Here is a 144,179-nt window from a genome sequence, read left to right on the forward strand (position 1 = left end):
TGTATGATCTAATGGATGCATGCATGTTATAGTTTTATGGATATGAATATGTTAAGCACTGAAAATTTTTATTAGTACATTTGGAATTTGGATAATTAGGATAATTAATTTACCCCCCCCTCTCAGTTATTCTAAAGAATTTCAATAGTATGTGTATATATACACATACACATGTACATATATATACATACACAAATATATATATGTAGATACATATATGTAGATATATATATATATATATATATACACATATATGTATATATATGTAATAAATATATACACACATATGTAGATACATATACATATGTATATATAAATGTATATGTAACGTATATTTATATATGTATACATATATGTATGTATACACACATACACATATAAATGTATATGTATACATATACATATCTATACACACATATATGTGTGTGTGCATGTGTGTGTGTGTGTGTGTATAAAATTGATGATTAATCAAATGAAATATTGTTTAACCAATAATCATAGGGGATTAATATTATTATAAATAAAATATTGCTCATAGACGTTTCAAAATCTCAGACCATTGGGGCTAGGGTTTTGACCATTCTCATTGATCTAAAAGATCATTAAGTGAGGAATAGATGCCCTGATAGTGCTTTAGTTGTAGCAAACAAAGATGAGTACTCTTTGCTTACTCGATTGAAGAGGGATAATTTCAATGGTTTTGTGAGTGGAGAAACTTCCATCAAACTTCCATTGTAGGTAGGGGTTTCTAAATCCTCTACAAAATCATCGCAGATGAATGGATGAGAGGAAAAATAACATTATAATGGGTTGTCAATAGGTGTGGAAGCACTAGCTTTAGATAAGGGACATTCTACAAAAATGCTCATTTGCAGTGGTAATGCTTAGAGGGAGAAAAGGGTAGATGGGGCAAGGTGATGTAGGACCATTTTGGGTCTTTGAGAAATCTCACAACAACCAAAAAGATTACTTATTTTCTATACCATGTTCACAAAGTAGCCTTTGCTGCTTTTAGTTTCAAGTTGTGTACAATTGATACCATGTTGAGGAACTATCCTTGATCCTTGTCCTACTGGTGTGTATCCCAATGTTTCTTATTTTTCAAGTTATGTGTCATTCTTTGTGCTCTCTATTTCCTATACTTTTCATCCAGCAAAGCACACTATTTTTTTGGGCACAATTTCCTATGTTGATGTAGCATCTTGCACAATTAGGAGCCAACTCATAACTTGTGTTTGGACCTTTTCCTAAGAGCACATGATCTTATTTTGTCCTTTGCTTGGGTTTTAGTTTATTGTTTTAAGGTTTGACCTATAATGTAATTAAATGCCTAACTAGCTGACATGCGATTTAGCTGGCTATAAAAGAAGCTTGGTTAGATATAGGAAATGATAATCTTAGATATCTTAGAGAGAAGAAGATAGAAGATGTGATGTTGGACTTTGACTTTGTAATCCTCATTTGTATATGGTTGCTACCTAAGAGGCCTCACAATTATGCATGTTGTTTTCTTTATATGTGAAGTGAAATGATTACACCTATTGTAATGCTGCATATGGCCTCTTATTCCCTATGGATTGTTTGAGTAAAGCTTCTGTGCGTAACTCTTAGAAGGGGTAGCTTGGGACTGCCAATTTGGCATCCTAGCCTTGCATCAGGTGGTAGTAGAGATGAGTTATTTCTTATAGCTTGGATTGTGGAGAACCTTATTGGTTTGGTTGTCAGGTAGCAGATTTGAGATCTTACCTATAACTTGTAGAAGGTTACAATCTTGTAGGAACTATTGTCAAAATGCTTCATGGTAGAGGAAATGCAACTAATTCCATTATGGATATGTTGAGGTAGATTGCAATGATACTTGAAGTTATCGAGAAAACCTAGAGAAGACGTGTACATATTGAAGATGTTAGTGATGATAAAGAAGTGATACCTAATCCTAATCCTAAACCCGAGGTTGAACAAGATGAAGAAAGGCTTATGAGAGTTTTTTCTAGGGCTAATGTTAGACTTCCTATGGAAGTTTCTTGTGATGATGGAAGAATTGAGACTAATGCAACATTGGATTAGATCTATGAGATGGATAAATACTTTGAGATGGTTACTCCTGATAATAAAAAGGTGAAGATATTAGTCACAAAGTTGAAGGGTCATGCTTCACTTTGGTAGGATCATTTGCAAAATTGAAAGAAAACATAAAGGAAAAGAAAAGATCAACACACAGGTGCAGATGATTGGAGAGATGAAGAAGAATTTTTCTCTATAGATTACCAAGTTAATTCATTGAGAAAAATACAAAATTTGATACAAAAGGACACGGGTGTGAAAGAATATTGAGGAATTCTACAAATTGGATATCAAATGTAGACATGTGGATGATGAAGTAGAGAAAGTAGCTAGATACTTGAACAGTTTGAGGACATCAATTCAAGATGAGATTAGTTATATTAAGATGGACAATGTAGTAGAAGCATATCAGTATGCTTTGAAAGTTGAAGAAAGATTGGTGAAGAAACATGATCAAAGATAAAGAGGTAGAGGTGAAAATTTTCAAAGAAGAAGAGATAAAACCTATGGGGAAAGTGGGGGATCTTAAAATGCAATGAAAGATAAAGGAAAGAAATAATGTAAAGAAGAACCCACTGGAAAAAGAGGTAATTACATTAGAGCTAGCTATACTAGTTACTCTAGGAATATTAATGGTGGTAAGAGAGAATAAAGATCTTGGTTTAAAGTTACTTGTTTTAAATTTGGAGAAGAAGGACATAGAGCTTTTTAATGTATTAACTCTAGAAAGAAGATTGGAGGTAGTAGCAAAAATAATTTGGCTTGTGAATAAGTTGCTGAAACATCCAAAGAACATGAAATTGGTGAGAACTTAATGGTGCAAATGATCTTATGGAATGAAGAAGTTAGTGAAGAGCCTTTTAAAAGAAGGAGTTTGTTCAAGACCAGATGTACCATAGATGGAAAATGTTGCAAAGTAATCAATGATAGTGAAAATTCTAATAATTTGGTTTCTGAGGAGTTGGTTAACAAGTTGTAGTTACAAATATTGAAACATCCTAAACCCTACCATGTTTCTTGGATCAAGAAGGAGCATGATTTACCTGTAAGTGAATAATGCCATCTTAAATTCAAAATTGGGAATTATCATGATGAAGTCTTTTGTGGTATTATGCCTATGGATTGCTGTCATATTTGGTAGACCTTGGTAGTGTGATGGACAAGATTTTCATGATGGTAGATTGAATCAATATACTATTTGGGTTGATGGAAAGAAACAAGTATTATTGCCTTTCGTTGAAAAACTTGAGGAGAATCACCATACCACAGTTAGAGTATGTTTGGTTGATGGAAAAAAGTTTATTGGGGATATGAAGAAATAAAAAAATTGTTTTGTTTTGATTCCTAGAAAAATTGAGAAACAAGATGAACTAGAACATGCACCTGAGATTGAATCTTTGTTGATGAAGTTTCAAGACATTAGTTTTCATAATGTACCTAATGGTTTACCTCCTATGAGAAGTATTAGTCATTGTATGAATTTGATTCCTAGAGCTAATTTTCCTAATAAAGTACCACCTAGGCTTACAGCTGCTAAAAATGTTGAGTTGAATAGACAAGTGCAAGAATTGCTTGAGAATGACCTGATTAGAGAAAGTTTGAGTCTTTGCATACTACTTTTCATGTTAGCACCTAAGAAGAATGGAGAATAAAGAATGTGCACAAGATAATTATGAAGTATAAATTTCCTTTGCCTAAGATGGATGATATAATGGATTTTTTGAGTGAAGTGAGGTATTTTACCAAAATTGATTTGAAAAGTAGCTATCATCAAATTGAAATTAGAGAAGGAGATGAATGGAAAACCAATTGTAAGACTAATGAGGGTTTGTATGAGTGGTTGGTTATACCTTTTGGTTTAACTAACACACTTAGTACTTTTATGAGGCTGATGAATGAAGTTCTGAAGAAATTCTTGGGTAAATTTGTGATTGTATACCTTGATGACATTATGATATTTAGTAAGATTACAAAAGAACACCTTGAGCATATCAAAAAAGTGTTGCAGAGATTGAAGGAAGATATTGTGTGTCTTCAGCTAACAGCTTAAAGATAGATCCTAAAAAGGTAGAAGCTATTCTTGATTGGCCTAGACCTAAAAATGTTGGAGAAATGAGATCATTTCATGGATTGGAAAGTTACTGTAGGAAATTTATCATAAAATTCAGTTCAATATGTAATGCTATGACTAAGACTATGAGAGGGGATAAAAGGAATTTCAAATGGACACATGGGGGACATAATTTTTTTGAGATATTGAAACAAAAAGTTTCAGAATTACCTACACTTGCTTTTCCTAATTTCTATAAAAAAATAAGTTGAATGTGATGCTAGTGGAAGTGTCATTGGAGCTATATTCAGTCAAGAAGGGAGACCTATAGCTTTCTTTAGTGAGAAGTTGAATGATGCTTCAAGAAAATATTTAGTTTTTGATCAAGAGTTATATATTATTTTTCAAACTTTGAAGAAATGGAGACATTATTTGATGCCTAAATATTTAATGTTGTACACTGATCACAAATCTTTGCAGTATTTGGAAAGTCAGAATAAGTTGAATCAAAGACACATGAAGTGGGTTGAGTATTCATATATTTTTTCCTTTTCAATGAAGCATAAGAGTGGAGATTCAAATAAAGCTATTTATGCTTTGAGCCAAAGAAGGAATTCACTAATAGAGATGAGAATTGAGGTACTTGGTTTTGATGATTTGAAGTACTTGTATAAAAATTGATCCTGATTTTGTAGAACCTTGGAATTCTTGTCAAGATTAGATGGAAAGAGATAAGTCAACTGATTATTTGATTTACGAAGACATGTTGTCTAAGGAAGTTCAGTTGTTCATACCTAGAGGATCTATTAGAGATAACTTCATGAAGGGAAAGCATAGTGGCAGACTTGCATGACACTTTGAGATTGATAAAATAGTAAAGTTGATTTCACACATATATTATTGGCCCTAGATTTACAAGAATGTGAAGAGATTGGTTAGAAGTAGAAAAAAATGTCAAACAATAAAAGGGACTAGTCAAAATTTGGGATTATATTAACCATTTCCTATACCTAGTAATCCTTGGGAAGATATCAGTATGGACTTTATTCTTGGCTTGTATAGAACTAAAATAGGTAATGCTTCTATTTTTGTAGGAGTTAACATATTTTCAAAGATGGCTCATTTCATACCTTGTAAGAAGACATCTGATGCAGTATATGTGGTTGAATTATTCTTTAAGGAAGTGGTAAGATTGCATGGTTTGCCTAAGACTATTATTTTAGATAGAGACACTAAGTTTACTAGTTATTTATGAAGAATGCTTTGGAAGAAGATGAATACAAAATTGTAGTTTAGTTCTACATTTCATCCACAAATAGATGGACAAACTGAGGATGTGAACATAAGTTTTGGTAACTTGTTGAGATGTTTGGTTGGAGATAAGGCTGCTAATTGGGATTTGATTTTGGCACAAACAAAGTTCACATATAACAATTATGTGAATAGGAGCACTAACAAGACACCTTTTGAGATTGTTAATGGATTACATCTGAAAGGGACTACTAAATTAAGGGATTTGACTACTAATAGAAAGAAAAGTGTTGAAGCTGAAGAATTTGTAGATTTCATGAAGACTTTGCATGATGAAGTAAGAAGTAATCTAGAGAATAGTAACCTTGGATATAAATAGAGAGCAGATAAAGTGAAAAGACATAAATATTTTGAGGTTGGAGATAAAGTGATAATTCATTTGAAGAAGAATAGATTTCATGTTGGTACATATAGTAAGCTAAAGAAAAAGAAATTTGGTCCTTAATTCGAAGAAAGTTTGCCAACTGAAATACATTTGAAGTTAAACTACTAGAAGACATGATATTTCACCTATATTCAATATTGTAGACATCTTTGAGTATTTTGAATCAGATGATGAATTGAAAGATAGCCTAGATTATCCTAAGAAAAAGACAACCATCATTGAGAGGATCCTGAATAGAAGAATAAGAAAGAGTACTAGAGGAAAAGACTAAATGGAATACCTAGTTTAGTGGGAGAATAAACTAGTTAAATACAACTCATGGATTACACAAGTTGAGTTGGATCTTTATGATTCAGGTAACAATATTAGGAATGCCTAATGCGGACATCAATTCTTTATTAACCTTAGTTGTCTGATACAAGAGCATCTTAGATCTGTGGGCAATCTTGCATCAACCAAAACTATTTTTTGTTTTCTGTACCAATTCGTTATTCATAAAGTAGTCATTATTTCTTTAAGTTTAGGTTGTGCATGGTTGATGTCATGTCAAGGACCTATCCTTGATCCTTTTTCTAAGGGCGGGTGTCCTAATGTTTCTAATTTTCCAAGTTATGTTTTTTTGTTTGCAATCGTTGTTTCCAATCATTTTCATCTAGTGACGCATAATTTCTTATGCTGACAAGACGTCTTGCACAGTTTCCTAAGAGCGCATGATCTTATGTCATCCTTTGATTGGGATTTGGTTTACTCTTTCATGAATGGACCTATAATTTAATTAAATGCTTGGCTATCCAACTGTAAAAGAAGCTTGACTAGATATAGGAAATGATCATCTTAGAGATCATTGAGAGAAGGAGATAGAAGATGAGATCTTGGACTTTAATTTTGTGATCCTCATTTGTCTATGACTGCAACCCAAAAGGCCTCACAACCAAGCATGTTTTTTTCTTAATATTTGAAGTTAAATAATTACACCTAGTGTAATGCTATATATGGCCTCTTGTCCCCTATGGACTGTTTGAGTAAAGCTTATGTGTGTAACTCTTAGCAAGGGTAGCTTAGGACTACCTCTTTGGCATCTTGGCCTTATGTCATAGGTATATGCCGATCCTCCATAGTGTAGATGGAAGGAAAGCAAGTTTGGGCAAAGAAACAACTACATGTAGGAAAAAATGAGGGTGTCATTAGCCCCTTTATTTCCAACAAGAGCATGATGAGGAGAAAATATGAGGTGTGGATGGGGGAGAGACCTGTAGAGAAGCTTTAGAAGATTATGAGGATGCCCACAACACCAATGAGGGAGAAATGACTAAAGAAAGTTGAAAAGTTTAACTAGGGACATGGGTTTACGAGGATGCACAAACTCTTAAATGAGCTTGTTTTGGTGGAGTTGGAGGAGGATTTGGAAGTGGATGCAATGTAAATTGTTACAATTTTTTCTGACCTTGGCTTGATAGGAAGATTTTGAGGTTTCTGGCTGTTTATAAAGGATCTTAATGAATGGAAAATAGAGCATTGTGAACCAATTTTACAAGACCCTACCGCCAAAGGATTCTGCATCATTGTTTAAAAAAAATCCAGGATAAAAATAAGATATCGTGTGATTTTTTATGAAATTACGAGGATAGTTTTCCATTAATGTTGAAGCCCTAGAATCCAACCTTTAATCTTTCTTCTGAAGCCTTTGATAGTGTTCCTATTTGGGTGAGACTACCAAACTTCCCTCTACATTTCTAGTTTGATTCTTGTTTAGAAACAACAGGAAATTCAATGGAAAGCTTTTTAATGGTGGATGGAGGGGTTTGCTAATCTTCTGCATTCAACATATTCTTGTATCATGGTAGAAATGGATATTTTAGGAGACCTTCCACAAGATATTAAGATAAAAAATAAATAAAAGGTTTTTGGAATCAACCTTTAGACTATGGAGGTGTATCCTTTTGATGCAAGAATGCTTTCAAATTGGGCATATGGCTACCCAATGTGCAAAATATAGAAAGAGAAAGGAGGCTTCTTGGGGAAGGATGTTTGTTACTCACTTTATGCTGTGGAGAAGAAAGATGACATCTAGAAAAGTTATGCATAGGCTGTGCATGGTGATAACTCACGATGTATTTCTGAGGAACCAAAGATGGTATCACAACCTCCTAAAAAAGTGTTTTTGTGGATGACTAATGTGTTAATTTTAATTTAAAAAATGGATTTCTCACATCAGAGGGAAAGGAGAAAATAAATCCCATGTCTTCTTAGGAGGAAGATGGAAAACAAAAGATGGATAGTTGGGTTGTTCTACTAATAAAGATGAATGACCTCTCTAGGGCACGTAAGTAGATGGCCACGAGGGTGGAGGATGGTTGAGAAGTGGCGAGGAGTAAAAAAATATTATAAAAAAAATAAAAATAAAAATATTTTGGTTTGATTCTACTATTCCAAACAAAAAAGGGGCTAGAGGATAATATGATTAATATTTGATCTCTTATGTGGTGAATCTTGTGTTGTGTATTGATTACTATTTTCATGGGTCTTTGATTTCTACATGGGAATATGGTTTCCTTGATTGTAACAATCCCTAGATGAGGCTAGATATTTCCCCAATTCTAAATAAAAGTCTATCATTATTGCCGATAAAAAAAAAAAAAAACAAAACCATAGGGGATTAAATCTAGATCAATTCGATCTAACTGAAACTACAACATTAACACTCCCTATTAGCTAGGGAGGATGATTATAGAAAACATTATGCTCTCAAGCATATAGAGAGATATCATCTCAATGTGATATTCTTGAAAATACACATTTAAGGATATCAACATATATCCATCAAAATAGATGTTACCTATTGATATCATCCAAAATATGATTCAACAAGGAATATCAACCATATGATATTCATCATACTTATATTCTCTTGGTATGTGCACTAACATCATGTCCATGATGCCTACAAAGAGAATATATCATATCCTAGAATTAGGATATGTGTTACTTGATCTATAACACATTCTAAGACAACAACTAAATATATTCTATTAGATAAAACATATGATCTTTGAAACAACAACTTAATGTAGTCCATCATGATATGTCTGTTATCATGATCTCCACAAAAACAACTTAATGTAGTCCGTCATGATAGTAGGTCAAGCCATTGTTAATATTGTCACCTTATAATAGCTACCTCACAAACATATCAATGGAATATCCTCACCTTTCATGACATCATCCACAAATGAAAAATAGTAACTCCCATGATATCCACCATGAACCATGTTAGAGGGTGGATCTATTATAGTTTCTCCTAGAGGGTGGAACAAAGGATTTCACCTCAAAATTCTTTCTCGTAGAGAAGAATACATTATAAGGAATTTCATCTTGAACTTTGTCCTTGTTAAGAAGATCTCAATCCATTGAATTTTATGTTTAAGGTTTCTTGTTAGACTCTCTTTGAAACAAAATATACAAGATTCTCTGATGTTAATTGAAGTAGACCCTCTAGTTACTTACTCTTGAATTACTGTCATAAGATCATTTGAATGACCAATATTGATCTTAGAACAAAATTCCATGCAGTCTACTCCCTCTCAATGAAAGACCCCCTTGTCTTATCTTCAATTCATAGTCCCATATGTTATCACTCAACAACATTCCTAATGCATCAATCTTACTTTCTTGGAAGAATATTCTTGTAGACCAAGGAATGGAACATGAATACATCAAGAAAATGGTTCTTATTATTCATATAACCAAGAGACTACAATAAGAAAGTAAATATAATACTAAAAAATAATAAATACTTATGTGCATATCAACATCCTTAATACAAGTTGCTCCAATGAAGGTGCATATGCATCAAATCAAAAGGTGATTCAAATTTGAAACTCTAGTGATGCCCCTTGCCTTACATCTCCCTTTTAAAGGTGGTTCAAGTGGGAATGAAACATTGGTTATTATTCCCCCCACAATGTAAAATTCTCACTCTTATATCATTGAACAATTTTGCATCAATTATGGAAAACTTCTTTTTTGTTTAGTAGATCTTAGAACCTTAGTCTATTTTTATTATGGAGGGATGTTATATGAGCAACTAGGTTGAGCTTTTAGCTCAAAGTCTTATGAAAAGCTCATATCTATTGGTAATATTCAACTTCAACACGAACAATCACACTTTATATTGCTTAGAATCTTTAGGATGATCTTATAGAATCTTTGATGTATGCATACAAGCCAATAGATAAGAAATTTTTATGCATTTCTTGACATTTCAATCATTCCAATTCACAACTTTTATTGCAGATATTCTTCAAGCTCAATCACCTTTCTATAGTTAAGGCCATAATGTCCAATTTATTGAATCTCTTGTATTCCACTACTCTAGCATGATGACAAGGAGACTTAAGGAATAGATCAAGTTGTGCCTCTTTTGAACTACAACAATGCCAACCACATTAGTAACAAAGATCACAAGATCTTCAAAAACATTCACAATGCTCAAAATACCAAATAGGCTTTGCAAACTTTCAAGTAGAAATATTTTGACTCAAATATGAGCTGGAATGTATTAGAATTTGGTTCAATTATTTTCGAACCAATAAATTGAGCAACTCCACGCACATCAAGGAAACTCTTCACACAAATTATCTACTCAATAATGATTGCTAATCAATTTATCATCTTGATCTATGTTCAATTTATAATTCACCTTATACAAAAGCACCAAAACTTAGAATCCTTATCAACATAGAATTCACACAACAACAAAAAGTTCAAATCTAATTTCTCAATCTCTATTTATAGAAGCATAAAAAAATCCTTCCTTCAAATCTACACACCAAGCTTCCTTGTCATTGTACCTTTAATAAAGGCTCATTGGCAAAAGAAATTGCTTTCAAGGAATTGCCAATACTAAGGATGAGTTACCAATATATATTTAAGGGAGGATGTTGAATATGAAGTCAATACTTAGGAATATACAGTGAACATATATGATTGTTTAGTAATCATGTTATGATCCTCAATGACTATAGAAACCAATGTAATATTCTATTATATCAAATTCTTCAATAGTTTGATATGTCAAGAGTTTGATGGTGGCTTGTTCTAGTAATCAATTCATGATGTACAAGTGATTAATAACTTCTACAAATACAAGTGTCAATCATTTGGAAGTCATCACTTCCTCATGATGTACACTTTAGTAGGCCCATTAAAATCATACAATCACACATGTGGACTTTCAAACTCCCTTTGAGCATTAATCATCTACTCTCCTCATCCAAATTTTCTATTGAAGAAGTATTAGACTCCCTCTGAATTTGAAATCAATCTCCCTTTTTCTACAAATACATTCTATAATGTCCCCGCTATTGGGGTTAGTTTGGGACAAGTAAAACCTGTAAAATAAATGTTAGAATAAAATAATAACATGTCTGACTATATATTCTACCCTCTATCCTAACTCCAAACCTTAAAGATGTCTCCAGATTAGGTTTCCTAACCCTTAGTTTTTCCATTTCCTACTCTGGAATGCACCTCTTAAGGTTCACATATGCATATGTTGACATTATCAGAATATTTTGACCATTATATCAATCTCAAGCAAGTTGGTCATATGGATATTATATCAATATCACATACCAACATTATAGAGATTATATCCTTTTAAATGGTTTATAGCCAAATGGAAATTAAACCCATCTCTGATACCAACACTAAATATCCATCGCTTTCATGCTAGCCAAATGGAAAATTACAACCATCTTTGATACTAACACCAAGACTTTATTCCACCTCCATTGTGTCAGCCAAAGGGAAATTTCACCCATCTCTAATTCTAACACTAGGAGATTCAGTTCCATCTCCATCGTGTCAACCAAATGAGAATATCACCCATCTCTAATACTAATACACAAAGTTGTAGTTCTATTATGCTAGCCAAATGGGTATTTCATCCATCTCTGATAACAATGCAAAGAGATTGAGATCAAATTATTTTCACCACAACAACAATTATATTTTTATAAATATCAAATATATTTTTATAAATATAATTTCTGCTATGTATATACTATCAAATGATTTAAATTTGTATATATATAGCCACATATATCATGCAATTATAATATATATTTAGTAAATATTTTAAAGAAATAATTATAAAATAAAATTATAACATACCTTTAATTGCACACTTTTGATCAATGCCTTTAACCAATCCAAGGTTCAATGTCCTTTGGTGACCACTTTTTAATATTAATTCATAACTCTTAATTTTTTATTATCCATTTGCAAATTCCTTACACATCCCACAATGTCATTGACATTCTCCCCTAAAATTTTGGATTTTCTATATTTACTTGGTCTTTATCATTTAATTTAACTGATAGCCTTTACTTTCTTATCCCTCTCAATAATAATATACTTTTCCATTCCTTTTGTTCTTTATTAGTCCCTTATATCCCCTTCTAATTGATTGTTGCTTCTTCTTATATTATCTTTCAAATTTTATGGTTCTCTTTCCCTGTTTTATACATCCTGTCTTTTGATCTCTTTTCAAATATGCTTGGTATAGGTGGAAATAATTCCTCTTTTCTACCCTTCATTATGGGGTCTTTTTGGTGGTAATATTTTGAAATAGCTATGCAAAGTATGGTTCTCTTGACGATATTACTTTGGATTCTATTCTTCTCTAGTCCAATCCCATTTTTTCCTATCTGCAGGTTGTACTTATTGTAGACACCTAAATTTGATTACACTATTTTAGTAATCCTATTTAGTTATCTAAAAAGGCATTATTAATTAAATTTCTATTTAATTAATCCTTTGTCATCCCCTAGTTGATTAATTTAATTAATCATCTATAGTCCTAATTGATAAATCAAATAATCTATTATTTATCAATTAAATCCTATTCTTCTATCTAATTCCAAAAAATCCCCATTTATTAAATAAATCTATTTGATAAATGAAATCCTCAAATTCAAAAACCCCTAACCTATCTCTAATCCTCCATTTAGCCTAATCCACCCCATCCACCCATACTAACCAAGCTTAGCCACTAACTCACCCACCCTCATTAATGCCATCCACTTGCACATCTCTAACATCCCTAATCTAATCCTAAACCCAAGCCTAATCCACCCCCTAATGTTGTCACATTCCTTAAACAAGTTTAAGACTTTCCTAATCCAAACCAAAGTCTCCCCTCAAAAAAAACCCAACCACTAAGTCATGAGTGCTCTTACAAAACATAAAGACTCTTACAAGCCCACTCATGACTCTTACACCCATCTTCCACACTCTTCCCTCTTCCACACTCATTCCTCTTACATCCCTCTTACATACTCAACCCCACTCATCATGACTTTAACCAACCCTTTACCCTACCCTCTCACACTCATCCTCCTTGTGACAAGTGTCACCTTCCCATTGGTGCTAAACAAGCACAATCCATGTGCTCCCCTTTGAGTGCATCTTAGCCCTCCTTAAGCCTTCATCCATCCTTGCATCTAAGCCCTCCATCCCTCTACCCCTTAGCCTATAAATTGAATCCCATCCCAAGCCATTTCATCAACAATCTTTGAGCTAAAGTTACCATGCTATTTTGAGAACCAAAGCCATCAATATTACTCTTATAATGCCAAATTGAGAGCTCACAAAGCTACCAATTTGCCATTACCCATCTCCATTGAAGCAACTTTTGAGCATCTTGAGCATACATCCATAGCAAAAGGACACATCTACAGAATCGAGAAAGCATGGATTGTTTTCTCTTGTGAGGTTTGCACTTCTTGTTTGCTTTCTTTGTCTAAGCATATATGTGAATTTAGTTTTTGGTTTGTGAATGTTTACTTTATTTGTTAATGTTCTTTGCACACTGATTCTGGTTCTACATTTTGGCACGCCCGGTGGGACCCCACTATGGGTCATTTAATCATCTATTTTCATCTATATGTCATTTTTCTAACCATCTAATGTTTGTTGTTGTTTGAGTGTGTTGTGAGGGTGTTTTGCTTATTTTTGCAGGTTAAAGAACGCACTTAGGAAGAAGAAATACCATCTAAATTTTTTTTTTTGCATTTTTCAGCTTTTTTTTGGCACAGTTTTGGCGTCTGCAACCTGTTCTGTCTGCAAAAATCCGCTTCTGCAAAAATCGACATCTGCGAAAATCCGCGTCTGCAAAAATCCGCGTTTGCGCAAATCGACATCTGCAAAAATCCGCGTCTGCGAAAAGCGACGTCTGCGAAAATTCGCTTCTGCGAAAATCAACATCTCTGCTTGTCACCTATGTTCTGTGCTGCAAATCTGTTTTGTCCTCTTCGTATTTTGGCTAACTAACTAAATTGCTTTTTTTTTTTTTGTCTCATTGCAGGTTGGAGCACATATGGAACCACTAACCATGCTTCTTGCAGGTTTTCATGTTGCTAAAAAATGAACTTGAATGTTTAACCATTTGTCTTTGAATGCATGTTGCTAAAAAAAAATGAACTTGAATGGTTAAACACATTTTCCATTGAATGAATGTTGCTCAAAACACACTCTTGAATGTCATGGATTAAAATCAACTTTCTTTGGAATGCATGCTTAAAACAAAAAATCCAATCTTGAATGCCAAGGATCAATTAACCCTTACAATATCAAACACTTCATTTGGAGCTTCTAAAATTGAACAAAACAAATCTCTTTTTCACATGCAATCTAGGTAAAGTTTGATTTTTGGACATTTAAGAAACTTTGTTAAGTTAAAATACAAATTTACAAAAATCAATTTGAGTAGTTCCTTGGACTCACCTCTTTTCTAATCACCCATCAAATATTAACCATTGGTTGCAATCTCAACGCCATTTATGGGGATGGGTCTACTTGAAAAAGGTGTTAAATGTTCCACAATCTAACTCACTCACTTGGTCTTTGAACGTTTGCTTTAACTTTATCAAAATTCTTAAATGGCCAAAACTCTAGATTAAATCGATCACACTTCAAGTTTGGGCACTAAAATTGAACAACAACTGACGTGGAGAGCCTTCGGGCGCGCGCTTGAAATTGAATCTCACACACTTTTGTTTTGGGCTTAAAACAAACTCACACTCAATCTTGAATGCCTTAAAGAAAATTAATCGATACTTGACGTGGAGGGCCTCCGGGCGCGCGAGTTTTCTTTTGTTGACCCTAACTCTTCTTATTGTTTGCATTCTTCAATCGATTTACTTTTGTTGGCACTTCAAGTTGGAATTGAACATTGTCTCTTAAACATGAGTGCTTGCAAAGTCTAGATTAACACACATAAGAGTCAGTTGGTAAAAGAGCAAGCGTGTTTTTTAGCCCAAGGTCATCCGAGTCTTCTCTCCCCTTGTCGTCTTTTGAGGCCATCTTGGGTGCATAAGATTAGGATCCAAAACCTTGTTTCTTTTTAGGAGGCCTGCTTGGGGATTTCATCACCCCTTGGACGACTTCAACTCCAGCGCTCCGGCGGAGTATAAGAATCAGGAGGTGAATCGAAAGAGACCTCTCTTGGGATCAAGATTTTGTCATTCGGGCTAAGCCTCAAGGAACTTTATACCCTTGAGAAGTGAAAGAGGAGAAGTGGGTTACCGCTCCTCTCGGCTGTGTGACATCCTTTTGGTCTCATCTACGGATTTGGGCCTCACGTACCTTGCGTATATCGAGGACTCCCTAGCTAAACCAATTGTCAGCCTTGTAGAAAACCATCTAGGATGTTAATGTGTTTGGAGTGACTGATCGAAACATTTGTAGAACATACACACTCCTTGGCGCAAGTATCACATTCTGAGAACCACAAACTTCTATCTGGGTGTTCCTATCTATTGCTTGTTTTTATTTTACTTGTTGAATGAATGTTTGCCAAACTTGGTCAATCCTAGCTTAGGGCACACTTGGCGTAGTCACTGCCTATTTTGGAAGTTGAACAAGTTGAAGCAAAACAACTGAGATTTTTCCCAAAGCCAAGCAAATTCAGGAATTTATGTCAGAACAACCCAAACCCAAACAGAAGTTTCACAAGGTCAAACTCAAGCCATCTCTAGCATACCAAGAACTTTCAGCCAAGAGAAAAGAAATAACACCAAGCCCACAAATTTCCAAACTCCACAAAGCAAAGGACAAAGTTACCGACGAAGCACTTCAAGAGGCCTGGTTAGAGCGCACCATCAAATTTAGCCAACATCCAGGAGTTAATCCTGCTTATGCCTTACCAACTAGGCATGATTTCTATGATTAGACACCCTTGTTTCTCCACATCTTCTTGGATAAGCTTCACTCTAGAGTCATCTTTGTAGAAAAGCCAACCATCTTAGCTTATCCCCTTAAGCATTATTAGCTCATCCATCTCATTTAGAATCATACCATCTAGCCAGTAATCGAAAATCTGCACATCTAAGCTTTCAAAATTGTTGTCACCTTGCTAAAAGTTTGCCATTCCTAAAATCTTCCAAATCCACCAATCTCACCAAGGTTATCCCTTTGACAGAGCTTTGTCTAGGGTAATCTAGCTTTGTCACTTGTTATCCCTCATCACCTTGAGCTAAAGGTTGGGATTCGCAAGTGGTCAATCTCGTGTTCTTCCTAAAGGATCATCAGTCTATCCTTAAGTTGACACAATCACCACCAAGATTGCACATAAGAAAGCAGACCTTTTGTACTTTGACAACATATCTTTGAAGTTAGAATCCCCAACCCAATCCTCCTTAGGTTTTTTCATATAGCTTTGCCTCAACCTAGGAAATCATTTGCATAGAAAAGCCTTCCCCCTTTTGCATCCATCAGCATTATTGCATCTCATCCCTAGGAGCATTTTTCATGCCACCCGTCACTCGCTTAGCCAAGAAGAAAGAAACAATGGAGCCCTATCATTTGGATCGAACAGCCTCACCCCCCTTGAGCACTCAGCCATCCTTCAGCCCAGAGCAAGCTATGCCATCACCTACTGACATTGAAGCTTTCATGAACCAACCAGGAAATGCAGTATTGGTAGACGCCATTATAGACAAAAACAAAGAGACAATCATGGCTAATTTTCGAAGGGACAATGTAGGAACCTTTGACTTTGGAAGACCCCCTCCATTATCAGATCCATCTCACCCATTGTTTGGGCAGCTACCACCACCCATAGGCTCTTATGATCCAAATTATCCTCAATATATTCCAAAAGAAGAGCCTCCAGCCAATCCATATGACCCAACAGACCCAAACATACCATCATCCACCCAAGTTGAAATCTCCATGCCGCAAGCCAACCCAGCCACCACCACTCCATCCTTGGTTCATACCTCTCCACTCCAAACCCCCTTTACCCAAAACATCTCACCGTTCACCCCCTTCACTATTGCTGCTGCTCCCACACCTAGCCTTCCAAATCCACCCATCTCCCAAATTAGTGCTAGCATCTTTGGCCAACCTCAGCAATATAGAACAGGGATGCCACCCATGGGGCCAAGTAATCAACCTTTCATCACCCCCAGCTTGTTCACCACAGCCCAAAGCACAATCCCATCATTTCCATTAGGTCTCGAGAGCTCAACACCACCAGCCACAAATCCACAAGCTACTACCTTCACTCCACAAAGCTATCAAAACCCACAAGCTACTGCCAATCTTCTACCAAGCTCCCAAGTGACCCTAGCTCCCACCACCACTCTACCAAGCTTCCAAATCTAGCCACAAAGCTATCAAACCCCATCAGTTCCATTCCCAAGCTTTCAATTCCCACCACCTCCACCACCAACTAATCCATTACCTCCAGTTACCAACTACTTTTCAATGCCACTTCTAGGAGGTAATCCACCACCCCAGCCAACCACCAATTATTTGTAGATGCCATCCCAAATGGGGGCACAACCCACATATATTGGTCAAACCCCACAAGCCCTCCGATCCTTTCCCCAAGCCTCACAACCATCTTATACCTTACCTCCACAAAGCAATCCATTTACCCCACAGCCAACTTATGTTCCTCAATCCCAACCTCAAATCCCATATCAACAGCAAGCCTCGCAGCACATGCAGCAATATGCACCACCTCCCCCTCAACAACCCGTCATCCACCATGCAGCTGCCCAAACAATGTACAATCCCTATCAGCAAATCCCTCATAACCATCCATATTCATTGGCCCCATCCAGCACATACCTACCTCAAGGCACTCCTACATTGGGGGCACCCCAACCATCACCTATCAATTCAGAGTGGGAGCAAATGAAGATAGCTCTGAAAGCCATCCAAGAAGGGAATGATCCAAAGACATTCAAGTTTGAGAATGTGTGTCCTTACCCATTTGACAGAGCCATTACCACGACACCATTTCCTAAACACTTTGAGGTACCTAAATTTGACAAATTCAGAGGAAAAGGAGACCCTGTCACACATATCAAAGAATTTTACATGCATTGCCAGGACATGGCATACAATGATGTCTTCCTCTTGCGCCTTTTTCCCAAAAGCTTGGCTGGACCAGCTCTTGAATGGTTTTATAGAATCCCCTATGGCACAATTAAAAACTTTGCTAAATTATCTGAGGCATTTGTAGCCCAATATGCCCATCTTGTTGAAACAAAGCTATCAATAGTTGATCTTGTCCACACCAAGCAAAAAGGTGGAGAAAGCCTTGCCGAATACCTGCAAACATGGCAAACCCTTACCACCCGCATATCCTGCACCTTGCCAGAACGCCATGTGGTGAAAATGTTTATTGATAATGCACATCCCAGCTTGGCTCACCACATGACCATGAACTGTTTGCAGACCTATAAGGATATCAAATAGAAAGGAATGATCCTTGAGCAAGGACTCATCAAAGATGGTGTGGTAAAGATTTACAAAGAGGCCAACCAAAATCAATCACATTCCAATGACAAGTCTAGGTATTGGAACAAAAACAAGCATGTTGCAACAGATGGGGTTACTGACACCAGACATGTGAATATCGTTGGTCCTTCTCAAAACCAGTCTAACCCACCATATCAAACAAATAACCAACAAGCTACCAATTACCAACAACGAAATAACCAAAGCTATCAAAACCACAATACAAGACCCAACTTTCAAGGGTCTAACAATCAAGCTAATGCCATCAATGTAGCTGCAGGGCAAAAGCCCAGATTCCAACCTGCACCTAGAAACTATACACCCCTTGGTGAGCCATTGGATGTTATTTTTGAGAAATTGGCTAAGGAAAACCTCATCAAATTTCCTCCTACCCAGCAAATTGATCCAAGCCAATCCAAAGCTGCATGGTACAAGGACAATGAGTATTGCAAGTTCCATAGGGTAAACGGTCACACCACCCTCAGATGCATGAAACTGAAAGACTATGTGCAAGACCTCATTGATCGGACGGAAATCACTGTTGGTGCCCAAACCTCTCCCAATGCAGGCTTACATATTTATCAAAATGCTTTTCCTCCACACAACAACCAAAATCCTGGAAAAGCACCTATCCAAAACAACACCAACAACCGCCAGCCAAACCAACAGCATGGGAAGAACAATGACCACACTTCATCCTATATAGACTATGGTAGCCTTATAGGTTGTATATCTGAGAAAGAGCCTTCTGTCAATGTTATCAATATCCGAGGACCAGACAATGAGTGTGCGGTCACCACTTGAAGAGCGTGATTTAACATCGCAGGCCCACCAATTTCATCAACACCATCAGCTCCATCAAAAAGCCGGTACAATATCTTGGAACACCTTGGGAACATGCCAGCCCAAATATCCATTTTAGACCTTCTCCGCACTAGTCCTGTGTACAAAGACATCCTTGACAGTGCTCTCATAGAATCCCGTGTCCCTTTTGATATCAATGCTACTGATTTTTGTAATCTTGTTGGACACCTTTCATCCTCATGTGCCCTATCTTTCAAACCCACCGACATACCCGCGGTTGAGCCAGATCACACCCTTCCGCTTCGCATAGCCATCATGGTATCCAATTTTTCCGTCAAAAGAGTAATGATAGATAATGGACCAGCCTTGAACATTTGCACCCTAAAATTCATAAAACAAGCTGGGTATACTGAGGCAGATATGACCAGTGAGGTTATCACCATCAAAGCTTATGACAACTTGGAAAGGACCACAGAAGGGACTATTTTGCTACCAATCAAGGTTGGGCCAGTCATTCAAGAGATAGTTTGCCATGTTGTTGATCTAAACCTACCATTTAACATCCTAACATCCTCCTCGGTCGCCCATGGATTCATGCTATGAAGGCCGTTCCATCCACCTACCATCAGTGCATCAAATTTCCGCATCAAGGCACTGAGGTAACCATCCATGCCGATCCAGAACCCTTTGCTTACTGCAATGCGGTTGAAGCTTCATATACAAACCATTGTCCTGGAATAGACATCGGCACAGCCATTGCCAGCTCATCCCACACTTGTAATGACGCAGAAACCATCCTTGCCTCCACCCTATCTACTGTAAAGATCAACAACAAAGGATGTGGAGAATATAGTCTATCAGATGCATTTGCTGTCGAAGCAATCCCACTTGATCCACATACCCATGGACGACCAACATATCACAAAGCTAAGGAGATTCCACCTCCTTGATACAAACAGTTTGGCCCAACCACCTTTGTGTCCTCAAAAACCCCTCTTCATGAGGAGCTCACTCCAGATATCAACAATTGGCTACATAAGGATGCACCTCCAAGAAATCAAGCACACCTTGATCACTTCAGCCAGAAGTATCCCCAACAACATAAGCTCGTCATTGAAAAATGGAACTATCAAGGAGGTGGACTAGGACCAGAAGAAAGGGGCATGCAATGTCCCATCGAAGCACATGATTGGGAAATAAAGTTAGGTCTTGGCTTTGGCATACCCACAACTAGGGGCACCAACGAGAATGGTCACGCTTTTTTGAACATCCACCGCGACCTTGTCAAAATTGAAGACATTCCTGAGGAAGTTGAAAAGAGAGCCTACGACGATATCCCAGACCAAATCTTCCTAGGAGACTCTATTCTCCAAGAACTATCCATCCATCTCATTGACCTACCACTTGCTCATCCACAACTCATAGATTGGGACCAACCAAGTGTCATACATATTGATGAGTTCACATCAGAGGAAGCGCTTCTAAGATTCATGGGAGCTGAAACTCCTCATAAGAAGACAAAGCCAGATTCTGCCTACATCTACAAGCTAGATCCCAAGGGGTATTTTGGAGAAAATCCCCAACCTAGTTTCGATACACCCAAAACTGGAACTAAGGTAAATCTGGGACTAGCTAAGGCAATGAAGAGAACCCCTCAGCAAGAAAATCCAGAGCCACAAGCAGAACATGAGGATTTAGTATTGCCTCCTCAAGATAATCGACCAGAGGTGTCTTCTATTCTAATAGAGGATACTAGAGAAGTTAACATTGGTTCTTTAGAGATCCCTAGAATTGTTCACATTGCTGCATCCCTATCACAAGACCAAGCTGACCTCCTCTTTGAGGTTTTACGAGAGAACATTGGCCGATTTGCATGGTCATATCAGGACATGCCAGGACTCGATCCAAAGCTTGTAGTTCATCATCTTGCAGTCGATCCAAAGATCAAGCCCGTCAGACAAAAGCTTAGGAAAATGCACCCCAAGGTGGCATTACTAGTCAAAGCTGAACTAGAAAGAATGTTAGCTGCTAAGGTTATCCGACCTATCGACTACTCAGAATGGATCTCCAACATGGTCCCTGTCACTAAGCCTTCCGATGACATCAGAATCTCTACTGATTTTAGAGATCTTAACAAAGCTTGTCCAAAGGATGATTTTCCCTTGCCCAACATAGATATGATTGTAGATCTTACAGCTGGACATGAAATCCTGTCCCTTATGGATGGATTTTATGGGTATAATCAGATAAAGATTGTAGAAGAGGATTAGCATAAGACAACATTCACTACCCCCTGGGGAACCTTTTGCTACACCATGATGCCTTTTGGCCTAAAGAATGCTGGGGCTACCTATCAAAGAGCTATGACAACCATTTTCCATGATCTTATCCATAGCATTTTGGAAGATTATGTGGACGATATCCTGGTCAAATCTCACACCTTCATGGATCATCTTGCTGACCTGGAAAAAGTCTTTGATAGGTTGGCCCAATATTATCTCATGCTAAATCCCAAGAAGTGTGTCTTTGGGGTCACATCTGGCAAGCTTCTAGGCTTCATAGTTTCTAAACGGGGTATAGAGATGGACCCCAAAAAGGTCAAGGCTATCTTAGACATGCCTCCTCCCCAGACACTGTGACAGCTTCGCTCTCTTCAGGGAAAACTTCAATCTGTTCGGCGCTTCATCTCCCAACTTGCAGATAAGTGTACACCATTTTCACACTTGCTAAAGAAGAATGAGAACTTCAAGTGGGATCTTTTATGTCAGCGCAGCTTCGATCAGCTCAAGTAGTATCTCACCAATCCCCCTATCTTGGTTCCACCAGTTCCTGGTCGTCCCTTGATCTTATATATATCAGCAACACCTACTGCTCTAGGGGCACTTCTAGCACAACATGATGATTATAGCAGAGAGAGAGCCATCTACTATATCAGTAGAACCCTAGTTGGTTATGAACTCAATTACACTCCTATGGAAAAAGCTTGTTTGGCAGTTGTTTTCTCAACTCAAAAGTTTTGCCACTACATGCTAAGTCATACCATCCAACTAGTCTCCAAGATTGACCCTCTCAAGTATATGCTCTCCAGAACAACACTTACAGGCCGTTTGGCCAAATGGGTTATGCTACTAAGTGAGTTTGACATCCAATATGTGGATAGAAAGGCAATCAAAGGGCAAGCTATAACAGATCACCTAGCTGATGCACCTCTAGTAGATGCATATCCTTTGCTCACAGAATTTCCAAATGAGCATATCTACCTAATTGAAGAACAGCCCCCATGGAAGCTTTATTTTGATGGCTCATACACCTCTCATGGATCAGGGGCAGGAATATTATTAGTTACACCTCAAGGAGATTACATTCCAAAAGCCTTCAAGCTACAATTCCCTAGCACCAACAATATAGCAGAATATGAAGCTCTTGTAGCAGGATTAAAGATAGCTGCAGAATGGAATATCACTGAGTCACAAGTCTTTGGTGATTCCCAACTCATTATCAAACAAGTCTTAAATGAATATCAAACCAAAGATGAAAAGCTATTACCCTACAAAGAGCTAGTTGATCAGCTGACCCAGCATTTTACAAAGCTTCAGTTTACACAAGTGCCTCGAATGCAGAACAAGGCAGCAGATGCCATGGCCACTATCGGCTCACTCTTGGAAATTCCCCAAGAAGCTACGCAGTATGAGTTTTTAGTTGAGCAGCTCCTCACACCTACCTATGCGAATGAGGATTCAAACCGTGTTTGTATCTTGGTTGGTCCCCAATCCCCTTGGTACCATGAAATTCACGCTTACCTTAATGATGGTATCATATCCCCTCACCTCACATGTACCCAATGCCAGAACCTCATCCAAAAATCATCCCGCTATGTTATCATAGCCAATACCCTATATCGTCGGGGTTATCACGATACTCTCTCTCGATGTTTAGATGAAAATGAGGCTGCGATGGCATTAAAAGAAGTACATTCCGGACTTTGCGGTGCCCACACGAGTGGTATTGTCCTAGCATGACAAATCCTTAGAGCAGGCTACTATTGGCCTACCATTGAAGAAGACTCTTGTGACTTTTTCAGAAAGTGTCTCCCATGTCAGTAGCATGCAAATCTTGTGCACGCTCCAGCACAAGATCTACAGCCTATTGCACCACCTTGGCCTTTCGCTTGTTGGGGCCTTGATCTAGTTGGAACTATCACCCCTCTCTCATTTGATGGACATAAATGGATAATAACAGCTACAGACTATTTCACTAAGTGGGTGGAAGCAGTCCCCCTAGTCTCAGCTACAGGAGTTCAAGTCTCCAAGTTCATCTTGTACCACATTGTTTGCCGCTTCGGCATCCCATCCACCATCTTCACTAACCATGGAGGTAACTTTGAAAATCTCAACATGGAAGAATTATGCACTTCCCTCCACATCCATCACCGCTTTTCTAGCCCATATTTCCCACAAGGTAACGGCCAGGCAGAGGCAACTAATAAAACCCTCCTCAAAATCCTAAAGAAAGTTGTCAATGATTCCGGCCGTGATTGGCACCTTCAAATAAATCCGGCTCTATGGGCCTATCGAACTTCCTTCCGTACATCCACAGGCACAACTCCATACTCCCTAGTCTATGGTGCCGAAGCGGTATTACCTATAGAAGTTGAACTTCCCTCACTACGCATATCTTTGCGAGGGCAAATCTCAGATGAAGAATACAGAGTAGCTCGACTCACCCAGCTAGATCTCTTAGAAGAGAAGAGACAACAAGCTTATGACCATCTCACAGTCTATCAAACTCATCTCAAAAGGAATTTCAACAAGAAGGTGCTCCCACGACACTTTCAGCCAGGTGACATGGTCCTCAAAGAAAATATGAAAGTCCAAGCAGATCGAGAAAAGAAAGGCAAGTTTGAACCTACATGGCTTGGTCCCTATGTGGTTACTGCCTCCTTTGGCTCCGGAGCCTATCAATTATCTACACCAGAAGGAGAACTCTTGAATGATCCCACTAACATCATTCATCTCAAGAAGTTCTATGCCTGAAGATCCTTGGTATACCCAGCTTTTTGAAAAAATACAAAAAAAAAAAATAGTAAAGAGAAATAAGCGTCCAATGGTGAAAACTTGGCAATTCAAGCGCCTTGGATAGGTACCTTGGTGAAAACCTGGTAATTCAGGCACCTTGTGTGCTAAAGACTAATCCATTATCTATCACTATCCTATCCCTCATCCATCCACCCACCATCCCATAAAACACCTACTTGTTCCCTTGGTGTTCCAATCAAATATCCAAAATCTGATGGAGCTTGTCAATACCTCCTGTACAACTTGTAAATCTTGTACCAAAGCTTGTATTATACCTTGTAAATCTTGTACCATACCTTGTATATATTCAAATCTTGTCCAAAGCTTGTACCATATTCCATCTTGTAAATGATCGTGTATCCTAGCTTGTATCCTATCACATGCACACACAGAATCCCATTTTCCTTAAGCTTTTCACAAACCATCTACCTATCCACCTATCAACTATTATAGACACCCCATCCTTCAAAAACATTTTCATCTCACAAAAAACCAAAACATGAACAAACTTGTACATTTGTAACATATCTTGGTCTGTTAGCTTGTACATCCTCTTTAGCTTAGTATCATTGTATCTATCCGGCTTTCGTGTTAGTTCATCCTTGGTCAACATCTTGCACACATCACACACCTTGGTTAGATATTCCAATGCATCCTTTAGCTAGATCTCCTGTCACCAAAGTGTTATCCTTCTTAGTTCAGCTTGCCAGACGCATCACTCATCCCGATCCATCAGCTTAGGTGCTCTCCGAAAGGTCCTTGCAGGATATAGCTTTTCACATGTCTAATCTTGGTCCGTTAGTACCTCGTCCTACCCATCTCATTGGCAAACAGTTCTCTTTTGGATTTTCACTTTCTTTTGATTTGGGATCTTCCCTTTTGGGCCTTGAAATATCTTTTCCAAGCAATCTCCTTGTTCCCTCCTCAAAGTTGCCATGATCTTCCATATCATGGTATGCTACGAATGGGGCAATTAGAGCGTAAGTTCTTGATTAGGTCTTTTGCTTGTTTTCTTTTTCTGCTTGTGGGTTACCTAGTGTCGTTTCCATGCTGCTTCCTCTGGGATTCATGTGTGATACTGGGGCAATCCTTGTGTGTTTGTTTTGAGTCAGTTTGTCAGTCCTCTGGACGGTTGGTAAAAAGGCCTTGATGTTCTTGGTAACCCTGGCAATTAACCAACAGTCTTATAGCAAATCTAGTGCTCAACTACATGGTGGTACTTCTCTTTGAAGTATCCCCCCGCTCTAAAAGCTTCAATGGATTCCCTTCATCTCCATTATCCCCCATCCATATCCTACATCTGTCGCTCCTACCCCAGCTTATGCATTAGTATCTCTTTGAATCACTCCTCACGCTTAGCTTTAGGGATCCACAATCCTAGTCTTAGGGATCCACCAATCAAATCAATCCACCAAGCCTCATCTTTCGAGATCCACAATCCTAGTCCTAGGGATCTCCGAAACCCATCTTCCGCCAATCCTGTTGCATCAGCTTTATCATTCTATCATCCATCTCCCTATCATGGATTCCTTTTATAGCGCTCCGCTCCTCCATCTCCCCCCCCCCCAATCCTGGAAAGTCTTAAGCTTGCTTTACTATTGTGCCTCTGATTTCCCTTTATCATTCTCTCGTAGTGAGAGTTTGAGCTAATTCAGCCCCTTCTCTTCACCAACCTGCGTCTCAGCTCGCCTCAATTTCTTGTACTTTTCAAGAAGTCGTCGAGCCTCATTTCTCTCCCCGTCGCCTTCTTGAGGGGGCATCATCTAAGTCTAGTCTCTCCTCTTCTTATCCGAGACTGGGGCAACCTTGTTGCTAAAATATCTTCCTCATGTCGTCTTCATTCAAACTTCTTTGAAATAGTGTTGTCTCAACACTATGTCAAAGAGGGGCAAAATGTAGACACCTAAATTTGATTACACTATTTTAGTAATCCTATTTAGTTATCTAAAAAGGCATTATTAATTAAATTTCTATTTAATTAATCCTTTGTCATCCCCTAGTTGATTAATTTAATTAATCATCTATAGTCCTAATTGATAAATAAAACAATCTATTATTTATCAATTAAATCCTATTCTTCTATCTAATTCCAAAAAATCCCCATTTATTAAATAAATCTATTTGATAAATGAAATCCTCAAATTCAAAAACCCCTAACCTATCTCTAATCCTCCATTTAGCCTAATCCACCCCATCCACCCATACTAACCAAGCTTAGCCACTAACTCACCCACCCTCATTAATGCCATCCACTTGCACATCTCTAACATCCCTAATCTAATCCTAAACCCAAGCCTAATCCATCCCCTAATGTTGTCACATTCCTTAAACAAGCTTAAGACTTTCCTAATCCAAACCAAAGTCTCCCCTCAAAAAAAACCCAACCACTAAGTCATGAGTGCTCTTACAAAACATAAAGACTCTTACAAGCCCACTCATGACTCTTACACCCATCTTCCACACTCTTCCCTCTTCCACACTCATTCCTCTTACATCCCTCTTACATACTCAACCCCACTCATCATGACTTTAACCAACCCTTTACCCTACCCTCTCACACTCATCCTCCTTGTGACAAGTGTCACCTTCCCATTGGTGCTAAACAAGCACAATCCATGTGCTCCCCTTTGAGTGCATCTTAGCCCTCCTTAAGCCTTCATCCATCCTTGCATCTAAGCCCTCCATCCCTCTACCCCTTAGCCTATAAATTGAATCCCATCCCAAGCCATTTCATCAACAATCTTTGAGCTAAAGTTACCATGCTATTTTGAGAACCAAAGCCATCAATATTACCCTTATAATGCCAAATTGAGAGCTCACAAAGCTACCAATTTGCCATTACCCATCTCCATTGAAGCAACTTTTGAGCATCTTGAGAATACATCCATAGCAAAAGGACACATCTACAGAATCAAGAAAGCATGGATTGTTTTCTCTTGTGAGGTTTGCACTTCTTGTTTGCTTTCTTTGTCTAAGCATATATGTGAATTTAGTTTTTGGTTTGTGAATGTTTACTTTATTTATTAATGTTCTTTGCACACTGATTCTGGTTCTACACTTATAGTATGAGTTATGAGCGGTCACGTCACATGGTATGTGACATCATTAATATAGGAGTAGATAGTTTAAAATTAAGGATTTTTATTTGTTATTATCTATATTTATTGATACATATTTTATTTAGTAAATTGGTCAATATTTATTCCTTGATTATTAATGATAATTTAGTCAATAAATAATTATTTTAATTTATTGATATGTATTATATCAAAGCATTAGTAGATGTTTATGACAATAATTTTATTACAATTGATTCAAATAATCATTTTATTGCAACTATTTTATTACAAACATTTAGATAATGTTTTCAATGTTTATTACAACCGAGGTCATCACACATTGTCAGAGGAAAAGATCAAGGCACAAACTCTTATTGTAATTAAAATCACCTTTCATAATTATTCTCAATAATAATATTAATATTATTATAAGAACATTAGAAATTTCTTTCTATACTTAATTCATGATGAATTAATTATATTCTAGTCATTCATATATATATAAATCAATCACATTGATTATTTATGATAAAATTTACATGCCCAAACAATCAGATTACTCTTACCTATGTGCTTACCTTGGTGTGGGATCTACCAAAAATATTCTTTAATCACCCTTCCTTACAACCTTGTTTGGCACAAGACTAAATGGAGCACAATTTGTTGGGGTTACAATCCCCAGGCTAGTTGATCATGTCTGATTGCTGGCAAAGTCTAGTCGACAATAGTTTTGATAGGTTTTGATTGTCATGACTTTCATTATTTTTCAAGACTCCACTCTCATTTATTAGATAACTGATATCACTACATATATTTTGATTTATATCCATCTTCCTTTTGGTGATATAGTTTAGTGATATATTTATCTCATACAAACGGTCAAGGTAATAATGGGTTCCCTACCCTTTTGTATGCTTATGTGTATCTTATGTGGGTGATATCTTATCCTATGGCAGTACTTATTGCCATTGTAATTCGAGTCTATGAATATGTTTTATTGATATAGGTTGATTTATCAACTATCTCCCTTTCAAATATTTTTAACTTTTTTTTTTTTTTTTTTTTCCAGTGGCCCCTTCACTCATGAACATTGGATATATGCTTACTTTGCTGGACTGGTGGTAGGTTCCATTTTCCTATGTGGCATCAAATACCTCAAATGAACTATCCACCAATGAATCTAACTCTTGCCTATACATTCATGACTCTTCCTATGTTATTTATAGCTCGATGGAGACTTTATCAAGAATTTGATTGTTTCCTCATAGATTATGTTAGTTTCTCTGTATGCACAATATCTTGTAAGTCCCTACCTTATATAGCTCATAGACTTCATCCAATACTACAGTCATGACAAATATGTGGTATTCTAAATCCTCAAGTATGCAAGTTGATAAATATAGCTTAACATTGGTGGTTTGACAACTAAGAGTAGCACTATGTGATGATGATGAATCAATGAAACAATCTGAATTTTCATGATAATAATGTGCAATATGAATGACTTTGATTAACACCTTTATAAATTTGTAGCCTACTTTGGGTACCAATTTTCCATTAGAGTTCATTACTGTCATCCACAATTATTTGAGAGATCTTGATGGAAGCCTCTTAAGAATATCTACTTGATGATAATTTCCTTATTTGATGGAAACTCTTGCTAGTGTTTTAACAACACAAACTATATTTGCAACCTGGCTTTGATACCATGTTGAATATTCAAGACTGCTGCAAATGTAATGGTACTATATATATATTATGTGTTTTCCAAGTTTAGATCCAAATGCATATATATGAGTAGAAGAGACGTGTCTATGTTAATCAATATTGATTATTGTATATATCTAATTGACGATTAATCAAATACAATAGTGTTTAACCAATAACCATAGGGGGGTTAACTCTAGATCAATTCAATGTAACTGAAGCTACACCATTAACACGGTAATGTCCCCATTGGTTGCTAGAATCATAGTTTTAGGGATTAGGCTAATATTGGATCCTTGTAGGCTAATGAGGATGGTTATAGAGTCTTTTGAGAATTGATTCATCTCCAACATTCAAAAATTTATGGATTTGGCCTTCGTTTGATGTCATTTGGACTCCATTTTCCATACTTACTGTGTATAGTAAGTTAGGGGTAATAGAGATGAACCCTTTCTATTTTTAGAAAGTGCATTTGGTCAAATGGGGAATTATGAGGAGAGATTCCTATTTTAGACGACATGACAATCAGGAAAGTATTTCAAGAGATATTAAAGTTCAAGTGACTTAAGTGATTTATTTAAATATTTTAATGTTATAAAGTTATAAAGTTACTTAAGTGACTAAAAGAAAAAATAGCTTTTTATCCCACATTGCTAAATTGTTCAAGCCTCTCCTCATTTCAAAGTTATAAAGGAAAGCATTTACATTGGGATTGTTACCATAAGATATTATGTTATTCAAAATTCCAAAAGGTTACTTTATTGTGACTTGGCTTTTCCTTAAGGATGAAACCCCTTAATAAAAGAGTGAGACTAGACTCAAACCATGGGACTCACACTTTGTTTTGGATTAAGTGTTCAAAAAGATACATTCTGCATTCAAAGTAAAGATTGCAGTTACTAAGAAGGAATAAGAAAGTTGGTTATTGAAGAGAGCAACTATGATAGTATGTACAGGTCATAGAAGCAGTAGATGTAAGCTCTTGGTGAACAAGAGAATGATCAATTCATAGAGGAAACAAGGTAAAATTGGCCTGAACTTAGCTATCCATTTGCATAGGCTATTCTATCACAGTCATTTTTTTCGCTACTCTTATTCATAGCAGAGATTGGTGTGGAGACTAGGAGCAACAATGAAATTATATTGATGCCCCATACCAGTTACACAATATGAAACTCCATCAGAGCAGAGGTAATGGGCAATAGGAAGTAATAGGAAAGTCTTATATGAACTAATGATAGTAGTAGGAAAGTTCAAAGGGATAACAAGGGTCTTTTACGACAACTTCCAGGCCAACACTTCTCCACTGCCAATAACATTCAGTAAGTGATAAGTCTAAATGTAATCATGTCATATAGAAGGCACCTATGTATTTGCAATATCCTAATGTGTAGTCATTCCTTGGCTAGTATATATGTAATGTTTGATAATATTCCTTGGTCTATTTATATTGCAATCATTGTATTCATTTGCAATAGTAAAAGTGAGTTTTCAAAATAACTAAAATCCATGATTGAATGACCATTCTATGTTGTGAAACACCAGTTAAATATGTACTACAGTATTGCCTTTAAATTACAACAGTCAGTGCCTACCAACTATTTGTTAAAATGTTTGATTAATGGATCCAATGTTGTAGTGAAGTATGAGGAGAATATTGCAGTGGTATGACCTAGTAGTAACCTTGCTTAATGTCTTCATTTGTATGACTACTGTTTGACAAAATTACTACTAGTTAAAGTTCAATTTAACCAATCAAACTAGCAGAGTCTTTTACAGTGGTATCAGAGCTAGTATTCCTACCAACCTATGGATTTATAACAGAAATTTTTTTATATAAGGATTTAATAGAAAAAATTTAAGTTGAGAGATGGATATTGTGGAATGAATTTGTAAGGAGTCTTTATGCAAGTAGAAGTCTATTCGTGAATGTAGTAGTGTAAAATCATAGTTTTGGGAGATAGTGGTATTGTGATTTTTGTTATCATCACAGAGGTAATAAAAGCCAGGAGCCAATAGTGCTATGAAATGGAGCATTGTTCAATAGAAGGTATAGGAAAGAGGAATTGAAACATATACAAGATATTCAAATGGCTCATAATGAGAATGAATAAAGATGGGAAGTGAGGAAAAATTTGAGGGCTATTAGAGATGAGCAGAACAATATAGTGATTGCACTTCAATAGCTTACAGGTGCTATGTAGTAGTTAGCTCTGCCTCACAGGGCAACCCCAAGTCATCACAATAGAGGTGGTAGTGTGGCAGCATCACCTTGAGCTACTAGGCCCCCCACATAGAACATTAACAGGCCTTTGATGGCCATTTTTAATGTAGAGGAAGAGGTAGCACCACCCGTGACACCAAAATTACTACTAGATTATGTTATGGAAATGTACGACGAATGGGATTTATTCCCTGATCCAGTTAAGAAAAAGTTGTCATTTATACAATACTTAAATCAAAAAATGGAGAGCTTGTCAGATCTAGAGTTAGTTGAGAGGACAACAAGGTATATGGTATTTGCCTTTAGAAGGTCGACATTGAGATTGCAGGGAAGGAAACTTGAGTTGTCCTCGACAGGTGTCTATGTTGTAGATGTACCTATACTTAGTATGACACTTGCTAGTCCTATTTGTCATGTTGATGATGGACCCAGTTCACAGAGACCAGTAGATGTGTCAATACCCTTGGTGGATAGGGAATGAAGCTTCAACAAATTGAGGCCCCTAGAGTTGTTGCAGATAGTGTAGAGACAATTGACGCAATTGTTACTACTGATACTTTAGGCTCTCTTGAGGAGGGAATTATTAGTGGAGATTTGTATGGGAGTTGTCATAGTGTTTCTCCAGTGCAGGAGGTAGTTGCTTCCTCAGGTGGGACCGATGCATGTATGGAGTCACCCAGCTATGATGCTGATGATTTGGGTGTTACAATGAAGTTAGTTGATGTGGGTTCATGCTTTAGCAGTATTAACTCATGACATGGCATAGAGTCATGTGTGCAGAGTCAAGTAACGACAATTGAAACTCTATTAGGTGATGGGGGATGCATACAATATGGACACCTCTGGTGATATGTTGGATGATGCTATGATTCACACCAAGTATGATACCCCTTCTCAAATATTTGGTGATGACTCTTATAATATTTTGGATGACTCCCAGGATCTTACTATTGAGGTGGAAGCTAAGACATGTGGGGAGATTGAGATTGTGAGGGCTTCTATTTCTTCAGAGTTGTTTGAGGTACACAGTAGTTGTATCTTGAGTGTAGAGTTGTACAAGGATGATATCACGTGTATGCGTGATCTTGTGGTGGATAGTTTTGATTCAATTTACTATCATAGTGCAGTTAGCAAGACACATAGCTTGCATAGGAGTCAGGGGTTACAAATGCATCATGTGAATTATCAGCTGAAGGCAAGTGATAGTGAGATTTATTTAGATCTTGATCATTCTGATGCTATTTGGCATATGATAGCTACATCTAGTGAAGGTGCCCTAGTGCCAGATGAGCATGGTGATAATAGTATTTCCTTAGCAGAGGTTCATGCACTTCGAGAGGCTGTTAGGATCTTGAAGCATAGTTACTCTCAATTAGTTGATGACAAAGATTACCTTATGGAGTGGGATAGAACTTGCTATGAGGTGTTATTAGGGAAAGAGGAGAAGATGGTTGAGCTCACCTAGGAGTTTGAGGTGACAGTGGACTCTCTTCAGTATACTCAGTTTTCTCTTTAGGAGTCACAATCAAAATTGGGTGAGCTTACTATGGAGTTAGAATGGGTATAGTCAACACCAGCCCTAGACCCTATTTAGTTACATATTGTGGTTGGTAGTGAGTTTGCTTCTACAATTGATGATGAGAGACATGATGATGTGGTGAACACATTCATCAAAGATATGAGTGTAGTATGTATAGAGGAGGCAAAAGCATCAATGGAGACGGGCTCTCATGTCAATTTGCTTCCTTCTACTGGATGTGAATCTATTTCTTCTTTTCACACAACTAGTAACATTGGACAGTTTGCATTGTCAATTGTGGATTACGAAGGAGTAGATTGATTCTTCCACATATAATTTCTACTGTATTGAGTCATTCATGGAGTATTTGATTGAGAGCTTGGATTTGTGGGAAGTTTCATATAGTATATCTAAGTGTGCTCTCGTTCAGGGCTCTTATACTATTTGATGATTAGTGAGGCAGATTTTAGAGAACTTGGCCACAATACTTCCCAATAGGGATTTTGTGGTTGGGCTTATTGAGAGGGTTGCCTAGGATCATGCCCGACCAATAGTTCAAAGTTAGAGATTGGAACCATCTTCTGATTTCTAGTTTGATGATGATGAGCCCTTGGCAGAGATTGAGATTTTTTATTGACATTACACTGTGAGGAGTGCTCATCACTTTTCTTTTGACCCATAGGTGGAGGACTTGGTTTTCAGTGTTATGGATGGTGATAGAAGGTTTGGTATTCATTACACTTGCAAAGGGTGTGCTTCTCTCCTAATGGAGGGAGATTTTCAGATACATGATACTGTGAAATAGTTGGATGTGCTAGTGAATGAGATGAATCAAAACCACAAATGGATGAGCCAACTGATTTCAAAGATGAGATTTAAGTAGAGAATGATATCATTTTTTTTTAGAGTAGAAAGTGATGATTCTATTGTGGCTTCATATTTATAATAAATTTCTTATGAAACACTGCATGAGTTGGACACACTTGAGGTGGAATGTGATGAGGATTTATGTTAGGTTAAGTTAGATGATGCAGTTGTTGGCATGAGTTCCCTGGATCATGTATTTAATGGAAATCCAACGATAGTGGGAGTAGGAGCATGCAAGGATACTATCATATCAATAGCCACTTTTGTGTTGGTTGAGCCATCCAATGAGGAGTTTAGCAATATGCAAGTGGTGGTATATGTGTGCTCTGATGGGAGTACACTTGTTATTGTTGATGAGGTGAGTGATGTAGTGATAGAGTCATGTTATACTATCAATTAAGAAAGTGTTGATGCTCACTTCATGAATAGTCTTACATTTGACATGGATGCAACATTGTCTTATGACAATCCATTGTTTGAGGTTGATGTTGATCACTCACATGAGTGGAGTTGGGCTTAGTTTTCATCATCTATAAAGATTCAGTTTTGTGTTGCGGTAGTTAATAAAAATCCTATGTCCACAGATTTTGACGTGGCAACACCTATGGTTGATACAGTTGGCATGAGTGCATATGGTTCTCCTGTAGCTATGTCTTTTCAAGGGATTGTTGATCTGAATTCCAGTCTAGTTATATGGGTGAGAACCAAGATAAAGATATTTCTTGTGGGGGATTCTTTTGGTGATATTTTAATTCCTACATCATTAGCATAAGTTTTGGGTGTTATACTATAGGTTATGTTGTTGATCCTGATGATTTTAGTGGTATGCAGTTGGTTCAATGTTAATAGGGGTGTCATGTACTACTTCATTTGGGATCTAGGTGGAGGTTGGAGTTCACTATTATTGTTGGATTTCTTGAGGGAAAGCAATCTCGAGAAGGGAGGACTATAATGTCCCCATTGGTTGCCAACATTAGAATTTCAGGGATTAGCCAAGGCTAATGAGGATGGTTAGAGGGTCTTCTAAGGATTGATTCATCTCCAAAATTTAATGATTTATGGATATGGCCTTCGTTTGATGTCATTAGGACTCCATTTTCCATACTTACTATGTATAGTAAGTCAGGGGTAATAGAGATGAACCCTTTCTATTTTTAGAAAGTGTATTTGGTCACATTGGGAATTATGAGGAGAGATTCCTATTTTAGACGACACGACAATTAAACAAGTATTTCAAGAGATATTAAAGTTCAAGTGACTTAAGTGATTTATTTAAATATTTTAATAATATAAAGTTATAAAGTTAAGTGACTAAAAGATAAAATAGTCTTTTATCCCACATCACTAAGTTGTTTGAGCCTCTCCTCATTTTGAAGTTATAAAGGAAAGCATTTGCATTGGGATTGTTACCATGAGATATTATGTTATTCAAAATTCCAAAAGGTTTATTGTGACTTGGCTTTTCCTTGAGGACGAAACCCCTTGAGAAAAGAGTGAGACTAGACGCAAACCCAATGACACACACTTCATTCTGGATTAAGTGTTCGGATAGATACATCCTGCATTTGAAGTAAAGATTGGAGTTGTAGTGCCTGCCCTAGTTTACATTTTTGTTATCATTGCCGAACTCTTTTAGGCTAGTTTTATGCTTGATGTTTAGCAGCATTACTTTCAGATTATCAGATATTATTTCAGATTTAGTTGATTTATGATGAGATTACTTGATACTCTATACTTCATGTATGCATGATGATTATTCAGTGTTTTTAGTTATTGATGATGATTAATTAGATGGATTATCATGTGTTTTCTTATGGATACTTATCCCATACTGCATGTGTATGGTGTGCATGTTTGTTTTCTTTATGTATGGTGTTTTTGATGTGGTTAAGGAAGGGAGTCATAGTCACCTGCTAGTCGAGAACTACACGATGCACCACTTCCTACCATTGCCAGTTTAGCTTAGAATATTGTGTTTGTACATGCATGGATTTTATGTAGGTTGCAGGTACTGGGTATCGACTTCCCTAAATTTCCAAGATGAGCGTACCCTATCGCATTATCTCAATGGTAAGAGAGGGGAGATAAATTATTAAGTCCAAATCCTATACCCTTAAGCCATTTGTCTTAGAAAATTAGGACAAGTATCTAAGGTGACTACCCTTCGAATGCGTCGAATGATGTTAATTTGTGATTATAACCCTTTAGTTTGATTTTGTGTGTTTTCCTATGATGGGTTTTCGTATTTTGCTTTACCAGTCTTTGGTAAATTTTCTATTAATTAAGTCTAATTAAAAGATTAAATTAATGATTTAATTTAATGGAAAATAATTATGATATTTTAATAGTTAATTATATTTAATTAATTGAGAAATTAATTAAATAAAAAAGAATTAAATTTGAAGATAAAAGTTATAAGAATAAATTTAGAACATGATAATATTTATTTAGTTTAATAATAATATATTTAGAGTTCATTTTTAAATAAATGCTAAATATTATTATTATTTAAGTTAATAAATATTTTATCAATTAAGTTTCGAAAATAAATTAAAAATATGAAAATTTATTAATTTATTAAAAAAATTTAGATTGCATTAAGTATGCATGAGAAAATATAACAAATTAATTAAAAAGTGAAAAAGAAATTAATTTATGAAAAGTTTCATGGTTGCATAATGCGTGCATGAGTTAAATTTAATAAATTAATTAAAGGAGAAGTCAAGTGAAAATTAAATAAAGTTATTTAATATTTTAATAAACGTGCATGGGAAAGAAAAAGAAAAGATAAAAGAAAGATTAAGAAAAGTTAATAAAGAGTTAAAGTTTGGTGAGCACGGAGTCCTCTCGGGTGATTGCACAATTAGTGCCCCGATTTGGGGAGAAAAGATAAAAGAAAGATTAAGAAAAGTTAATAAAGAGTTAAAGTTTGGTGAGCACGAAGTCCTCTCGGGTGATTGCACAATTAGTGGCCCGATTTGGGGAGAGAACTCCTTATCACCAATTGAGTGTTCATTTTCAAGGAACCGAAGTTTTGGGAAAGATTGTGAATTTTGGAAGAGGAAGGAATTTTTAGAAAAGAGAAGGTTTTGTGAGGGGTATTTCTCTTCAATCTTCTTGGGTGTAGCAATTAGCATCAGTGTCCAGGTAGACACTTGTGATTATTCTCACAATTTAATTACGCAATTTCATTTCTTGTCTTCTTCGTGCCTGTGTATTGTAAATCTAGATTTCTCTGTGATGAGCCCTTGAACATTTCAATGTTGTAAATTACTGAATGCATGTCAATATCTTTTGCATACGTGGAGATTAGAAAAGTAACAAAAAACCCCCGTTTTGTAGATTGAAGAATTTAGTATTTTTATTCGGGAAGGGTTTGAAATAAAAAGAAATTTCTAAAATGGGAAATTTGAATGGTTGATAGTAATTCTTCTATTAGACTAGATTTGCAAATGATTTTAAAAAAAAAATATTAAAAAAAAATATATAAATATTGTTGAATTTTTTATATAAATTTTAATAAATATAAATTAAAAAATAAAATAATTTTATTGGGGGGAGGCGAGGCCACCACAACCCCACCTCCAATTCTCCACCATGGCTACTCATGACATTCAAAGAGCTATGGCAGCATGCCTGCCTACTACGACAATAGTTAATACTGCTGTTGGCAGTGGCAGTAAGACCTCCTGTTGCAAGCCAAGCTGCATGGACCTTTATAAATGCATTTAATTTTTTTTTATTTTAAAAATTTAATTATATTTTTGATTAATTAAGATAGGTTTTATAGGGATCCTAAAACCCAAAAGTATTACAACATATTAAAAATATAAATATTCAGTAAAGTCTAGCATAAACGGAGCAGCTTAACAAAAGCTAACTTTAAACACCAGCCTACTGCTAGGAACCAAAAACTAGTAAGTCAAAAACAAAAAAGGACTAGGTACACTAGGAAAGAACAACAACCTAGCTATCAATTCTCTTTTTCAAGAACCTACAGAGATTTTGTAGCTTCTATGGTCTTCCTATTGTCTGCGTCCTCCTGGTCCTGGTTCTGAGTTTCCACCTGGTCCTGGTTCTGAGCATCCACTTGGTCCCTGATTTCTTTCAAATAATCTTTAGCCCACCCATTATCCAGGTTGGACTTCTCTAGAATTTCCCCATCAAATCTAGCACTGATCAGTGATTCACCTAGGTTGTTAATATTTTCGTTCAAGGTATTCAAGATGGCGATCACCTGATTTGCCATGTTCTAGTGGAAGAACTCCATCCTTTGGACTTTTTGTTCAACCTTTTTGATTCTATCCTCCTAGTCAGCCTTGTGGTCCTGGACATTGATATGTTGTTGGCTTCTATCCTAGGTTCTATCCTCTTCATTGTGCCCCTGGTCACTGCCTCTTTTTTGGTCACCTTCCTGGCTATTTCTCCCCTTGAGTTCTTCAATTTCATGGAACAACCATTTGATAGACTGAAAATTGTCTATCATGTTGTTCCTAGCATTGTTCAAAAGGTTAAGCCCAATTTCCCTTGCGTTATCTGAGATCACAACCAGACCAAGATCAATGAGATCATCATAATGAGTTTTGCCATCAATATCCTCCATCACTTGAATATTCAAAGGTTCCCTGTCAATCCCCAATTTGGCTTTATTCAAATTAAAATTCCTCCAAGACCTCCTCCTATTTTTCATTATCACCTCCCCACTCTCTTTTCCTAGAATGTCTACAGTCAGGTAGAAAGTGGGGCCAGGGATAGGAATCTCAGCAATCTGGTCTTTGGTGTCAAAGGCCTCATCTGCTTTCCTTTTCTTAGGATTCCCTGACACGTCGGCTGAATCCTCTTCCTTTTCACTATCCCTCCCCTTCTTCTCCTCCTTCTCATCATCCTCTTCCTTCGAATCAGTGTCCTCTTCATCCTCATTATCCTCCTCCATCTCTTGAGGCTCAGGCTTAGGAAGAATGAGGGGTAAATCTCTCAGGCTCTTTCTACAAGGAATGGAGGTAGAGGGTTTCCTTTCTTCTTTGGATTTAGACTCCTCTTCTTCTGATTTTATGCTCTACACTTCCTCGGAGTCTGAGCTCCCAGTTTCCTTAGACGGACACCCAGCCTCCCCAAGGGATTTTCCCTTGGTTTGAGCCTTCAGATACTGGTAAACCAGGAGGAGAAATTTTTTTAAATTATGTTATGATTTAATTTGTAATAAAATTTAATTAATAATAATTTTAAAAATAGTTTATTTATTATTAAATGTTATAAATTAATAAATGTTTTTATTATTGTTAATAATTAATTAAAATATAGTCATTTATTTATATTAATTATTAATTAATTTAACATAATATGATTTAATTTAATTAAGTATAATTTAATTAATTTAGTTAATAATGAAAGTTAATTGATAAGGTTATGGAATTTTGACTTTAATAAACCAATGCATTTATTTTAATAATTTAAATAAATAGATAAATATCCTTTGATTATTTTTAGAAAATTGATTTTTAAGTAATGGGAGGGTAATTCTATATTTGACTCGAATAAATGATTGGGTTGACTTGTAGGGTAAACTAAAAATTCTTATATACTTGGAATATGCATTGAAACGAAAATGAAACCTTATATTTAACTCAACTATAAGTTTTCCAAATCAAACCAAACTGTGAGACTATTATGTTTTCTATGTGTTGTCTATGTTTTGGCTTTTTGGAGTTGACCTAGCTTTGACCAGTCTTAGGATGTTACCAGAGGCTCAGGAGTTCTGTGAATGTGATGTCACGATGATGTTTTGATCTTGATCTTTTTAACCCAACCATGGTAATATGATGGTATGCTCTATGATATGTTTGTATTTACTATTTGTTATTGCTTTCCAGTGTTCTTGTGTGACACTGAGGTATATGTATGACCTACTTGACTTAACCAATTTTTAGTCCTTGATCAGTTATATTTAAATTGCTTTCCAGTCGCTTTGATTAGACTGAGGTGTTTGTTTCCTATGTTCTTGGTGATGTGATGTTGTGACATATTTGACTTAACCATTATGAGTCTTCGATCCATATTAGTTTGGGATGCTTTCCAATTGCTCATAGAGAACTGATGTGATTATTGTGAATTATCTTTTGATGTTTTCCAGTCTCTTGTATAGAACTGAGGTGATTTTATTATGATTCTTTGATTTATGATTTCATAAGCTTAGGGTAGGTAATCTACTTGTAATGTTGGGAAGTGGTTTGCAATGGGGGTCGAGGCCTTAAGTGGTTCCCAGGGTAACCCATTGTAAGTTGTTTAATAAGTGAAAACACTACACTAAATGGGAATAAATGAACCTAATAAGAGTCTTTATATGTTCTCGCCCATGCCTCGAGTGCTAGTACAAACTAGGATGGAAGTAGAGAGAATTCTTGGTTGTGACCTTGCATTCTGTAGTATGCCTTGTTGGTACGAGAGGATACTAGTGGCCACATAGAGATCACTAGAGGGATCACTAGGAGGCTAGGGTCCTAGGAGATTCCTAGGGTAACTCTAGCATGATTCATGCAACGACACTTGCCCGCTTACATAGTAGGTTTCCTACGTGCCTTTGTGTGCTTCTGGGATTAGATGTCGACCTATCTTAGAACCCTTGAGTTAGATTGCTTTTAGGATTTCCTGGACTTAAAGAGTACTTTTGATATTTGGTTTGATGTCCTGTTTGGGACTTGAGACTATCTCCTCAGCATGGTGGGAGTGGGCCATTTAGGTTCTACATGGTCAGGTGGTAGTGCTTTTTACTCTTACTATTGAGATCTGTCTATAGTCACTGTGGCTAGAGCTTACTTTTTTGCATTTCCTTTCATTCTATCTATGTATCAATAGGATGGATGGTTATATTTCATGATGGATGTTTATATCTTTTATCATGGATGGATGTATCATGTATGGTGGATAGTTTCATTTATTTTATTCTACTTGTATCATGGATTCGAGGAGGATGATGTATTTCTAGTTCTACATATGTATATTCTTTTGGCATTTCATACCTTGTGACATGTATAGTGGATGATTGAGCATTCCAAATTTCATTTCCCAAGAGGTATTCAGAACAAATGTATATTATTTAAATGGACATTGAACTTTTTAATTATTCTTTCATATGGATGTGGTAGTTGTTAGAGTTAGTATTAGTTAAATTTAAATGTGACTCAACATCATAGGATCCTTAAGGAATGTAACCTGTTATGTATGCTTATAGTTGATTGTATGTTATTGCTTCTGCTACTATGTGTTTGATGTGTATGTTTTATCTTTCTTGTAAAAAAAAAAAAGTCTAGAAAAATTAGTAAAACTTTAGGTTAATTCTTTTGGATCCCTTGGCAGGGTGTTATAGGAGTGACTAAGAAGGAATAAGGAAGTTGGTTATTGAAGAGAGTAGCTGTGATAGTATGTACAAGTCATAGCAACAATAGATATGAGCTCTTGGCAGACAAGAGAATGATCAATTCATAGATGAACCAAGGTAAACTTGGCATGAACTTACCTATTCATTTTCACAGGTTATTATATCATAGTCTATTTTTTCCCTAGTATTATTCATAGCAGAGATTGACGTGGAGACTGGGAGTAGTAGTGGCATCATACTCACATGCCATAATAGTTACACACTACAAAACTCCATCAGAGCAGAGGTAATAGGCAGTAGGAAGCAACAAGAAAATCTTATATGAACTAATGGTAGTAGTAGGAAAGTTCAAAGGGATAGCAGGGGTCTTCAAGACAACTTTTAGCCAACACCTCTCCACTGTTGGAAACATTCAATGAGTGAGCAGTATGAACGTAATCATCTCATACATTAGGCATGTATGTATTTGTAATCTCCTAGTATATATGTAATGTATGATAGTATTTCTTAGTCTATTTATATTACAATCATTGTATTCATTTGCAAAAGTAAAAGTGAGTTTTCAAAATAACTGAAATCCATTATTGAAGGGTCATTCTATGTTATGAAACACTAGTTAAATCTATACTATAGAATTACCTTTAACTTACAACATTTGGTGCCTATTAACTATTTGTTAAAATGTTTGATTAATGGATCCAATGTTGTAATGAAGTATAAGGAGAATATTGCAGTGGTATGACCTAGTAGTAACCTTGCTTAATGTCTTCATTCATATGACAACTATTTGACAAAATTACTACTTGTCAAAGTTTAATTTAGCTGATCAAACTGGTAGGGTTTCTTACAAACACACATATGGTACTAAGACCATAGGTAATGCATTTTAGTAAAATCCTTCTAATGTAAGTTATTTTGTTGCAAATATTGATACCAATTGGTTATGACATAAGAGATTTCGTCATGTGAACATTGATAATATCATGTATCTACCTAAGATAGTGAAGCCTACTAAAATGGCATGCAAGGAATATATGATGGGTAAACAAACAAGAAGGAGCTTTGAAAGAAAGACACACCCAACTAAATGAATATTAGATTTGGTGGAAGATACTTCATTCTTTTTGAAGATGATGATTACTTTAGGATGATGTGGGTTGGATTTCTGAAGGAGAAATCTCAGACCCTTAATAAGTTCAAGATTTAGAAAGTGAAAGTAGAGAATGAATCAAGTTTGAAGATCAAATGTTAAGGTTGGATAGAGGTAAAGAATTCACATCAGATAGATTAAATGCATATTGTGAAGAACATGGAATTTTTATGCAAACATCTACTCCTAGGACACCACAAAAAAATGGGGTTGAAGAAAGAATAAATAGAACAATACTTGATACTCTGAGGACTATGATGCTTGAAGGTAAGGTAGCTCATGTTCATTGGAAAGAAGTCATTACCATGATAGTCTATACATTAAATAGAGTACAAATTAGACATGGTACATCATATGAATTTTGGTTTGGTCATGTACCATCAGTTAAATGTTTCATTTTTTTTTGGTAACAAGTCTTATATAAGAAGGGATGATGAAACATGGAAGTTTGATCCCAGAAGTGATGAATGTAAATTACTTGGATATTTGACTAAGAGAAAAGAATATAGATGTTATAATTTGAGATTGAGAAAGATAATTAAAAGTGTTGATGTGAAGATTGATGAAAGATCTCAGATACAAGAAATGACATACAAAATGAAGCAAATTAGGCATCTACAAGTCAGAATCCATATCAGAATCAAAATAAAGTGAAATAACAAGATTGATGAGCCAAGAGAAGAACCTAGAATTCCAAGGTATGTTATTTTGTATCATTCAGACGATTAGATTATTGGTATTGTGAGTAGTGGTGTGATGACTAGAACAAGAATGATGAATAAATTATGTTTAATTTCACAAGTTGAGCCTAAAAGTATCGATGAAGCTTTAGATATGAATTAGGGGTTGAAGTAATTTATGAAGAATTATAACACATTGAGAATAATAAAAAATGGGAATTGGTTACTAGGCCTAAAGATAAAAATGTTGTAGGAACTAAGTGAGTATTCAAGAATAAAATGAATGAACAAGGTGGAGTGGCAAGAAATAAGACACGTTTAGTTTTTAAAAGTTATTCGTAATAGGATGTTATAAATTTTGAGGAGACATTTTCTCCTATGGCTACAATTTAGGTAGTAAGATTAATTTTTAGCTTATGAAGCTAATAAGGACTTCAAGGCCTATCATTTGGATGCAAAGTTTGCATTCTTGAGTGTGGAACTTGAAGAAGTATGCATCGAGAAACCTAATGGGTTTCCTTTGACAGATCAAGAAGACATGCTATGTAGACGGAAGAAAGAATTGTATGGCTTGAAGAAACATCCAAGAGCTTGATATGCAAGATTGGACATGTATATTATAAATCTTAGTTTCAGGAAAGGTAGTGTGACAACAATTCATATTTGAGAACTAATCCTGAAGGTATTTTGATTGTTGAAGTCTTTATGGATTCTATTAATTTTGTTGGTAATGATGAATGAGTAACACATTTTTTGAAGACAGTAAGAGTGAATTTGAAATTTTTATGATAGGAGAAATGAAGTTATTTTTTAGTTTTCAAATAACTCAAAATAAGAATGGGATATTTATATCACAAACTAATTATCTTAAGGAATTGTTTGTAAAGTCTAGAATGAGAAATTGTAAACTAGTAGGTACTCCTATGGTCACAGATTGTAATTTGACTTCTACTGATGATTCACCTAATAAATTTTAGATAGTGTAGAAATCTATAATAGGTGGACTATAGTATCTAATAACACAAGACTAGACATATCTAATATTGTTGGAATTGTTGCAAGTTTCCAAGTGGAACCTAAGGAAACACACTTAGCCACTGTATTTGAAGGGAACTTTAAACTATGGATTATGGTATGATAGGTCTAAGGACTTTACATTGTATGCTTACGCTAATGCAAATTAAGCAGGTAATCTTGATGATATGAAGAGTACTAGTGGATGAGCCTTCTTCTTTGGTGAGAGATTGGTTTCTTGGTTGAAATAGAAGCAATAATGTATTCTCAATATATTGTTGAAGAAAAGTATGTAATTATTGTAAATAATTGTACACAGTTGGTATGGATGAAGAAAATGTTGAAGGACATTGGTATAATGTTTGATCAACCTATTGTTATACATTGAGATAATACAAGAACTATGAACATGTCTAAGAATTCGATGTTAAATTCTAAGATCAAGTATCATTTCTTCAGAGAGAAAGTGACAAAGACAAAAGTTAGACTAGAACTTGTAATCTCTAAGGAACTAATTACAAATATCTTTACTTTCTTGAAGACACTTTTGAGTATCTCAGAGGTATGCTTTGGGTACATGATTGCCCCACCTTGTGAGCATTAATTAATGCAAAAGTGTATAAGTTCAATAATTATTAGAGCATATTCATACACCTAGACTTGATGTTTGGTGTTGCTTCTAGGGAGAGTAGTTGCATTGGTGGGGTAGCGACATCAAGATGGGGTCAAGGGGCAATACCCCTTGCAGGATCTTGGGGTAGAGTTGTAGGAAAGCTCAAATGACTTTATTATTGTAAAAGACACCAGGAGATACTTTTCTATTGGTCATAATATTCTAGCCCCAATTTTGTAAGCAACTAAAAGCTTGTATAAAATGGCTTATGGTTAGGGATTTTATAATGTAGTGGTATTGAGTCACAAGGATTACATATTACAATTAGGTTATAATCACTAGATAAAAAGACTATTGGACTGTTGTTGGTGGATGTAGCCTTGGGATTGGGTGAATCATGTTGAATATTTATGTCTTGTGTTCTCTTCTATGTGCTTTATTATTTTATGATATTGGTTATATTTGCAAGTAATTTTTATTTATGTTCCTCTAATCCTAACATGTACCAAAACCTACACCTAAGCCTAAGGGAGTCACAATTAGAGATTAGACAATTGCACTTATGGATCAAGATACAAATCACCTTAATCAATTCTTTAGTACACCACAAAAACCTGATTTCTTCATTTTAGATGTACCAATAACCTTAGAACCTTCTAAGGAAAAGTAGGAGAAGAATACTTTCATGGGAAATTTCATTTCCAATGAAGAAATTATGGAAATTGTGCTTGAAGCCAAAGACATAGCCAAGGAAGTAGTAGTAGAAGAAGAATATGAGAAGGAAAATGAACAAATAGAAATAAAGCACACAATGACAAAGGTAGAGATCAGAGAGGTGATCAATGAAGGTAAACTTTCAATGATCAAAATTGATGAAGCAAAAAAGGACAAAGATCATTTGGAGCATTCATCTCCACAACAAGTTTATAGCATTTATCCTACCAATAAGTGTAATGTACCTAAGAAGATTGAGATGATAATTTGTAAAGTGGAGTCTCATGGAGGCTCCCACTACTTTAGATATAATTTCATTTTTGGAAAGTGGTCTTAGCAAAGCACTTGTGAGTGTTGAAAAGGAAGGAGATTTAAAGACATTTTTTGAGGATCAACTAATGAAAATATCTATGATGGCTTTTACTAAGGCAGAAGAGAGATCTAAGAGGAAAACAGGGAAGAAAGCTACAGTGCTAAGTAGAGCTCTAGACAATTTTAACAAGATATTGCCTATTCCTTTATTATTTTAAGGAAGCAATGTGGTAAACAACATGGCCTAAGTGTTAGATGAGTTTGATACTCAATATTAGTCATTGGAGCAAGCAACCAAGGCCAACACAAGTAGGGAATGCAAAAAAGAGAGGTTAAATAAGGTATGTGTCTCCATCACTTGTAATACTAAGCTAGTTGATGTGCATATTAAAGAAGTTAAGGCTTGCATTTATTAAGGAAGTCAAATATATATTTATTGCATTAGAGGAGCTAAGTATGTAGTTGATGTTGAAATGATTAAGGGAGAAAAATAATGTTTAGACACATTGGCTACTATATATGAGAAGTCTAGTCAAGTAGTGGTTGATTTTGATAAAAAGTTGAGCAAGGTGATGCATAAGATTAGTACACTTTAGAGCGAAAAAGGAAAAAAATTGAAGAAGGTTTGCAGAATTGACTAGTCACAGCACTCCTAAGATTGAGATGATCTAGAAGGAGCTAGAATTGCTTGAGACAACCCAAAAGTCTTATGCAATCTTTAGACCTACCGACCTATAGGAAACTAAGATAGCATCTTATGCACCATATAGAGAGGTTAAAGTTACAGAGAGATTGAAGAAGAGTTGGGACAATGAATTTTAAGCATTAAAGACAATTTTGTAGATTTTTGGAGGTTTATGTAAATACAATTTTCCTAGATGCAAAGTTTTGATTATTGTATATGAGTTTTGATATCTCACTTTTGACATTGATGTCAAAGATGGAGTGATAGAGAAAAAAAATGATGCATGTACAATATATTGTAAGTGGGGGTGTATTCTAAGGTTGGAATAAAAGATCAAGCTACTAAGAGCATTTTGCTTTTGGCATTAATACTTGGTCATTTTTGACCAAGTGTTTCCATCAATGCCAAAGGGGGACATTGTTGGCAAGTGAGTGTTGAATGAGAGTTAAGATGTTGTCCTTGATGAAAACCTATGCGATTTACATGGTCACTTGGATTAATAATCAATTTTCGTAAAGTTTGTATATGAAAAAAGTCTATCTAGAAGTGGAATACAATATACAGTCAGACAAGTTTGGTCAGTGATGACAACAGAGTTATTAGATATGGCTATAAGTTTGGAATAATCACACACACACACACACACACACACACACACACACACACACACACACACACACACACACACACACACACACACACACACGAGTTTGCTAATATGAAGTGTTACATGTCTAATATAGCAAAGTTATAGGACAAATTATGAGAATGAGCAATTTGGCCTAGCTAATTAAATAGTTTTGACAATTCTATTGCTTTGCAATGGAGGGATGACATTTAAGGTCTTAAATCTTTGATAGCATGATCCTATTTTTTATATTGATATTTGTGCGGACACATTTGGTGAAGTGTTATTTAAGCCGATAGAATAAATTATTCTCATGGGTATAAAGGACAGACATATTTGGTGTGTGAGCATGAGATATATGATATATAATGTATGAGATATATGATGAGTGAGCCTTGATAATAGACCAAAGTATATGCGAGATTTAGTAAGACTAATCATACATTGTTATGTCATGTCAAATTCTCTATTGTTGTAATACTTTCTTTCTAATTAAATAGTGAGTTTTGAAGGCAAATTTAGCCTTCATCTTCAAGAAAGTGTGCTCTCATTTTGTTCTCAACTCCTAATAGTGTTGTAGACATTTAACAAGACCTTGACCTTTAATAGGGACTAATGTACTAAATGCTATGTAACAACTCATAAATAAATGACTAGATCTCTTCAGATAAATATTTTCATATTAGTGCGTCATCTTGTGGGTTCAATCCCCACTGAGGTTTTCCCTTGGTCAAGGTTTCCCCAAGAAAAATCATGGTGTTCTGAGTTCTCTTTTGATGTATGCTTTAATTTTATGCATTTTCATTTATGGTTATGGTGTAAAGTGTCAAATTGGTTTGAAGTGTTGCAATGAATTTTGATATAAAATTTTCCTAGTTTAGTGTTAGGAGCCTTTGAGGAAAAATGTCTTTGCATAGGCAAGCGCATGACCTTCTAAATGTAGAGTGAGGCACATTTTTGGAAAAAAAAAAAGTTTAATAAAAATTAGCATTGCCCACCGAGGCAACATATAGTCACTAGGCTTAGCGATAGTGCTAACCACTAGGTTGGTAAACTACCAATGACCAGTGGCTTAGTTGGAGACAAAGACAACTTTGTCCCTGATAGCTATTGCCACTACGGTGCAACTAGAACACAATGCCACCCACCTCCACTGCCAACTCACCACCAACACGTCACTCTACCAATGGCTCCTTCCTTTAGCCATGAGAGGTCCTCTAGTGTACTGTCCCCACTATTAGGGAATTTTTTTGGACCATAATGATCACAAAGAAATTAGAAAGTTGATAACAAATCAAATTGAATATTTCATATCTTTAATAAGTTGTCAAGTTTGATATGATTAACATATGTTCTCCACCAAGTTACTGGATCATACTATGAATGCCCTCCACCAAGCTATACTTGGATTATCCCATAACATTCGTGATGAATTCCCTCCACCAAGTTATATTTGGATCATTCTTGACCAAGTGCACTTGGATCATGTTATGACATTCATAATGAATGCCTTCCACCAAGACGTGCTTGGATCCTTATTTAAAAATAGATTTATATAAATTAAAATGAAAATGACATAATAAAATTATCAAATAGTATCGTACATTTACCCTATCTTATGAGCCCACTATTGGCTCCCTTCTTTTCTTATATGAAGAAATTAGTGCATTATCTTTATTAACTTGGCACATTACCTTCAAAAGTTCTTCATTTTAATTTTAAATACACTTTTAATGCTCACATGACCCAATTCCCTATAATTTTGGGTCTCTTCTTTTTTAATGTTTTCATGTTTTATAAATAGTCTAAATGACTCCTTATTAGCACCGTATATATATTTTTATGTCCTTGCCTTTTTAAAAGGTAGGGAACTATTGTTTTCTTTTACCTCCCCTAATTCTAATAAAAAATTACAAAGTTACAAGCTAATGTTTTGGTGCATATATTTTTAAAATCAATTATAGCAATCAAATTTTGAATTTCGGATTGGTCAATGACCAATTTCTTGGGGTATTTATTGATTTTTTTCAATTGAAAAATAAACAAGTGATAAGAATGCATTTAATAACATTTACACCTGTCAGACGAGTGATAGGTAGACATGTTACAATTTACCTTTGGTGTACCAACACGAATTTCACGAAAGATGCATGGGCCAGATTTGGGTGCGGAGTAGTTGACAGAAAAATCTATGTTGCAGGGGGCAAGGTTTCTTTGATTTTCTTCATCTCCAATCAATGTAAAAACTTTGCAAATGAAGAGTGCCATATTATATGCCTATGATTATTTTAACAATAAATAAATATAAATATAGCAATGTGAGAGAAGATTACAACACCATCTACCATTGTTATTTTTGGAGCTCATTTATTATCGCATCTTATATATTTTAAAATTATGCTACAAAATTAAGATTTTGACAATTTAGTGTAACAAAATTCAAAATTTAATAAACTATAAATACATTATCATATTTTAATAACTAAAATTTAAAGTTAGAATAATTTTTTTAAAATTAAATTAAATTTTATGTTTTATTTTGTAATATGTTATGTTTTTCTTGAGAACAAGTCTCTGAAGTCCGACAACTTTGCATGATTTACTTAAATCAATTTAATTTTTTTAAATATTTATTATAATAGTTAATAACTTGTATAAATATAAATGATATACTTAAATCAGTTTCATTTTTTCAATATTTATTATATTAGTAAATATTTTAATTTAGTGTCTTAATTGAATAGTAAATTTCTTGTTATATCTATTAGAATCTTAATATTGACATTATGTTATTAACAATATGATTTTGTAAATATAATATTTACCATCTATTTATAGATTCGTGGAGACTTCAATACACAAATCTAAAATATATTTTACACAAAGGTAGGGACTCGAACTCCTCAAGAACCCTTGTGAGAAATGGTTTTCACTATTTGGCTAGAATGCTATTTAAACTCCATGATAAAATAAATCATATTGAAATCTTTCACCATTGGACTTCCACAAAAATATTGCAACATGATACCCCCAAAGGTAGGGACTCTAGCTCGCAAAGCAAAGAGCTCTTGTTTGTTTTGTTCTTTCCTTATATGCATTGAGGAATATATAGTATGAAACCCTCATTTTGTTTTAATTTCCTCTCCTTAGTTTCCACGTAGTAGTCCACCATATAAATTAGTCCTCCCCTCCTCACTTTGGCATTTTCCCATGTTTTTTTAAATGTCCATATTTTGAAATGCGACGAATGGGCTCCACTCTTTGACTTTCAAGATTATGGTTGATCCTTTGGTTTCCATTAGCCGATAAGGATAATTGATGAATTGATTAGATTTTTATTATTAGATCTATTTAGAGGTGTATATTAGTTTAGTGTATTTTATTGATATTATATATTTTTGTTGTTGTTAGTGATATGTAATTTGATCAAATAATAAATATAGATTTAGTATTACTTATTTAATCATTTATTAATTATTAATAATTGATAACATTAATTGTAGTGTTATTTGATTTTTTTAATTTAATTATTCAATTGATGTTTAAGGAGTATTGATTCAATCCTTGATTTATTCAAGGAGGGGTCATTACATCTAGGCCCCCATAAAGGACATTTTCTTTCAAATGGACATAACTTGTGACTCGTGTCAAAAAAATTCAAAGGAGATATTGATGGAAAGCTAGAGATGAGCTATATGTTTTGAAGGTGGGTTGGACCCAATTTTTGGCTATTTTACCCAATTTTTTGTAGGTTGAAGTTTGGTGTTGATTATTTCTTCATCTAGCCATAACTTCCACCTTGATGCTCCATTTAAAAAAAAAAAAATGAATAGTCATTAGAAAGGTGTAGAGGTTATTGTTGTATGCTTGATCTTTGGTTCATTTTGTAATAGAAACTGTAAGTTCAACCGTTATGAGCCTATTTAGGATTGTAACTTGAAAAAAAAATTGTAAACATATTGAGTAATAAAGTGCCCAAACTTGCGAAAGTTGGGTGGGTGATTTTTGATCTAGTAAAAAGGGGGTATTCTCATGTGGTCTTGCCCGCTCTCTTAGTGTGTGATTTATCTCTCTTCTTTCTTGCACAATAATATTATTTTCTACGTAAAAATGGATCAATCAACAACACCATTACTCACACCTTATAATTACTAAATGTGGAAGTAAAAAAATGATAATCTATCTTAAGAAGTTGGGGTTATATAGATTAACTATGGGTATTGAAGCTAAACCACTACTTGTAGAAAAACCAAAGTGGTTAAAAAAATATAATGACGCATATGGTACTCTATGCATGTGTGTATCTCCCTATCTTATTTTCCATGTTAAAACCACTACAACTCTGAATAATGTATGAACAACATTAGAAGGGTTGTTTGGTAAATAAAACGAATTAAGGGGACATCATTTGGAGAATGAGATGATAGGATAAAATCCAAGTAACCTTGATACAATTCAATATTTCTTCACAAAACTAAAGGATGGAAGATTGCAATTAAAAATGAGTTGGATTGAGAAGAAAGGTTTAGTATTCTTTCCAAACTTGGTCCAAACTATTCTATTTTTGTTTCTACATTTTATGCCACAAAAAATGTCGTAGGAACTAGCTACAAGATGTCTTCTCTTGACGAGTTTGCAAATAAAGATGAAAAACAACAAGACAACTTGATTCACATGTGCACAATTAAGTCCTCTAAATCTCATGACTTGGTTACAAATTAGGTCATGAGAGATGAAAGAGGGCCTTCTAAGAAAGAAAAGAAAAGAAAGTACCAAGGAGAAAATAAATGAGAATAGAAATTGGATATCCTAAAAGTAGCAAACAATTCATCTTCTTTAGATGATAATAAGCTTGAAAAGGAGAAAATTGTTAGCTCCCAGTGTAAGAGACTTGACCATGATGAACACGAATGTCTGTAGAAGAAAATTGATCACTTGTCTCATCTTGAAAAGAACAATGCCAATTTTCTTGATTTTGTAAAGTCAAGTTCAACTCAAGAATCTTCAAAGGACACAAGTAAAGGGAAAGGAAAAGGTAACACCTTGGTTATTTTTGCCTCACAACCAAACACAATCATAATTTGTGTTCACGATTGGTTCTTATTGTTTGAACCACTACTTCTTAGGAATGGAGATCACTCAGTCGCATTCTGATATCTTCATTCGACAACCTAAGTATGCTCTTGATATGCTCTCCATATTTTGCATGGATGAATATAAGTATGCATTGACCCTATTTTTGTCAAAGGTCAGACTTGAGGCTTCTTGTTCTTCACCCTAGGTCAATGCTACCTTGTATCGTCAATTCGTTAGTATCCTCATATATTTGACTCACATAAGAATAAATATTTCTTATGCTATATAAATAGTTTCTCATTTATGCAAGAGCCACATGATCTTCATTGGAATGAAATTAAGCAGATTCTTTCTTATATCCAAGGTACTCACAATTGTGGGATTCATTATGCAAAGGACGTGAAAATTTAATTCCTAGGATAAATAGATTCAACTTGGCCAGATGATTCTCAAAATCATAAATCTACTTAAGGGTATTTATTTTCTAATGGTTTAAGTATAGTTTCTTGGTCAAGCAAGAAGCACTATGCTATTATTCTTTCCTCCAATGAGGTCAAGTATGGAGGAGAAGTTGATGCAACTACTTAGACCATTTGGCTTCAGAACACCCTCACTAAGTTTAATTCCTTTTTAAAATCCAATCGTCATCTTTTTTGACAACCAGAGTATCATTCAGATTTCTCGCAATCTGATTTATCACCAACAAACCAAGCACATGAAGATTCACATGCACTACATTTAGGAGTTGATTCATGAGAAGATCCTTGACCTTCGATACTATCACATCAAATAAAAATGCATGCATCTTCACTAAACCCTTCATTGAGAGAAAGTTCATTCATTTGTGTGCTTTTCTTGGGGTGTGATAAGTGTCTCCTTCTATTGGAACTTCCTAGCTTCTTATTTGTGCTCTTTTGAAGAGAAGGTTTTTCCCACTAGATTTTCTCCTTTCCTTTGATTATGAGAGAATACTTTGTACTTAACATGGATTTGTTGTCAAGATCCATAAGCTATGTATTGCATTATAGTACTCCCTAAGTTGCACTTGGGAGGGGGGGGCAGGCGGGGGCATGTTTGAGTAAATGGTCTTTTTTCTATTTTACTCTTGATATATGTTTACTTAGGTGAACTTATTTATTAGGAGGATATTGTTGAGTCCTACTTGGACCTCTTAACTCTTCCTATGATATAGTTGATTCCTACTTGAACTCTAACTCTTAGATATGTCTTGAGTCCAATTTGGACTCTTAACTCTTTTAGAGGATGTTGTTGGTTCCGCCAGGACTCTACTTCCTCTAGGTTGACGACACATGTCTCAGTCTTGTCCATTCTTTCTATCAAGCTCTTGCCTGTATAAAAAAGTTGGCTTGCTTGTATTTGATATGTTAGAAATACTAGGAATTGGATTTTAGAGATCTCTCTTGATGCTATCATGCCTCTAAGCATTTACATCAAGTTTATCTAGTATTATTATTATGTTCATTTTATTTTTGGTTATTTTATCTAACTCTTTCATTAGATTTTGGTTTGTGTTTATTTCTCAAATTCTAACACACGTCAACCTCTAACATGGAATGAATTAGGTTCGCCATTGCAATTTTTTAGTCATAGTAAGTCATTCCAAGTTCACATCAAAATCTGACAACTCTAGTTGCAACTAAAATCATACAAAGAATCTATAACTTCAGTTAAACATGGCTAAGCTCTTGGTAAATAATACCAAACTTATGTTGTTTGAATAATAGCCACAAAGATCCTAAGTAGCTAAGTAGTTCCCATACACAAATATATAAATAACTTTATTATTACACCACTAAGCTATTATCATCGATGCCATTTTTTGGGATCATTTATGCTCTTCCATTTTTTATTGTCCAACATTCCAACTTGCATGTATAGGTACTTGCATCACTCAATAAGGTGGCATAAGTTCATCAACACCCTTTGCTTTTATCATCAATGTATAAGAATTTCTCACTTTGGTGTTAAAATAATATGCATAGTCTAGATTGTGATTAAAAAAGAATCTTGCCAATGTAGTCTGACCTTTCATTCATAGGTAAGAGTATGACTATTTTGAGTTTTCTATAGTTCCTAAACCATATAGGTAAGATTACTAGAATCATATAGGTCCAACAACTATAACTCAAAAATCCCGATATCAATTATAAATCCACATGCAAGTGAACCATGCATGCACAAATCTTGTCAACCTTCTGTAGATAGGCCTAATCAATGACCACTATAAAAATACATCTAATGTATGTAAAGTAGGTGAGATAAAACAAAAACTTGCATTATAGATAATGGTTGATTATAGCCTTATGCTTGTGACATTGCAAAACACCCATCATGAATTATACTTGCTTAAATTCATGGAAAATCAAATGAGTGCTTATATCTTCTGTGATTGTGAAAACCTACTATCATTTTTTTAAACTCTTGATTAATAAAAGAAAAATTCATAGTTCACACAATTGACATGAATTTAACATCCTTTTCTATTGTACTACAAGAATGCATTCACATCACAAACTTGCAACATGAAATATATCTATCCCATTGGTCTAGATTTATAACTTTGCCTACATGTGAAGTTATCCTCTACTTTTAGACTAAAATAAAATCATCATCAATAATAGTGACCATGTGAGATGTAAAATGAATATGAATCTTGTGGACATGTGAAGTAAAGGAAACAAAATATAAGGGAAAGGAATAACAATATTTATGAAAGATGAAAGGCCACACAAACAATAAAAAGTGCATACATGGAACATGTACTACCAAACTTATGGTAAAAGGATATGACATTATCAATGATCAACAAGTCAAATGTAACAACCCATATAAACACCTTGAAACCCATTATGCATGTGTGGTAAAAGCTAGGGACAAGGGTTTACAAGATAACATAATAAAAGGTCAACAAGAAGGTCAAACCACTATACATAAAGGGAACACAAATAAATGAGTTTAGATTTAAATTAAAGACAAGAAAAATCACTTAAAAATAAATATTGAGAAAATATCAAAATAATATAATAATTAAGGAAATATGGAAAAATAATAATTAAAAATGCTAAAAATAACTAGTATACATATCTTAAATGTATGTAACTAAAACATGTCATGAGATTGAAGTTATTTTTTGCCTTTCTTTATAAATATGGAAACAAGTTAAAATATATAGATTTTTGAAATTGTTTATATATATATAGCAAAGAGATCTATTGTTTCACCTAAAGGTTGAACCCAACTAAACGTGTCTCTAAGGATTTGAACCTTGGTGGATGTCTTTTATATCATATATCATCATCCTCACCAATTGTGTTCAAGTAATTGAAGTAGAACCCTTTGCAATATACTTGTTTTAGTTCATGTGTATCATTTTAATTATATTTTTGAGAAAAAAAAAAAAGACTTATAATTTTGATAATTCCAATTTTAAAAAACTAATTATTTTTATATAATTATTAAAAATATATTCTGAAATATTAATTAAAATATAAAAATATAAAATACGTATTTTAAAAGGGATTAATTTTTTTAAAAAAAAATTAATTATTTTTTTTCCAAAAAAATAACTTTTTTTTAAGGAAATGGAAAATCACTCTGCTCTAGCAAATAATGTGACCCCTTTGGCCTACTACAAAATGTGAAATACACTAATTAAGGAGTGAAGAGTAACACTGAATTTACCAAAAATCTTAGACATGCGAAACCAATCTCACATTTTGTAAGGAAAAAAATAGGCAAGCAATCTATAGCACGATTAAGAAGGTAGTCACAGATTTGCCCTACAAAAACATATTTGATAACCTAGCTAGGGCATCCCTTGATAAATCTATTAAATATGATGATACCTCTACAAAGTATCGTCCTCCACATAAGAGAAAAGATTTCATCTCATCACAAAAAATTGAGAGCAAGCAGGTAACAATTAAGGATGCTCTAGACATGGAGAGTTGGATCAAAGTTAGAAGAAAGGTTGATAAAAAGAAAAAGAAAAAGAAATCAATAAACCCTAAGTAGCTAAGGGTCAAGGTCAGATTTCCAGAATTAAAAACACTATCAAAGGGAAATACTACGGTGACGATCAATTTGAAATCAAAACCAAAAGGAGAAATCCAAAACATGGGATGGATATGTGAATCTTCTCTACAAAGGTTAGGATGGAGAAACAAAAGTGTGAGCTTCAAAGAGGAAGATAAGTACTCAAAGAAGCAAGAGAAAGTAGCGATCTTCAACAATAAGAATACAAAAGGAAAAAAATTAAATGCTATATTTTTCTTTTGTTTTCAGAGAGATTTGCTTTGGTTTGGCTTTACTAGCTTATGTATTTCTCAGTTCCCTCTGTTAACTACTAAGATAGGATTGTAAGTGTAAAGACAATCTCTAATAAAGTATATAATTTTATTAGGTATAAACAAGAATTAGAAGATTATTATTAAAATATCATTGACCTATGCAAAGGAAGAGAGTCAAATAATGCTGTATTTACTTTATCTAGATTTGCAGATTCCTCGTTTAAGTGCCTTAGTATTAACCAAAGGTATACAATATAACCTATCTATTGTAAATACTGATTAATTGATACTTTAAATATTCTTGATATTTTATTTTTCATTATTTGCATATGGAAAATAAAAAAGTTGACAAGGAATTTATTATTAAAATATAATAGAGTATATTAAATCTAATAATGATCTTGGCTAGAATGAGTATACACAGATATTTTTAAGCTTCCAATTGAGGTGCATACGATATCAAATAAATAAGGTTACTATATAAAAAGGAACAGAGTGTGAAGAACTATAAAGGAAGGAACGACATTGAGCCTTGGGGTCAACAAGAAAAGTGAACATTTTAATATTTAAATCGCCTATGTAAGAGGGAAACCCTTTAATACCCTTGGCAAGGGTAAAGTATACAACTTTAATTTATTAATTTTGTAACTAGAAGGTATGCCTTCTAAAGACTTCATGATGTAAATGGAGCACTTGTATATCTTAAAACATGACTTATGCCTCAGGCTATACTAGGGGTTTTCTTCCCTGTTCTTTTCCCCCTAGTGGTGCTTGCACTTTCAATGAGCCAAAAATTAAAATTAAGATTGTAAAAATGATTTTGTAATATAAATAGGGTATTGCCTTTTACGGATCAAAAAGAGCGGGGGGGGGGGGGGGGGGATTAATATTATTTTAACATCTACCAATAATTTATTTTTCAAATTGATGATAACATTTAGTAAAAGGATAATAACTAAGAAGGTGAGATAACCACTCTGCAACCTGTTACCACTCGTTCTCAAAATTTGAATTTGTTCATGGCGGATCCTAGGCCTCCAAATCCTCCACCCTATCTTGATATGCAAACAGTGCTAGTGTTGTGCAGGGATTTGGAGGACACAATAGATGGAGGTGGGGCCATGGGTGAGGATGGGAAGACTTTTACCGACACTGTTGTCTTGGGTAATGGAGGACCTTTTGGTTGTCCATCGAAAGGTGTTTAGAAGTTGACAGATGGGACCTTGAGAGGTTGGAAGAATGCACTAGTGGGTTCTATAGTGGCTAATATTTTGACAGAGGATCCTAAGATTGCTCATGGCATAGATGGGCCAACGATCTCCCTAATACGTTGGTGGACAGTGTTACCTCTGGCCTTAAACTTTGTGTTGTGGGTAGATTCGTTGCCGTCAGACCCATAATTGAGATGGTTCGTAAGTGGGTGAGTCAAAAATGGAAAATTAAGGGTAGTGTGGGTGTTTCTACAATGCCAAGTGGCCTCTTCTGTTTTAAATTCATGTCGGAGGAGGATATCAATCTCATACTCTCAGAAGCCTGGTATTATGGAAAGCATTGAGCCTTAACAAGGTGGTACTTGGGCTTTGATGCTAGTGCAGAGTTGAATAAGCTAGCACCAGTCTGGGTAAGGTTACCTGGACTACCCCTTGAATTTTGGGATGAGAAGATCCTAAGGTGGGTGGAAAATTCTTTTGGCCACTTTGTTACTGCGGACAAAGTGACTATGCAAAAATCATGATTGGTATACGCCAAATTTTGTGTGAATGTGGCATTGAATTGGGCCCTCCTGTCTATGGTCACACTCAAAACCAAATGGGGAGAGAAAGTTCAACCCATTGAATATGAGAATGCGAGCCTATTCTATCAGAAGTCTGGTCAATTTGGACACCTTATAGTCGATTGTAAGGCCCAAGTGCGGAAGGATAAACAAAAGGAAGGTTCCTCGAGAATTGTAATGGAGGTCGTGGGGGAATGCTCAGAAGCCCCAAGATTGGAGGAGGAGACTACCGAAACACAAAATATGGAGAACTTGGTGCAGACCACCCTAGGCAGAGGATCAAGGGGGCATACTGAACCCGCGGAGGGGGAAGCTTTCGAGGATAAGAAGAAAATGGAAGAATATTCCTTTAGACGTGAATTGGAGGAACTATTGAGTTCACCCTTGGGGGAACTTAAGGAAGGAGAAATGATGAAGGAAGGCGAAATAGTGGTTCACCACCCTCTTCCTAGCTCAACATTAAAACAAGTGGGGGAGGGCCTTCAAGAATTAATGGCTACAGAATGTGGTACCTAGGAGAGGGTATGCACCCCCATAAGGATGATAAAAGCCTCTCTAGTGGAGATAGTAGCTAGAGTGATGAAAAATATTGAAAAGGCTGAAAAGGAACTAAGTCCCACTTCACCATAGGAGGGGGATAATGGGGAGTGGGAGGTTCAGAAAAGGAAGAGAAGTGGGGGGGAAAAACTAGATGTAGGGGCATGTAACAACCAAGACTAAACAAGCAACAAGGGATGTGGCCAGTGGTAAGCAATTTATATTGGAGACTGTAACTAGAGGTAAGAAATGAAATTCCTCTCTTAGAATCTAAGGGGGTTAAATAATCCCCAAAAGAAAAATGCTCTAAAATAGTGCATATTTCAGGAAAAGGTAGATTGTGTGTTAATACAAGAAACTAAAATGTCTGGTGCTAATTTTGATAGAATTGCTAGTCATGTTTGGTTGGGAGCTGCTTACATGCATATGGATGCTAATGGAGCCTCGGGGGGCATTGCTACCCTATGGAACCTGTGCTCTATGATGGGGGTTGAAGTATGGAAGGATAGAAATTTCATAATAACAGAATTTCAAACTAGTATTTAACACTAGGGACTTATTAATATCTATGCTTCTAATAGTAAGGTAGGGAGAAAGGAAACATATGACAAGCTGGTAAGGATGCTAGAAACTATGCAAGATAAACAATTAATGTGTATGAGAGATTTTAATACCCCCCTTTATCACTCAAAGAAATTAGGAGGAAACAGGAACTGCCCTGAAAGTCTACAAGATCTTAGTGATTTTATGAGTAGAATGAATTTTATTGATGTGGAATTGAGAGGGAACCCATTTACTTGGACTAATAATAGAAAAAGGGGTGATCTTATCTAGGTTAGGTTGGATAGACTGATGGTGATAGGGAACTAGAATCGATTAGGCAATTCCCTTCTGGAGAACCTTACTAGAATTGCTTCAAATCATTCCCATTTAATCTTTCAGTTGGAGAATGGTTTAAAAGGTGGACCGAAACCTTTCAGGTATGAAATAATGTGGCAATCTCACCCAGAATTCAAAGATAGAATCCAAGAATGGTGGAATATAAGGTTAGATGGCACTGTTATGTATAGACTGACCCAAAAGCTTGATAATATAAGGAGAAATGTTAAGGGTTGGGCTAAGAGTTCCTTTAGAGACTTGTTCAAAATCAATGGAGAAGTGGAGGAAAAACTTAAAAAGATCCAAGGGGACATTGTTGAAGGAAAAAACCTAGAAAGTGAAACTCAGGAAGAAGAGGAATATAGAAAAAAATGGAAGGATATTATTTTGAGGGAGGAAATTTTTTGGAAACAAAGATCAAGGGTCCAATGGTTAACCGAGGGAGACAAAAACACTACATTTTTCCACAGGTCTGCCTCCAATCATAAAAGAAGAAACATTGTCAGCAAGTTGGAAGGAGAAGGGGGACAGGTGTATAAGGACCAAGAGGAGATGGGAAGACATGCGGTGGAATATTTTAGCAAGGCTTACATTAAGGATAACCATGCAGGAAATTAGGTTATCAAAAGAAGTTTGATTAATACAATCCCACAGGTGTTGGGTGCTGTGGAAAACAATCACATTTTAGGAAACATCATGAAGGAGGAAGTGAAATGTGTTGTGTTCTCTATGAAAGCTTATAAGGCCCCAGATCTGGACGGTTTCCCTCCAGCTTTTTTTCAGCACTTCTAGGAGGTTGTAAAAAGTGAACTAATTTGGGCTACTAGAGACTTCTTTAAAACAGGGAAGATGTTAAAAATGATAAATAAGACTTTTATTGCTTTAGTCCCTAAAACTCCGACACCCATGAGCCTTCTGGATTTTAGGCCTATAAGCCTGTGCAATATAGTGTATAAGATCTTTGCCAAAGTTATGGTCAAAAGGATAAAGGCATTCCTGGAAAAAAAAATTGTTACCCCAAAGAACGGATTTGTTCCGGGAAGACAAATTTTGGATGTGGCGATAACCACCCACGAGATCATTCATTCAATAGAAAAAAATAAAAGACCTAGAATGGCCTTCAAGCTGGATATCTCCAAGGCTCATGATAAGGTGCAATGGGACTTTCTCTACGATGTGCTCGAAAGAGTGGGGTTTAATGACAAAGTTATAAATCTGATTAAGATGATGGTTGGCACGGTTCAGTATTTTGTTTTTCTAAATGGCTCCCTCGGGACAATTTTGGAGCAAAGAAAGGACTAAGACAGGGTGACCCACTATCTCCCTACCTATTTATTATGTTTTTTGAGGTCTTGGGGAGGTCATTCTCTCAACTGGTTAATACAAGATGTATTAAAGGGATTAAACCTACTACCACTACTGGAACTGTAGAGTTGCGGCAATTTGTAGATGATACATTCCTTTTTGGAGAATCCTTTGTTATGGAAGCTGAAGCTTGGAAGAGTATTCTCCATAATTATGAAGAAAGTTCAGGCCAACAAGTTAATTACTATAAAAGTAAGATCTATTTCTTTAATATTGACGCCTCATTACAAAGGAAGATAAGGAACATTTTAGGTTGTCAATCTGCCAACCTCCCGGATACTTATCTTGGGCTACCGTTAACCACTAAGGAGGTGACTAATGACTTATGGAATACTATAGTGGAAAGAATTCAAAAGAAGCTGGCAGGATGGAAAGAAAAAATTCCAAGCAATGCTGGTAAATTACAATTGCTCTCAATGGCTCTTCGGGGCATTCCAATTTACTTTCTGTCCCTTTTTAAAATTAACTAGAATATGGCAGACAAAATTGAGAGAATACAGAGGAATTTTGTCTGGTCAGGAACAAAGGAGAAGGACAAATTGAGCTTGGTCAATTGGGAAGAGGTTTGTAAACCAAAGGAGAAAGGGGGGTTGGGAGTAAGAAGACTACGTGACCTGAACAAGACCCTCCTTACAAAGATTGGCTAGAGACTGGGAGAAGATAATACTGACTGGGGTAATATTATGAAAGCTAAATATTTGTCAAATTCCCTATTCACTTGGAATTTCTTTAATAATGATCTCCTAGGAGGTTCCAAAATCTGGATGAATATTGTCAAGAGTAGAAGCTTATTGAGGCAAGGGTCAAGGTGGATAGTGGGGAATGGGCATAGTATCAGATTCTGGAAGGATAATTGGATGAGGGTGAAACCGTTGGTTTACAACAAATTCAAAAGACTAATGGAGTTACTGAAGAAGACATGGGAAGGAAGGTAGAGGACTATATTGACCAGGGGAGGAAGTGGAAGAAACTATATAAAAAAACTTACTCCCAGGAGGATATTCAGCTTCTTAAGGAGTTGGAAGAGTTGTTAGGAGCACAAAGATCCCCAATTCTAATCTAGGAGGATACTAGGGTTTGGGACTTAACTTCTAGTGGCAATTTTATAGTCAAATCAGCTTACAAACACCTCTTTAGTAAGGACTTCTACCTCCTACTATGGAGTAAAGTTTGGATTAGTAATCTATTCCCTAATTTTTTTTTTTTTTGGTGGACTATTCAACATGGTAAAATTTTAACTATAGACAATCTAAAAAGAAGAGGGTTTTTTTTTTATCACAAACCGATGCTATCTCTGCAAAGAAGAGGAGAGTATCTCTCACCTGTTCCTTGAATGTTAGTACACCTTAAAGATTTGGGCTATGGTATGGAAGAAATTTGGTCTGAATTGGGTTTTGAAGGACAACTTATGTCAATTTGTGAAGAACTAGAGTTGTCCCTTTATCACCCAAAATTGGTTTTTCTGTGGAGAATTGTTGCTAGCATATATGGAAAGAAAGAAACAACAAAATATTTTGGGAGGAGGAAAAACCTATGGAGGTGGTTATGGGAACCATGGAGAAATTGCTGAAGGAAAATATAAGGGTTGCCAAATGTAAGACACCGAAGGAAGAACCAAGTAAGCAAGAAGGTCAAATTGCAAAAAAATGGGGTATTCAAGAGGATTTTTATCCTTTTGATAACTCAAAAGTGTTAAAGAGACAACAAATGAGATGGAAACCACCAACCCTAACACAATTTAAGCTAAATTTAGATGGAGCCACTAAAGGAGGTATAGGAGCGACGAGTGGAGTGCTGAGAAATAGGAATGTTGATGCACTATTAGTCTACTCTGGGAAGGTAGGGGGCGAAAGTAATAATTTGGCTGAAACAATGGCTCTATTTTGGGGTCTTCAGTTGATCAGTGAAATGCAAGTTAATGAAATAACTATAGAAGATGACTCCAAATTAATTATTGATATGGTAAATGGAGTTTCCCAACTGGGATTTGAATATTCAGACTATCATCATGGACATTAGGCATATTTAAGATGGCATGGAGAATGTCCACCTACAACACATCTACAGAGAAGGAAATAAGGTGGTCGATGCTGCTGCTACCATGGGGTTTGAACTAATGGCAGTCACGTGCTGGAGAAACATGAAAAATCTAAACGAGAATAGTAAGTCCTTGATATGCAAGGAAAGAGAGGGGAGTATTAATTAATTATGGCTACAAAAATAAAGTTCGAGGCCAAATTTGGCAATTTCTTCCTTAGAAAGTCGAAATTCGCTAAATTTAATAAAAGTTTTAGGGAAATGAGGAGAAGACGTGGTCATAAAAATGGGATAATGAATGAATGCAAATTAAGGAGTGTGTCTTTTCGCCATTATGGTAACATAATGCGGAATTTAAATTACTTCCCCTTTGAAAGTACGAATAATATCATTATTTAGACTGGTAGAGATTTTAGGAATGTAAAAATTATGATGTTTAACATGCACAAATCCCATAGTGAATTTGTGAGGGATTTTGAAGTGTCTCGAAAATGGGCTTGTAAAATTATTTCACTCATTGTTGAGAGGCTCAGGGCCAATATTACTCATAGTGATATTGAAGACAAGGAGGTTCAAATGCGCATCACTGAGGTGGGGGAATTGGAAAAAGGTGGGGAAGAACTGGGTGTAGATTTAAATAGGCTAGAGCCCACAAAAATGAAAAATTTCGAAGACAGGATCGCTCCTTGGTTCCTGTTAAAGGAAGGACTTCTACCTTACATGGAGGCGATGACGGGGTATGATGAGAATTGTGCTCTCCAATTCGTTAATGGGTGGAATGACCGCAAGGTAACCATAAATGGCATCACATTTCAAGTGAATGAGGAAGTAATTGCAATGGCCACCAGATTGTCTATGAAGGGGAAAAAATTGAGGAAGGTCACGAAAACAGTTGATGAGGCCAGTATGAGTAGTTTTTTTGCTGATGATGAAGAACCAGTACACTACAAAGGAGGATTTAAGAGGGATAAGTTGCCAGCCCTGTGGGACGATGTATGCCTGGTACTCATGAAATACCTTACGCTGGAGGACAGGTTTGGAGTTTACCATTACCACCACTTTCCCCTCTTGAATCATTTTTAAAATAGGGATTTTATTTCTATCTCGTTTTTTCTGTTACATTCTCTAGAGGATATGGTTAGTGATGTTAGGGAGAAGAGGAATAAGGGGCATAATTTCACCATTATTCACCTAGGCATGATCTTTCGCCTCTACCAATTCCATCTAGCCCTTTGCCCCCTAGGGTGGTGGTGGTCAACAACCAGCGCCACCGTCAAAATTCCCCTCTAAGTACCAGCACTGGTACCAAAATTCATACCCCGTGGCCTTCCCCTAGTCATGAAAATAAGAAAAAGAAGAAACCTGAAGTGGTTCTTGAACAAAAGGGTAGTAAAAAGATTAAAGTTGAAAAACCGGTGGAGGTGGAAGAGGAGGATTCAGAGGAGGGATGAGGAAAGGGTAGGAGAAGATTAGGACGACTTGCCCAAGCAAAACTCTAATAGATTTAGGGTTGAAGAGGTGGAGGAGGGTAGCTCTGAGAATAATGACAGGGAGAGGGAGGAAGAGAATAACTTTGACTCAAAGAGAGAAAAAGGGAAAGAGGAGATAGAAAAGAGCGAGAATTCTGTTGATAATTCTGTTGATAATGCCCAAATGTCTGTTGGAAATACCCAAGTGTTTGCTGGAAATGCCATCACTACGAGGACTACCCATGTTTTGGCCAGCTTTACCCTGCAACCCATTACTTTCTGTGAAGATAGTAGGAAAGTGGATACCTCCCCCATTATCATTTCCTCCCCGATCAATAAAAGATCCAAGGTTTTTACTAACCCGAAGGTTTTGTAGGATGATAACTAGGCGGAAAAAGCTAAAGAGAAAGTTAAAAAGGTGGAAACTGAAAACAAGGAAAAGGTCGAGGAGCAAAAGGAGGTGATTGCCCAACTGGATCAAAGGATTAAAACCTTAGAGGAAGGGTACTACACCTCTAAATTTACCCTAAAGGTCACTTATGCTACAACTACCACCCTCCAATTGCTAGCACAGGAGAAAGAAGAAATAGGGATGGACATGGAGGATCATAAGCTCCTCTATAAGCTTCTTGTTGATGATTGGGCTCATATTTTACTGGTGGGGAAGGGAAAGGAAAAAATTAAGAAATAAGTTAGTAGTTTTAAGGGATCATTGGATCCTAGTTGTTTTAGGTTATCTTCTTGTTAATTGGGTTGCTGGTATCTAGCTGTTACTCAGACTTGGGTTTGCTTGGTTGTGCCAACAGTTATATATTAATATATATTAGTATGGTTAACATTATAGTCTTCTACTATAGATTAGATGGTTTTGTACATAGTAGTATGTTGGTTAGTAGTTTGGGTAGAAATATAAGGGTTTAGTTGCTTCTTTGTTTGTTTTTGTTTCAGTAATGTTGTCTGCTGGTGATATGTTGGTTACCAGCCTTTTGGTTGTAAGGGCCGACCCCCTTGTTTTTGGTCGCTTTTTATTTCAAAAACATTTAGTAACAAAAAAGTATATTAACTTTTACAAAATATATTTATTTATTTTCTATATTTTTGTTGATTATTCTAAATTGTAAAAAGAATATTTAACAAAAGAAATTATAGTTTAATTTTAAAATTTTATTTATATTAACCCTTCTATATTTTTTAATTGACTAATTATTTAGATATTAGTATTTTGATCCGTAAAGGGATATATAGTAAGAATTTTTGTCAACATACTTATGTTCCATCTTGTTATCATTGTAAAATACCTCCAAATATTATAATGTGCACTTTTCTTAATGACGCCTCTATCCTTATGAAGTTACATAATATATAATATCCCAAAGATCAAAGAAAATGGACATGTACTAACATACTATCATCAATTGTTTTTCATAATTTTTTTAAATAGAGGATTTGGAATTACCACCATCTAAATACTTAAAACATGAACTTTGCCATAAAAACTACCCTTCAAGGTACTTTTGATGCAGACAATAACTATCCAATGGTTTTTCGTAATTTCAGTGGTCAAGCTTTTTTGGTTTATTTAGTTTCCTTAGACTTTCAATCATGATGTCAATTTTGATAAAACAATTATATTTGTCCTACAACTTTTAAAGCTACACATCATCTTAGTTAGGGTATGCACATGGTTTGATAATACTCTATAGCCTCACAGTGACAAACATTTTCAAATATGTTGCAATTTAGATTCCATTGGGTATTTGGGGAATTTTAAAAATAATTGAAATTTTTTTCTTAAAGATTGAAGGTTGCAGGCTAGAATTTAAAATATACCTTAAGGATTTCTTTCTTAAAGTTGAAGATTGCAAGCCAAAATTTAAAATGTAATAGAAGAAATTATGGTAGAAATAGTTGGCGTAGTGAATGTATCCCCGATGAGACCACTCTCCACTACCAGTACATGCTTTTGGTGTGACGACAAAATCTACAAAAACAAGAAACATTTTTGACTTGGTTAAATAAAAATTCATGCACTATCTTTTAAGAATTCATTTCAATTTGTGTGATTCTCATAGTTTTGGAATTTTTCACTACAACGTGCCTTTCCTTCATTGCTTTACACTGTTATGTTTCAATATTTTGGCCCTTTTGCTCACATGCCTCGTTGCAGGAGTTCCTTTCATGGTCTTTTTCATTGTGCTAATTATTGGAAGTCATCATTCATGCATTTTTCAGTGTGCACAAATTAGAACCGGGTCCCATCATCTTAGATGTAAGATGGATAGATGAATGATCCTTAAAGTGTGGGATGAAAAAACTTGTCTTTTTTGAAAAAAGGGGGTGGTAGAAAATGAATGGCACTTCATCTAGTGTGCAACATATGACAATTTATGGCACTTCATCTTGGAGTGTGCAATAGATGACGATTTCTGTATATGAGAACAATTTAAAGGTGGGCAGTCTAAATGAAATATTTGAGGGGACAAGACTATACAAAACTATGCACTTCTTGAGCAAGATCCACAACAAAAGAGTTGACAATGAAAAGAACTTGAAAATTATAAATAAAGATGCTCTTCGTCCCATAGATTAATGGTCTTGGGGACATCATTAAAACTCATCCAATCGTTCATGCATTCCTTTATTTGCATGCTTTGTGGAATGAGTTCTTTGTCACCACGACCTAGAGCAATCCGGTCAGGGGGTTACGTCCTAAAATGGCCTTTTATGTTGAGCACTTCTTGGTTATTATTGATGGGATTATTACACGACCTAGCTACCTTTCATGGAATTGGTGTCATGCCTTACGCATCTCCCTTGGATCTTTCAGAGTCGGCTCCCATCGGTTACAGATCCAAACTGATCATCACATGTGCAGAGAGGATTGGATCTGTCGCTTATGCTCCCTGTCTGAAGCTGAGATAGAGACCCATTTCAAACCTACTACGAGATCAGAGGGAGATTATATTGTTTACTTAGAGAGTAGTTCCCTCACAGCTTTCTTCATGTATATGGATCAGAGATGCCTCGTGCTCTATCTCAGGGAGGCAATGCAGCTTCGAGACTACACTTTACAGTGCTTGACCCCCAGAAGGGCACATATTAGCCCCTCATCACCTTCTTCTTCTCTCCCTTGTCTTTGACGAGGGGGGTGAAGTGGATCTCCAGTGCCAATAGTACCATGGATAACTAGTCTAGATCAGTGAGGCCTCACACCAAGTCTTATACTACTACTAGTTGTACTCTTCAGCGACACCATTCCCACAACTTGCAACGACATACTAGAGATCCTTCCTACCTAGCTACGTCTCGTTTGATGTTGGAGTTCTTTCAATGGAGGAAGGATCCCTAGTTCTTACCTCCTTGATGGCTCCTTTGTTGCTTTGTTTATTTTGTTCTCGCTTGCTCTTTCCCCATACACTATTTGGTGTCTTGTAGTCTGTTGCTTCTTTGATTGTATTCTCTCAATCTCTTAGACCCTTGGTGGTCTTTTGTTGGACATTAATAGATTTATCTTATCTTCATATATTTTTCAAAGTCTAAGATTTAAGAATACCTTCAACATGATACTTTTGGGCATGGGTTATCAGATGTTTTGATTCCCAATCCCCAACATTTTATGTATTTAGTTACCTTCGCAAGTTTGTAAATTTAAACTTGTCCTTATTTGATTGTGTTAGGCAAGAATGCTATGGTAACCTTCGTCCTTGAGTCCCAAAACTTCTCTTCATATGTTTTTTCAAAGTTGTCAATGTTAGAATAGATAGTCCACTGATATAACAGGGGGGGGGGGGGGGGGGGGGGTGAATCAGTTATACAACTATTATCACTATCATTTACTTTAAACAATCTTAAACATATGAGTAATGTTAACTGAAACCACAACAAGATACTCATACATAATTAACACCAGATATGTTAACTAGGGAAACCCTTGATCCGAGGGAAAACCCCAATGGGGATGGTACCTACAAGATGTACTAATATAAATATTTCTTCTTAAAGGATAGACCCTATTAGGAGTTTGTTACAACATTCAGTACATATGAGTCCCTGTTAGGAGACTTCGAATCTTTGTTAAGAGATTCCAACCCTGTTAGGAGTTGTGCCAGCCCTGTTAGGAGTTGTGGAAGATAGCTGGACCCACTACCCAAACAGCTTCAAGGTTAAGATCAAAGAACCCACTGTCCAAATGATCTCTATATTATTCCTTGCAGAATAATAGAACTAAAATGTACTTCTTCCTCTGTCTTTGTCCTGTCGACCAGACTTCTACTCCTTTATATCTTGTAACCAAATCTCATACTACGCATCCAATGATCCCTTGGATCGCTTACACGCATTCAGTAAGCATTCTGCTCCTCGCACTGCGCACTAATGCTTCACATTACACTTGATCCTCTAAATCAAGATCACACCATAAGCAAGGAAAACAACTTTTCCTTTATACCGTATCTTCATAATAACTCCTTGAGTCGGCCTTGAGGCTTTCCCAATTAATTAAAATAAGATAGTTAATTAATTCACAATTACAATAGCACTGTTGACTCACAATCTATACAAAACTTCACAAGTGAAACCACATCTTACGCGCATGCTGACATCATCACCTGACTGTCTTTTGTCTCTGGCTGACTACACATCACCTCATTATATCTTGGCTAAAAGATATGATGCAAACATCATAAACTACCAAATAGATGCCATGTTTTTGCATTGCTTCCAGTAAATCAAGTGTAACTTCCATACACCATTGACTTAGACTTAGTCCTCTTAACTGTGTCATTAGGACAACCCTAGGAACATGTGCTCCACTGTGCATCATCTAAAACTTCCTTAGCTTCTGCACATACTAAGATTACTGACTGCTATTCTTCCAGTATTAATAGACTTACTACTATGTTGACATCAATGAAAAATGCAGTCATGAATGCAACATATCAATACTCTGCAATGCTTAGGATACTCCCCCAGTGTAGCATCATTAGCGTTCATGCTAATTCATGCTAACAGTCAATCCAATAGTACCTTCATATGTTTTTTCAAGTTGTCAAACCAATAGTACCTTTATTTGTGCACTTTAGGCATGACGTATGGTATACCCACTCTCTAACCCTCACAAATTGTGTGATTATATGGTATTTTCAATCCCTAACTCCCAATATTTTCCTTCATATCTTGTTAGAGTTGATGATGCAAAAGTATTATAATTGGTTTGTTTTTTACATGAGTTATGAGGCATTGCCAATCCCCAACGTTCTTGAAACCCCAAAACATTGACATTTTGCACTGCTCATCCCTACCTACCTACATGACTCCAGTAAAAGTTAGTGTTCAAATTTGAGTTTGCCTCTACTCCAAGAGGAGTTTCCAACCCAAAAACAAATTGTCCATTTCAAGGGCACAAATTCACGTGTAAATTTGATGGTGAAAGATGACAACACCATGTCACCATTAATGTGAAGGTTGAATTACTAACAAAAGATAGTTTCCATGCAAGCCCCACGTCGTCATTCCAATGCATTTCATGGGATTTCAACTTGTTCCACACGTAGCATTGATGACATCCATTTCTCAATAAGTTTCCACAAAGCAATCCAAAGACCTAAATATACAATAAATACTTGTTTGTTGATCATTCAAACAATCAATCATTACTCCACTTCCAGACAACTATGATTCTAAAGAGCTTCTAGGGTTCCAAATCTTGCATGTCCAATTGCTATTAGAATAGCTTATTTTGCAAATCATGAAGAGGAAGCTTATTGGTTGTAGATGCAACTCAATATCTCTTTAGCCATTTGCAAATCTTCAAAAAAAAATCCAAACATGTGATGTATTCTTCTTAACTTAGGGTTTTCTATCATCACATTTGATAGTATGTAGTAAGAATTCAATAAATGTTATACCACTTTATTGCATAGCCAATTTGTTTTTTCCTTATTGAATGTGGGTTTTTGGAGTTTGAATAAGAATAATTTGGTATGTTAATCTATGGTCATTATATCTCGTCATTTATATATGTTGTCCTTTTAGTACTTATGAGATTTTAATTTAATATAAGGCACTAGGCCTATTATTGTTGACACTCTATGCACTTAAAATGAGCAATATTTTTCAGTTTTAACTAGTGGTTTAGGATTAGAGGTTAACTCATATGCATTTTGTGATAAGATGATATATCTAAGGAAAATGTTTTCAATGAGCCTTGAGAGTTTTATCTTTAGAGGATAATGTCTTGCATATCCAGTGCTTTGTTAACTTGATAGATATTACATGTGCAATAGGTTAGTCCTTGACCTAGTGAGAAAATTATGGGCCAATCAAATACTAGATATAGGTGCAAGTTCATCTATCTAATTTTCTTTAGTTGTGATTAAACCAGAGTAACGAGAATTGCTGCGATTTGACTTGACCATCTTGATTTTCCCTAACTTGTTAAATTGCCTAGATGACTTTTGAGGCATAAATTGCCTGATTCACCGGTTGGGCACTTTTGGGCAATTTTTGCCTAAATCACTGAGTTATGTGCCTCATGATTTGACAAAAAATAAATAAAAATAATAAAATCATTTTTTTTTGTCAGTTTTTTTTTCTTTGGTTGCATCTCAATTATGAGTTATGATTATTTAAGTTTTTTATTGTTTGATCAGCAGATATTGGTGTTTTGGAAACACATCAGATATATAGTTACAAATAACTTTAAGAGTACCTTCCTTGACCGAACATACCATGAACTTCAACATTCTTAGAAGATTAATTAGATCCTCCTTAACCTCTTTCAATCATATGCAACACTTAAAACCTTTCATTAGATTAGATATATGATATTTCATATTATCAATTTCTATTTACTTAAGCTACAATTTACATGTTAAGTATGTGATGGATTTATCAATTATCTTAGCTTCTATTTGATGGTGTTATACTGTGTTTAAGTTATATTCAATAAAAAGTGCATGAAATAAGTTTTAAATTGTTAAAATCTTTAAAGTTCAAGGGGTTTTTCACTTCACCAATTCACATCCGATTCATAGGCGATTCATAGGCAATTCATGATTCGAGTAGACCTTGCCACTTTTGATCCGATTCCGAGTTTTGGTTCTTTGGATTAAACCTTATTGAATATTACCTCTAAGAACACCCTTCTAGGTCTAGCTAAACCCAATGTTTTCCAACATCTTCTTTCATGCAAAATGCAAGATTTAAATATACATTCACAATGGGGGAGCTACAGAAGTCTACAGTAAGTACCAGATCCAACTGAACCGCACTCAGCAATAGGTTCAATGATTCCAATGGCTCTTTGGCTTCAGAAAGGGTCTTAAGTACTACAACTAACAAGGTGAAGGATGTGACTGGCAAGAGAATGCATTGAAACTATTGACTTGTGCGTATTCAACCTATCTAGTAGACAACACCTTCAAAAATTGCACTAGAGCAGCATTAACTTGAGCCTGCCTGAAATTCCACCATACATTGGGTCTTTAACAGCCTTGCAATATCTCAATCTCTGCAACACTTTCCTCATTGGTATGCTTCCTCCCACCTCTGAAATCTCTCTCATCATTCTCATGTTATAAATTTAGATCGTTGACTTTCAAAACCTTGATACTCAGCACTGTCAAAATTTGCTCTCATATGATTGTTTGTCACAAATTTCAAGTATAAGGTCTCTCAAAAATGCTTTGCTGAGGAGAATTAGGGATCTCTCAAGGCCTGAATAACTTGACATGTTAGGTTGTCTGCTTTCAGGTGCAATTCCTTCATTACTGCTAAATCTCATTGCATCCCTCAAATCTTTGTGCCTTTCCTCAAATTCTCTTTCAGGGAGAATGCACTCCTAGTTAACAAATATGACCAAATGATAACTCCTAGATCATAGTTTTGGTGACCTCTGTGCACTTAAACCTATAAGAATGTCACAGATTCCTTCCCTGGAAGAGCTCTATTCGAATGGTAGCAGTATATCATAAATACACAAAGATGGATTGTCTCACCAATCAAATGTTCTCTCAACTTCAACTACATTGCAGACAGTTTACACCTTTCACTGATTAACCTATCCACTCACTAGTCCATTCATTTCAGTTTTAAAAGACTTGAAGGTACCACTCCATAGTCTATCCAGAACCTCACAAATCTTCAGTATTTGGATTGGCGTCAGGATACCTTCTGATGGGGTTAACCAAACTCCCAATTATTAGCCAACTTAGATCTTGATGGGATCAATCTAAGTGGTCAAATCCCTGCCTTTTCTGGTGTTTCCTTGCATACCTTGATTGCAACGAAACTAACTTGTAAGGCCTCATCCCACAAACTCTGCCACAGATTCCATCACTCATTCATTTATATTTTTAAAAAAGTACTCTATTGAACCACTAGATGCGAACACAACTCAATTGGAAGGTCCAATTCCCATCATTTTAACTGTAAACACTTCCATGAAAACTCTATATCTATTTAATATTCAATTGCATGATTGTATTCCATCTTCTCTGGATCGTCTGTCATTTTCATCCAAATTGAAATTAAGAAAAAATCAGCTAAATGGAACCATTTCACTTCCCCGCCCATTACCCTCTTTCCTCAATGGACATGATTTATGGTACAACAAATTACCTAAGGAGCTTCTTGTTGAAAAAAATCTCCAATTTCGGAACACACAGCTTTCTTAATAAGTGGATTAAGTGCCAACATAAGATCCACCTGGATTCGTCCTTTCAAGATCTCTCAATTGTATATAAGTTTGTGTACTTTGGAAGGATAATTTCCAGTGGTTGTCAACCTATAACCACTTGAATAAGGTTGAAATTTCTGACAACAATCTCAGGGGAAATATTTCTCCTTGAATGTTGCACATATCATCCAACATAGTTATCCCGAAACTCTCAAATCAACTGCAAGGAAATTTGACATTTCTAGAGTCCATCTGTGCTGTCATGTAGAGATTTGTCCGAGAATTATTTAACTGGAATCATACCATCTAGGATTGGAATTCTTCATCCATATTTTGCAGCATTTCTAGTTGCAGGCAGTAGCATCACTAGACTAAGCAACATCACTACTGTGGTTGTACTTATCTTAAAAGACAACAATTTGAATGAAGTATCTCAGCAAACCTGGGAAATCTTTCACATCAGCAATTATCATGTATGCTCCAACTACCTGACAAGAGCAATTCCCACTTCTCTGGAGAATTTTGTGGCATTGCTGACACTGGATTTAAGAAGCAACTCAAAAGGCAGCATTCCAGGACCTCTTGGACACCTACCCAATCTGTGGATCATGGTGCTGGGATCAGACAAGATTATGGGTGAAATTTCATATGGAATATTCCATCAGATTGGTCTACATATTCTAGATGTATCTTCAAATGTCTGACGGTATATTGCCAAAGACGTTTTAGACTTGCAAATCATGGTCAAGCAATGAAAATCCTATAGTATCTCCTATGACAATCAAACCTATCATGGGGGAAGCATATCTGTGAGTAAGAAAGGAAGAGAACTGTAATATATTATCTATATCAGCTTAATATGCATTGATCTGCCTTGGAACAATTTTGGAGGTGAAATTCCTTAGGATATTTGAGCAGTGGGAGGCTTGACAACTCTTTAACATCTCAAACAACCTTATAAAAGGGGCTATTCCCATTCAGCTTGCAGCATTGAATACCATGGAATCTCTTGATCTTTCATGGGATCAACTCGTGTAAAGAGTTCTATCAGAAATGAAATCATTAGCATAATCAATGGCATTAGATCTGTCGCACAACAGCCTCTCAGGAAGCATTGCGCAAGAAGACCCATTTTCAAAAATACCAGTCTCTAGATTATCATACAATTTCGACTTTTCCAGCTTACTGATTGATAAAAAGTTGAAGTTCTAAGACCAATTTTTTGAGTTTACACCTGCCAGAGAGGGAATTGAATGATTGTGAGATTCTGTTGTGCGACATTTCAGCGCACTCATCATTTGGGGCAGGGCTTGCAGGAGTGTTTGTGATTATAGGGCTGAAGTAAAATTGGTGGATAACCTGCTTCAAGTATATGGATGGGATACTATTCTTCTTCTTTAATGTAAGATATCCAAACTCCCAGATAACATTTCCCTTAATAGTATACATTTTGAGTAAATTATATCTGGGCCAATGGGAAGCACCAGGAGCCAATTGGTATTGCATTGATAAAGCTTCTTTGCATTTTTAAAATTTTGATGTATGAATCTCAGAAAGGGCAAAACATTAGCTAAACTCATTTACATACAATGATTACAAAACTTTCGTACATGTATACATCTATATATTTTTTCCAATAGGTGATGTATAGACACTCTTTCTTGTAATGCTCAACTGCACTAGTCATTTGTAATTTTCAAATTTCTTATTACACTTATTATTTTATGATTTTATCTCACTCAATTGAGCTGATACACCTCTATAAATTTCCCTTAGCATTTGAATATGTTGTATATAGTTTTATTATTGCATCAACATTCATCTATGACATCTAAGGCACAAGTGTTTCTTGTTCACCACTTGTCCAGCTATAAATTATTCTGCTCCAATATGTATTTGGATATTCTTTTCCATGCAACTGGTTTATAAAAACATTTCTGGGTTTCTACAAAGATAGTTCACCACAACACTCACACATCAATGAGGTTATAACAGATCCAATTTGTTTTGATTATAAGGATAAATTATGGGTTTTCTGTTTGAGTGCAGCTTTATATTTTCTGCCATGTGCAATTTTGAGACTCGAGCTCTGATATGGGAGAGTTCAATTTGTGTGACATGGATGGATCTTCTTTCAGCAGCCTTCAAATCGTTACCACGAAAGGAGATTCTCCATAGATTCCTTTGATATGAACATGCATGCCTCTTGTATCATGTAAATCAACACTCACATGTCTCTCTTATTATTGCAGAATAGAACTACCGAGACCTTTACAAATCTGTGTTATATGGCAATATACATTGTAAGACTTCTTGGAGCTAAAAGCGTTCTAATAATTGGTTCGACAGACTTTTAAGGCAAATCATATGGGACATCTGTTAGCCCCAGCTGATAATGTAATAGGTAATGCTATGAATGTATGCAAAAGAGTCATATCAATTGTCATATAGTCATTGATGTCAAAGTCTTAGTTGACTAGATGTTATGCTAACTCAGTAGAGTGTCATATCATTTGATTGATGAAGAGGTTTGCATAAAGTATGACAAAGACATAATTGATAAGTATGGTATTCAATGGGTACTTGAATGTGTTGGATAGTTAAGATGTAGTGTTGGTTTGATTATTTTACAATCATATATTGTTGCAATGTATTGAAGAATACAAGCTTAACCGAGTAACAAGGTTAATGAAGGGAGAGTGTATTCATTGAGTGACTGCAGTATTGTTTGAGCGGTTGGCAAAACAAAAGAGAAACACAGTATTGCCCAAGCGACTCTAGTAATAACCGAGTTCTATATTACCTACGTAATGTCATGTTTTCGAGTAATAGCTGGAAGAACAAGTTTGGAGAATTGGAATCTAAGGCCGACTTTTGATGGAAATTTGGAAGGTTTGAGATGGTCTAAAGCACGAGTTGAAGTTTGTTACAAGATCAATGGCTGCGAAAATTCAATAAGGATCTGATGATGGAGATTGAAGAAGGATAAGGATGTGCACAAAATTTTATGAAAGTTATATTTTCCGAGTGTCTAGATTCATTGTATGAAGTTTCGAATCTAGAAATTTGGTATGAACCTAAGATCGCAATTGTGATTAAGTGGAAAAAGATGGAAGAGCCTAGAAGCTTGGAGATGATTATTTAATGAGGAGATTGAGATAGCTTTTAGGTTGCTGGTTTGAAGCTGATTTCGTTATACTGCTGATTTGGTTGCTGGTTTGTTATGTTGTTGATGTTGCTGATAGAATGCAAGAGAGGATATCAAAGGGTGAAGTTGAAGAAGGTGAAAGAAAATAGTTGAGCTGGGAAAACTGAGCAGAGGAAGGAATAATAAAAGGTGTAAATCAACTAGTCAAAAGTATAGAGTGAAAGGAGATTAGAGTGAGCGATCAGACAGAGACAAGAGCACGGAACAAAGATTTGAACAAGCAAAGGTAGTTTCTGTTCTTAACAAATCATTTCTATTGTTACTTTCTAAAATTTGTAGTAGAAATCTTGCAAAGCGTACCTAACAAATCTGTGAAATCCTATATGGTAACATCGATTAGTGGTGTTTGTAAGTATTTTAGAGCAGGCCACTCTTTAGACAAGATCAAGGAGTGATAAGGTCTAGATGATCTTTTGGTGAAATCCTCTAACAAGCTCGCATTAACAATGTGTATGTAACCTTTAACAAGGTTGCCTCCTAGGAGAGCTCACTTCAAAAGAGTGAATATTTTTGGGTTGTCGATCCTAGGTGGTTTTTCCCTTTACAGGGTTTCCACATTAAAATCATGGTGTCAAATGTGTGAATGTTATTTGTGTTGCAAGTTATTTTTACATGTTTTACAGTTTACTACAACTCGATAACAACTAGGTAATTGCAAGGTAATAACTAAGTTATTTTATTGACACTCGGTAATGAAAAGAATAGTAAGTTAATAGTTTAGAATAAAGTGATTGTAAGAGTTAAATGATTACACAGAGTGATTGCTATTAAAAGTTTATGAAGTTTTAATGGTACTGAGATTATTTGAATGGACTGTATGATAACTGTACATAACTGATTCACCCTCCCCCCTCCCCCCTCTCAGTTATCTAACAAAATCAGCCATTCGCTCAATACTAATTCTTCAACTAATTGATAAATTTCTGCATTTTTACTCTCACTGGAGCAAAACTTTTACTATCTTCACAAGTGAATCTCCAAGACCAGGTATGCCATAGCACAGATTGAAAGATAAAATAGACCTTTCATATTTCACAGATATTTAAAATTATATATGCAAATAGAAATTTAATTTACATTTTTTGCTGTCAAATTTTATTTCCTTTCTAAGGGATATCTAGAAAGTTGTTTCAACTTCCAAGGTGAACCTACTTTTGAAGAATATATGATAATACTGAAGAAGTAATGCCTCAGATGCTCACACTTTCAATCAGAGTACAAGGTTGCTCTTTAATTATCCTAACACCCACTAGAGGCAATCATTCTACATATTAGCCATTTTATGCTTCCATAGAATATTTGATTCCAAAGATATAATCAGTTTTCTTTTTTCACTTAGCGACCATTCAACTTAATCACAAAATCCCAATTGTAGATATATTATTCTTGCATAAAATGTGATCCATATTTATTTTACTTAAAGTTAAGCTTTTTCATTTTTCTAATTTCTCCCCTCAATCAACTTTGGCTTTATAGAGGCCACACGTAATCTCTTTTGTGAGCCCCCTCTGTTCATAGAAAGTGTGATGTCCCCTCCTTGGGATTGCCCTAAATCTTGCCATAAAATCACATATGCTAATGATAAAGTAATTACATAATTGTATACACTTTATATTGGCTTGTAGGCCACCTTCCCTACCGTAAAACATTCTGATATTCAACTTTTATCTACTACACCTGAAAACCTTGCAATATCCACCCCTCCCCTACACCACATACAACCCTGAAAAAAATGGCTATAAACAGCTCTATAAGAACCATACAAAAAACTATCATTCCCAACCCTGTAACCTATACATCCCCTATCAAAAATGGCTATTAACAGCCTTCCTTTTACATACATTGATTTACATATAGACATGGAAGTTTAAACATAAACTTTATAAGATGGGCTAGCTATCAGCCCAGTGAATACGGCAAGGTCTTTGGCTCCAGTCTTCAAGCCAAGTAATTTATGGGTAAATGACCCTGTACATGCAAAGGCAGAGGATAGAAAAGGAAAGTGTGTTTGTGTGTGCGTGCATGTATCAATAATCTCCATTACAATTAGTAATCACACATATAATTATCTTAATTAATAGATAGGTCCAGTCATAAAAGAGTTTGCATGAAGAAGCATGAAAGGATTGGCTAGAATGAATCTTCACACTAAGCCCAAAAGCAAACACTCGCCCTCTATGAGAACCACATATTAAGCGGGTTCCACGAGCATGGGTATGTCAGTTCATCATTGCGACCCTCGTGAGATGACACTTGGATTTAAGATCTCTGTTTGTTTGACTTACTATTTATAGTAAGTCAGGAGAGTGGGTTTCTATTTTGGGCAGTGCACATTGAGTCCATACTATCTCAGTATTTCCTTGAGCTTTGACAATACGATGCATAATGGAGGTTGTTTATTAAGTTTGACTTAATTAAATGACTTTGTAAGTTTATTGTTCTAATTGAATGGTGTGATGAAGAAGACTCTTTAGTGAAAGGTGTGTTCATGAAGACTCTTGGCGTTGAGTGTGAAGAGGAAGCTTTGGCATTAAAAATGATATAAATGCATCTCCTTTCAAAGGATCGATGCATCTCATTATGCTATTATGTTGTATGAAATTGGTGAATTGTGAGGGCTTGGACGCTGGTAGTTGGAATTGTAAATTTCTGCAACTATCCGCACTTTGAATCGGTCTCTTCTTGCCAATGAATTGTGCCATCAATCTGGTCATTTGCTGCAAAACAATTCTGGGAATTAGGAAGGAGTTTTGATGGGGGTTTAAGATAATTTGGCTGCTGCTGTTTGGTGTTTTAGAGCGAATACATAGAGCTGGGCAATAATCTGCTATACAGGGCAATTTTGATGTTTCCTTTGCATACTATACAAAGCTGGCGCTCAAAGTAAAAGCAGCATGGCTTATACTCACAGCTGCGATTAGTCTTAAGGGGTAGCATTTGACATTGAGAGGGCTCCGACCAGTATTCTAGAGGCTGCATATGCCACTTCTGCATCAACAATCATTTGATCTGCTACAATCAAGGACCTATGCTGATTCTTATCTCTACCAGGTTCTTTTAAATTAATAAACTTGTTGAATGTGTATTTGCGATTGAAAACATTTGCAAGCTTCTTTAGCAAATAAAGTTGGTGTTGAATTATAATTATTTTCTTTGCATTTCCAAACATTTTTATACATTCTGAAGAAACCGAAATAATCATATATTGCAAATACTCAAACAATTACAAAACTTCCAAAAAAAATTCAAAAAAAATTCTTCATCATAGATTGAGAGTGAGCCAGCAGGGCTCATTACACCCTCTTGGCCCCAAATGGTAAGCACATTAGACATCTAGCACATTGGAGTGATCTACCTGGAGGAATGCTTATATCTGAACACAGCACCCCCAATCCATGTTTCCTTATTCATTCCTACGTCTTGAGAGCATGATGGATTCTAAACAACCAATCTACACAATGGTATCCCTCGGAGATTTATGTATGGCATTGGAACCTTGTCCTTTCTAGTCGAGCCCAAGAGCACAAAATGAACCCCAATCATTCAATCTCTTGGCCCCACGCAGGAGTCAATGTATATGATGGGGGGCTCAGTGCTGCTGTCTCCTTATCGTGTATTTCATCCTTCACTCCATAATGGGATGGTTGATTGTGTTAGTGTTATAGTTCAGTCAGATAAAATTCCATTGAAAATATATACATATATATGTATGTATGTATATAAAATATTGTAAGACCTTGATTCAAATAATACTTAAATTTTACTGCTAAATATTAAATAACATGGTCGACTGAATTATTTCATTGCATCTATTATACTTAGCGGACTAATCAACTAATATGTTTGACTGTCAAATTTGGTTTGTGGACTAGTGTCATTGGTTTCTGTTTTAATTTAAAGAAGGAAGTCATGCGTCATGACCCGATGGGACATGACTCCACATTATAGTCACTCCCATCACTGTCATGACTCCACGATACCATGGAGTCCCACTGCACACAGACTACCAACGAACACATAGAAAAAAGTCTTCAAAGGAAACGTCTGCTGCAACTAAAGAACATCACCGTGACTGTCATTATACACACACACACACATCAAGTACCAGAGTCTGAAATCAGACTCAAAATAAATTGGAGATTATAGTTTGCAATCAGACTTAAGAGCAAACATTTAAGATTGGCTAAAGTGCATCTGGCTGATATTGAAATTAAATATGTCAAATCTGATCATTAGTTTTATAACATGGTATCAGAGATAGTTTAAAGAGACAATCAAAGATCAGATTTATTGGCAAATTGACATACACCTAAATTTTGAAATCTTATATCTATCAAAATGGTGAATGGAATCAGACTTTAAGACAGACTTGAAGGGGCTTCAAATTTTGAACCCTGGAAATTACAAATGAGGTTAATACTAATATAGGAATGAGTTACAAACAATTATGGAAAATACTCCTAACTCTATTAAAATCAACGAAAAGAGTCCAATGGAAAAAAGACAACACCAGAGCAATGGAATTATTAGTAGATGAAGTAAAAGATCATCTATTACCTATTATCACAAAGTTAGACTCTACTTGTGATATGTTCAAAGCCCTGGAAGACATATTTGAAATCAACAATAGTAGCAGGATTCTTGTTCTTAAAAATGAACTCTCTAATATTAAAATGAATAAAGGAGAAACCATCAACTCATATTTGATGAGAATAATGGAATTAAGAAATTAACTTTCAACCATTGGTCACATTTATGATAGTAAAGAGTTAGCTATGGTAACATTAAATGGACTCCCTATTTCATGGGGAAACTTTAGACAAGGAATAAGTGCTCATTCCAAGCTCCCCAAATTCGATTGATTAAAAGCTGACTGCATTCAAGAAGAGTGTAATTTAATAGCTAGAGAAATCGTTAAGGGATCCACAAATGAAGAAATTCAGATTCTCACCACTAATTTGAAAAGGAAAAAGGGCAAGTACTCAAATAGAAAACAGTCATTCAAGAAACAAAGAGACTACTCTATAGTACAATGTTATAGATGTGACAACTATGGGCACACTGCAACAAACTGTCCTGACAGACTTAAACATCAAGCTTCCTTCGCTGAAGTCAGTAAGTCAAACTTGGATTTAGAGAAATTTGTATTCTAAAGAACTTCAAAATATCCATAAAATTTGTGAAATATTGGATTAAAAGGGAGTTCACTGTTCTTTACCATCCTCATCAAACCTCTTGCAAAATAAAGATGAAACATTTCCGAGGTAAACTTGATATAATTGTAATTATTGAGAAAAAGCCTTATTTGTTTATTGTACTAATGAAAATATTTATGTTATTTCATGACTATTTGGGCCCCATCTACATCATGAGGAAGTGACGACTTCGAAATGAATATCACTTGCATTTGTAAAAGTTATTAGAAAGTGACAGTCTTTCGATAACTTAATCTTCTATTATGATGGACATCTTATGGTATCTAAGCAGATCATGCTAGATTATAACTTGCATGGTGGATTAAGATCCTTAAACAGACCATGGCCTTCTATTGTGATGGACATCTTATGATGCCCTAGTAGATCATGATAGATGATAACTTGCATGGTGGATTAAGTTTCTTAAACAGACCACGACTTTCTATTGTAATAGACATTTGTTTGTCTAAGTAGATCGTGATAGATTATATCTTGTAAATCAGCAACTAAGTGATAGATGTCATTACATTGACGGTCTATGAGTTGATTGTATGTATATGTTAAAGGTACTTGGTGAATATCATGTGACGTGATATTTAAAAGGCCATTACTCAGAGTACTTGGTGAATATCATGTGTTGATATTCAGGAGGCCATTACTCATGATATCATAAACGGTATCAAAATGGTGGATATCTTATGATCAAAGATATTCTTAAAATTTGTCATTCCTGATATTACGTTGAGGTAATATCCATTCTCAAGTTTATCCTTCTAAACTTAGAGGGAGTGTTATAGTTCAGTTGGATAAAATTCCATTGAAAATATATACCATATATATATATATATATATATATATATATATATATATATATATATATATATTGTAAAACCTTAATTTAAATAATACTTCTATTTATCTGCTCAATAACATGGTCAACTGAATTATTTCATTGACTGCCTATTATACTCTGGACTAATCAACTTACATGTTTGACCATTGAATTTGGTTGGCGGACTAATGTCATTGGTCACTGTTTTACTTTAAACAACGAGGTTGTGAGTCACGACCCGATGGGAGGTGACTCCACCCTGGAGTCACTCTCATTGCCGTCATGACTCCACGATACCTTACTTATGTGGTGCCCCGCTGCAGACAGACTACCAACAAACAAATAGAAAAAGCAGTCTTCAAAGGAAGCGTCTGCTGCAACTTAAGAACATCATCCAGTCTGTCATCGTGCCTGCCATTATGATATAATTGTATATATACATCAAGTACCACAGTTTGAAATCAGACTTGCAATAATAAATTGGAGATTATATTTTGCAATCAGACTTAAGAGTGAACATTTAAGATTGGCTAAAGTACTTCTGTCTGATATTGAAATTAAATATATCAAATCTGATCATTAGTTTTAACAGATTGGATAGTAGCATTAAAGGAATTCTTATTAATATAATTAATCATGTGTGTATCAAGAATAGTAGCAAGAATGAAAATATATAACAGAAGCAATATATTAATTACTTATCATTCCCAAGTATTATTAAATTGAAAATATAATAACTGAATCAACTAGATAAGTATTTCTATGAATTATGCATCATATCAAGTGCCTTGTAAATATCAAAGTCTGCTGACTTCTAAACTGATCTCCTTTTTGCGAGTACTGATTTGCTTTTATTGTTCGATTCCTTGACTGATGTTAGAATGATTAGTGTAGACTGATTGAATTTCCTTGACTGATGTTAGAATGATTAGTGTAGATTGATTGAATTGATTGAAGAACTGATAACTGGTCTGTTTGTTTAAATCCCAATTGATGTTTGATGGATTATTAAATTATTTCCTTTGATTTGATGATTTGATATATATTAGCGAAATTGAATGTGGAATTCATAGAGTGATTAATAATGATTCAGTACTTATTTGATGTACTGGTGAATGATGACAGATAACTGATCCTTTAATGCTAGGAATGATTAATCCTTTATACTTTATTGGTGAAAGACCTTTCATGAGAATTGAGTCATATTTTCATTGTTGCCTTTGAGAATAATATATTACCGACTGATAGGATCTTTCATTCACAGTAACAAACAATACACAACAAATGATACATATTGGTAATGGTTTCTGATGTGGAATTTTGTCCTCAAAGGTAATAAATACAGCAAACTTATGAAGGAATGCATTGTGAATATTCACGCAAAAATGTATTATTGGATAGTTAACCACTTTTATATTTCTTTATCGCAAAATTGAAATATTACTCTTTAAATTGAAATATTACTCTTCTGTTCAGGTAGCATCTCAATGTTATTTTTGAACATATAGCTGTCCAAGTACAAAGGGCTACTGAAATGTTGAAGGAATAGTGGATTAAGAGCACCCTGTATAGTTAAAAAAAAAATAATTTCCTTACTAGTTTGATATAATTTAAAAGAAATATGTCTAATGGGTTAATAATGACAGAGAAGATCCTTGTAAGAAGATGTCTTCAACTTCAAGTTCCTTGTGGATTTGCCTCAAAAGTTGCCCTAGAATCCACAATGCAACAAGCTAGGGTCAGGGTTATATGTTGACCAAGTAACATGTCTGCTTTAACAATATGAGCCTTGATTTAGACCCTGCAACCATAACCAAGTATGCATAGACATATACATAAATACATACATATACATATATATTTATATAATTTTAATTATAAGGGTTAGATAATAACATGTAATAATATATATATATATATATATATAATTTTTTTATTACTTCCCACTTTCAAACACGATAGGATTTAATGGAAAAACCATGATAGGTCCATCTGAAGCCATCCCACACTAAGCCCAAAAGCAAATACTCACCCTGTTGGCCTTAGTGGGGGGCAACATGGACATCTACTTAGGGTATTTGTAATGTCCCCATTTTTGTTGGCATCGGAGTTTGAGAGATTAGCCTATTATTACGATCCTCGTAGGCTAATTATTGTGGATAGAGGGTCTTCTGTGGTAATAGCTTGGCTTGAGAGGGTCTTATCTTCTCCACAATTCATTAAGCTATAGGTTGGTCTTCATTTGGCTCAAATTGGACTTCGTTTGGGCTTAGTTTTGTGTACTTACTATTTGTGGTAAGCTAGTGTTGATTGAGATGAACCCTTTCTATTTTTGGAAAGTGCATTTGGTCACATGGAGAAATAATAGGTATGACTCCTATTTCAGACGACATATTTAAATGATGAGTACTTTGAGAGTTGTTATATTTTTAGTGGCCAAATTATTATTAAATAATTAAATGGCTTATTATAAAGTTATAATTTAACTTTATAATTTTAGCTAAGTTGAAGGTTGAGTTATCATTAGAAAGAGCAATTTATTAATTAGTTAAGCCAAGTCAAGTGAGAGAATCTAATGGAAGCTTCTAATTAATGTTGTGTGGTGAAGCTTCTTGAGTGAAGTTACATTTTGGCAACAAAAAGGGCATCTGGAGGTTATAAATACAAGCTCATTTATTGAGAAAAGTATGCTTGGATATTTGATTTGCTTTTGTTGCCTTTGTGGCTTTTTTGGTTCTGAAGTTTGTGCCCTTGCTGAAGTATAAGGGCCTGAATTCTGAGTTGTTTCATTGGATCTACAGCTGACGTATTGTAGATTCAAATCTGAGATTTTGATCTGAGTTTGCATTGGCAATTGTGCTGAGGTATACAATTGGCCATTTCTTCTACTATTTTATTGTGGCTAAGGAGAGTTTTGTGTTGAAGAATTTCATTGGCATTGGAAAAAGTTATTAAATTTGTACCTGCATTTTTTGTTCGAAGGGATTGGCTGATTATTGAAGTCTACAAGGAGAGTTTGGTTAGATGAGTTTCAGTTTTGCACAATTGGGTGGCTGTGATTCATTTGGCTGCGCTGAGGTTGGAATTTGAAGAGGTACGAGTTGTAGTTTGGGGTTTGTAGTTAGATCATGGCAGCGATCTGAATTTACAAATTGGCATCATTCGTATTACAAACAAAATATGCAGATTGGCATCCATCCTGGTATTACATTCCAAGTTGCGGTTGATGAGGAAGCTGGTTAGTTATTAATTTCATTTCCAGATTTATTGTGTCATGTCCAATAAATGAAAATTGTGCTAAGGCATTAATAAAGTGGGGAGTTGCTCATTAATTGTTTGTCAATATTTTGATATCAATTTCCAATCAATTTGTGAATGTATCAAATTATTGAAAGAGTGAAGCATCAATTCCCAAATTGGTATTATATCTAGTTATGTGCATCTATCCATCTCTAGTTCATTTGCTTGAGTTTCAAGTTCACTTGCCTAGCATTTGACTAATTGTCAAACATCTGAATAACTGATGTATTTTGGAGTTATAACCAGCTAGGGGTTATTACAATGGTACCAGAGCTTGCTTGCAAAGTGTTTGACGAAATGTTAAACAACTGAATTATAAAAGAATTTGGTGTTTGATGAAGTTATAACCGGTTGGGGTTAATTACAGTGGTATTTGAGCATTTTCCTACCAGCTTGCATGAATTGGGCTCAGTTATCAGTTTGATTCAACGGTATGGATGGTGATAAAAGATTCATTCCGGGTAGAAATAATACTCACAGAGGGCGTACTTCTTCGCCAATGGATGGAGAATCTAAGATACGGGTTATTGTGAAACAGTTGGATGTGCTAGTGAATGAGCTGAATCAAAATCACAAATGGATGACCCAACTGATTTCAAATTCGAGATTTGAGCAGAGCATGAAATCACTTTTTCAAAGGGCGAAATGTGATGATATAATTGCAGCTACAAGTGTGCAGGACATTTCTTATGAGACACCGCATGAGTTGGGCACAATTGTGGTGGTGTGTAATGAGAATGCATGTCAGTTTGAGTCAGATGATGTAGTTGTTGGCATGAGTTCCCAAGATCATGCATTTGATGGTGATGCAATGATAGTGGGAGTAGGAGCATGTGAGGATATTGTCATATCAGCAACCACTTCTATGTCGATTGAGCCATCTAGTGAGGAGTTTAGCAGTATGCATGCAGTGGTTGTAGATGTGTGCCTTGATGATAGTACACTTGTCAATGATGATGAGGTGAGTGGTGTCGAGGCAAAGTTATGTTATAGTTCAAATCAACATAGTGGTGAGGTTCACTTCGTGGACAATCCTATACTTGACATGGATGCAACATTGTCTTATGACAATCCGCTGTTTGAGGTTGATGTTGATCACTCACCCGAGTGGAGTTGGACTTAGTTTTCACCATCTACAGATTCAATTCAGTTTTTTGTTCCGGCAGTTGGTGATGTTCCTATGACAACATATTTTGACATGGCTACACCTATTATTGATACAATCAACATGAGTGCATATGGTTCTCTTGTAGCTACGTCTCTTCTAGGGATTGTTGATCAGGATTCCAATCCAGTATATATTATGTGGGTGGTGACTAGGAAGAAGAGATTGCTTGTGGAGTTTTCTTTTGGTGATATTCTAACTCCTACATCATTAGCACAGGTTTTGAGTGCTATACTGCAGGTTATGTTATTGGTCCTGATGATGTTAGTGGTATGTAGTTGGTTCAATGTTCACAAGGGTGTCACATACTTCTTCATTTGGGATCTAGGTAGAGGTTGGAGTTCACTGTGTTGCCAGATTGCTTGAGGACAAGCAATCTCGGGGAGGGAGGATTGTAATGTCCCCATTTCTAAAAACATCTAAGTTTTAGGGATTAGCCTATTATTGTGATCCTCGTAGGCTAATTATTGTGGATAGAGAGTCTTCAAAGACAATGGCTTGGCTTAAGAAGATATTATCGTCTCCACAATTCAGTAAGCTACAGGTTGGTCTTTGTTTGGTTCAGATTGGACTTCGTTTGGGCTTAGTTTTGTGTACTTACTATTTGTGGTAAGCTGGGTGTTGATTGAGATGGACCCTTTCTATTTTTGGAAAGTGCATTTTGACACATGGAGAAATAATAGTTATAACTCCTATTTCAAACGCATATTCAAATGATGAGTATTTTGGGAGCTATTATGTTTTTAATGGCCAAATTATTATTAATTTATTAAATGACTTATTATAAAGTTATAATTTAACTTTATAATTTCACTTAAGTTGAGAGTTGAGTTATCATTAGAAAGAGCCATTTATTGATTAGTTAAGCCAAGTTAGGTGAAAGAATCTAATGGAAATTTCTAATTAATGTTGTGTGGTGAAGCTTCTTGAGTGAAGTTACATTTTGGCAACAAAATGGGCATCTAGAGGTTATAAATACAAGCTCATTTGTTGAGAAAAGTATGCGTGGATATTTTATTTGCTTTTGTTGCCTTTGTGGCTTTTTTTGGTTTTGAAGTTTGTGCCCTTGTTGAAGTATAAGGGCTTGAATTCTGAGTTGTTCCATTGGATCTACAACTGACATATTGTACATTCAAATCTAAGATTTTAATCTGAGTTTGCATTGGCAATTGTGCTGAGGTATACAACTGGTCATTTCTCCTACTATTTTACTGTGGCTAAGGAGAGTTTTGTGTTGAAGAATTTCACTGGCATTGATAAAAATTATTAAATTTGTACTTGAATTTTCTATTCAAAGGGATTGGCTAATTATTGAAGTCTACAGGGAGGGTTTGGTTAGATGAGTTTCAGATTTGCACAATTGAGAGGCTGTGATTCATTTGGCTGCGCTGAGGGTGGAATTTGAAGAGGTAAAAGCTGTAGTTTGGGGTTTGTAGTCAGATCATGGCAGCGATCTGAATTTACAAATTGGCATCATTTACATTACAAACAAAATATGCAGATTGGCATCCATCCTGACATTACATTCCAAGCTGCGGTTGATGAGGAAGCTGGCTAGTTATTGTATATTTCATTTCCAGATTTATTGTGTCTGCTTGCACCACTATTGTGTCATGTCAAATCAATGAAAATTGTGCTAAGGCATTTAATAAAGTGGGGAGTTGCTCAATTGTTTGTCAATATTTTGATATCAATTTCCAGTCAATTTGTGAATGTATCAAATTATTGAAAGAGTGAAGAATCAATTCCTAAATTGGTATTATAGTTATGTGCATCTATCCATCTCCAGATCATTTACTTGAGTTTCAAGTTTACTTGCTTAGCATTTGACGAATTGTCAAAAATCTGAATAACTAATGTATTTTGGAGTTATAACCAGCTAGGGGTTATTACATTCATGCATGATTGAAACGTTGCAAGGGCATTTATCAAGCCAAAAAGTAGCACCAAAATTTTTAAGTGTCCATAGAGACACCTAAAACATATCTTAGGAATATCTTCTTTCCATTCCTATTTGAAGGTAGTCATATAGTAGATCAATCTTGGAGATCTATATTGCTCCATGGAATTAATCAACTCATCAATTCTTGGTATAGGGTAATAATTTTTTATTGTCTTTATGTTTAAGGCCTATGATCCATATAGATTCTCATGGTACCAATTTTTTTTCTTAATTAGTATACAAAGGATGCGAAAGGACTAGAACTAGGTTGGGTATGACCCATTTCTAGTAGTTCTTTGATGGTTTTCTCAATCTCTTCTTTGAACATTCAGGGGCATTGATAAAGGTTACTAATCACTACTTTAGCCTCTTCTAGTTCTATTGAATGTTCAAACCCTCTCTTTGGGGTTAGTCTCGGCGGAACATCACTAAACACCTTCTCATGTTTATTCAAAATGGGTTGGATATCAATGTGAATTGCTTTGCCGTGGGGTAGTTATGTCAAAAATCATACATTGTGCACACCATTCCCCTTGTCCGTGTCTATAGATCCTCTCCATTCTTTTGGATGAGTTGATCTTGGGGATTTGCCGGATAACCCTCTAGAAAGTGATTTTTTGTCCATAATGTTGGAAGCAAATTTCTAACTTTAGGAGATTCGTAATGAAGTGTGTCCTAAGGAGTTTCCAATATACATTGGCATCTAGTGTTACGACACAAAAAACTTCTTTGATGGTGTGCCTCATTAGCTAGGACTATAGTAAAACCACTAAAGTTCTTGGTTTCCAATTTCCTTTTTGCCACTATTTTCTCTTCAATAAAGTTGTGGGATGCCCTGTTATCCACAACGACGATTACCTTCAAGGTACTTTTTGAAAGGGGTGGATGGATTGGACCCACAATGATAATTAAACACAAAATACACAATACAGGCATTTATAGAAACTATAGAATCATTTCATTGCCTAATGATTGATATAAAAAACATTACATTGTGCCTCTTTTATAGAGGTCTTTGATTGTTTTTGGAAACATCTAAATTAGCCGACAAAAAACAAATAGACTTTTCTAGAGCTATCTACACATAAATGTCTTCTAGAACTTTACAAAATTAAATATTAATTTTACCTAACCCTATTCGATAATCCAACAATTTCTAAAATCCTCTATTATGCCTTTACATTTCATTTGAGGAGAAATTACACATTCCAACACTCCCCCCTAATTTCAACCTCAAATGTTGTTGCATACAAATCCAAATTCTTTCTTTTGTTTGATGCCAAAAAGTTATTTTCCAATAATCTTCATATTTGTTAATGCCTCCATGAATAGTGTCTTCCAAGGCTGCGGCCTTTAATTTCTACAAACATTTTGTCACCAATTGGCTGCCAACGATTTCTTCTTTTCACAAGATCTACTGATAATCTTGCCTCATCTATCGCAAATGCTAGTGACAGGGTTCACTAATAACCTTTTGCCTCTTGATGCCTTGCTCTAACATGTTTCCTACTGCTGCTGCATTCCTTCTTACACTTGAACATTTGTACCTGAATAAACCTTTGGTCATCCTGCAATTCTTTGCCAATTTGATCCATAGCTCCATCCACAATCCATTTTTATACAACCTACCATAAAATCTTTATTGCACTCTCTATTCCAACATGTCTTCTCACAATGATTTTTCAAGCCACAAATATTGCAAGGATGTATATCCCAACATGTATCCTCTGTATGCCCTTTCCTGTTATAGTGTGAACATTGCACAATCTTTATGCCATCAATCAATCCTCTTGAAACTTTATTCATCTTTCCACTACCTGCATCATATCCAAGACCTGCATATTTTGGCCTAATTGTAGGTTTAATCGAATTCATTATTCCTTTCTCATGTTTTCCAGACCTTTACTTTTGAAACCCAATTTTTATATAATCTTCAAACCAACACTATCATTATCATAACAAACAAAATCAACAAACTTCTTGTCATTTTTTTTCTTACACTTTTCATCACACACTTTCAATTTTAGCAAAATCACATTTCTCAATCGCATTATCACTCAAATCATTTGTGTCATATGATACATCACATACAAATGTTTTCACATTCAAACATTCTTTCTCTTGTTGCAAAGTAGACAATTCCTTCTTTAACATACTATTTTCCTCTTCCAATTTCTTCACATTTTATTCTAAAACTTTGTTCATTTTCTCAACATCATCAAATAACTTTAACTTTTCTTCTAATTCTTTATTTTGCTCTCTAAGCTTGCATGTTTCCTTCACCTGCCAATTATGTACTTCTTCCACAAATTTTAACCTATCCTCTAGCTCTTCCATTCTCTCTTTATATTCACTAATTTCATTTAAAAGTCTACATTTTTCTTCTAACCTCTCTCTAATCATTACAAACTTTTCTATTTCTAGTATCAATAATTTTTCTTTTAAACAATCCATCTCAAGAGTCAAATTTATATTTTTTTTTAACACTCTTTTACCTTGTTTTCCCATTATAATAAACTCAAATCTATCAAATGAAAATCCAAACTCCCTCTTAAAACACAAATCTGAGAACCTTTGTCACCATCAACTATTAACATCAAATTTCATACTTACCATGATTCATATCGACACTCCTCAATGACAGAGACTATGATCTCTTTTCATAGACTCAATGTGCTCTACAAACACTTCAATGCTTTCTTCACAACAATAGTCTCTTTCATGGAAACAATAGAAATCCTCCACAAACAAGTGCCTCCAATAAAATGCTCACTCTTTCTTTCAACAGGAGCAATGATTTTCTTCTTCTCCAAACAAATTTCTTCACACCAACAATTCTTTAGAACTTCCACATGATCTAACTCATTGGCTGGACAACATAAATCATATACTTCTCTGTTTTAGAAGATATTATCTTCACCATATGAACTTCACAACCTGGCTCTGATACCAAACTAAAGGGGTGGATGGATTGGATCCACAATGATAATTAAACACAAAATACACAATACAAGCACTTATCGAAACTATAGAATCATTTCATTGCTTGATGATTGATACAAAAAACATTATATTGTGCCCCTTTTATAGAGGTCTTCGATTGTTTCCGAAAACATCTAAATTAGCCGACAAAAGACAAATAGACTTTTCTAGAGCTATCTACATATAAATGTCTTCTAGAACTTTACAGAATTAAATATTAATTTTACCTAACCCTATTCGGTAATCCAGCAATTTCTAGAATCCTCTATTATGCCTTTACATTTTATTTGAGGGGAAATTACACATTCCAACACTTTTGACTTGAACAGGGTGGTTATTGGAGGTTTGTGAGATGATAGCTGAAGTGTCATGCTCTTTGTCATCATATTTTGCCTGCTTGCTAGGGTTTTCTTTTGTTCTTTCCTTAGATGTTGCTTCTATATTGTGAGCTAGGCTTCCTTCTCCACGTAATATGTGTTTAGGTTGCCATTGTTCTTTACAATTGAAAATGAAATTCTCTTTAATAAGTCATCTTGCAGCTTTTTGAGGTTTACCTCCTTGCACATTTATGTGCTCCTACTTCTCATTACAATAAAAATATTTTCTTTCTTTTTGAAGTTTCTTTTTACGCCAATCTTCCTTATGGGGTATTTGGAGTGGTGTTTGATGTACATTTTTTGGACTTGTCTTTTGATGATCAAACTTCCAACTTCATTGCCTTTTGGATTGCTCCTTCAAGGTTTATTGGATCAACAACGCTCATCATGCCCCAAATTGATTCTTTCAATCCTTCAACAAATAAGTATGTAAGTCTCATTTGAGAAATTTCTAGTACCATGATGACTAGCTTTTGGAATTTGCTGACAAAATCCTCTACTCTTCCATATTGTGCTAGTTGAATTAGTTCTTTAAAAGACCACTCAAGGATGTTAATTGTGACGAGCTTTTGGGTAAATTCATCATAAGTAATTATATATAGGTGGCCTTGGGTAATAAGGTCATAATGCTACTAATCATATTTATTGTTCCCATTAAGAGGTATGGTTGTTTTCTTTCATCATGGTGCTAAGTGCAAGAGAAGTGTCTAACTTTTGGACCCATGAACACGAGATGTCCCTTTAATAAGTCATCCTTTAGAGGAGATGTCCCTCCTCTAGTCTTAAGTATACTTCTGCAAGTTCTTCCACATTATCACAAGTTGGGTTATTTACTTCATTTTCTAACCTATGTTCTTCCCTAAGTAGGAAGGGAGGTCTTATTGATCTAGGTGTTGATACCCTTGTTAAATTGTTATTTTCAGAGTGGTTGCAGTTAGTTTGCCTCCCAATGCTTGGGTGGGATCTAGAGGTATTGTGATTCATGTATTGGATGGCTTGTAAGAGTTGGGTTCTTTCAATTTTTTCATTTAGCTCCATGAGAGTGTGATTGGTTTGCTCCATGAGGGCCCTTGTTTCATTGCCATTTGTTAGCTCGAGGTGGATGTACGCTTCTTCCTTTTTATTTCTTAAGTCAACTAATCTCTTCGGCTATTTTGCAATGACTATTCTCTATCCGTTAGGTTGGCAATAACGATGCCCTAATACCAATTGTAATGTCCCATTTCGAATTTACCCTAGAATTCACAATTATAACAAGTTACAAGTAGGGTTATATCTTTACCAAATAAAATCTCCTTTAAACAATACAAACCTGGATTTTTACCTTGCAAACATAACCAAGGATGCATAAAATGATATACATATGTACACATATTTATACTTTCAATTATTAGGATTAGATGAAAACATGTAATAATCTTTAAATTAATATATATACAATATTTGTATCACTTATATTCAAACACATTAGGGTTTGGAGGAAGAAGCATGGAAGGTCCACCAAAGCCATCTTGTACTAAGCCCAAGAGTGGACACTTGCCCTCTTCGCTCCAGCGGTAGGCGACATGGACATCTACTCAAGGTGGCCTACCTAGCGAGTACTTGCTCTCACTGTCCATGTCTCTTCCCCTAAGGTTGATAATCCATCATGGTAGAGTTGGAAAGGAGATTTTAAAAGGGTGTTTCTTGACTGTCTAATCTAAGCTCAAGAGTGGATATTTGCCCTCGTAACCCAGTGGCAGGCAACATGAACATCCACTTGGGGTGGCCTACTTAGATGGCAGTCTCGTACTTTCTCCTCTTCCTTACACCTCCTTCCTTCCCTACATGATGGGGGTTTACAAAAAGATTTATTAACAGACATCTGCATTTTATATCCAAACATGCATATAAGGGGTAAATGTTGACAAATAAAGCATATTGTGATATCACAATTTGACTTGCTGTGGAAAATTTTAAATATCTCATACTTATCATAGGCAATATGTATACCACAAGAGCAAGTATTAAGATTGTTCGATGCTGTTATAACAGTTCTTAAATGATGAGAGGTTTGTTGCTTTCCTATGCCCGATCGGGATGTTTTATTATTGAGCAATGGCTGTGACTACTTCTATTGGATGATTTTCTGTATATGATTTATTCATTAGGAAAGGTCGATGTGTCTTGAAAATGATTGCTTGTTTATTCGTGCCCTTCTCCAATCAAAGACTTTCCCTTTTATATCTTAACTATGCCTCTTTGTGAAGGGAGGTATCCCTTAGAAAGAGATAACTGTTCAAGGAAACACGATCCTCGGTCAATTTCTGCCTTCTAAATTGTAATTGCTTTTAGTTTATCTTTGTTTATTTCTAAGAAGAGTTGCCCTCTCTCAATCACTGTTGTTTAATACAATTGCTCCATTTGATATGCGCTGCCTTTGTACACATGTCCACTGCCTTGGACTTAGTCAAAATATGAGTGCTATTTCATGGGTTCGTTACTTTGAATAAAAAATTGTGATGTCTTATATAGAAGACAATTTTCTATCAATGGAGGCAAGATTGCATTACTGCTTAGGCAGCGGTATGACACTCAATTTCTGTAAGGTCAGAGATAGACCTAGTACATATCATATAATTCTGGAAAGTGTCAGATATTAGGTCTCCGTGTTTTTATTAGCATTTGTAAGTTAGCATGATCTGTAAATAATATGACAAAACCCGATCAGAAGATGGTCTAAAAATCAACAAATAACATGCTATGAACTCAAACTTCAAGGAAACTATCTTGTGCATTATAAAATTTCACTTGCGGAAAAACATAACTAATCGCATGATTTGTGTTCCCTGCTTTTTATCTGTAAGTAATGTTTATGCGGAATTCTAAGGAAATAATCTATCTTTTATGAAGACCTTATGCTTACTATATTATGGTAAATAAAGGAGGTGAGTGCCAAACTTCCAAACATCAAGTGATAGTAATAACAGAACACAACTTACGGTCCACAAAAGGAACTTGTTCCCTTCTAATAGAGACACATTAGGGTCTAATTCCGGTTCTAAAAGGTCCAATGATACATGGATTAATAAAGCAAGCAATATCAATTTTGGGAAGAATGTATACCGTAAAGACTAACAGATTAAACGGGACGGATAGGAGAAAACTGAAATACTAGAATAATTTATATTTTTTGAACCAACTAAATGGTTGCATAGTTTTATTTTAATTTCAATATCATGGGGAATAGGCAGAGACAGAATGGTAAGCTTGATGTAACAAACCATTAATTCTGCATATGAACTCAAGGCATAAGGGCACTAATTTAGAAACTCAAATTCACACAACGAATGTAACAGAACAATTATTGCTTTCTTTGGTGCTCAGCTGCTCTTAACAGTTTTTCAATGCCCACAATTTACTTACAATGATCATCTTTCCTTTGAACATCAGTAGAACTGCATTGCCTTTTCAACCACAACTTCTGTTTTGCAGTGACACTGGAAGAATGAATAGGCATTGCGGCTGACGCCTGCGTGTTTTCCATGCCCTTGGGCAACTCAGCGGGAAGAGCTGCAGCCGCATTGGTCAAAGCATTTAGCAAAAAGAATGCAAGAATGGGAGACAAGTCCAGTCCACCAAGAGGAGGTATAACACCTCTGAAGATATTCAGATATGGATCACAGAGTGTGCTGCATTAAATAGTCTGAGTGTTAAACCCTGAATATGTTGATCTTAGCTGGGTAAAGATACAAACCATTAACTTTACTACTACTTCTCAAATTTCAGCTAATAAATTAGGTCCAAAACATAAATTGCTGCACTTGGGACAGAAATAATCCCTGAGTCATGCGGTGGGCTAAGCAGGGGAAAATCAAATGCTTATAAAAACATATTATCACCATTACTTCTGAATCAGGACATAAAAAGTAATATGAAAAATTGACTTACCTTAAGGGGTTCACAATTACTGGCGGAGAATTAGGAAACCAAGTTAAGACCAGCCTTGTTATCAGTAGAGTGTTATAGATGTTGAGAAAATTAGAAATCCCAGTTGTCACCACCATTTCCGCCACTGAGTCACCAGGCAATACAGCTGCAAAATTATACGAGGAAAGAGGGTTTATTTGCCTCATTCTTTGCAAATGGGCCTGTAACACAAACGAATGAAGGAAAAAGTCAGTAACTGTCACAATGTCCTAGGAACTGAAGCGCCAAGAAGTTCGATGTCAAAGAGAGACTAACGTAACTCCAATTGGGTGTGCCTGGAAGATATTTTTGTATTGAATGGAGAGACATTTCAGCCTTTGGAGAAATGGATTGCTTGCTGTTAAGCTGTTCGCTGTTCTGTTAATAGTTTGCCTGCATTCAATCAATGCAAATTCTAACATATTTAGAAGATTTTGACATCCTTCCGCAGCTTTTTGCATCGGAAGTGCTGGTGTTGGTGTCGGTTTTGACGTTATTGTCGATGTTGGAATCCTTGAAATGAATGGAACGGCAACTGGTAGAAGAAATTTGGAGGGACTAATTGCATGCTTCTCCGCATTAGCCATTTCCTGCTATCCTGTGCAAGCTACCGGCGTCACACCATCCATAAGATAAGGTATACCGTTCCCCCGTCCTATAATTGTAATTCCAAATTGTAAAATCCCACCAAGTGGAAATTGAAGCAAGTTGGTAATGCATATATAGGGGAGAGGATAGAAGAAAGATCACGTGTACTCTTAATTTCAGCGGTTCATATGGATTCAAGAGCTATTTTAAAAAATCAGTTATCCAGATCTATTTTCTAAAATCAGCTGTCCAGATTGCTCAATTGGTGACTCAATAAAAAAAAATCGCGACTTGACATTTTGCCATGGGTTTTGGTCCTATTTATTTAATGGGTCTACTTATTATCATTTTAGAGCATACCTATCCCAAACCTACTCATCATATCATCCAAATTGTACAAGGTACATGCCCACCCAATCCACCACTTTTATCATTTTAGAGCATACCTATCCCAAACCTACTCATCATATCATCCAAATTGTACAAGGTACATGCTCACCCAATCCACCACTTTTACCATCATTACTTCATGTTAACACCTTACACTGCAACATGGTGTGACATTTACTATATGTCACCTCTTCTTACAATCACCTTAGCGAATATGTTATTCGAACAAAACTACATTCAATACATCAAACTCCTCATGGATCAAGTCGTGTCTCATTCATTTCTATCCCATTTTGTAGTCTTCAGTTGTTTTGTGACCAAAACATGTTTGGTCGGGGATTTTGCAACTTCCATATGCGACGAGAACTAGATTGCTCAGTTGGTGACTCTAAATTAAAAAATATATTCATGGCCTGACACTTTGCCATGTGTTTTGGTCCTATTTATCCAACATGTCTACTTATTATCATTTTAGTGTATCGATTAGGATGTGTGCATACCTACCCCAAACTTGTCCACCATATCATCTAAACTAGAAAATGTATGGCATTTCATCACATGCCCACCCAATCCACCACTCTTACCACCATTACTTCATGTTGACACCTTATATTGCAACATGGTGTGACATTTACTATGTGTCACCTCTTCTTACAATCACCTCAAGGGACATGTTATTCAAACAAAACTTTATTCAATACGTCAAACTCCTCATGGATCAAGTCGTGTCTCATTCCTTTCTATCTTGTGCATTATGTAGTCTTCAATTATTTTCTAACCATGACATTTGGTCAGGGATTTGGCAACTTCCACATGCAACGAGAACGTGCTCTTTCCTTCACTAGCTACACCATCATTTAGCTAATACTTGAGTTTTTTTGTCGCATTATTTCTTATTCACTAGTTAATGATTATAGTGCATTGCATTGCATTTACTTCCTCTTATTCTTGTTTTGTGGGTTTGGGATTCTAGATGCAAAGAAAATGAGGCATTTGAACATTGCATACCAACATTTTTCATTGACCATTAAAAGAAGTTTTTAAACTTGTTCACTTGGCTCATCTTTGATATAGGTTTATCCTTGCTAAGGCTATTGAAGACCTTTCATGGCTTTCAATTTTATTTTTTCAAAATTCATGTTTTTCCTCTAACTCTAATTAGGAAAGTTTTGTTTGGTGCTTCTTGTGATGTTTCTAGAGTGTTTGTGTTTATGAATTGACGCAAGAGCATCCTGGGGTAGTTGGCTATCCTACATGATTAAGGGAATTAGTAGGATTGAGTGGACCTATTTGGGTCTTGGGTAATTAATTTTGATGTATTTAATAAGTATTGTAAGCCTTTAAAGGTATTTGACATTTAATTTTTGTTGGAGGCAGACTTGTGGCTCTTCAAGTATTTAATGTTAGGTTTATTTAGTTTTTAGCATTGTGGACCAACTTGTGGCTTAGATTGGTATAAGCAGGGGTTGTGAAATCTTTAGTCATGATTCATCCATCTTGGAGAAGAGGAGGTGGTAGAGGAGTGAATTTTGAAGAGAGCTAGTAGTCGAGGCTTGGGAAACAAGGAGATTGCTTGGTGGGCTTGCAAGTACCAGTTGGATCTTCCTTGGAGGTTTCTACCAGAGTGTGGATCTAAACTAGCTAGGGTTTGGATTGGATCTTGAGGGATCTTGTGAAACTATTGCTTGCTTTGTATTTGGTTGTAACCAAGAAGGCCTTACAGCACGACAGATTATATGTAATCAGTTATATTTATGAATAAATTATTGTTACTTGGCTTCAAATCTTGCATTGATCTTTCATTGTGTGGTAACTTGCTGGAGGCTAGGACATCTCCTTTGGGGATTCTCCTACCTTGCATTGCATCAAATGGTATCAGAGCAAAGGTTGTTCTTGAGTGTGTAAATTGAGCATCGAAGTTGAGGTAGTTTGCACTAGGACTTGTGAAGAGGATTTATTAGGGTTTGCAAAAATCTTGGAAGATGCCTCCGAGAAGATTGGAACCTAGGGTGATTGATGATCTTAGTGATGTTATGGAAGAGAGGATCTCAGAGAAGGTTAAAATAGATTTTAGATTTGAAATAGAGGAGGTTAAAGCCAGTTTTAGATCTGAGATAGCATTGATGAAGAGTGACATGATTGTTGAAATTGTGAGTGCTTTAGGTGGTGTACCTTGGCATGTGGGTACTGAAGGAAGCTATTGAAGACTTTGAAGTTGTTGGATCGAGTGTTGAGGCTAGAGTTGATTGTCTGGAGAGACCTATAGGAAATAGGGTTGGCCAATTCGCTAGACCTAGATCTTAGTTGAAGTTGAAGCATAAGATGGAGGTTTCTAATTTCTCGGGTACTTTAAATCCTAAAGACCTAATTGATTGGATTGGTAATTTGGAAGACTACTTTGTGCTTGAGGATATTGGGGATCCACTTAGAGTAAGGTTAGCACAAACTAAGTTGAAGGGACATGCTGCTCTTTGGTGGAAGGAACTGCAAAGGCATAGAGAAGAGGAAGGTGAAATGAAGATCACTAGATGGAGATTGATAGTGACTAAGTTGAAGGCTAAGTTCATTCCCACTGATTATGAACTTTGAATTATTTAAAAGGTTACAAAATCTAAAGCAGAAGGATATGACTGTGAAAGATTACATTGAGGAGTTCTACAAGTTGACTATTCAGTTTGGGCATAAATAATTATCAAAGGAGAAGGTAGCATGGTACATTAATGGTTTGAGATTCAATATTCAGGATGAGATTGGTATGTTGAATATTTCTTCAGTTGAGGATGCTCATCAGTATGCTTTAAGAGCAAAGGAGAAGCTAAAGAGGAAGAATCAAGGTAGTTCCTGAGGGAAGAAGAAGCAAGACTACTTGGCAAAGGCTAAACCGAGTGCAGAAGATGAACCAAAACCTTTTGATCAAAAGAGAAGGACATGTAGAGGTGAGTTTAAGGGTACTTGTTTTAGATGTCATGAAGGACATAGATCTTATCAATGTCCACAGAAGGATGGTGATAGAAGAGTTACTACTGTGAATGAGGTTGAAGACCATGAACCTAAGCAAGGAGAGAGTTTATTGGCTCGATAAGTATTGGTTGGTCAGAGGGAATCTTGTCAAAGGAGTAACTTGTTCAGGACTAGTTGTAAGTCTAGTGGTAAAGTCTACAATGTCATTATGGATGGTGGTAGTACCGATAACCTTGTTGCTAAAGAGATGGTTCAAAAACTTGAATTGAAGAGAGTGAGACATCCTTATCCTTATAGGATTGGCTAGTTGCGAGGTGAGCATGCTTTGGAAGTGAGGGGGTAATGCCTTGTTGATTTCTAGATTGGGCATTATAAGGATCAAGTGTTGTGTGATATTATTGACATGAACAGTTGTCATGTGTTGCTTGGTAGACCTTTGCAATATAATTGCAAGGTCATGCATGATCATGTCAAGAATGTATTTACAATTGAGAAAGGAGGCAGGAACCATTCCCTGATTCCTTTGCAGAATGAAGCAGTCGATATAAGGAACCTAAATATTGGTAGCTAAGTTGAGTTGATAGATTCTAAAAGGGTTAGCAATCAGTGTGGATAGAAAACTTGTGGAACACCAAGAATGGAGGTGAAGAAGCAGAAGAAGAGTAAGGGAAAGAGTGTACAAGTTGAAGACTTTGAGGACATGTATGTGAAGAACCAGTTTGGGATTGATCTGTTGAATCTCGAAAGATGTTCTTCCAGCTACTGAGAACATCTTTTCGCACCTGGAGAGTCTGATGTAGGAGCATCCCAGGGCAGTTAGCTATCCGACATGATTAAGGGATTTAATAGCATTGAGTGGACCTATTTGGGTCTTGGGTAATTAATTTTGATGTATTTAATAAGTATTGTAAGCCTTTAAAGGTATTTGCAATTTAATTTCTGTCAGAGGCTGACTTGTGGCTTAGATTGGTATAAGTAGGGGTTGTGGTGAAATCTTTAGTCACAATTCATCCATCTTGGAGAAGAGGAGGTGGTAGAGGAGCGAATTTTGAAGAGAGCTAGTAGCTAAGGTTTGGGAAACAAGGAGATTGCTTGGTGGTCTTACGAGTACTAGTTGGATCTTAATTGGAGGTTTCTACCAGAGTGTGGATCTAGACTAGCTAGGGTTTGGATTGGATCTTGAGGTATCTTGTGGAACTATTGCTTGCTTTGCATTTGGCCGTAACTGAGAAGGCCTTACAGCCCGACACATTGCATGTAATCAATTATATCTATGAATAAATTATTGTGACTTGGCTTCAAATCTTGCATTGATTTTTCGTTGTGTGGTTATTTGTTGGAGGCTAGGACATCTCCTTTGGGGATTCTCCTACCTTGCATCACATCATGAACACAACTTACTATGTTCATAAACACTTTTAGGTTAATTAGGGAACCATACTCATGCGTTCTGGTGTTATTGACATGTTCTAATCCTATGAGTTCAATAATTTGGTGTTTTCAATCATTATTTTTGGCATTTGGGTTATTTGTGGGATAATAGTTGTTTAAGGCTTTAAACTAAATTGTTATTATTGGGTTTGAGGTATCCAAATTCACAATTATTATTTTAAATTTTATTATTAATGAGTTTCCAATTTCACTCTTTATGTTACTATAGAGTTTGCAATTTTAAAGGGTTTTCATTTTACTATTACTATAGGGTTTAAAGGCTTTTATTTCATTGAGGGAGTGGTTCAATTTCACTATTTAAGGGTTCACAATTTCACTTAAAAAAATAAGGGTTCAAGGGAAACAACTCTTATGTTCTAATTCAGTTTAAGGATTCTTCTTATATTGTGGGAGTAGTTCAATTTCAATGTTTAAGGGTTCACAAATCCACTAATGAAGTATAAGGGTTTAAGGGCATCACTTTGTATGTTATAATTTAGTTGAAGGGTTTCAATTTTAATTTTATATGGTTTCGATTTACTTGATTTGAGGATTCAATTTCAGAGTTCGAGGAATTCAATTTTACTTTTTCATGGTTTCCAAATCAATTTACAACATTATCAATTTATATGTTTTAGGGGTTAGATTTTATTGTTAAGGGTTTCTAAATTCTTTTCCAATGTTAAGGATTAAGGGTTCAATTTCATTTTTATTGTCAAATGGTTTCTCTTTTGCTATAAATTTTGGGTTTAAGGGTTTGAAGTTAAGGTGGGAATGATTCAATTTCATTGTTTAAGGGTTCACATATTCACTAAAAATGTATAAGGGTTTAAGAGAATCAACTTCTTTCTTTTAATTTTAGTAATTTGAGGATTTGATTTTAGAGTTTAAGGGATTCAATTTCACTTTTAACTTTACAATTACATATTTCCAAATTCGTTTCTAATGTTAGGGATTAATGTTTCCAAATTCACTATTATACATTTAGAATGATTCTAGTATTGTCAAAGGATTCCAGTTGTTAGTGTTACTTTGGGGTTTAAGTGTTGGTAGTTCAATGTAAGAGTAATTTAGTTTCACTAATTAAGACTTCACAAATTCACTAAAAATGTTTAAGGGTTTAAGGAATCAAGGACTAATTTTAGAGTTAGAGGGATTTAACATTTTCCTATTTAATGCATAGCATTCCAATTTATTTGTTTAAGGTTTAATTTTATATTATAGGTTTCCATATTCTTTTCTAATACTAGGGATTAAGTTTCCAATTTCATTGTATATGGGGTTATGATGTCATTATTATTGTCAAAGGGTTCCCATTCTTAGTATTATTGTAGGCTTTAAGGGTTTGCAATTAAATACAAAAGTGGTTCGATTTCACTATTTAAGGGTTCAAAAATTCACTAAAAATATATGAGGTTTAAGGGCATCACTTTATATGTTTCAATTAAGTTTTAAGGGTTTCATTTTCAATTTCCTAGGTTATCAATTTCACTAATGTGGGAATTGAATAGAGCTTAAGGGATTCAATTTTATTATTAAGGGTTTCTAAATTCTTTCTTGGTGTTAGGGATAAAGGGATCCAATTTCATTGTTGACAAGTTGGCAATGTCGATATTACTATTAAGGGGATTCCATTTTACTATTACTTTAGGGCCCGTTTGGTTGCAGGGATAGGAATTGAGAATAGGAATGCATATTGGGAATGGGAATGACTTTTCCAATAACAACTATTTTATTGGAGTCCAGACATAACCTCATTTTAGGGGCAAAATGGGAATATGTATTCCTATTCCTTGTTCCAATTGACGCACCAAATAGAAAATAGGAAACATATTTCTAATTTTATATTCCTATTCTAGTAACCAAATGGGTTGTTAGGGTTTAAGAGGATTTCAATGTAGGATTGGTTCAATTACATTGTTTAAGGGTTCACAAGTTCACTAAAAATGTATAAGGGATTAAGGGCATCAAATTCAATGTTTTAATTTGGCTTAGGGGTTTCATTTTCAATTTCCTAGGGTTTCAATTTTACTAATTATGGGAGTCAATTTTAGAGTTTAAGGGACTAAATCTCACTTTTTAATGGTGCCCAATTCAATGTACGAATTGTCCATTCATTTTTTTGGGACTCAATTTTACTATTTTAGTGTTACATAGAATGAATAGACGAGTGGAAATGAATTGAACATCAATACAAGGTTTAAGGGTTTCCATCTCATTCTTAATGTTTTTACAATTTCATTGTTTAAGGGATTAGGATTTCATAGAAATTGCCTACAATAACTGTTTAAGGGTTGACAATAATATAATAATAGTGCATCTGCTATAAGTCCAAACTCTTAAGCTAATTTATAACTAGAACATAGTTTTTGCAATGTTGGTTATCACCTCAAGTTGAGTGGTACAAGCTAAATTAAGAGAATGATTATCCCCATAGAGTCCATTTTTCATCTCTACATGGCATGCCAAGAACTCAGTCTTGTATCAAATTATCACAATGACATGTCACCATTTCTTCCATCATCCTCATTGCCATTACTTCTTGTCAACATCTTACACTGTATCATGCAATGACATTTACTAGACATCACCTCTCCTTACTTGTAGCTTAAGACTAGTGTTATTTGAGCAAAAATCTATTTAATACATCGAAGTCCTCATAGATCAAGCGATGTTTCATTCATTTATATCACTGGTTTAAAAAATATATTGACTACTCTTTTAGCTCTCATTGTGTCATTATTTTGCACTTACCTCCTCCACTTTGCATCTTTCTATTAAATAATCACACATTAAGCATTAAAATTTGCAATTCACTTCATGTATTTAAAGGGTTGGTGTGATGTACAAACCCTTATATAAAATGGAACCCTTAGAACCTTGCATATTGGTTCACATCCTTATAGATTTACAAACTTCAACTAAGCTTTGTTGCATTGTTTCCTTACAGTACATTTTATTTTCAATTTTCTATACCCTTACTAGTTATTTGACACACTTATGGTTTGTATTGGTTATGCAAACTTTCATTCATTTTCACCTTTGTATTCTTTATATATTACCATTGTTGTTTAATGTAATTCTATATATCTATTATATAGAATTCTATATTACCATTGGGAGGCGTGGGAGAATCAGTTATCACAGGTCTTAAAGACAATGTGTACCCTTTTAAACTTATCAACAAATAACTTGGTTAAAGCATTCAATTGACCAACATTAATTTACAACTTAATGCATATGAAAACATGATATAATATGTAACACATCCATTCACACATTAACATTAGTATTTAATGTGGAAATCCAATTTGTGTAAAACCACCATGAGAATTGTCACCCACAAAGAAATTTACCCTCTTGAAATGAGCTCGGTTAAGAGCCAAACCTATTAAAGATTACAATCAAATTTGCTAATTGTGACCTTGTTAAGGTATTTTCACCAAAGATCAACTAGATCTATTACTCCTCAATTAGTGGCCTTACTAAAGGACTTATTACACTTTTTAGAATGAAACGTTATAAAGGATTTACAAAGAGGATTGTTAGATCCACTTAGTTAAGATATTTTTCTGCCACAACAATTAGAAATTAATAACGAAATGATCTCTTAAAACAACAAATACATTTTCTTGTTTAGATCTCCTTTATTCTCAATACTCTACTCTTCTTCACTCTTCTTTTACTTGGTTGATCAACACACACACACTTCACTTGACTCTTTCCTTCACTTGATTCACACTTTCCTTTTCTTGATATACCCTTTAACCTTTTTATAGGCATTGTTTTTCCACTTAATCTTCTTTATTAGGTTTTCCTTTAATTCCTCTCATCCCTTCGATCACATCTCAACTTACATATAAGGTATTTGGCACTCAAAAAAATATTTTCATGTCAGCCGTAATTCACCTTGGAACTTGAACTTTTCTTGGATCATGAACATTTCCTTGAGACTCTTCCTTAAGATCTTACCTAACCAATTTCATCTATATTTTTCACTAAAAAACTTCTTGCCTTCCTTAGAATCTTCTAGATAAATCTAAACTTGCACTCAATATCATCACATAATCGATTTAATCAAAATGGGTCTCCTTCCCCAATCTATTTTATTTCCTTTACCAAATGACCTCGCCTTCTCAGTTAACAGTGTTCACTTAGTTACACTATCTTGCTTGTAACATGTTCTTTCTTAGTAACACTTACAAATTTGGTTCCTTTATATATGCTCGGTACACTTCCATTGAACAATATATTTTCTTACCAACCACCATTTCAGCTCCGTAGAACACACTTATTCCTTATCTTTTCACTTCAAAACTTCAAACCTTTCTTACCAACCAATGTAACCAACTTTTGCATCTTTCTAACTCTTCATCAAATCATGTAAAACAATCAAACCAATATTACATTATCAAATATTGATTCATCAATTGCCCATTGAAGCTTATAACTTAACATTACTTCATCATTTCATCTTCTAATATTTACCAACCTTTTGTTTTCTGAACACCACATCCTTTAGATGATTTTGCAACTTACATAAATCAGTATCCAAATTATTGACTTGTTGATATCCTTTAGTCTAATAGGATTTACATCAATGAAAAAATAACAATTGGTCCAATTCTCCTACATTCCTTTTAGTGCTTAGTTTGCAAATTTTGTTCATCATCAACATCATCTTGGGTATCAATGTCAATTGTAGTAACAATCTTCCCCTTTGGTATTGATGGAAACACATCTGAAATATGCCATCCAATACCATCATTAGTAAACTTTATCAACTACATTCTTCCTTGGAAACACATCTTCTTTGATGTTTTAGAGTCTCCCACTTTGATTATTCTTCTCCTTCTTCATTATTTATCTCCATTATGTTCCACTCTTTGTTTTCTCCCTCTTAATTATATTCTCTTCTCATCTCTTCTCATCTCCTCATTTTATCATTTACTCAATCTTTCTCATTTTCTCATTCTCTCCCCCTTGGATAGTCTTCTCTTTTTTAGTATCCATCTCTCCTTTTCTCATTCTTTCCCCCTTTGACAAAAATGACAAAGATATCTCCCAAAGTATCTCAAAACTGAAAATAATTTTCTATAGAGTTATACCTTGTACCTTGATTGTACCTATCTCTTATATTTCCTCACATCTTTTCACCTTCTTCACAACTTTAGGTTGCTCCTAAAGAGTGGGCATCAACATCAACTTATAGATATATATTATGATAAAAAATGAATTGATACAATACACATCTTCCTCTAGTGAACATTAGATAAGGGAATAACCCGTAATTTACCTCTTAGGTACTCAAAGTATCATTGGGTAATAGTTTGGTGAAGATATCTATAATCTTCTCTTTGACTTCACATACTCAAGCTTTACTTCATTTTCCTAAACTTGTTCTCTCAAAGAGTCATACTTGATTAATATGCACTTTATTTTGGAATGGATCACCAGGTGTTTTGAAATATTCATAGCATTGTTATTATCACATTACATTTTCAGAGGACCATTTACTTCCTCTTGCATTCCTTCATATAATTGTTTGATCCATGCAATATTTGAATAATTGATTGCAACTATAACATACTCAACCTCAACACTAGATAGTGGAATACAACTTTGCTTTTTACTTATCCATGTCACCAATCTTTCTCTTAAGAAGAAATCTACTCCACTTGTGTTTTTTCTATCATCCACATTTTCTACCCAGTCAACATTAGTATACACTTTCAAGTCAAAGTATCCTTTCTTTTTGTACCATAAGACATAATCCTTAGTTCCCTTCATATATCTAAAGATTCTCTTCACAATAGTAGTATGTGTCTCCTTAGGATTACAAGAAAATCTTGCCACAATACCAACAACATGAGCAATATCATATTCCTTTGATAATTTACATCTAGTTACCATCAGTGTACCAATAGATCTTGAGTCTTCCATCTGAAAAATAATTAAGACCTCCTTAATATACTTTGACTCTATAATATATATCCCATACTTGGTCTGTTGAATGCTTAAGCCAATGAAGAATTTAATCTCACCTATCATTATTTTTTCAAATTTCTTTCTCATTTCATCAGCAAATGTTCTACACTTCAGCTCATTTCCACCAAATATGGTATCATCAACAATATTTTAGCTAACAATACCTTATCTTTAGGTACACTTTTCAAGTATAAATTATTTCTCTCACTAGTTCTAATGAAACCAATCCTCATTAGATATGAGTGAAGTCTTTCATACCATGCTTGGGGTGCATGTTTCAAACCATATAGTGTGCAACTTATATACCATGTTCTTCTTGTCTTTGTTGACAAATATTTTTGGTTGTTTAATGTAAACCTCTTTGGCATTGTGCAAGGTGGGAGAATCCTCAAAGGAGATTTCCTAGCCCCCAACATATAACCACATAGTAGAAACACAACAACAATGCAAGATCTGATACCAAATCACAATTTTTTATTCATAACATAATTGTTTGCATGTAATGTGTTGGGTTGTAAGGCCTTCCTGGTTACAATCAAATACAATAGCAATTACAATAATAGTTCTGCAATATCCCTCAAGATCCAACCCAAACACTAGCTAGTCCAGATCCACACTCCGGTAGAAACCTCCAAGGAAGATCTCAACTTGTGCTCACAAGCCCACCAAGCAATCTCCCTATTTTCCAAGCCTTGGCTACTAGCCCTTCTCAAAATTTTCTCCTCTACCACATCCTCTTCTCCAAGATGGATGATAATGACTAAAGACTTCAAAGTACACCCTACTTGTACCCAACTAAGCCACAATTTGGCCCAATAAGCTACAAATTAAATATCCCTTACATTAACTACTTGAAGAGCCATAAGTCAACCTCCAAGAAAAATTAAATACCAAATACTTTTAAAATACCAACTTAAAGTTCATTTGATAAACCTTGAATCCTTTATAGGAAACATATGCAAGTAGAATTCTCACACCTAGTATAGCAATAGGGGAAAATGTCTCACCATAATTGATGCCTTCTTCATGAGCATGTCCTTTACATACTAGTTTTTCTTTGTTCCTTGTCACTTCTCCATTCTTATTCAACTTATTCTTAAAAATCCTTTTAGTACCAATAACATTTTTGTCCTTAGGTCTCAGTACCAATGACCAAGTGTCATTCTTTCCAATATGGTCAATCTCTTCCTTCATTGCATAAATCTGATCTTTATTATCTAGTGCATCCTTGATTGATCTAGGCTCAAATTTAGAAATTAAACATGCATTTTATCTTCACTTCTTGGCATCACTTTGACATCTTTATTTCCAATTCTCTGGTTTGGTGAATGGTTCATCTTGACATACTTTTCTAAGATGAACTTAGGTCTTTGTTGTTCAACATTTTTTTCACTTAGTGGGTGTTCAACTGGTTGCTCAATTTCAGCTTATCGTAGCTTGAGTAAAGTTTCAAAAACTCCTTCCTCAACATATACAAATATTTAATAGTCCTTAAGTTCCTTTTTTCTATCTTTTTCATTGTTATGTGCAAACTCATTAATCCTCACATTTACACTTTCCACAATTTTTTCAATAGCCTTATTCAAATATTTATAAGCTTTTCCACTTGTGGAGTATCCTAGAAATATTCCTTCATCTCTTCTAGAATCAAACTTTCTAGTCCTTACATCTTTTATAATGTAACACTTACTTTGAAATATTTTAAAGCAAGTAACATCAGGTGTATCCCCATACTACAATTCATAAGGAGTCTTGTTTATACCTTTCTAAAGTTGTACCTGATTGATAGTGTAAACAATAGTGCTAATATCTTTTCTCTAAAATATTTGTGCAAATCCCTTCTCAATCAAAAATGTTCTAGCATAGTCAACTATAGATCTATTCCTTCTTTCATCTATGCCAATATGTTGTGGACTCCCTAGTTCATATAATTTTCTTTTGATTCCATTCTCATTATAGAAGATATTAAATTCATCAGAAATAAGTTCACCTCCTCAATCTAATCTTAGTAACTTCATTTTCTTAACTATTTCCTTCTCAACTCTTTGCTTATATCATTTAACATTTGGAATGCATAGGATTTATCCCTCCAAAATATTAAAAACATCATTATAGAATAGTCATCAACATCAGAGGTTCAAAAAGATCAATATGAACCAACTCTAGTATATCATTAGATGAATAATACTTGCTTGAAAAACTTGATTTACTCATCTTACCAATCTGATATTCCTTACACATCACTTTGTTAGGCTTTATTAATTTTGATAAACCTCTAACTCTTTGCTTCTTACTAATTTTAATTAGGTTATCAAAGTTAACATGATAGAACCTTTTATGCCATAACCAAACATCTTCATTTCCTGCTTCACTTCTTGTAATAAGACAAGTGTTTGTAGTAGAATAAGTTATTGTAGACACAAAAGTTTTCATCTACGCTTGAGGTATGCCCCTCAAGAAACCTTGTATAACATAGAAACAACCTCCAAGAGTGGGACTTGTGCTTTGAGGCTGAATCTTCAAAGATGGCTGACTTTCTTACAATCCGGATGTACCTAAACTACAATTTTGAGGGAAAAGGGAGAAGCAACGCATAAAAGTAAATTGGTGAAATGAAAGGGGGGTGATGCACTAGATTGAAATTATGATTCTTCTCTACCTATAGATGCATACAACACCAATAAGAACACAAATGTACAAATTGCACTCCACTTTATTCTTCAAAGACTTGTATATAGCTCAAAGCCAATGATATATTACAAGGAAATAGGATTCACAATGCAACGTCCATAGACTAGATTGACACAACCTATAAACTTAAAGAACATAAAAGAAGCATTTATAAATGGGCAATAAATATGCACAAGTAAATAAATTAGAGAAATAATAAAAGTAAAGATTTCATTGATGCATGGCAAGACAAAGTTACAGTTTGCAGAACAAAGATTCCTACAAAAAGAGCCAAAAGAAAAACCCACAAAATATGTACAAAGCTTCCTTTTAAAGAGATTAGGCATAACTCAAATTATAGCATTTGGTTCCAACTCCAACCTAAATGGAGTTAAGTTACAGACTTGCAATCACTAAAATATTAGATAAAATTTGAACTTGTGTGCGCATTTGATCATGAAGTGACAAGGAACAACCAAAAATGAAGAACTCTGTAGAAGCTAATTCACTAGTCATTGGTAGTCTTGCAAACTTTTAAATGCTACATACCAAAGGTAATCCCAATATCTTAAAGTGGTTTGATCTTTCTGTTAGTAAGAAATGTAAGATTATAGTTGTAACTATCCCTATGGATGATATGGTTAGCAAATGTTTGGGAAAAATACCTAAAAATAAGAAGCCAAAGGTGTAAGCCATGCTTGAATTCGATGAAAAGACTGGGCATTGGGTTGTTGATGTGTATAAGACAATTAATGATAAAATTCTAGATGGAATCATGCCTTAGTTCTATGTTATTGAAAAATCCACATTAGATTAGCAACAAGAGTGGCTAATATGAAGATTTTCAATGCCAACAACTAGAAAATTGCTAATAGACTATGGAAGGCTTGGAAAAATTATAGAGAGATAAAGCATTCTATGAAACTAATGGAAAAATATATCTACACCCTATAAAATATATATACCCTAGCTCTATAGATGCCTCCTTGGTAGTGGATGTTACCTCCCCTGCTAAATAGAAATTCTGAGATCAAATGAAATGACGTAGATCAATAGCTAGGATGTTCAATAATTGGATTTATTTGGTAATGACTAACAGGGTGAATTATATCACAAGTTTCACTGAGGCTAAGTCGTAAGAAGATAAGGTAATCAATGAAGTAAAATTTGAACTCAATCCCTCAGAGGAAGAAAAAGGTCAAATGGGATGAGTACATCATAAAAAATAGTGAAGTACAGACTTACAATGTGATGAGGTTCTTGAATGAAAAACCTTCTATTGGTATTGATGATCATCTCTTGTTTTTAGCAAGAGATAACTTAAAATGAAGGAATTCCATCATCAAACAAGGTTTGTATGAATCATCAGAGCTACTTGCTTAAATTGAATGCATCAAAGAAATCATGGATAACCATATCAAATGTATTGATGTCAGATTGATGGAGAATGAAGAAAAGTTTGATTGTCAAGCCAAAGAAATAATAGTTTCTTTCAATATAAAATGAATATCATGAATGAGATAAATGAAATCTCTATCGAGGATTTCACCAGTATCTCCAGGGTCAACTCAGTGCTTATCATATGCAGGAAACATCTTGATGCCAATGAGAGAAAAATAAAACATATTCATAAGGTGAAATAGATATGGAAGTTAAAGCCTAAGCTAGGAGTTCCACAACAAAAGGAGATAATTGGATTCATGGCTGCATACAAAGAATGGAAAGAGTTAGGTGGAGGTCTTGCCACAAATCAGGAACAACAAACCAACACCTCTTCCCCAACTGGTGTATGTATAAAATGTGGACACACTTCTATAGATCATTATACTTGATAATACCCATGATGAAGAGCATCTCAAGAGGCATCCTATAGATTCCTATTTATGATGTGCAAGCACTATGAGATTGTGGCTCTCAAATAGTTCTAGATTAAGAAATCCTTACAAGGTGCACCATTAAATAAAAGATTCAAATAGTAGAGGCAAGAGTGTCAATATCTAAGAATCAAGATGAGTGTAATGCAAATTCAAGTAAGATAGAATGAGATTCAAGATGAAAGATGGAAGATGAAGAAATGAAGAAATAATGAATGCCTCAGAAAGATTAAAAGATTAAGCCTTAGAAAGGTTAGTCAACTACGTAGAAGAAGGAGAAATTTTAAAATACAATTTTGACCGTCAAGATGAATCCAGATTTTGATTTTGATCCCAGAAATGGTTCTAAGACATTGAAATTAGATAGAGGTGTAAATTTCATGTAAATTTGAGGAGTTCAAAAATTAGGTCAAATGGATATATAAGGGCCCAAAATATAGGATGATAAGATTAATTCTTTCCAATGATAGGAAAAGAGGAGAAGTGATGATATGAAAAGATCAAAAGAGAATGAACATATGATCTCAAATAATCAAGAAGATGAACGTAGTTGACCAACACGTCCATGAAAGATAAATAAGACTCTCTTGACACTCAAGTACAAAACTAAGCTAGAATAAAACCCTAAAATGCAAGCTAGTATACAAGGTGCAATTGCAAGGGTTATATAAGTAGGTCCTAGTTTTTATCATTGAATATTATTAGGGACATTGGAAGATCACACAATCATCACTAGCATAAACTATGAGAATATGAATATGATCTATATAAGATAGGAATGTGGGAACCCAACCTATGCATTAAAGACATAAAGGTCAAGATTACATCGCAGTTAGATTCCCTAGTTCCATGTAGTAATATTATTCTTGTATTGAGATAAAAATGTCAAGATGGCCACAAGAATGGTCTTGCAGAAATAAAAAAGGATGTATATTTGAAGATCCTAAGTGCCAAGTGGGTCAAGCAAGATGCTCAAGAAACCCAAGATCTACAAAGTACACGCCCAAACAAAAATCAAAGGAAAACATGTTGCATGCCCCTAGTCCTCTAGTTCATGACAACCTTGAGAGACTATTAGGGAGGGGCCATTCAAAAAAGAAATCATTATAGACAATACACAAAGAAAATAAGTCAAAAAGTCTCATCGAGTTTTTAGTTTAAGTGTGTGTTGAAAGTAACAAGACCATCTTCCTAGGACTTAAGTTTGTCAGTGAGAAATACTGCAAAGTCCTAGACTATAGCCAAAGTATCGACTCAAGGTAAAGTATACGATATGTGTTTCACTTGATGTCAAGCAAAGCATTGAAAAACATTGTTTGAAGAGATGCCAAAGAAACACCAACATAACAAGGAAACCCAATAAGATATATAGTTCATGCCCCCTAGACTTAGACAAGGATCAATTCCTAACTAGGTAAGGAAAATGGATATCAAATAGAAGAGCTCAAAGTGCAAAGTTGCATGGTGATAGACATAAGCGTGAGGGCCTCAAGTAGCTCCTATTTCTAGGTTTTCACCACTTGGTAGGTGAGATTTTTTTTTTTGGACTTTTTAAGATTGTTTTTGTATTCTTGAGATATTTGATTTTTCTGGTGATACATCAAAGTGCCTATTGTTAGGCTTTCACTAAGATGGCCATTTTTTCAAGACATTTTTTACATTTAGCACTTTTTAGGACCTTATATCAAAAAAATTATATTTTTTTAGGATCATATAGTATATAAAAGCTCTGAGTAGTGAGAGCACCAAGCATAAAACTTCTTTAGATGTAGTATGTTGATAGGCTTAGGTGTAGAGAGTTGATAAGAACAAGAGCAAAAAGAAAAAGTAACAATATAGGGACCCAACCAGTTAGGTTCAAACTTTCCTTTCTATTTTCTATTTTTTTGATTCTTCGGATTCTCTCTAAGGACAAGTCCACCGACTTGAAACTCCCTAGGATGAACCTTTTTTTTATAGCTAGTAGACATCTTTTTTTGACATGCTCGCATGTGATCAAAAGAAGCCTTATGATGTTCATCTAGGAGTTCAAGTTCTTGTATTCCCATAGCTCTATAGTCCTAATCAATAATTAACCCTTTCAAAGACATTCACAAGGAATATCAACTTCTAATGGTAGGACAACCTCAAAACCATCGACTAGAGCAAAAGGTGTAGCTTCAATAGTCATGTATATGCTAGTTCTATAACCCCATAGTGTAGTATTAATCTATAGGTACCAATCTCTTCTTGGTTTGTATATAGTTCTATGTAAGATCTTCAATAGTTTTTTATTAGAAGCTTCAACTTGACCATTCCCTTGAGGATAGTATATTAAGGACCAATGTTGTTTGATATCTAATTTCTTACAAAGTTGTCTAAGGTCCTTATTATTAAATTGTCCTCCATTATTAGTGACTATAAAGGAGGGAATTCCATAGAAAAAAATGATGTGATTTAGTATAAAGAGGGCCACATACTTCCCTATCGCAGTGGAGAGAGGAAAAAATTCAACCCATTTAGTGAAGTACTCAATAGCAGTAATGTTGAACTTGTGTCCACTAGAAGAGCTAGGATGTATCTTTCCAACCAAGTCAAAGGCCTACTGTTGAAAATGCCAATATGTGATAGACAATATCAACTCATATCTAGTAGCATGAATCAAGGTACCATGGAGTTGACACTTCTTGTAAGACTTATCATGTCACACAATATCAGCTTGCATAATAGGCCATTGATAACCAACCCTAAGAAGCTTTTGAGTGAGACCCACAAATGCCATCATGTATTATATCTAACGCTCATTTGCACTCATCCTTCTCTAAGAACCTAAGCAGCATTCCATCTAGACACTTCCTATATAAATCACCAGAGACAAGAGTGTAGTGGGAGATATTACGAATGATGTGACACTTCTGATTATGGGTTAGATTTTCAAGGATGATTTGGTCATGCAAGTAGGAGTAGATAGTAGTGTAGTGAGAGGAATCATGACCAACAATAGTGCAAATGGATTGGTTATCAAGGGAATCATAAGTGGGGTGACGTAGCTCTTCCACTAGGAATTCAAACTTAGACTCGTGTTCTTGCAATTGTAGAATGGATGCCAAGGTAGCCATAGAATCAACAACATTATTCTTAGCCCAAGGAATTTGTTAGAATGTAACAAAAGTGAAATAGTTCCTCAAAGCATAAATCAATTTATAGTAGGGAATCAACTTTTCATCCTTAGTTTGGTAATCATTGTTCATTTGGTTGATAACAAGCTATGAGTCTCCAAAGATGCACAACTCAGTAATTCTCCATTTAATGGCTAACGTAATCCCACTTGTAAGGGCTCATATTTTGCTATGTTGTTTGTACAAGGAAACAAAAAATTGTAGGATTTAGGAATAGTATAACCATGATATGTAACAAATAAGATGACATCTTTAGCACCATTTTGAGTATGGGATCCATCAAAGAACATCTTCCAAGTTTTCTCAGTGACATACATGTTAGAGGAATCTAGAAAGTCAATTTCAATAGGAGCATTGTCTTAAAGAGGGAAATCAACAAGTTGATAAATAATATCTTATCCTTTTATAGCTTTATATTCAACATACTGAATGTCAAATTATGAAAGAATCATCATCCATTTAGCAAGTTGACCAATGAGAGCAACATATAGTGTCAAGGCTTTTGGGATGCAAACACTACAATGATGCAAGACTTATCAATATTGCTATTGTTGACCTCATAAGAAACTAGAGTTATGCTGATATAATAAATAGCTCACTCCTTTCTACTCTCATCATGTTGTGATAATAATGCTCCCAGGGAAGTAACCATAGATGAGATGTACAAAATTAAAGGTTTTCCAGGGATAAGAGGCATGAGAATAGGAGGCTTAGCCAAGTATTCTTTAATATGATTAATGCCCTTGTCACATTCTTTGTTCCAAACACATGTAGACCCCTTATGCAAGTTCTTATTGAAAGGCTATGATCTATTAGCTAGCTGAGAAATAAACTGTCTTATTGATTGAAGATGTGCTTGAAAAATTCTTAACTAACTAATATTGTGGGGAGGTGGCATTTTCATGATTGCTTGGACTTTCTCAAGATCAACCTGAATTCCCTTAGCATATATGATATAGTCCAATAGTTTACCATAAGTAACACCAAAGGCACATTTCTTAGGGTTTAACCTAAGCTAAAATTGTTCCATATGGTCCAAGATCAAGCTCACATTATCTAGATGAGTATTTATTTTCTAGATTTAGCAAAAGTGTCATCTACAGTCTTCCATGTTCTTATGCATAATGTCATGGAAAATAGTTTTCATAACCCACTAACATGTAGCACCAACATTATTTAGCCCAAACAACATGACATTCCAGTAGAAGGCACCCCATGCACAAGTGAAAGTAGTTTTCTCTTGATCTTTAGAACCAATCCATTAAAGAGTACATTTTATAGTTTGCATTCATGTCTACTATCATGTGAAAATTAGGGAGTGAAAATCATCCTTAGGGAAAGATTTATTTAGGTCTCAAAAGTTAGTGCACATTATTGATGTCTGGTAGTTTCAATCAGATGAACCTAAGAATATATACAATTATATTTTATATAATTTATATATGTGAGATATAATTTTATAAGAATAATTATCAAATTAGCAAATAGACATGCCCCTTGAAGGGATATGTCTCTCATGACGTAAGCTAATATATAAGAGGTAGAGCTTCTTTTGGAAAATATATATCCCAATAGGACAATGCTTAGTACATCTGCAACACTCATCTGTAGGATTTGAGAAAATATGCAAATGAAATCCATGAAGCCCAAGAATATCTACATGCAGAAAACTTGTCACAGAGAAGAAAAAGACAAGAAGAAGCAAGGGTTTGATCTGAAAACATGAAAATTATATATTCAGAAGAAGAATAGATTATTCAACAGATTACTGATTACAAGGAGATTAATACTTATAAAAGGAGATTGAAACCCAAAAAAGGTAACCTAATAAGTTACAAAGGGTAACCTAAAGGGGAAAACTATTTAATAATTATAAAATAATTATTAAATAGAGAAAGCCAAAAAAATGCATAAAGCAAAATCTTAAGAAGGGGAAAAAGGTAATTTAATAAATGAAATGTAATTATCTTTTTTCTCTAACACCCCCCCTTAAGATGAGCAACAATGCAGCTACAAACAATGCAGAAAGAGCAAGAAAACTATAATGTTGAAAGCAAACTTTGAATCTTGGCAACAAGGCCTAATGAGGTACCCAATCACAACAAAATCTTTATGAAATGGAGAAATAGAGAAAACCCAGTGGCAAAAACTCTACTCCAAAAAGAGATAGCAAAAAATCTAGTGAAGGACTGCAAAAGCATCCAACTAGAGGAATGTTGTAGAAAATAGGAACAAAGAGTGATCATGAAGAAAACCACTGAACCATGAAGAAGCTACACACTCTGTCAAAAAGAAACTACTAATCTACATAGAACCTCCTCTAAAAAATTAAAAAAAAAGGGTCTATATGGTAGATGATCCATCTCACCGAAATGCATAGGTATGCCTAGTACATAAGATCAAATACTGAATACATAGCTCACTCCAACAAGCCAAGGAAGCATTAGAAACAATAGAAGAACCCTCCCTCCTCCCCCACCCCTTAATGTAGATAGGGTGAGGTGATAGGCAATTGAGAAAATGGGCCAAAAATCTCCTACAATACAAAAAGAACCAAGAACATTGAGAGTGAGGAAGAGATACATACACTTATAAAGGCATGTGTCATTGACACATCATGGGGATAATGTCATGGAAGGGACACTCACTTGACAAAGGAAGAGGGCCTAAATGACAACAACTATCCCCCTATGACACTTTATAATATAGTGTGAGTACAATAAATCAAAATGATGAAAGAGATCTCGAAAAGAAAGGAGTGACACTTTATCTCAGTGTGTTTGCATAAAAATTCTTACAAATGATATAAAAAATAATTAGAAAGGGCAAAGAGCTGATACAATAGATCCCAAAAGAAGAGATCCCATGCTAAGAAAATGATCCCCGGACTTGAAACAACCAAGATATCCACCATAGAGCAAAAAAGAAAAAAACCATGATAGAAAGAGTATGGAGAAGAATTTGGAAGAAATTACATCATTTCTAAAAAGTAGGCAGAACCAACTTTCCAAATATATAATGTTTTTGAAAAATGGAGATGGGACGCACAAGATATGCCCTATAGAGTGAAAAATTGAACAACCAGCTTTGACTACCAAAATAGGAAAACAAATTGCATCAAAATTAGAAAACACCTGCACCAATGTCTCCACTTAGAACTAGCTTTCTGGTGCATTTTTTGGATCGAAAAAATACGTCCATATGCTCAAGTTATGGAGAAAAAATTAATAGGACCCTTGGAAATGCAAAGAAAATATTATTTTTAAATAAAAAATAATTTAAAAAAATTAAAATAAAAAACATTGTCACCGTTGATGGGGCAGTGGCTAGGCGGATGGAGGTAGGCCACGATGGTGGGAGGTGGGTGGTCCGTTGCGGCCGAGCCACCACAGAACCATCAATAGAGTTGCTAAGCAGGCCGCTAGCCGTGACCACTATGGTAACTGCAATAGAGCTGCTAGTGGTTAGCTAACCGCAATGGGCCAAAAATTTAGGAAATCAATTTTTTTTGCAAAAGTCTACCTCATAATGCATGCTAGAGGTTGTATGGCCCTACTGGGCATTTTTTTTTGCCTCCTAGATCAATGTTGTCCAAAACAAACTTTATATGGAAATGAGGGATTTGACACCTTATGAATCCATCCATGAAGTCTGTTTGGCATCAAACTGCTCCAAAAATTAGTGACACCCCTATTTTCTTAGAAAATATCCAAAAAAACTCTAGATCTGATCCGTCAAACCCTTATTCTCCTATTTTCTCCAAATATCAAACAAGCTACAACAAATCTGGCTTTGATACCATGTAGGATTTGAGAAAATATGCAAATCAAATCCATGAAGCCCAAGACTACCTACATGCATAAAACCTGTCACGGAGAAGAAAAAGACAAGAAGAGGCAAGGGTTTGATCTAAAAACCTGAAAATTGTATATTAAAAAAAAAAAAAGATTATTCAAGAAATTAATAATTACAAAGAGATCAATCTTTATAAAAGGATATTGAAACCCAAAAAGGTAACCTAATAAGTTACAAAGGGTAACCTAAAGAGGAAAACTATTTAATAATTATAAAATAATCATTAAATAGAGAAAACCAAAAAATGCATAAAGAAAAATCTTAAGAAGGGGAAAAAGGTAATTTAATAAATGAAATAAAGTTATCCTTTTTCTCTAGCATCCTCCTCCTTTAACATGATATCAAAGATGAGTATTGTAGATGTACTAAGCATTGTCCTATTGTAATGCCCTACCTAGAGATCCTTGGAACAAGGATAAATATAAGCCAAGTTATTTTTTTAAAAAATTAAGTATGGATGCACACGACATACAACATACAAGGATCACAAGATTACAAGGAGAGACTAAATAAACATCCAAACACCAACAGATCTCCAAATGCCACTACTGACCAAAATGACTAACCATGGAAGGTCACAAACAATTTCGAATATGAAAACATACTAATTTTGAAATACAATTCTAAGGTATTCAAGAACACCATAAAGGGTATCCAAAACACCTCATAATTTTTTTTGGTCAAACTGGAAAGTGCCCACTATCTGCTCGGATAGGTTTTTCCAAAACCCATGCGATACTTTAAATCAACATTGTGCAATGCTTTGCAGTATCATATAACCTTTCTAATGAAGGCATGAGATACTTTTAGGGTTTGGGTGACACTTCTCAAGAAGGCATGCAATACTTCATAATTACCGTACGACCTTTCTCCAAGGGGTGTGTGATACAATAGAGTGTTGCATGATAGAGTTTCTATGGGCGTGCGATACTTTCTAGTATTGCATGAATCTTCTTCTTTGGGCATGTGATACTTTAAAATAACACCCAATGCTGATGCATGGTCACCCATGAAAAGCAAGAAACACACCAAGGAAAATAAGGGAAAGATACAGAAGACAAATCCTCCACACAGGGGAGTATCGGATCCATAATCAAAGAATGGACACTCGAAACAATAACTACTAGATGAAATTGCATCTAACCATCTAACAAGGCTATAACAAAAGTGTTGAAGGTAACATCACAATGTACTAAAACAACATCAAAATGAACTAAACAACCAAACTAAGTGCATGATTCCCCCCAACCTTAATAGCATCATGAGACCTCAAAGGTCCTTACCATCCCCCATGCGTAACATCCCAAACTATTGACTAGATCGTCAGAGTTGTCTTATGAGGGTGCCACTACTAAAATGTACTACAACATAAGAATAAGGAAATCTATTATGATAAAAAGTAAAGCATAAGATAATCCTACAAATCAAACTCATCATCTAACATATGCTAAATATCATAATGCAGGAATGAGTCAATTAAACTAACATCATCTAACACAATATCCAAGCATTCCAATGAAAGCATAACACACAAGATAACATACTCCAGAACTTGAAGTACCAAGTGAAACACAAGCAATGATCATATTGGAATAAAGAACTATCTTTGTACACTGGTCCCTAGTAGTGGTGAAGGTAGCTTATGCCTCCTAACCACGTCAAACCTATAGGTTCACTCCCACCGTGCTAATGGAGATAATGATCCAACCACAAACACACCAAAGCAAGCATCCACGGCTATCACTCGCACCAGATAGTAATGATTACTAAAACCAAGACCATGGAATAATGCAAGTACATCAAGTCCTAGTCAAACACTCTATGCATAACTATGTAGGGACTCTAATGGAGAGATGGCAACTCAGAATCTCCCATGCTATTGCACAAGGACAACTATTCCCCTCGGCACCACCCTTAGAAGGCTGACCATAATTTCTTATCTTATTTAATTTTCTATCAATTAATTAAGTTATCACTTGTTAGAACTCCTCAATGCTAACCTGGGCTAGGACACCACGGTTGCGCTAGAAGCCCCTCCATTGACCTTACCCCACATACCCATACTCATCACACAATGAGTGCGCGTAGGCATGCACATTCCCAACCCAACCCCAAATGAATATAACTCCACTAAAATGCAAATAGGAGATCGAGACTCACAAGTCACCTGACAAATGCATGTGCACATGCTTGTGTGTGGCGCACCACCATCATGAAGATCAAAACACAAGGGCTAGATGAGAACACAAGCATAAATATCACTCAATCAAATAACATCTCAGGAGGATAGATGTGGCACACATCCCAATGCAACATAAAAAGTGCAACAATGATCTAACTAACATCCTATGGATGATCCAAGTCCATGATCAAAACATGCCAAGAAAACTTGAGAAAATTGGGTGGCATGCAAATCAAGGTAAAAACCCTAAAACTCAAAAACATCAAAAATAAAACCCACTTGGTCTTTGGGCACAAAAGCCATGAAAATCCAATAAATTCAGGTTTAGACACCGTATGCAAAAATGGTTAGATAACGACACAAAATCCCAAACCCTCATCCTAAAAATAGGGAAAATGTTCATACTTGACCAACCGGGTAGAACCAACAAACATAAATGGAGGAGAACACTAGTTCTTAGCCTCCAAACAAACTACTACTAGAAACAATACCAAAAATGAAGCTTAAACATGAAAACATGAAAGCCCTACTTGATAGCCAAAAGGGAAAAAATAGAAAATAGCCAGGTAAAATAAATAACCCACAAATACAATAAAAAATGATGGCAAAGCAAGGTCTCCCTGAGCTAGATCCAACGAGTCCATCCTCACGAAGATCTCATACCCATAGCTCTCACAATGAATAGAAAACCAGTCTTTCAAAAAAGGATTTTAGAAAAAGCTCTCCAATTTCTAAATTGCAGAAGTGAAAATTGAGGAATTAATTTCTCTTTTAATACTTATTCACTTTTTGAGTGAATAATCGATTAGAGCAAATAACTAGCCAACTTAGTTAAACCCCAAATCGACCGAAACAAAAATAGCCTATTCCTAGAAATAGGACTTCATTTATGGAAAAGCTGCTAGAAATTAAATTCAACAAAGTTTAAAGCCAGAAAACCCAAAAATCAAAGGAATTCCTTAACAACTTTTGTGACAATGCAAATTGCTAAATGCACAAACACGCTCACTGGTCTAGTCACATAATGCAAATGATTTTGGATTTAATCAAATCACTGAAAGGTTTAATTAAACAATTAAAATAAGGATACATCCACCATATAGGGATGACATTGGTAAAATATGAAAAATTGAATCACTAACTCCATGTGCCACTGCTAGGGATATAAATCCTGCACACTAAAACACATGATCAAGTAAAATTGCATATAATATCATAGCTAAAGCAATAAATGTATTAAATAACTAATTTATTCAATTATACTGATGAAATCCTTTTACATCACTCATGTTCGCATAAAGCATAATGAAACAAGAATGAAGTAAATCACCATAACATACATCCACATATAACCAAATCAGAGATATGTCCAAGATACTAGATAACCAGATATCACCATAAACCTATTATCATCTCAAAATGGAATCAACATGCAAATATGATAAACTGAACATCATAGTAGTAAAACATCTATGATACTGAAATCAAAGTATAACATCCAACCCTTAGGTAATATCAAATGAAACATAACAAGAGTATCAAGTATCTCTCAAATCATAATATAAGAAGGTATAGATTGCAAACACAAGAGACACTACACTTGTTGGGACATGTGTTTTCCAAAGGCAACCATGTCTCTTAAATAATAAGTTTAAGCCACGAATAGACATATCCCTTCAAGGGACATGTCTAATTGTTAATTTGATAGTTATTATTATATTAATTATTCTCATAAACTTATATCTCACATATATATAAACTATATATCAAATATAATTACATATATTCTTAGGTTTATCCAATTGAAGCTACTAAACATAAACACTCCCTCTTAGACAAGGAGGATAAACACATAACCACATATTGCCTTAATGTAATATAAGAATATTGGGACTAATGACCTTTTGAATGTCAAGTCATTTGACATTCACCAAGTACTCTTTGAGCAATGAATTTTTGACTGTTGAGTTGCAAGATATTCACTAAGAACTATGAGTATTGGTCTCTTGAATGTCAACACATTTGACATTCACCAAGTACTCTATGTAATGGCCTCCCGAACATCAATTTGCATAACATTCATCATGTACTCAAAATGTTCATAAGGTATTTACACTTGCATTCTCATAATGCTTACCATATGAACATCCGCCATGCAAAGTATAATATATCATGATTTACATAGACATTGTAAGATATCCATCACAATAGAAAATTAAGTTATCGTAAGATTGTCACCTTTCAATAACATTTGCAAATATAATTTATAATCATTTGGAATTCATCACTTCCTAATGATGTATACAGGGGGTAGGCCCATTATAACCATGTAGTCAACCACATGGACTTTTAAAATCCCTCTAAATATCAATCTTTATAACTATGAGCATCCAATGTTAGCTTTGAAGAGGTGTAAAATTCCCTTTGAGTCTAAAATCTGTCTCCCTTTTCCTGCAATAATATTCTCAAAAACATCAAGGCAAATAGCTCTTATAGTTTGTAAAAAATACAAAAATGAAATAGTTTTAAGATATAGTAATCAGGAAATACTTATCTCTCCTTATCCTCTATTCCACTTAATATTTTCTTTAAAATGATCTCCTTGCACACACACACACACACACAGATATATATATTTATATATACATATACATATACATATATATACATATGTATATATATATATATATGTGTGTGTGTGTGTGTGTGTGTGTGTGTGTGTGTGTGTGTGTGTGTGTGTGTATATATATGTATATATATATGTATATATATATCTGTATATATATGTATATATATGTATATATATATATATATATACCTTATCCTCTATTCCACTTAATATTTTCTTTAAAATGATCTCCTTGCACACACACACACACACAGATATATATATATATATATATATATATATATATACATATATATATATATACATATATATATATATATATATATATATATATATATATACATATATATGTATACATATACATCTATATACATATATATACATATACATATATATATACATATATATATATACATGTATATATATATGTATATATATATATATAGATGTATATATATATGTATATATATATATATAGATGTATATATATATGTATATATGTATATACATATATGTATATATATATATATACATATATATATAGATGTATATATATATGTATATATATATATATACATATATGTATATACATATATATATATATTTATACATATATATATATATATACATGTATATATATATGTATATGTATATGTATATATATATATATATATGTATATATATATATATATGTATATATATATATATATATATATATATATATATATATATATATATATATATCTGTGTGTGTGTGTGTGTGTGTGCAAGGAGATCATATATATATATATATAATTTCATTATGTTATATTTTTTCATCACTTGGATTATTCTCATTTCCATCCAATGCTACATTGATAAACTTATTTTGATGTTTCCTTACTTTGAAATGATACTAACTTGACTGTGTTGGTGACATGTGCAATGATATTGGTTGGTATATGTGTTGAGCCATGCCTCCTTTATAATATGTCTTCTTTATTTCATGAATGGTGGGTCCACCCTTTTGAATTTCCTTGGACTATCATATATATTCACTTGACTTATCCAAAAATTTGGACTAGATTAATATGGACTTGCCTATGTCAACTAAGCTCAAACTTGTCCTTTTATCAAAGTACCTTGATTGGTGTGTGCAAGATGTTGATTAGAATTCCCACTATTCAAAAAAAGCATACTCCTTCTTAGATTTATTAATCACACTTGTTACCATGAAAATGGTCGAAATAGAAGTCATGTACTTACCTCCTGACATATTTCTTCTTTATAATATTTATTTATGTGGATTACACATTTTTTCCCCTCTTCATCACATATTGGTTGGTTGGAATGATGTCACCAGTATTCAACAAATTTATCTGCTTGAAAGAATTTTGAACATTCTTATTGTTTTAAAAACTATTCCCTAGCCCCCATGATATGCATGCCTATCATTGTATTCACTATATCTGAATAGTTCTCAAGCCTCTTATTCAACCTTGTTGTAGATTTTTTTAATGGGTGCAATTTCCTCCTTCAATTCTTTGATACCATGTTAAAGGAGGATGAATGTTGTAGATGTACTAAGTACTATCTTGCTAGGGTAAGCATTTTTCAAAGGTAGCTCTGTCTCTTATAGAATAAGCTTAAGCCATGAAGAGACATATCCCTTCAACATACATGTCTATTTTGTTAGTTTGATAATTACTATTATATTAATTGTTCTCATAAACTTATATCTCACATATAGATAAATTATATATCAAATATATTTATATATATTCTTAGGTTTATGTGATTGAAGCTATTGAACATCAACACACACTTGAATAGATTTATCATGTTTGGAGATATGTGTAATATTGGATATCCATTCTGTGCAATCTATTGCTCTTATGAATTTAGTACTTAGCAATTTCTCTAGCTCAACTTTCACCAAGAGGACAACATGTGGATTCATCTTTCTTAGATTTTGCTTAATAGGCTTGACACATGGAGCTATAAAGATATATGCATGACAAGTTCAGTCTCGAGACCAAGCATGTCTGCATAGGTCAAAGATAAGTTGATCTTTTTCTTATGGAAGATCTGAGTAAAATCTTCCTTTTCTTCAATTGACAAATATTGATCTAGGTGTATGATTTTTAGAGCTCCTTCTTTGCCAAGATTAATAGGATGTGTATGCTCAATCAACACTGATAATATATCTTGAAAGTAGATGTGAAAACTACCAAGAAGCTCATCCTTAGGCACCTCAAAGAGGTTTTAATCCTTGGATATATCTTTATTTTTACTATTTTTAGGCTCTAACACCACCACAAAGTGGTTTTTTCCATCAAAGTGCCTATTGTTTTCATTTTTCTTTTTATTCTATGACTAAGGTACTTGATATCTATTTATGACATGTTGGTAGCTAGCTCACTGGTGGAAGAGACTACATGTTCAATGGTGTTGAGGTAGAAAGTAAACTCATTGTCATTTTGAAAAGAAGGTAGCTTAGGTCACTAATTTTGCAAAGACCAATCAATAAGATCGAGGTGCATTAGTGCTAGTGAGTTGGAGGATTCCAAGTTGTTAATTTGAGGGGAGTCAACTCCAATGACAAGAGAGTCAAAATCTACAAGGAAATCTTCAAAGATGCTCAAATTGAGTTGATCCCTAGTGAGGTCAACAAGGTCCACTAAAGAAAGTTGAGAGTTTGACTTGTCAAACCTTGTGGGTGACTCTTCAACTATGTTAGTATGGTTAGCATAGGCATGCATAATACCTATCCTTAACTCATGAGATGTAACTAGAAGAGATTCCCATTCATACTCATTAGAATTTGTGCTTCGATCACAATCTATAAGGTAACCAATGTTCCTTTTGATTGTGTCTCTATTAAGATATTCTACATATTCATAAAAGTCTAGTTGTCTAGAAGTGGAAGCCTCAACACTATGATCAATATGTAGTTTAGTTTCTCCACAAATAGTGGAGGTAGAAGGGACAAAGTCCCCATCTTTTAGAGTAGTAGAATAATAGGTTGGATTTCATCTTTTGAATAAATAGTAGTAGGGGGATCTTGATCATAAATAGGTAAGCTATCATCAACAACATAGACTAAGCTAGTGGTATCATTTCTTCTGCGTATGTTTGTTTGACTCATAGGTTCAATAAGAGCATATTTATTATTAGCCAAAGGACCATGCCCTAGATAACCCATCTTTATAAGGAAATCATAGCCCTTTCCACATTACTTAGGAGAGATAGGGGTCGTAAGTGTAACCTTATCAAGCATATATTCTTCCTTATAAATCAAGTCCCTAATAGCTTGGTCTTCTTTCTCATCTTCTAGTGGAATTAAGGACTGGAAAAACATGCCATATATTGCCATAGATGAAGATGAAGGTCTCATGTTTTTAGATGGTTTCCCATAAGACCAAGGGGAACTAGAAGTGTAGAAATGGAGTCAAGATTGTATTCCCCCATACCAATTTTCATCATTTTTAGCTTCCTCTCACAATCAACAAGTGTAGTTTTGGCTTCTTTGGAAACTCTATTTTTTGGAACCAATGATTCAACAATGGTAAGTGTGTTTATTGACATAACATAGTCCCTAGGAATAGGAAATTCTATACCATTAAAAGGGAACATGATGAATTAGTGATAAGTAGATGGGACAACCTACATGTCATGTATCCAAGGCCTTCCTAGAAGAATTCTATATTAAAATGGGATATCAAGAACCTATAAAACCACATATTTGTCAAGTAGACTAACTTGAAATGGTAGCAAAATTAGACCTTTGGAGGAGCGTTCAACTTAATCGTAACAATAAAAAACTCAGAAAGATTCCATTATTTGACAATGTTGAAAGAAGAAATATTCAACCCAACACCATTGTTTATCAACAAACATCTAACTTAGGTGAGATAGATTTGAACCACAATATGGAGTGTAAGGTTATGCAAATGATTGAGTGCATTACTGTCTTCTTCCAAAAATGTTAGGTAGTGTGGAGAGAAGATATGGCTAACCATAGCTTGGAATTTATCCACATCAATGTTAGTAGGGACATTAGTTGTAAATAATGCTTTATCTGGGATATCCTTATGCAAAGGGGATAACTCTAGCAACTAAAAGATGGAAATTTGCATAGGGGTATGTTGTAATTGATCCAAGAGGTCATAAGTAGACTTAGCGGTAGTATATGTTTGCTTGGAAGATGAAGACCCTACTTTCTTAGCATGAGCATATTTGGAAGTATTCACAACTTTAAGGATAGCCTTATGTTAACTCCTAGCAATAACATTTAATATTTCACCATGAGAAGAAGAGGTTATAGACCTTAGCATGACCATACATCGATGTTTACTAGAATTTTGTGTTTGCAAGAAATGTATTGATCTTCTCTCCACCATGGAGGTTTAAAAATGGGATCACAAGGTCTTAAATTGTCTAGAAATGTGATGTTATTATTAGCAAGAAATGTTTTGAGGATCAACCATGGGAATTAGTCAAAGAAGTGAAATTCTAGTCAGGCTTAGATGTTCATGTGAACTTAGGCTTATTGGAATCATTAGTCTTCACAACCTCTTGTTTTTCTAGTATCCAGAGTAGCATTAGCAATAGGATCTTTGTTTTTAGTAACATAAACTACCCCATCATTAACAACATAATTGTTCTTATTCCAATGTTTTTCTTTGTCTTTTCCATTTACATTGTCATTAGTTTTATTTTTGTTCAAGGTTATTCCCCCTTCTTAACAACAACATCCTCTATGTGATATGAACTCTCAATCATGTCATTAAAAGTGAGAAACACTTGTTTTCTAAGATTATAATGTAGCTCAGATAAAAGAGTGCTAACAAAGATGGCAATATTTTAATTTTTAGGAATTTTTCAAGGGTATATAGAATGCAAACTTCTCCATCCTTGCAAGTAGGTGGAAACATTTTCACCTTGTTTTTTTTGATGTTTCACAAGTCAAGCATAGTAATAGGATATTGTATGTTATAGGAATATTTTTGTATGAACATTTGAACAAGCTCATCAAAATATTTAAGGGGAGGTGTGATCTTTGTAAACCATTCTATAGCTTACCTATTCAAACTCCTTAGGAAGAGTCTCATAAAATATGTGTCATCATGCATGAAGTCAATACTAAGAGTATAAAATTACCTTACATGGTCATGTGGATCCCCTTTACCATCATCTTTGTCATATTTGGGAATCTCAACATCACGAGAAAAAGACATCATATAAAGACTCTTTTCAAAAGGGAGTGTACATATAGATTCAAAGGATAATGATGACTTAGGTTTTTCCTTTTCATTTTCCATCCATGCAAACTTGTTTTGTAAGTCCTAAACTCGCTTCCTCAAAATATAAGTTTCAATTCGTTCACTCTTTTGAATAATCCTTTGAACATAAAAGTAATGGTGTAGTTTCCATCTTATAGAAGTCAAGTATGTGAAATATTGATCCCCATTTTGTTCCAAATCTCTAAGCATAAGTTTTTAAAAGTAGTCATCATGTTGAAATTTCATGAGGTGTTGACAAGTAACATCATTGTCTACCTCACTTCTATGTTGTGACCTATGTGAAGGTTCTCCATGATGGGAATGTCTAGGTGGAGACACATAACGCTCAAGATGATACCTTAGAGTCCTAGGAGGGGTGTTGTTGCCATTGTTTCCAAAGTTTGAAAAAGGGTTACTATAATTGGCATTGGCATGCGGGTCTCTAAAGGTATTAGTGTGACAATTTCCATAGCCATGAGTATTAGCCTTGTTCCTAAAGTTGTAAGTATTGTCTTCCCCAAATACATTAACATTCATCTTAGTAGCCATTTGTCTTGCTTGTTCAAGTCTTTCTTGTTTGAGTCTTGCTTGTTCATGTAATTAGCCTTTCTTTCCTATTTCTATTTGTTCTCATATATCTACAAAGAGGTTGTCTAAGAATTAGTTTATCTCTTCCCTTTTCATGGTGAAAGACACAACATCTTCAGTCCTAGGGGTTTTAAGTGGAGTATCCAAGTTATTACCAAAGTGACTAAGAGGATCGTACCAAGTGATAGATTTGTCTTCCTCTACTTTGTCAAAAATAGGTTCAGCCTCAAAATGTCATTTACATGGATGCCTAGTTGGAGAGGGTAGTTATTAAAAGCTAAAAGAAAAATGACTTCCTTGACCAAGTTGGAACCTAGTTTTAAGTGGCATGTAAGAGATGGTTTTCAACTTAATAAGATAACACAAGAAACTTGGAGTCCAAACATGGAAAATAAAAGTGTTCACTTATCAAAAAGAGATAGCAATGAGAGAATAACTTGTCAAGCAAAGTGTCCATGAATTTTATGACTCAAGTCAAAGGCTAGGAAAGAATCCAAATAGAAAAGTAGATGAAGTAAGAAAGATGGTAAGTGAAAAACCTTCTAAATAAAGTATGTAACCAAGGAGCTAAGGTGATCATTTTTAGCTTCAAATAGATCTAAATATGCAGATTTTAGACTAGAGAAGTAGTATAATCAAGTATAGACCTCCCTAAATTAGCCAAGAATGGAGTTTGTGTCACATCAACTAGGTATAGAGACCAAATGAAAAATTTAATCAAATGAGATGATAATAAGCCAACAATAAGTTTCATACGATTCTTTCCAAGAGATAATACAAAAGTTTCAGACATGATGATAGTTTCCAAATGGTAGTACAACATATGTACAGATAGAAACATGATAGAGTTTGTAAGGAAGAATGATACTTAAAAAAAATAGAAGTATCATAGATTATTTCTTATAGTAGTAGTACAATAGTTTATCAACAAAGATTGCTTGTGAATTTTCATGCACACAAGACTTAAGTTTTGACTGAATTTTTTGACTAGATGTTACAATGTGATTGTGATAGAAGAGTTTTCTTTTAGTTTTGATAAAAATATAGCAAGTTTTGATATAAATAGTGATGCGAACACACATTTTAAAAAAATTGGACAAGGGACAAAGAAAACTTACCAATACAAATACTAAGGAAGCCTTGAAAAGGAAAATCCTATGAGACTAATGATTTGTGTATGTTCAATTGATTTCCACAGGTCTAGCACATTCAAGAACACATTGAAGTAGTATCTACCTAAAGGAAACAACTCAATACTCAATACCTTGGCCCAAACTTGATTCTCCCTTCCCTCACACAAACTGGTTTCCCATAATAGATATTGGCTTTGTCATAGATGGGTTACCCACATCTAAAGGAACACATATGGTGAGTATAAAATCTTGGAGTGATTTGGTTAGTCCACTAGGATTGATCCTTGCACCAATATATTCAGAATCAAAATAGGGTGGCCTCTAAATCCTAAGGTGTCTAGTAAGGGTTTTGTTCATAACACCCCTCTTGTACTTGATACAAGACAAAGGCCTTGTAGCCACAAGAGTACCTTAATCATAGACACCTAATGATTTCCTCATGGTCATAATCCAACAAGTAATCTCACTAAGTGAAGTCAAGTGTTACCCGCAATGATTTCACCCTTGTTAAGAGGTTTGTGACTAGAGTGGGTCTAATTAATTAGGTTTTTCTTGTTCCCACTTTAGGCCATTCCTATTCGTATCTTTCCACCAATAGCAAGCCCTCTAAAGGTAAAATCTCACTAGGAGATTGAAAAAATGGATCCACACTATGGAGGTCAAGATTTCTTATTCACCAAGAAGGTGAAGAGTATACTTTCATATTCCCTAATGTTTCCTCCAAATATGCCAAGAAGATTAATTATGACTACCCAAAAGTGGAATATGTCACCCACTTTATTGAACCAATGATGAGTCAAGATTTTTGATTCACCAAGAAGGTAAAGAACATACTCCCCTATCAATAATGGAACCTTGCTAATATTTTTTAATGTTCCTACCAAAATGAAAGTAGCTAGTAGATGCAAGCACTTAAAATGAAAAGAAGACACATTAAAAAATATTTTTGTCTTTGCTTGGGCAACCTTGCAACAAATGTTAGTAGCCCTTGTTTTGCAATTTTTCTCCATTAGCAAGAAAATAGGCCTCTACAAAACAAATAAGTTTAGAGCATCAAAATAAGCAATGAAAACTCAAAATAGCCCTACAAAAGCCACTATTAGAACCTATTAGAAAGCCCATAAACCCAAAACTGAAATCTTGTAAGTGAAAAGTGAAATCTGAAAGTCCAATTGTGTAAATAAAATGGATAGAATGATACTTATGGCTCATACAGTATTGTATGATACTTCCCAGTGTAGTTAGGCAATGCTTTTGGCTATTATGACACTTTGTATCATAATAGTTTGATAGTTCTCATGAAGTAGTATGAAAGAATGCAAGACTCCAATACAAAAAAATTAATTGGCTATGTATTGTTTAGCAATGCAAAAAGTATCATATGACAATGCAAAAAGTATTGTATAGTATTTATATCTAAAAAATGAAAATCTAAGCCTACAAGTGAAAAAATAAAATGGAACTAAATAAAAGAGTCCAACCCCATGGTGGGTGCCAAACATTAATGTTGAAAATAGGGACACACTTCTATAAACCATTTTACTTGAGAATACTCATGATGAAGAGCATCTCAAGAGGTGGCCTATAGCTTCTTATCTATGACATGAAAGAGCTATGATATCATGTCTCTCAAATGAATCTAGTATTGTAATAGTTTGATAGTTCTTAGGAAGTAGTATGATAGAATATAGGACATCGATACAACAAAATAAATTGGCCATGTATTGTTTGGCAATACAAAAAGTATCATATGACAATGCAAAAAGTATTGTACACTATTTCTAGCTAAAAAATGAAAATCCAAGCCTACAAGTGCAAAAAATAAAATGGAACTAAATAAAAGAGTCCAACCGCATGATGGGTGCCAAACATGTATGTCAAAAATAGGGACACACTTCTATATACCATTATACTTGAGAATACTCATGATGAAGAGTGTCTCAAGAGGTGGCCTAAAACTTCTTATCTATGACATGAAAGAGCTATGATATTGTGTCTCTCAAATGAATCTAGATTAAGCAACTCTTGTAAGGTGCACCATAGAATAGAAGATTCAAAGAGTAGAGACAAGAGTGCCAATATCTAAGAATCAAGATGAGTGCAATGAAAATTAAAGTAAGCTAGAATGACATGTGAGATACATGATTAAGCTAATAAGTATGGAGAGTTACAAAACCACCTAGTTATCTATGTGAGCTAAGCTATGCATCAAAGGAAACTAAGATAATGCAAGTACAAGATGAGTGCAAAGTAAGTGCTCCAAATGATCCAAATGCTCCAAAAGCTATAAGAAAACCTCCAACATAACAATATCATAAGTGTGTAAGATATGAAAGAGTGAGGAGATAATCTCTTATTGAAGAGAAATAAACAGTAGAGATTAAGAGGCAAAATCAAGGGTGGAGAATGAGTCTCATGTTGACTTTGTGCACAAGAATATTACCTAGGAAAGATCAATGAATATGTTTAAGAGGAAAAATATGTGTGGAGAAGAATAAAGATTCCACCCACCTTGGAAAGTGTGCACCTCATGTGTAGACAAAAACCCTTCTTTTTATTTTTAAAATAGGAATAATTCTTTTCATGTGCACACTTAGGATAAGTGGGCTTTGGGGAATTTTATTTAAGGGACAAGATCTTTCAATTAAATATAATGTGGCAAAACCATAGGTTATGATAAAAAAAATAGTAAAGTGATGATTTGATCAAAGATAAGTGATTAATAAAATTATGTAAAATTAGTAGAAAGGGGGCTCATAGTCTAGAGAACCATATTTGAGTGATTACAATTGGTAGTTAACTAAGAAACGAAGGACTTAATGGCTAATGGGGTTTCTTTTAGTTTGATATAGTTTTGTTTTAAGTCATGTTTAAAGAAACTAGGTACTTTATAGACTCCTACATGAGTCAGTTTCAAAACAAAATCTTGGCATTATGAGGCTATATAAGTATATTTTCAAGAATTTGAGAGGGTCAACTCTCTATAGTTTCAAAATACTTATATTTTGATATTTTTCCTTTGAATTTATTTAAAAGTATATATAATGCAATGTATACAAAATCGTGTGGTTTTATATTTGGATTATCTGAATATTGGATCTTGTGGTTCATAAATACATGCAATTCATTTTCATTTGTAAATGAATGATATATGAAGGTGATTCTTATTTTATTGTATGGAGTATTTTTGTCCAAAGTGGCAAAGAGAATTCATTTGTGTAAGGTGATTTTATAGTCATTGTGATAATTAATCCTATGACTTGTTATCATAATGGTAGTAGATAGTTCTTTGATTTGCACATTCTTTTCATATTGATGAATTAAATGTTAATGCCTTATGATTTATGGTTAAAATAGTGTCATTAAAAATATTCCTTTACAATAAAAATTAATTGGAAGTTGCACCTTGTAAATGTAGAGAGATTGCTAAGAAAGAAGCTCAATTGTTAGTGTGTTTGTTTTTCCTTATTAAGGGGATAAAGTATGTGAATTGGTTAAGATTTTAAAAGAAGGAGAAACTTTTTATTAATATCTTTTGGCAACTCTACTAGGGAATTGTTAGAATTAATGACCTAGTGTTCCAAAATTTTGGTGGTGTAATGAGAAGTCATGGTTTTTCCACATCATGATGTATTTTCCATGTTATAATTGAATTTATGATTCTTGATACTTAAGAAGATTCAATCTTAGGCCTAAATTCAATGGCATTGTAGTTACAGAGGAATAACCATCAATATCATAAGGTAATGGAAGTTATTGAAGAAGAAGAAGAAAGAGGAGAAATGTTGAGAGGGTTGTCCATGGTTCAAGAAGCAACAATAGTCAATCAAATTGCTCAAGTTCTAGCAAGGAATTAAGATAATAATTAAATTGATAAAATGGCTAAAATAAGTTTTACCAAGATTGATAAGAACATGGGGTTAGTAGATGAAGGTTTTGAGGCACTGAAAGGATTTAATTTTTCCCTTGGCCATACTTTGAGAAGGAAAAATAAAATTAAATTGGTCAATAAATATTCATCTCCACCACCTGCCTCAATCCCCTTCATAGTTGTTCAGACCTTAACAATCCCTAGAATTGTAACACCCCTTTGTATTAATTTGAGACTATTAAACTTTGTTAGTTCCAACATGGATTTGAACCAACCTTGGGGATAGGTTGTAGGCCCTTTAATTTGAGTCTTGGTGAAAATCTTGGTGCTTTGCCTAAAGGATCCAGAGATACTCTAGCTAAGTTCAATAGAGATGGAAAGATATCAACTGAGGATCACATGAATGCTTTTATTCCTCTTGTGCTGTCATAGATGGCCCAACTAAGGACATGGTAGTAAGACTCTTTGTATAGACCCTTACAGTTTCTACTGTTGACTCATTTCATCACCTTCTACGTGCTTCTATACATAACTAGAATGAAATGACAATAACCTTTGAAGCTAGGTTCAAGGATGCTAATAATGAACATACTTTGTTAATGTAGTTATGATAAATAAAGAAGGAGGTACATGCACATGCCTATGCATGTCACCAAATTCAACAAAATACTGCACCAAATTCTCATGGATTTGAGGCCAAATGATGAAAAAAAAGGGGTTTCTTCCTTAACTCAATGTCACCTGATATCAACTTTCACCTGAGGCGGGGTAGAGTGACAGACCTCTTCACTGTACAAATGTTAGTTGTTGAACTTGAAGATGACCTTATCACGGCTGGAAATTGAAAAGGGAATTACGAGTCCCAAATGCCCAAGCATCTACTTCAAGTGGTATTGAACCTTCGATGCAAAGCTTAGTAAATGTCATGTTAACTATAAAGTTAAAATTTCCCTAAACCATAACTCCTTATCAAGACATTCAACACAAATACCCAAATCAAGTCATGAGAAATATATGAAAGCGGTTCACTTAGCCTCCTACATAACAAAGGATCCAAATTGAACCCACTCCTAATAAGAATAATATGTGAATTTTTCACCTCATGGATGATCATGATGGAACCACATATCTAGAAAATGTATACCATGTGCAATTGGAAGTTGAGAAAGAAGTTGAGGAAGGAGTAATTGTTCAAGACTAACCCTTTGGAATGCTTGGAAACTCTATAAGTTATTACTAGGAATATGAATTTGATTCCAAAAGAGGTAGTGAAATATTGGTGACTATAGAGGATGATTCCTATTCTATTTTGACTAGAAGTAGTGTGGAGGAAAAAATAGTGGTCACATAACAACACCCATGATGACACTGCAAGAAAAAGTTGTAGGAGCCCGAATGAATGAGACTTCAAAAATACAAAAGGCAATGACTCTATAGGGTCAAATTTTAAAAAGATCTAATCTTGAACCTCTTTTTTATATTGTATAATTCTATAAGTCTTCTAAAATCTAAACTCCTCCTCTTGAGTATTTGAAAATGAACCCTCATGAGCTAGATAAATTAGTTGATTATGTCAAAAGGTTCCCCTACTATAATGGCCTCCCAACAAGTAAATATTGTATGTTCTAGTGAAATTTATGGAGTGAACCAACCACATGATGAAAGAGAGTACGTTCAATTAGATAATTTAGCCTCTGCCACCCTTGCAAGGGATAATCTTGAACTATTGAATGTGTCTCTATTTATATATGGTTTTGAATTGAAAAATTGTTACATTGATTATGGGGCTTCTAATAACATAATGCCATCCATCATAGCCAAATCCTTAGACCTCCCAATGACAAAAACCTTTGGCAACTATTACTATATATATTCCAAGAAAGTTCCCCTGGTTAGCCAAATCAAAGATGTACAAGTCTCGTTAGCAACCTTTCCTAAGAAGCGACTAAAATTAATGATATTGGTCCTTGGTATTCTAGCTAGGTATGGGATGCTTTTGAGCTAGAATTTTTGTAAATATTTAGGAGGAAAGATAAAGATAGATTTGTCTTAAGCTATCATTCCTATGGGAAGTCAGAAACTAACTTTACTTCTAGAAACCAACTCCAAATATACTATCTTCCCTTTTGAAGATCATAGATCCTAAATCCTGTATCATGAGACCAATTTTTCTAATTATGTTATCATGCTCGTAAGTGACATTACAGGTTCGACATCACTAAATGATGTCCCTTGGATTATGGAATTTTGTGGTACATATTACATGATAGGTTCAAGGGTGGGCATGGTCCTTGTTTCTCCTCATGAAGAGAACTCTCCATTTTCTTTTAAGCTTGAATTTGAGAATACAAACAAAACAACCAAATACAAAGCCCCATTGTTGGGTCTAGAAGAAGTAAAGTGTCAAAGTGTTAAGGGAATGTATGGATGCTAAATTAGTTGTGAAACAATTTAGAGGCTTGTTCATAGTTAGAAATGAGGGAATAAAACATTATAGAAACATAGTTTGAGATGAGATCAAATGGTTTGATTCTTTCTTGATAAAATATGTACCCTAAGAATTCAATTCAAGGGTGGATGTGCATTTAAGTTCAACCTCCTTGTTAATCCCACACCCAAACTTTGTAGATGATCATTACACTATTGAGCTATTCCATAGACCCAAAGTACTTGATAATGTCCACTCATGGTATGTTTTCAAGGATGACGCTTGTATAAAGACATTCTTGTAGGGAGTTGATAAGTTTTCCTCTAATTATTTTGAAGGTTCAAATGCTGCATGATTTGAATTTTGACCCAGATAGAGATGTCAATTATCATGAAGAGGTATTGTAGCTAAAGCGTAACTATATAGAAAAGGGATTAGTAGATCTTGAAAAATTGTTTGATTGAAAAGACTGCCTTGTGAATCAAGTAGTAGAAAAAGATAATAGTCTATCAAGTCACTATTAGAAAGTAAATATTGGAGATGAATGAGAGCCTAAGTTAGTAAATTTAGGTGTGTGTTGTGATGATGATGAGTTTCGATCTTTAAGCCTTCTTACATATTAGCATCAAACACTTAGTCATTTTATAGGTAGCATTAGTCATTCATCACTACAAGAGAGCCACCTAATGAAGGCTAAGTTACATGGATTTATTTATACTTTCATTACATGTCAAAAAAGTCAAGCACCCTAGTGTAGACTGAGTCACAATATATTCCCAATAAAATATAAGGAAACTGAGTAATGTAAAGATAGTTTATGTTGAGTGAGTTAGTATCTACCAAGCATATGGAATTTAAGGGACATCATAAATGTTAGTTATGGCTAAGCATCAAGATATTCAATTACCAAGTAAACCAGTTTTGGCATACATGTTTGTAACAACACAAACAATTATGTAAATTATTTTGGCTAACTTCTATGTGCTATTTATATATTTTAGAGACATTTAAGTAGAAAATTACAAACATTGTCAGAGAACATCAATCCCTAGGAAGGAAAAGTAACCAATCAAAAAATCAAAAGGACTAAGCAGCCAAAGGGTGAATTATGGATTGTTGATTATGATCTAGAACCTTTCACAATTGTCTATTTAAGAAGATACCAAGCCCTAAATCATTATGTGTATGTGAAGGAAGATTGTGAATATGTGAAAAGGCTAAGGATAGAGTAAGGAAGGCTAGGTTTGATAAAGTGATCAGACATGACAACCTAGCAGTGAAGGGAAGAAAAAAGAAAATTAGATAAGGAGATCAATTCAAATAAGGAAGAGAGAAGATATTTAATCAACTTCATAAGAGAAAATTGAAGGATTAGGTACTGAGACATTATAACCCATGTATCATGACAAATCTCCTAAAAAAATAGTTTTAACAGACCTAGTTAAATCTCCTAACAGAGTGCTTAATTCATTATGAGTTTCAAATCCTTTAATATAGGTAGACTTAATAGTCTTGCAAATATTTTAAGGGTAGATCATTAGAAGTGATCAACATTGTAGCCCTAACAGAAAAAATTTATTGTTGCAATAGTGAAGATTTGTGAGTGTCACCCCCACCCCAGCTTTACCTTCATCTTGGAGGGTTTTTGGGTAACCAAAATCTTTGTGTTATGTGTTTACATTTATTTTCATGATGATGGATGTGATTCATAGTTAGATGCATTTTAGTTTTATAGTTTTGGTGGTGTATGATCTAAGATATGAGATGGATTAGGAGTGAATATAGTTAATCTATTATTTTATTTCAAGAAGTTATAAGTTTTATAGATCCTAATATCCCCCCTGGTATCTTTAGATCTTGGAGATGAAGGCTTACAAATTGGGAAAGACTATTGAGAATAAGATGATTAACATTCAGATCATATTGCAACAATTGAAATAGCAAAAGAAGAGTTAAGGAAATCCTTAAAGAAAAGGAAGGATATGGTCATTCAACAAAATGATACACTTTACCAAGAAGTAGACACCAACAAACTTTTTGAAAGTGGTAATTCTAGTGAAAGTGACGCAGTAATAGCAAACCTATTAGAGAAGAACAAAATGTTGAATGAAGAAGTCAGATGATTGAAGAGATAACATGAAATCCAATTAGTAAGACTATGTGAAGTGACTAAACATAAAAAGAAAGTTGAAGAAGACAAAGTCATGGTTGAAGAAGAAAGGGATAAAATGGTTACTAGACTTGAAGAAAGGTCATCTAATGTGTAGAAGCTTACAAACAATCAGCTGGACATGATGAATCAATTTCTACTTACAAATCAAGAGCTAAACATAAAAGACAGAGATTGCAAATCTGAGATCACAAAGTGACCAACTGGGGAATGAGTTAAAATATGACAAGGAACTACTAGAAAGAATGAATAAACCTAGTGAAACCATAAGATATTTTGAATAAATGATGAAATCACCAAGGACACTAAGTGATACTTCTATATTAGGACATATCAAGCATTACTCATCTACTAAAGAAGGATAATCATCCAAGAGTGGAGAGAAAAGAAATGCAAAACCTAAAGGAAAACCTACATGTCATCATTGTGACAAGATGGGACACACAACAGACATTTGCAAAACCAATATTGGTATGCATAATCCTAAACCCAAGTTTATTGGTAACTATTTTAACTACAAGAAATAAGGACACCAAGCACATGAATGCATGTCAAAGGAAAGTGATACACCTATTGCACCTAGATTTGAAGGACATTGCTACATCTGTCAAAAATATGGACATAGAGCCCAAGAATATAGATCCAAAGGAAAATCCAATTGGACATCTAAGAAGCAAGCACATGCACCTAAGCAAGGTAACTCTTACAATTGGGATTATAATAATGGTATAACTATCATTATTTTAGAGAGTATGGTCACATTCTAGAAAATTGCATTATGAATCATTTCAGAGGCAATTACAAGAAATGGTTAAATGGAATCTTAGTTTTCTTTAGCTATCACAAGGTTGGACATGTTAGAAAAAATTGTAGGACCCAAGCACCAACACCAAGGAAGGAACACAACAAAGAAAAATGCAAAGTTGACATAGAATAAACAAAGAAAGAGATGAGTCAAACTTGGAGAAAGAAAGTAGAAGCTAGAAGTAGTGGATCAAGTGAAGTAGAGATCACCCAATCTAATGGATCAGGTGATCACACCACTTCTAATTAAGAAAAGAAGGTATGTAAGGAACTATACACTTGAATGACAAATTACATACTAGTTCCTCATAAGAGATGTGATTAAAAGTCCATATCTGCATGAATCAAGATACACTAGCATAGATCTGAGAAAAGAATTCAAATGCATAGTAGATGTTGAGTATCAGTAATATTGCTTGTAGCGATTGAGTAACATCATATGAGCTGATCTTTCATACATAATTAAGTTTATGTTGACTAAGCTAAGAAATGGAGACCAAGTGATTGAAGGAAGTGCAAACACAATGTTATGTAAAGACCAAGATAGTTGTAATGTACCTAATACAATACACCATATTTATTATAGACCTAATTTGATAGATTGAAGGTTTATATCAAGTTTTTGAAGTTCATATTCATTTACCAAGAAATTTAGAGCATCCATGCGATTCAAAGGCAATTTCAATGAAAGAGTGAGCAAACGTCAGTGTGCCATCGACAAAATTGTAGAATGAAGTAATTAAGGTTTGAAGTGCTGAGTTTAATTATTTTCAAAATTGTTGAAGTTAAGTTAAAAAACCCCATTTTTGAAATGGTATTTTTTGTGTCTACATCTGGAAATGAAATATTGAAGGAAAGCAACACGAAAATTGTGAAGAATGATCAATGTCCTCCAGCTAAATTCAAGTCTTACCCTAACATTGCAATGAATGGAGATGTATATAGTGTCCTATCATCAATCCCACCAAGATTTTTTATGGTTCATGATGTTCAATCGTGTTACATGTGTAAGGTTGTAGAAATTGGAGACTATGAGTTGCAATTTTCTTATGACAAGCTATGTGACAATAGAATTTTTAAAGATGAAAATAAGATTGTTGCCGAGAAAGGGTGTAGTCATGCCCTAGGATTTTTGAAATTATTCAAAGATAAATAAATAATTTACCTAGTTACTAGTTATCTAACCTTGGATAGGGTAAAGACAATGAGATGTGCAATGAAGAACGTCATTGAAGATCAGATGAAGGCTAAGTCAAACAACCATGGAATGTCAATTGATAGAACTAAGGATCTTATTCTTGAATTTGCAGTGTGTGTAATCACACACAAACTATATTAGTCAAGTTGGTTTTAAATAGTCCATGCATCATAGTCAACCTAGGTTATAAAATTGTGAAGAAAGACCATAGCTACAACTTGGTTGAGATGCAACTACAACAATTATAAGAAAATCTCATAGCAATTTTGAAATCCAAGAATACTTCTTGTAAGTTTGGATCTTTAATAGATTTTATATTTTCTATGTGTAGAATTCTTTTCCTGCTATTGGCATTATCGTATTGGATAAAACAAGACCTGCCATTGAGAAAATCAATATTTTCATTGAACAATTGGGTGAAAATTTTAAAGATTTTAAGGTAAAAATGAAGAACAAAATGAGGATCCCACAATCTATGGTGGATCATTACTATGAAGATATTTAATTAATGATAGACATATATTTGACTTATGCATAGGCAATGTTACCAAGAGTTGTATGGTTAAGATCAATGCAATATGAAGTAAATGTTGATGAAGTCACTATAGCAATTATTATAATATTATCTAAAGAAATTGACAAGAATGCCAAGCCCTTCGATAATTATGAGTAAGCCAAGATCAAAATAGTGATGAAAAACAAAGTTCCCAAGATGGATAGGAAAAGGGAAAAGATGATAGCAAATCTTGAGGGCAAACTTGGCAAAGGACCACTTTAGATAATAGAGGAAAAAGGTGAAGATGAAGATTTTGAAGAAGAAGAAGAGGAGGAAAAATCTAAGGGTAAAGAGTTAGTTGCTGTCAAGCCCAAGGAAACTAAGTAGAAGAAATTTGTGATTGTTTATCCTTAAGTGAAAAATGTTCTTAAGAAGTGTGATGAAAATAGTTATGCCTCTTGCACTTGAGGCTAAGAGGAGGATAATCACAAGATCCAAGGCAACATAGACCTTGAATGCTAAGAAAAAGAAAATCCCAACAAAGAGAAAACAAAAAAAAGGGACCGAGCAGATTCCACAAAAGAGGTCAAGAAGGAAGTTGATTGTCACACCTAATGAGGATGAGGATGAAGGAGAGAAAAATGAGTCTACTGATTTGAGCAAGCTTAAAATTATATCCATGAAACCTCTTATTAAAATTGATTATTTATGTAACAATACTGGGAACTTAGCTAGCATAGAAGGTCTAAAAAAAATTAAATATGATTCTTTTTATAAGGAAGATTAGGAGAAAATTGAGAAGGTCGTGCTAGATATGATGGAAAAAATCAAATATACACCTATAGACTTAGGCAAGGGTATTCTTGAAGATCTATACAATAAATTAGATGCAAAGTGGAAATGAACATTATCCACTGAAAGGAAAATAAGGGAAACCACATTATCCTAAACAATGTCTGACTTAGGGAAGACACATATGTCTATTGCCCTAAGAGATTTTGATAAGAAATTTGTGCTAAAAGTAAGGGCATATAAAATTTTGAGGAATAAAGTAGATGAGATTGAAGAAGAGAGTATTTTGATATGGAAGAAAGCATTTAGATTGTTACATCCATTGGCAATAGATGAGAAAGAAGAAGAAGGTAGAGATGTTATTGATCTTGAAAATCAAGAAGACTATGATAAGCTTAAAATCTTGGAATAACAAGTGAGGAAGAAAGTAGAGGGGACTTAACAATAAGATGTTGTCACTATAGAGGATATTCCTAATTCATCACCTTTGAATCAGAATATCTTAACTGAGGAAGATTTTAAAAGTGCATAAACAAACACCTTAGGCACCCCTCTCCCATGCACCAATCCAATTTTTATTACAAATACAAGATTAATCATGGATTGACATTGTATCAACTAATGGTTTTTAAGTTACATTAGTTAGAGTTATTTTAGACATGAGTGAGTAGCAAAGTAAAGCTATCATTATGCTACCCAAGTTCACTCATGCAATTGATGGGAAAGTTGAAGAGAAAGGTGAAGCAGATCAATTTGCTCAAGATGTCTTGGAGGTTGAACCATCTAAGCTGATAGAGATCGAGAAGCCTAAGAAAGAGGCTATCTAAGCCCACATTCAATTGTTGAATATTTATTATACTAATGCATTAAATGTTACATCTATTCAACAAGTCATATGTACTCAACAAGAGAGTACCTCCACTAAAAAAAAAACACCTAGATCGAGTGCTAAAGGGAAACAATTGCAAATATCATTACTGAGCATCAACACCCTACAGTCACAGATAATAGAATAGAAGTTTGAGATAGTAGGAACTCCAATGAGTCTAGATGAGGTCATTACATTGCCCAAGTATGAACCTGATAATATGACATTTGAATAAATAAAAATTCTACAAGCTTTGCTAAGTTGCAAGACAATGCAAGAACAACTAAAGAGGGAGTTCAAGAAGAAGCATGTACTTCATGCCATTAAAGATATTTTTGTAGATGCATTTGATATTCATAATGTAAATGAGAAAAAACTAATTTTCAAACAATTGGTTCATATAGTTGAGAAAGTAAATAATGAGGATGTAGAGACCAGTGAGAAAATGATGAAATGGTCTAAGAAAAAGTTTGAGGAAAAAGTTTTGGAGAAAGTCCCAACATAAATTGCAATAAAATAGCTTGAGATTTCAAACCTTGCAACTAGTTTGGAAGGAATTTTGTAAAATATAAATTTTTTTGATGTTGATTTCTTCACCATGGAGAATCAAAGCTCCATTAATCATTTACAAGAAGATTTGAAGATGGGTGCCAATTCTTTGAGCAAGAACACAAGTTCAAGCTCCCATTCATTTAATAAACTGATATTTGGTCAAG

General features: G+C 34.8%; 1 protein-coding gene across 1 annotated transcript; it reads right to left on the bottom strand.

Annotated features, from left to right (window-relative positions):
* Positions 1-95,314: 95,314 nt before the first annotated feature.
* YLMG2 (YGGT family protein) lies at positions 95,315-96,818 on the bottom strand. The gene is made up of 3 exons (XM_089814633.1): positions 96,407-96,818; positions 96,108-96,307; positions 95,315-95,848 (listed from the first exon to the last, which is right to left on the bottom strand). Exons 1-3 carry the CDS (start codon positions 96,710-96,712, stop codon positions 95,575-95,577), a joined length of 780 nt encoding a protein of 259 aa, XP_089670759.1. The 5' UTR covers positions 96,713-96,818; the 3' UTR covers positions 95,315-95,574.
* Positions 96,819-144,179: the final 47,361 nt, after the last annotated feature.

The sequence above is a fragment of the Cupressus sempervirens genome, chromosome 2 (assembly GCF_028749045.1).
Source record: "Cupressus sempervirens isolate cs-2001-9-10 chromosome 2, ASM2874904v1, whole genome shotgun sequence".
Lineage (NCBI taxonomy): Eukaryota > Viridiplantae > Streptophyta > Pinopsida > Cupressales > Cupressaceae > Cupressus > Cupressus sempervirens.

Bases quoted from the DNA above. Each gene is read 5' to 3' on its own strand.
- YLMG2 (XM_089814633.1), bottom strand. From the start codon at position 96,712: ATGGCTAATGCGGAGAAGCATGCAATTAGTCCCTCCAAATTTCTTCTA. The intron at 96,308-96,406 runs GTTACGTTAGTC...TTTGTGTTACAG, and splicing joins TCCAGGCACACCCAATTGGA to GCCCATTTGCAAAGAATGAG. The intron at 95,849-96,107 runs GTAAGTCAATTT...TATTTAATGCAG, and splicing joins GTAATTGTGAACCCCTTAAG to CACACTCTGTGATCCATATC.